This window comes from Diadema setosum, chromosome 1 (genome assembly GCF_964275005.1).
Source record: "Diadema setosum chromosome 1, eeDiaSeto1, whole genome shotgun sequence".
NCBI lineage: Eukaryota > Metazoa > Echinodermata > Echinoidea > Diadematoida > Diadematidae > Diadema > Diadema setosum.
The window spans coordinates 44715423-44822053 of NC_092685.1; the positions used below are offsets into that span (position 1 = coordinate 44715423).

At 38.3% G+C, this 106631-nt stretch overlaps 4 protein-coding genes and 1 pseudogene across 5 annotated transcripts in view; 2 read left to right on the forward strand and 3 right to left on the reverse strand.

Annotated features, from left to right (window-relative positions):
• The window catches only part of LOC140232551 (uncharacterized), a 1815-nt pseudogene extending 215 nt beyond the window's left edge, over window positions 1-1600 (reverse strand).
• LOC140231046 (cholesterol 24-hydroxylase-like) overlaps window positions 1-9637 on the forward strand; it is a 12781-nt gene extending 3144 nt beyond the window's left edge. Inside the window, exons 4-13 of the mRNA XM_072311203.1 lie at window positions 2064-2224; window positions 3359-3497; window positions 3838-3951; window positions 4787-5021; window positions 5451-5523; window positions 6592-6676; window positions 7154-7264; window positions 7924-8018; window positions 8568-8640; window positions 9094-9637. Coding sequence (XP_072167304.1) covers window positions 2064-2224; window positions 3359-3497; window positions 3838-3951; window positions 4787-5021; window positions 5451-5523; window positions 6592-6676; window positions 7154-7264; window positions 7924-8018; window positions 8568-8640; window positions 9094-9234 — 1227 coding nt within the window. The 3' untranslated portion in view covers window positions 9235-9637. The remainder of the gene's footprint in view (window positions 1-2063; window positions 2225-3358; window positions 3498-3837; window positions 3952-4786; window positions 5022-5450; window positions 5524-6591; window positions 6677-7153; window positions 7265-7923; window positions 8019-8567; window positions 8641-9093) is intronic.
• A 6511-nt stretch (window positions 9638-16148) lies between these two features.
• On the forward strand, window positions 16149-39202 carry LOC140231055 (nuclear RNA export factor 1-like). The gene is made up of 19 exons (XM_072311211.1): window positions 16149-16265; window positions 19880-20336; window positions 21138-21312; window positions 21839-21922; window positions 23255-23359; window positions 24779-24923; window positions 26115-26200; window positions 26800-26907; window positions 27331-27440; window positions 31031-31067; window positions 31904-32028; window positions 32581-32641; window positions 33062-33179; window positions 33367-33482; window positions 34238-34280; window positions 34894-35024; window positions 36093-36256; window positions 36943-37003; window positions 37761-39202. Exons 1-19 carry the CDS (start codon window positions 16193-16195, stop codon window positions 37800-37802), a joined length of 2241 nt encoding a protein of 746 aa, XP_072167312.1. The 5' UTR covers window positions 16149-16192; the 3' UTR covers window positions 37803-39202.
• Window positions 39203-51148: 11946 nt separating this feature from the next.
• Window positions 51149-89015, reverse strand: LOC140231066 (adenylosuccinate synthetase isozyme 1 A-like). Its single transcript, XM_072311219.1, has 12 exons — window positions 88830-89015; window positions 69513-69615; window positions 68054-68167; window positions 67306-67369; window positions 57977-58084; window positions 57367-57448; window positions 56540-56666; window positions 55995-56149; window positions 55553-55677; window positions 53304-53401; window positions 52900-53049; window positions 51149-51678 (listed from the first exon to the last, which is right to left on the reverse strand). Exons 1-12 carry the CDS (start codon window positions 89013-89015, stop codon window positions 51626-51628), a joined length of 1365 nt encoding a protein of 454 aa, XP_072167320.1. The 3' UTR covers window positions 51149-51625.
• A 9476-nt stretch (window positions 89016-98491) lies between these two features.
• On the reverse strand, window positions 98492-101186 carry LOC140231071 (uncharacterized). Of its 2 annotated transcripts, none has more exons than XM_072311231.1 (2): window positions 100959-101186; window positions 98492-100018 (listed from the first exon to the last, which is right to left on the reverse strand). In XM_072311231.1, exon 2 carries the CDS (start codon window positions 99986-99988, stop codon window positions 98945-98947), a length of 1044 nt encoding a protein of 347 aa, XP_072167332.1. In that variant the 5' UTR covers window positions 99989-100018; window positions 100959-101186; the 3' UTR covers window positions 98492-98944. The 2 variants fall into 2 exon arrangements, with proteins under 2 accessions (XP_072167332.1, XP_072167326.1); XM_072311225.1 differs by lacking the exon at window positions 100959-101186 and adding an exon at window positions 100685-100890.
• Between the last annotated feature and the right edge of the window lie 5445 nt (window positions 101187-106631).

The window sequence follows — 106631 nt, forward strand, 5'->3', positions numbered from 1 at the left end:
AAACTGTTGGGTTCATAACTTGATTTGTCTTCTTACTAATAAAATTTATAGTCCGATCCCATATAGGTTTAACCACAGGGCATTCCACAAACAAATGAATATAAGTTTCTGGGACAGAGCTACAAAAAACACAATCTGGAGAGTCCTTCCTCTTTATTTTATACAAAAAATCGTTCAAAGCTATAGCTCTATGAAATAGTTTAAAATAAAATGAGCGTACACGTGTAATTACAGTAGATTTAAAATTATTAACATGGATTTTCTCCCAATTATTTCTATCCAAATCACTGAAGTTCCCCCAATATTTAATTTGTTTTTCTGGGACATGAATTTCTCGAATTACTTCATAAGCATATTTTGGAATTTTTTTTGTAGAAAGAAGTTTTGTTTTAATTTTATCAAATATCATATCAGAAGTTAATCCTGATATTTGTACAGGTAAAACTAACCAACTTTCTGGGATATTCTTCATCAAAAAATTATATTTCCTCCTATCTCGAGGGCTAATTTCAAATTCTATTATCAATTCTTCAAACAACTTATTACCAGGAAGAGGAGGATTCAATAAATCAGAAATAAATACTATTCCCTTATCTAGCCAGTCCTGATAAAAATAATATTTCTTAGATTTAGAGCTAATATTCTTGTTATACCAGATAGTCTGGCAATCACCAATTGATGTAAAGGGGACATTCCATTCTGATTTAACAACATTTTCTCTAAATATATACCACGTTTGAAGCGATTCAGCTAATTGTGATGAAGATAATCTGTCAAGAACACATTGAGGAGCATGAGCATGCCATAATATATTTTTCTTAGGACAAAACTTATTCAAGAGAGAGATTTCTATAACCTTCCATAAACTCTGATAATTATCGTCCAATAACAATTTCACCTATAACATCTTTTGTGCGATAGAAAAAATATAGGGATCAATCATGCGTAAACCACCATCAGAGAAATCATTACACATAAGTTGTCTTTTGACCCTATCACTACCATTGTTCCAAATAAATTTAAACAACAGTGAATTCAATTGCTTAAAAAAACTTTTAGGAATTTTAATACACAACACTGAGAACAAATAAAGGAATTGTGGTAGCAATAGGGTCTTTATCACACAGATCTTCCCCACAAGTGATAAATTTCTAACTCGCCAACAGTTTAGTATAGTTTCAATTGATTTAAGCTTTACTTTATAATTGAGATTATACAAATGACTTATATTTAATGAAAAGTGAATACCTAGTGTTTTAAAAGTATGTTTATTCCATTTCAGTCCATATTCGATAAACGGGTGAGAAGACGAGCCCACTTTTGATCCAATCCATATAGCTTCTGATTTACCAATATTCAACTTGCAACCGGAACTCTCAGAAAAAAATTCAATAGTATCAAATAAGGATTGGAATGAAGTTTTCGAGCCATCAATAAAACAAGTGGAGTCATCAGCCAAAAGGGAAAATTTTAAGTCAACATTTTCGACAGGGATTCCTTTAATGTTAGGGTTTTGTCTAATGGCATGTGCCATACATTCAATTACTAACAAAAATAAATAAGGGGATATTGGGCATCCTTGGAAAATACCTCTTTGCATATTAATACACTCAGTTAAGTTTCCATAATTAATTACATAACTTTTCCTTTTTGCATACAATCGTATACCTTAATCCAACTAACAAACTGATCACCAAAATTGAATTTAGTTAGAACTCGGAAAAGAAAGTTGTGAGAGACACTATCAAAAGCTTTTTGAATATCAAGGAGGAGAATGGCACCTGGAATATTATTTAGTTTAGCATATTCAATTATGTCTGTAATTAAACGAACATTATTTCCTATATTTCTTCCCTTTAAAAAGCCAGACTGATCGGAATGAATAAGAGTGTCTAAGCATTTTTTCAAACGATTTGCAATAGTTTTAGCTAAAATTTTATAATCAACAGTTAAAAGGGATTATTATTATTATTATTATTATTATCATCATCATCATCATCATCATTTTCATCTTCATCATCATTCTCATTATTATCATCATTATTTGTGACGATTCCTACCAGGAATTGCTCCTCAACAGCCGCCATCCTAAATCGGACGAGTTCTACAAGGTTTTCCAGGGAGTGTTTGGCGCGCGTTTCCTGGGGCATGGCCTCGTATCGGTGGTGGACCACGAGAAGTGGCACAGCAGACGAGCCATCATCAACCCGGCATTCAAACGCAAGTGAGTATCAATTAGTAAAGCCAAGATTTTTAGCTCACCTGAACCAAAGGCTATGGTGAGCTATCCATGCGCTTATTCATTGTCTGGGGTCCGTCGTGCGTAGTTTCCACTGCATGTTCTATCAGCTTCTTCTTAAAAATCCCACGAGACGGATTCTAACCAAACTTAGCAGGTAGCATCCATGTAGAGTAAAATCGGCAGTTATCAAATGGGCACAAAACACCACCCCATGGGGGGGGGGGGGGGAGAAGTGATAGAGCTGAGTTATGGTGATTTTGGTTTCAAGTATATGTTCATACCGGATCCAGCGACGGGGCCGGGGGGGGGGGGGGGGAGGGGTTCAAACTGGACCCCAGTTATTACATTGTCATCTTTGTCTTCAAAAAGTATGGTCAAATTTTCAGAGCCATCGAATGTGGTAAGTATTATTGCTAGGGTGTTAAAATGGCCACTATGTCCCCCTGGGAGTCTTTTAGGGGATCCAGTGCCCCAAAATATAGATCATAGAAAAATAAACAATGCTTTAAGAAAATGCTTTCGAGAGCATATTGTCAAGTTATTTGTTTTATTCTTTAATGACGGATCCAGGGGTACCCCGTCCCCCCCCCCCTAGAAAATCAGGGACCAATTTTACACTTTCACCTTCTTTTATGCATGGTTAAATTTTCACCAAACTTGGCGGGTGATAGAATATTTACTTGTTCAAATGAGCAACATTTCCACCAGTAGACCCCCCCCCCCCCCCCCCCCAATGGGGCATGATCCTTGTGGACAATAGTAAAACACAGAATAACTTTATCTCTTCACGGGAAGCTTGTAGCTATGGGCATATCCAGAAATCACATAATAGGATACATCAAGGATCATCTTAGTTAGGCCCAGCCAACCATAAAAAGTACGGAAGAAGCCCACGCCCAACTAAACAGGCGCAGCAATCGTTTTTACTGTGCAATTAGACTCTGTTTGTGGCTGGAAAGTTATACTTCTGTGCGGGCTCTTTTTTCAGCTTGGAGATCACTTTCCTTTCTTCCTGTGCTCTCCAGCTCCCCAGTAAAAGATTTCTGCATGACATTGCCATCATTACCATCATCATCTTCGTCTTCATCCTTGCTTTTCTCTTTTCACGTCACTCAGATATCTGATCGGCATGATGGAGCAATTTAATGAGGGCGCCGAGGCGTTGTGTGAAAGTATTGTCGGGAGAGCGGACGGTAAGACCCCGATCGCCATGCTGGACGAATTAAACAACGCAACCCTCGACGTCATCGCAAAGGTATGACGACAACAACATCCTCAGATTCACTGATAAAGGTCAATAGTATGACCTTCCCCCGTTTTCGCGGCCGCTGTCGTCATGGAAGACGTGTCATCGCAGATTTGCCAATTTGTCGTTTTTTTATAATTTCGAAAATCACAGTTTCTGGCAGTGTTCTTTGATACAATGTAGGACTTTGCGTGCACTGTTACATTTTGTTGTTGTTGTTGTTGGACTGTTGTTTTTACAATTGTTAATATTATTGCCGTTATCATTTGTCAATGTTGACGTTGTCATTGTTATATTTACCATCATCATTGCCGTAATTATTCCGTTGAATGTGTCGCCGTATACATAGGTTGCATTTGGCATGAACACCGATGCCGTTGGCAACCCGACCTGTCCGTTCCCTGCAGCCATCTCCACCGCTCTCAGAGGGCTCCAAGAAAACTTACGAAATCCATTGATAATGGTAAGGAATGACGTCATCATTAGTTTCGTATGTTATATGATTATTGAGAGTAAATCGTAGATAATGCATATAAATCTTAATCATTTGAAAACTATGACTTTTTTATTGATGAGTTTTGAAGCAGCCACAGAGAGTAAAGCATCCATGTTTTCTCCAAAACTGTGTGGATTCGTATATACCAATCTGATAGCCTACATTAAAAGACCCCGATGATTTCGATGACATTGTTCGACAAAGGTTATTGGTTGGCATGAATGAATAAGAAAGTAAGTGGAATAATTATTGCACACGATAGATTTGACAAAGAAAGCCTTAAACCCTGAACCCTTGAACCTCTGAAGTTAACCTTGATAAGGAATTCCATGGTTACTCAGTATTAATTTGAAGAAATAGGGAAATTTGACATTTTGATACGATGTTGACTGTGTGTGCAGAAAAGAAAAATAAAACGAATCATAGATCCACCCGTTCACCTGCCTCGTATTATTATCATTGTTATTGTGTTGTTATTATATCATTATTATGTAAAATAATATTTTTTCCTATTTTGAAGGAGGGAAGAGGGAGGGAAGAACACTTTCTTTCCCCCCAAATCTCAGATTGATCCGGAACCTGAGTACACTTTTACAATATCATTATGTACATGTCATTTTATGTGCAAGCTGTCCAAGCTGTTTCATCAGAACTATGTGTTATATTTTGTATAATGTATTTCACACATATTTTCATTCTGAGAATTGAGAAATAAAATATTGATAAAAAGAAATCAATTACTCCCCCCCCCCCCCTCATTCCTTACCAAACTCACTTGCCCTCTTTTCTGTTCTGTTTGAAGTGGGACTTTTCAAGCAAGTCCCGAAAGTTTCGCCAAGATGTGAGAGAGGCCATCAACCTGGTGCGCACAACAGGTCGGAAGTGCGTGGAGGAGCGGATCAGTGCGCGTCAACGCGGAGATCACGTACCGCACGACATCTTGAATATGATTCTGGAATGTTCCAACGACCTGAAGGGGAGTTCTGATTTCCAGATGGAAAATATGATCGACGAGTTTGCTACGCTTTTCATTGCAGGTATAAACGACAGACGAGCCCATGTGCAAGTAGCCGGTAATTCGAACCTAGTGCCCACGACATTGAATCATAATTACTCAGTATTTTCACTGGGTTGCCATCAACACCGATCATTCAATATTCCAAATTGGCAAATCAGTCTCATTACATAACATTCACTAGAAATATTCTACTCTGATGAATAGTATTGAGTAGTGATATTGTATAATTTGTTACGTTATACACGCCTCTATCATTGGATTTTAGTACGACATGTTTTGTAAGTTTGCTTCGATATTGTGTGCATTGTCATTTTCTTATCTTTACACTTTTGCATGACCGATATCTACTCATCAAAGGCGTAAGATTATCAAACATTATTCAGAATAACAGAGAATGCAGCTTATCGACGGGATCATGGATATTATTTGCTTTGTCTTTTACCCCAAGGTCAAGAGACAACCAGCAACCTTCTAGCCTTCACCATACAGCAGCTAGGAAGGCATCCCGACGTTGCCAAGAGGTACATGCTCATGATCCTTTTTTTTTTTTTTTTTTTTTTTTTTTTACTTTTTACTGTTATATTGTATGTTAGTAGTAAAGTACATCACACAGGGCGTTAGTAAAAATTATCTACCCGATAGTAACTTGGGACTGTTTTAAAGTTACGGAGCCAGGGAGGATAATTTCACTTACGTCCAGCCAAGTATTATATGGGTTATTCATTTTATAAAACGGTGTCATAATCACCCATTCTTGCGGGCGATCACCACGGCTCCAAACTAACTGAACAGTACACACAAACAGTAGTAACAAAATAGTACCTGTCACTGTTGTAATAACGCCCGTGAAAAGTAAGTTTTGGTCAGAATAAAACACTGGTTACTTGACAGCTCTTAACCAATTGATTAGGATCCTTACAATATTTACATATACTTCCACTTCATGTTGGTAATATTATTTCCTCTACGTTCTGAAGGAGGTATATAAGCGAAGTGCGTTTAGGCTATAGAAAAATGAAAATATTTGAAACTCTTATAGTTGCGGTACACTGTGCCACTGCTGTAACGTAATGAATTGTCGTAGTCTTATCCAGCGAAAAACATAAAGGAAAATCATAATTTGTGATTGTCCCATTTTTTTCTCAAGTTTCATTGTTGTGTTCTACTAATATTGCTATTCTAAATGCACTGAATCAACATAACATTGTGGTAGTTTCTCTTTAACAAAAGTGAGTCTGGTTTGCAAATGCATTGGCGACAGGTGATGCACGTATGTAATTCGTGCATGGGTATAAATACCTCTAATGCCTGATATAGACAGCAATGTCTTTGTCTAATTATCTCGGAGATTTTAATCTCATTGCCATACAATAATCATTTGAATTATTAATCTTATTAATCGCATATACATCAGTGTATCAAAGACAAAGACAAGCACTGACAAAAAAAAACCCACCACAAAATGGATCTCAATTCATTTTATACGTAACCTCGTGGCAGACGGAAAATATACTGAGCGATCAAAAATATTTTCAATCCATGCTTTCATTTGTCATCATGACGCGTTTGTCCGTCGAATCTTTGAACAGGTTGCAAGCTGAAGTTGACGAAGTTCTGGGTGACAAACCTTTCATCGAGTATGAGGATTTGGCCAAGTTGGAGTACATGATGAGAGTAAGAGTGCACTGTCCATAATGTTCAAATATCTAATAGTGCCTTATCGATGAAACTTTTGGAAGACTACTCTCATTTGACATGAATGTCTGTGCAACTCAATTTCGTAAAAAGTTGCTATGATGGCAACTCTCGCTGGAATGGCAGTTGTCATGGTAACAACAAGATTCCAGCTTTCTAATTGGCTGTTGCTATAGTGGAAGCTGCTATTCTAGTAAGAGTTGCTATTCTTTTATGAAATAGGGCTGATGTTATACATACGTATACTTCGTGTTTGTTACAGATGATGTTTGCTGTCAGCTTTTCAGACCATCCTGGTTCATTTGAGAATAACCCCTTACTCCACCCCCAACACACACACACATACACACACACACACACACACACACACACACACATACACGCACAACACGCACCCATAACAAAATGTCAACAAAAGTAAAATAAAAACACAGTTTTAATTCCAATTGTCTATAGGTCTTCAAAGAAACACTTCGCCTGTACCCACCGGCCCCTGGCAGCACGCGAAAGGTGGCACACCCTATTAAATGCAATGGAATCACCATCCCTGCCGGTACTTCCGTTTCGGTGAGACCGTACTCTCGCTTTATTGAGTGTCTTCTCGTCTTGTCTCCAGGCAGACGAACCATCCACGAGCATTTTCCATTTGATACTGAAAATTTGACAATCCATGACAATTTGACAATCCATTTGACCCATGAGGATCCAAAATTCAGCAACGAGCGAGAAATTGAAATGTCTTTGGGCATAGATACTAGCTTTGCCACGTATTGGACACCATTTGTTATTACATGTCTACATCATAGTGGTAATAAAGTGTCAGGGTATGAGAACTTCAACTTTGTGTATGTGTGTACACATGATGTTTTTTTTTTTTTTTCTCAAAGAGATTGTATTCACTTATTAACATTCAGGTACAAATAAATGTCACATCATATTACATGTATACATAAAACAGATAATAGGGTTTGACAGGCGGCTACAAACAGTCTAAATAATATGAATACAATTCCATTGAATATTGGATACAAATTTTTCATTATTTTCAGACCTATCCAAAATTCATGTGTGTACACATGAATTTAAAACGTTGTAAACACAACATCCGTAAATTTTGTGCGAAAATGCGGTTGATATGAAGGTGAATACAATACAATGTTGCTTGAAGGTTAACGTCAGAATTTATTAGAAGAGATAACTTCTTTTTTTACTCTTATTTATAACAGCTCATGACAGGAGCCATGGCTCGAATGGAGGAATACTTCGAAGACCCATTGCTCTTCAATCCAGATCGCTTCAAGACGACCGACGAGGAACACATGTAAGTTACCCTTCTCTACATAGTAAGTTGCCCTTCTCTACTCTTCATTTTGTGTTTCCATGGATACGATCACGTCATGTTCTTTTTGATCGGGTGATTCTTAACTTACAAATCGTGCGAGTTCAAGTACATACGTATATTGCTATATAACTTTCGTGTGTAGTACATACTACTGTAAAATTAGTTTAATCTTTTGGACGAATTTTTATTATAAAATTAACATGATGTCGTAATTATACAAGTCCCTTGACTTTGAATACCTTGACATTTCTTTTCTTAAATCAAAGGTAATTTCTTCACCTCTAATTTATCTCTAACATTATTTTGATTACTTTTTTTATCAAACTTATGCATGATCTCAATATTGTTTCGAGCGTTTGTTGTAACATGGCACAAAATCATGTTTGTCTGTTTTTTATCATTCTGTGGACGTCAAGGCGACTTGCCTGTACTTAGAGCCGTATATTAACTGTGCTGAGTAAAGAACACAAAATGCATTATAGTTTGCGATTAAAAAATAATAAAGCATCATTTATTGTTCCAATCCAGGAAGCGACATTTCTACGCCTATTTCCCATTTTCGTTGGGTCAGCGGTCTTGCATCGGTCAACAGTTCGCTCTAGTGAGTGTTCTTCATTGATTTAGTATACATATTATTTCATATTTTTGACGTTATTCCCGTCATGGGTGGATATGGGAAAGTTTTGAATGAGAAGATTGTCCTGCCATAGCGAAACCTATATCGTGATTATTGCTGTTTTTTTTATTATTATTATTATTACCGCCCATGTACATCTCCCCAGCTAACGATGGTGTATACTGTTTATATAAACAGATCAGAATCACGAATTTATCACAAATTCTTTAGAATTCTTTAAAAAAAAACCTTTATCTTTGAGATGTCAGATACCAGTTTCACAAAGATCAGTGAAGATGTTAGCAATTTTGTAACTTCCTTCAAAGCAGCCTTGATACCACCCGTCGGCTAGGTTGAGCTGTGAGATGAGTCATGGCTTTATGAATAGTGTATATACTTCATATTTTGATATATATTATCATAATTATGTACTTGCAGATCGAGGCTCGGGTTCTTCTCGGTAGACTCCTTCAGAAGTTCCAATTCCGCCTCGATCAGTCACAGCGGACTGCTATCCTGGACGAAATCACCGCCAAGCCAAAGGATGGGTGCAAGAATTTCGTCACTCTCAGGACCTAACGACTCACATTAAGAGACCTGAGTTAACATTTAAATTGGAAGTCCGAGTTAATACCCAATATTGTCACTGAACTCTTGACCTCTTTTGCTTATGTCTTCGTTTCTCATCTTTTGTTTGTTTGTTGTTTGGTTACTTATTTTTTGTTTCAAATGCATAGTCCTCGAATACTATAAGTATTTGATATGCGAACTTTCTTTTACCGGTTCGGTGTGTCGGTCACTCGGGCTCTAAGAGGGTTTTAGACTTGCTTCCAGTTTTTGTGTTTTCCACCCTTTCTTAACTGGTCGATGTATGTAAAGCGAAGAACAGTCGGATAGTGATGACATCACTAGAACCTCTACATGAACACCCGGATAGTGATGACATTACTAGAACCTCTATATACATGAACAGGCGGAGAGTGATGACATTACTAGAACCTCTAAATGAATAGGTGGATAGTGTATTACTATAGAACCTATACATGAACAGGCGGATAGTGATGACACTATAGAACCTCTACATGAACAGGGGGATAGTGATGATATTACTAGAACGTCTACATGAACAGGCGGATAGTGATGACATTACTAGAACCTCTAAATGAGCAGGGGGATAGTGATGATTTTACTAGAACCTATACATGAACAGGCGGATAGTGATGACATTATACTAGAACCTATACATGAACAGGCGGATAGTGATGACATTACCAGAACCTCTGCATGAACAGGTTGCTAGAAATAGTGTTGTTAAGATCACGTAAAAAAAAAAAAAAGCAATTTTACTATAACCGAGCGTATCGAAATTTACGAACGTAGAATCCTGTAACATGCTGTTCTTTCCACCGGTTATGAGATGTGAACATAATGCATTTTAATACCTGGAATGCACTTTGCACGCTAGGGTTAGGATCAGTTATTACTATATCGAGCAAGTCTCATGGACGCTTTCTGTATGTCTGGAAAGTTGTTTATTATATGCACAATGTATATAAATGTATGCGTAAAATATGAATATGTTTGTAAACTTTTCTATTTTTTTTTGTTGTTGCTGTTATACGCAGCTTTGGTGTAAGCAATAATTGTGTCAACTTTTTATTCACCGTTTTGCTACCAACCCTTCTGTTCGTTCGTTCGTTTGTTTGTTTGTTTGTTTGTTTGTGGTTAACCAATTATGGTTGATAAATCTTTAAAAAAAAAGAATCTGAATGTATATTTGTTGACATTTCATTACATGTGGAGTTGTTGCAAGCAATAATATGGTGCACATGTCTGGTGTAATATCACAGTTTTTCTGCATTCCTATACAGAGTCAATGAGCCAATATTATCATTTCGAGATGACGTAGTAAAAAGCGACTGTGGTTTTATCTGATTCTCAGACAAATACAAAGATGATGAGTCGTGCTTTCGGGTCTTTGAGGAACCAAGAAAGGTTATACATTGTATTTTAGGGATTAATACGTAACAAAAAAGCGTATAATAGTGATATCGTTTGCTTGGTCAGTTTAGAGTGTTAAGATGTACAAATTAAATGCTCTAGAAATGAACTAAGAAAGATACAGGCATTTACCCATATATATATATATATATATATATATATATATATATATATATATATATATAATACATTGTATATATATTTCTGACACGTATTACAAAATTTTGGCTCCCGAACGTTAGTGTATATTGTATATTTTATGATCATGTTAGCATCTTGGCTATGAGAGGGTTAAAGGTCCAGTTTACCTTCGGGAGCAGTGATCTAATATTTTTTCTCAAGATATCACATTTGATGCATATGTGTAGGTCTGTTGTATCACAAAACATCCTACCATTTAAAATTTTCGTAATTAAGCCTAAAATATAAGGAGATAATTTACCTTATCAATACTAGTCAATGTACCCGTGGAGTGCTGAATCAGCCGAAGTGGGGCATGGGGGGGGGGGGGGTGGGGGGGGGGGGGCTATGATGAAGTTATCGCAGTAGTTTGGTATGTACTGAGAACTTCTCTGTATACAACATTGTCTACTATCAGAGAGTACATATATCATGCTTGTTTGGCTTCAGCCAGTGCCCAGAAATGGTCAAGGTCACTGGGTCAATGGGGGTCAAATAACTGTTTTGCGCTACTCCTTGGTCCGATCTTGGTCAAACTTGCTGGAAGCATAAGTAGGCCTACACCTGGGAAATCCCCATTGAGGATATTTCTGGGGGGATCCCCATATTAGTAGGCCTACACCTGGGAGATCCCATTGAAGGAGTAGCGAAAAACAGTTATTTGACCTTTGACCCCAGTGACCTTGACCTTTCCAAAAATGAACCCCTAAAGGGCAATTTCGTGGTCAACCTGCATCCACCCACTAAGTTTGATGGAGATCGGACCAAGGACCTGGGATGAGTAGAGGAACAAACAGACAGACAGACAAACGTTGCTCGAATTATAGTATGATTTTTCTTAATAAACCATAACTGTAGACGGTTTAGACTGGAAACATTTTCATTATAACTATTGTTCACATTTTGCGTATTTAACAATACTTAACATCGATAACACGGCTTCAAATTTTTACAGTGGTTGTTTCTATCCCTAACTCACATTTTAGAACTATTATAAAGCACTAATGCTGGGATTTTATTTCATCTGCATGCAAATGGTAAATTATGCCTTTAAGGTGAAAAGACGAGAAGAGAAATATTCTTCATTCTCTGATAATGACAAAGATAATGATGATGACTTGAATTGAATTGATGGTGATGATGATGATAAAAAATGTACGGGTATTCCTGTCCATTCGAGAGTGGCCCAAGATATGTAATATACCAAAAGGAAAGGAAATACCGTAACATTGTGAGTGAAGGTAGCAAGATAGATGCATGTGTACATTTACAATGTACATGTACGATTCTTTGGAATGATGGTGACGAAGTTCCCCACCGGATAATTATAGAATAATTAGTTTGAGTGAGATGGGTTGTGCAGTTTAAAGCAAGCAAGTTCGTGTCAACCTTCATTGGAGGCGAAGGTGATCCGGAATAAACGTATTAGATACAATATGCTACATGTTTTTTGTTTTTTTTTAATGTGCTTTTTTTTATCATTACTATTTTTTTTTAACTTTATAGTATCTTTGTCACTCATTTTGACCGGATGTTGAATGTTAGGGAAATTGATTAATAAACTCACAATACATGTATTATCACAAGAAATGTCTTTGAGTGCTATAGGGGAAAATGACCAGAAAATGTCTGCCGTAGGAGGATGAATATTAAACAATCCTCGTTCAGCTACGAAAAAAATACTGTATTTATTCTATAAGAGCTTCAGTTTATCTGATTTTTGTCAAATAACTTGATTGCGTTGTTAAATATCTGCAGCGAAGCTATACATGCAGGAGTGTAAAAATGATAATGTATTTCGTGGTTGCGGCTTTTATAAAATAACCTACGCTTCCAAGTATAGTTAAGAAGATTGATGACGAAAAGATGGTAATTTTCACGCCTGTGCGCGCTATTCCAATTACTAACTGTGAGTATAGGCCTATTAAATGTGTCCATCTCGAAAATACATTTGCTGCAAATAAAACAGCAAGTCCTGCCTGTAGTTGCATTTTCCTCTGTCGCCGACTCAAATTATTTATTCTCTTCCAATTATTGTGTCCTGGGTCCAGTTCTGAGCGATGGGACGACTGTGTGGTGATGTATAGAATAACCACTTATGATATACTTGATTCTTATGCCCCAGTCACATATAAACACGGATGCTCAAGGATCTACACGGTGATCCGGGGAGATCCGGGGACGTCCGGGGAGATCCGGGATTTTCGTATTGCCCCAGTCACCCTATAAACACGGATGCTCAAGGATCTACACGGTGATCCGGGGACGTCCGGGGATATCCGGGGAGATCCGAGATTTTGGTATGACTGTACACACGGTATCAACACGGCATCTACACGGATAAGGCTGGAAGAGCGAGGCGTCTACCCGGACAAGCACGGCATCTACGCGGATCAACACGGCAGCTACACGGCAGCCACACGGACCACCCCGGATTGCTCTGCCAACACGGCAATCCCCGGATGACGCCAGATGTTTTTGACCTCCAAAAGTTGCCGTGTTGGCCTCCCGGCGTCAACACGGATCTCTCCCCGGATCAGATCCGGCGTGGTCCGGGGTGATCCGGGATGTCACGTCTGCTTATAATAAGATTATCGTATAATAATCAGCCAGAATACTAATTAATATTGACAGCTTATTTTGACAGAGAGTGCATAACCTTAGTGCAGCGTACATAGCATGCGTCATGGCCATTGTCTCAAGAATGAGAATTAACTACGAGTAGGACAAAATTCGGAAAGAACACTTTAACTTTTATGATGATCAAACGGGTGAGAGAAAAGTTTCATCACAATGATAAAAATCATGATTAAGCATCATGATGAAGATAGCCAAAATAGTTCAAAATCAACAAGAAGAATAGTAACTATAGCAACTATTCAAAAAACAAACAAACAAACAAACACACAAATTCTATATCTTTAAATGACACTCGGAGGTATTTATCTAACACTATGAATGAGCATCGGAAATTTAACACCAGCTCAGTGTTTCATATTGACACCGAACGTTTTGCAGTGATGGTCACTGTTACGGTGACTTTGTTGTCTTTATGCATTTCTAAAAGAAAAAAAAAAAAACACCACACGACAATGTATGATAGGACCCGGGGGGGGGGGGGAGCCAGGTATTCCGTAAAGAGGATGCGCCTTTACAAAATTAAAGGGGGCGTGCCCCCGTTTTTTCGTTTTATTTCTTTTGTTTTGTTTTATGGGGGTGCTGTGGCATAGTGGATAAGACTCCCGACTACCGATCGGAGGACCCGAGTTCGAATCCCGCCCAGTGCTTACGTCCTTGGACCAGATGTTTTTACCCATTGTGTCCCTCTCGACCCAGGTGTATAAATGGGTACCTGGCAACGCTAGGGTAATAATAATAGCAGGGCCCTCTGGTAGAGCAGTGGCAACACTGAAGAGGCTACCCTGGGTAAATAAGACCTTATTATTATTTACCAAAAAATAAAGAGGGGGCTCGCGCCCGGTGCTCCCCTCCCCCTGGATCCGCCACTATAGGTAGGAGGATACCAAACGACACCCCTTAAGCAGACACGAAGTCTTAAAAAAAAAAAAACAGTAAAGAAATATGATCTTGTGTTTTGTCTGATCAATATAAAACTCGTGAAAAACTCTTATAACGAAACGAAAACCAAAGCGAAGGCAGAAAAGTGATGGTGAAATTCAAAGCATACGAAACATGAAAATGACGAAATGCGAATAACCACTTTAGATGTTTTTTAGTTGTTTTTTTAGCTTTTTTGGTTACCCATGCACATTCATGGACTGCTGGTGTTAGGAACATACTTGGTTATTATATGGAAAAAGAGAAATGCAACAATAGCTACCGGTCTGCTTTTCTGCTACATCAGAGCTGCAGGAAAGATGTTTTACCCGTAGATAAACGGTCTAAAATGATGACTGTATAACTTTGGACTGACAGTACAGTGAAGAGGAAATCTTCCAAGGTCGTTGGACTTTGCCGATTACGTAAACGATACACTATAACTATGGGGCCAAATACTACGGCAGCGTCGACCTTAGTAATTTCGGTATGGTTATCTTGAACACGTTGGGTAAAGCTTTGAAAATTTCGACATTGTTATGACAAACTGACAATATGCCTGGCCGCCATTATTTTTTTTTCCAACCCATAATGATGCCAAAATTTCAGACAAGAAATGCATTTCTTTTTTTCGGTCATTTTATTTTCTGCTAGATATATAGATATATATTTTTATTAGTTTTTTTTTTGTTTTTTGTTTTTGCTCATTGGCCTAAATGATCTTGAGTTGAATGCTGTGGGTCTCACTGAGTGGCCTCAAAGTGAATGACAATCATAAACCAGTGTTTGGCCCCAGAGACATAACATATTGTTTACGGATATTAGGCAACTGCAATTTTCAGTACTAGCATCTTCCCATCAAGCAGGTTTCCCCTTTTTGGGTCTAGTGGTGCACGTCATTTCACAGTATTCATAGGGGTGCCGTATTGGATTTGTTACATTTTCTGATTGTAAAATCAATTAGGGCCTACCAGAAATAATGTAATGGAGTGATATCAGACAGTATGTGAAGTACGGGTTTGTCGAATCTAGATAGTGATCTCGTCAATATTCAACTTGCATTGAAATAACAGCAATAACAAAAAACAAAAAAAAAAACAAACACACACACAATTTGGAGTCAGATAATGTGGCTGTTTCCTCCTACTATTCCAAAGCGGAACGTGAAAATCAGCAAACTATATATCAGAACCCTATGCCCATTAAATAGGCGAATATGTATAGCGTGATAATGCATGTACATTAGTAAATAAGTTATAGGAAATTCAGAAAACAAGATGTATGGAGGGGTTGAAAATATTTAGACCATCCGGCGGCATCGAATTCCAGAGAGAAATAGAAATAATGACAAACAAACACGCGCAAACACATACAAGGAGATGAATAAAAGAAATCGTCTAAAATCTGTGAAAAATGAAAAAGGAACAATCCTTTTAATTGCACCACCATGTAGATGAGACACCTCGATCCCTGGCATCACCAAACTTCTGTTGAAGCGAAATGTTGAGTTGCAATGGTCGAATGTCGATTCCCCCCCCCCCCCCTCCCCCCCCCCCCCCCCCCTACTAACTGAGGCCGAAGTGGCTTGGTACGGGATCAAGAACCCATCCATATATCTCCATGCACGGCTGCTTCACTACGTACAAAATACGTACACTAGCATTACACTCCCTGGGCGCGAATAAGCGGCGACCGCGTACAGCTAAAGGAACACGGAACACCAGCAAGTCCTTTCGTTGTGCTTAACGCCGGCTTGTCTTGATTTTTGTCGAGTTAAGATCGAGAAGAAGTCGCCATAATGGCAAATTATGGCAATCGTTATGGCGATTTCAAAGTAACCACAACTAAGGGAGGTGGTAGGAGTTATTATGGTAAGTACGAGGTCATTTTAGGTTGTTTCTTGCTCTGGACAATGGCTTAGACAACAACAGTCAGTTTCATCATGTTCATCGTGTTCATGAGCCCAACAAAACATGCAGCAGACTATCGCTCACGACGACATTGCATTACCATTATTGGCACTGCTGCCTGCGCAATGCACTGAAACTAAAAGATTTCACGTAAGATTTATGTAGAGGTCCAGAGTCTATCTTCAGGTGTTTGATGGTCCATGTCACCTTAGGAATTACGCGGAATTATCAGCATCAGTCCAGCTTGTTAGTATCGAAGACGAAAATACACAGTTCAGTTTAGAAGTCAGTTAATCTGTTAATTTGGAATCTTGGTTGGGCAATGGCAATGCCAGTAGGCATACTCTAGCAGTGGCAGTGCCAGTGGTCATGTCTTCCAATCCATGACATGACAATGTGTATTGTTATGTAACGTTAGCTAGAGTAGACCCTACTAAAGACGACAGTGTTAAATTTAAAAGTTACCATTTTGGCTTTTGCACACTTGAGAAAAATGTCTGCATGTTGACTAGCTAATGTTAGAATTCAACACACAGCCTTGTCACTGCTTGTCACAGTAACGTAACACAAGTTTAACGACGGGCTTTGCGCAGTGTCTGGTCGGGCCACATGTAGCGTTTTATATAAAAATCAGATGTAGGCCTACACCAAGCCATGAAATGAGATCAATTATCCGTAGATTGATACGTAATATAGGGTAAGGGCACCAGTATTCGGTCAGCCCCCAGTATTCGGTCACTTTATCACTAGATTACAGTCACCAGCCAGTGAGTTCAACTGTCACAACACACGCAAATCACATTACTGTAAAACGAGAAATGTTCGCGTGCATTTTAATTTCGCGAATTTCGCGAGCGCCAAGATTTGCAAAATTAAAATGCACGCGAAATTTCTTATCTACATTATATGCATTGAACGCAAGAGGCAATACGCGAAAATTTCTTGCCGCGAAAAAGGCCGTCTGCTCCAATTTGCGAAAATTTCGTGCCGCGAATATATCATGTTTTACAGTAATTCACATACTTGCACACTCATTCACAACAGGAAACTCCCTTAGCCCCCTCCAAAAATCCATCCAAAATCCCAAATTTTACCGTCAAAAGTGCAGAATCGGCGCTACTTTCCAAAAGCACGCGCGGATAAGGCCCAGTTTTAAGAGTACGGGTCGCCGAAAAAGCGCTGAAAATCAAGAAATACGCCGTTCTCTCGCGGGATTTTCCGCCTATTGCAAGCTTGGTGTGTACAGCTGTAATGGTATCCTCAAAAACGCAGAAGAAAAACAAAATTTCCATACGTGCCAATACAGTGTCCCAATGTACAAGGGTTGAATGCAAGTGCCAAGGCCCCAGTATTCGGTCACCAACAGTCGCCGCAACGTCCCCAATGCAATTTTGCGCCAACAAGGTAGCGCGCGCACGCATTTTTCAGCTGCTTTGAACACGCATTGACTTTGAACGCGCACATCGCGTGACCGAATACTGGTGCCGGTGATCGTATACTGGGGAATTTTCAAGGTGAAATATTTCGGGATTTTGTGCAATTCTGTGAGATATGTAACAAAATGAAAGTTGAGATTAAAGAAATTTGATATATTTCACATACATTGCTGTAGATATGATGTATGTATGTATTATTTTAGTTTGAAAAATATTGCAAAAAAGCTTAAGTGACCGAGTACTTGGGATGTTACCCTACACATGAAAAGTGTTGAAATCAGCCGATTTTTTCGTTTTCTTGTAAAAATCTTGCATTTTAATAACTTTTCGCTTTTACGATTTTCTCATTGTAGTACCGAGCGCCCTAGCGGCCGCTAGTGGCCCTAGCGGCTTCGATTCGCCGATCATCGCAAGTAGAGAGCTGAGCCAGCGCGCGGCGTCCGGGTGCGGGCAGTCGTAAATCACACAACACCCGTAGCGACTCCCGTGGCAGCAACCGCGAAGCTCTTCACGGGCTCCGATCGGGCAGCCAATTTCACTGAAACAGGCATTGCAAGGTCCATTTCGTGTACACATGCCACATGCGCTAACATGCGCTCGATAAATTTTCCTTTCAAAAAATTAGAAAACATTTCAGTTTTGAAAAAAGTGAAGTTTCGATACTGCCATATTTTGCGCAATGTGGATTAAGTACAAAATACACCAAAGGTCACGACAAATAAGTGCGAAATTTCGACTTAGCTTGCCAAACAGATCGTCCTCCTCGGGCTACTAGCGGTAGGTAGCAGACGCAAACCCATTTACATGATGGCAAAAGTAGTTAGGTTTGTGATTCGAACATGTTGTTTGCAGTACGGCCGTATTACTTTTGAAAAGAATGATTATCAATGCACCCCTCTCATAACTGCTACCGTGTACAGCTAGCGATCGTCGCGAATGGGCTCAGAAATTGAGCATACTGCGTGTGTAGAAAACGATGTACATGCGCGAGAGCGCCATCTAGTGCTGAATGACGAACGCTACCACATGTTGACTACATTTGACGTGGGATAGAGTCTATTACATAGCTAGTGTAGAATATAGTCTATTAACCTAGAAACAAAAAATAAATGTTAGAATTTACACAATCCATGTCGTCCAACCCATAACAAGACTTTTGGTTGTCTTTGTAGATGTTGGCATTATTCTACGTAAAGCTAATGTTACGTCTGACACTGATGTAATGAAATGTCAGTTTCCTCTGTGTTTGGCTAACCACGTCCAACACTTTTGAAAACACCAAAATTGTCAAACAAAACAAAGTAAAATAAATGTCAGACAGCCGCCTAGACTGGCTATATTTTTGTATCCATGTAGATCTACTACACTGTCTACAGTACAAGTTAATTGTAACGTTAAATACAATGTATCTTGAATTCCACTCCACCAAATTAAATTGCACCAAAATCACAGAAATTCATAGCTTATTTCCAGTCACTCGTGTACATTTGAATCAAATCTGTTGTGTTGATGGAAAGTGTTGATATCAATGTTGACTTTCATGTTGTCGCTCAAAAGAACTCACTATTATGGAGTGAATGTGTTGTACGCTGTCTGCACAATCTGAAACTGAACTTTAAAGTTTGCATTCTAATATCAGAGAAAGAGAGGTAGTTTTTGCCACTTAGGCATTTTTATAGATTTTGGTATAAAATAGATAACAGAAACAAAGTGATGAACACACAAATTATGAGAGCATACAATCCCTCAACATATTGTATACTAAACTGAAGGCAAGGTAATATATAACCATGGCAACAGGGAGAAATGTGACAAGCTTCTTTGTAGGGAGTTTTCGGCCACTGTGGGGGAATTTTCAGCCGCTATATAGTGTAAGATAAATTGGCTTACGTCGTGACAGTAATATGGGTGATTTGTTATAAAATGTTGTATATTAACAATCAATATTTCTCTCTTCCTAATTCATGCAAGAATTTCATATTTTTTCCTGCACATCTTTTCTGTAATATTGTTTTTTTCTCTTGCAAGTATGATACTGTAATATGTGTCATTTTAAAACGAGCAGTTTTTAGTAAACTGAGTGGACTCCACATTCAATCTTGTCATCTCACTTTCTTTCTCCTCCAATTTACTTTTAAGGACATGATGATCGTTCAAGAGGACCTCCAGAAGGGCATTGGCGTGGAGGGGGTAGGGGAGGGGGGTATGACAGGGGGCGTGGCAGGAGTGATCGAAATGACAGGGGCTACAACAATGACAGATACAATAACGACAGGTATAACGAGCGAGGAGGTGGAGGCTACAACAGAGGGAGGGGTAGAGGGAGAGGAGATTATGGAGGAGGAGGAGGAGGAGGAGGAATGAGTGGTGGCAGCATGGACAGATCTGGAGGTAGTGGTGGTGGTGGTGGTGGCAAGTGGAAAGGAGGTGGTGGCCGGAGGAAAATGCGGAAGAGAGGAGGAGGGGGTGGCGGCGGCGGCAGTGGTGGAAGAGATGGAGGGTATGACGACAACAACGGACCGACGCCCCGCTCGAGACTGGATGATGATGATGTCTCCATGGAGGACAGCGAAGACACCAAGTCAAATTCAAGATTGTGAGTAGAAATTTAGGCTCTTCCTTCTTTGTCCATGATAATTTGACAAGAGCTGGTTTGCACACAACACACTCTCTCTCCCCTTTAACTACAGAATGTCTAAACTCAATAAAACTTTCATACTTGCCAACTTCTAGAACAACAGCAAAATGCTTTCAAAATGTTGTCAATTGATGTGCTTATGATCAGTAGAGCAAGTTGACAGAAATTTGAAATAAGATTTAAGACAAGACGTAGTGTAGCTTATAGCAGATATGGATATTTGTGTGGCAAAGTCCAAATAATCGCTGTGGACTGCAAGAAAGTAGATTTACAATAAGTACCTCCTAAAGTAATTACAAATTCTAGAAAGTACTGTGGTGTTTGCTCATTTGCAGCATGTATTGTTTGGGTCTAGTGTGAGTTCATGAAGAGAACTGAATAATTCTCTGTATATTTAATTTTATGCAGACAATATTATGTGCCACATCAATGCTGCACACTGGCACTGGTCTGATAGTCCCTAGCCAGTAAAAATCACTGTAGGACCAGTAACTTTTTCAGGAATGGACCAGTAAAACATGGGAAAACTGGGTACCTATTGGTCCAACAGACAGGTCGGACCAGTAGAAAAAAATGGGTTAGTGTGCAGCCCTGGCTACATGTATGCTGTTTGGCACTTAATACCGTAATCAATCCTTGGTACTGGGGACGTTCAGTGTGACAGAAATTTAGGACTAAATGAATTAATGAATTGAATGAATTAAGTTTGCATTCTGAGCTGTTACAACACATCTATGCCTCATGTCTGCATAAAACCAGTAATCCCTACGGAGGTGGCAGACCAAAGCATGACAGCAGAAGATCCCACAGTGACAAGGGTGGCCGAGGAGGTGGCGGCTCTGGGTCCATGTCCAGACTGGGCGTCCCCCTGAGGGGGGACCGACACCCCGGCAGAGGGCCACGCTCGGATGAGGAAACCTGGTGTAAAATCACTGTGAGTATATGAGAAGAGTTTGATTGCAAAATGAGTCAACTCCATTCTAGTCAATTTGAGATATTTTTGTTTGAACCTGCTAAAATGTAACATTTTTTTGTGAGATAATGAGAAACCTCTCATGAAATATGAAAGAGCATGTAATTCCATGAGGAATTCAACGTTTATTTGATGAAAATTGGTTTTGAAATGGCTGAGATATATCCAAAACAGAGCGATTTTAATAAGTGTGGGACCCACCATTTATTATGATCACTTTGTTTTACTTTGTTTTTGGATGTTTTGGTCATTCCAAACTCGATTTTCATCAAATAAACTTTGAATTCCTCATAAAATGATATCCTCTGTACTATTTCATAAGTGTTTTCTTGGTATCTCACAAAAAGTTAAAAACCCAATTCTCATCTCCACCAATACTGTACCATCCCTTTAAGGTTTGCTTCCATTTTGCCATTGTTCATGTTGGCAGCATTGTTATGATTGCTAATCGTCACAATTTTTCTCACGCATTGCTCTGGTGCAACAGATCCCCTACGGCAAGAAGAGTGATAAAGAGTGGCTTCTTACATCCATCAAAAACATCTGCTCAGTCCCATTCATTCCCCTTGAGGTAAGTTTGAAAGGAGAAGTTTTAGTATAGGGAGTATCTGAAACTGGATAATGGAGCCTACCCTGTAGATACATGTAAGTAGGTAACCCAGTAGGACCGTTTGAATCAAGGGAATTAAAACACGAAAAGATATTCTCATTCCAGTTGATCTTGTCTGTTTGTCTTTCTGATGAAGTCAATTTTATCATGGATCAAAAGAAATGCATTACTGCAGGAGGCAAAGCTTATGTATAAATCTGATCCAAATTTACAAAGCGCCATAACATCAGGCGTTTCCAAACAAGTTTGTCAAGTTTCATTTATCATGTTGTAGCTTTTGTATTAGATTTGTCAGATAATTTTGTCACGCTCTTACCCAGTGAAGTCAAGTTATTGCTCTTACATGATGAAAATAGGAGCCATTTTTTCTATCATGTACCACATAAATGTTGTACAGATTATCTATGAGCTTCTCTTCTCTGGTTAGAATCATCATTATAAACGCTTCTTATCCTACTGCTGCTGCCGCTGCTACTACTACTACTACTACAGTAGTCTCCGCATAATTGGGTGCCACGTGATCGGTGATCATCGGTGATCAAGTACTCGGCTTAATTTATGTACAAACTGAGAAACAGTTCCGATGCCTGTTATATTTACCAGATAGTTGGCAAGGCATCTGGGTTAAGTGGTTAGAAATTTTCCAGACAAACTTCATTTATTCTCATAGTTTCCTGCAGAAAGTCATTAAAATTGATGTAAATATTATAAATTTTGAAGAGACCGTGAGGTGCTGAGAGAACATTGTCTTTGGTTTATGTTTTAACCGAAATGTTAATTTTACGATAGATTCGCCGTTATCGCAACAAGTAGAATTTATGCATGACATGTATACAAACCCTTGCATGAGCACTAGACACTTCCCAAACTACACACACAGTGACACACTTAACATCACATTTTGTTTCACCAGCTCTCAAGAAAGAAAAAAAAAAAAAGAATTAGCTAGCTCCACTGAGACTCCAATCTTTATTCAGAATGGATAAAAAAAAAAAAAAATCAGTTTGTCAGTTGTTCTTTTTTTTCTTCAACTGGACCAACATAACTGCAACACCACACAAGTGCCATTAGTAATGATCACAGTTCTCATGATTCATATTACATTGTACATTGGTGAATGGGGAGTCTTCACTCAACAGTGTATTTAATTACGGTGTCCAGAGATTGCATCATAAGTTGTAGAATAATCTATAATCATGAGAAGTTGTGCTTTTCTAGAGGTTGAGGTTATTGTTCACATACATATATCATGTAATATTTGTTTCCACATAACTCTCCCTTGCCTGCATCTAGTTTTCCTACGATCAACAAAGTGCAGTGTTCTACGTGGATGACCTAGCGACTGGAGCAGCTCTGAAAGATGCCAGCCATAGGATAACAACACCAACAGGTTACAAGGTATCTTTCATGTTTGTTTGCTTACAGAAGTTTCACTGCTCATGCTAACCCCTTTCTGTCATACATTTGGATGGTCTGTATCTAGTTGAGTTTGTTTTCCAATCAGATCTAAAGATAAATACTTCTTGCTCTTGACGAACTGCTGATAATCTTTTTACTGTTTTTGGAACCAGATTTTCATGAGCCTTAGTATATGCATGTATTCCCACATAAAAATTCTGTAGGGAAAGTTTTGGTTCATGGGGTCTAAGTTCAAAGGTGAAGTAACAATGCTAACACTTCACTTTTTTCTCCACATCTTAGAAATAACTCATGTTACCTTGATGAAAATACATATGCATGTAATGCCTTACAGTGATTCTCTAGAATTTTAGGGTCATGGGATCAAAGGTCAAGGGTCAAAGTTCAGGTGAAAATAAAAAAAAAAAAATCTATTTAATGCTGATATCATACTATTCTCTCCATACCTTCCTTGAAACTTACTCGGTGCATACACTTCATCAAACTAGGTTTATGCATGTATTACTGCACAATGATTCTGTGAGGATAGATTTTGGCAATGGGGTCAAAGGTTAAATGATACTGCTAAAATGTCGCCATTTTCCCCATGTTTTGAAAATGTCTAAAATTATTGTCATGAAAATGGTATATTACCAGGTAGTGATTATTTGAAGAAAGATGTTAGTCATGGGGTCAAAGGGCAAGGGTCAAATGACAATACTTAAAATTTGGAATACTTGCTCTCTGAAACAATTTAGCCCTCCAAATGAAATCTGGTTCAAGGAATGTATAAACATTAAACATTTGGTGGTGTGCCCATCAAACTTTCAAACATGTCATTCAAATTTTTTACCAATCATATGAAACTCATCTTAACAGACCTCCACTGTATGGAAGAATAATGTGATACAGCGGAGGCATATCAGTCGCCATAGCAACATTTCTAGTTTACTTTACCTTTAAATGCTAACAATGAATAGAAAAGGTTATGGTAAAGTACACCTATAGATATAGAAATATAAAAGTTAAAGAGTATGACATTTCTGGCATCCTCAGAATATGTGTGAAGAAAATGTAAGTCTAGTGAGATATCATGTGCAGAATGAAGCAGTAATGCTGTTTTTTTTTTTTTCTGTCTTTCTCTTCTTGGCAGGTCGTTATTCATTCAAAGCATATCAGTCGCCATAGCAATATTTCTAGTTTACTTTACCTTTAAATGCTAACAATGAATAGAAAAGGTTATGGTAAAGTACACCTATAGATATACCTATAGATATAGAAATATAAAAGTTAAAGAGTATGACATTTCTGGCATCCTCAGAATATGTGTGAAGAAAATGTAAGTCTAGTGAGATATCATGTGCAGAATGAAGCAGTAATGCTGTTTTTTTTTTGGTTTTGTCTTTCTCTTCTTGGCAGGTCGTTATTCATTCAAAGCCCTGCAAGCCTCACTTTAAGACGATCCTTGATGATAAAGAGCTGACTCTTCTGAAAGAAATCATGAGTCGGCGCTATGACCCATCCGCCAAGTCCTTAGATTTGAGCAACCTCACCAACGACGCAGGTGAGATTGTGGAAATAAAAAAGAAAAGAAAAAGAAAACTAAGATAACATAGGCATTTTATATTCTAATTGGTTTTACATTCCTGCTTGTCATTCTTAGAATCTGTGTCTGCCCTTTGCTGTTTGCGCAAGATTGATAGTTGCCACCAAAACTGATCGTCCCATTCAATAGTCCAATGACTCTCATTCTATGTCGTGTGCAATTCAGTGCAATACATATTTATATGACAGTCATACTTAATGCCCGTTTGCTACAAAATTCCAGACATTCTTTGTGTTTCACAATGGGTTGTGAGTGATATCCAGATTATGACTTTATCTTGGTAGTCACAAAATATGAAATTGAGTGACTGCCTAGTACTCTGTAGATATACATTTGGAAAATTCATTTGTCTTGTCATTAACAAACCATTAAATCCAGTGTGTGAAACTTGCTCCTTTGATGTTTCAATTCTTAAACTTGTAAATGTACCATTTTTATTTTAATGTGTAACTGTAATTGTGGTAGAAGTGTAATTCCATCTCCAGGTCCACTAGAATTTATGATGCAATTCCAACTTTAAAAAAAAAAAAAGGTGCATTAGTACAATTAAACTTTTTTTAGCACGAAGGTAATGAGTGAGTTACTGTCCTCTTAGAGTGGTGAAGCTGAAAATGCATAACTTCTGTGGGATGTTTCACAAAGCTGTTCTTAATGTTATGAGACAACTTAAGAACGACTGGAACACGTTCTGATGTGCTATACTTATCAGAATTTCAATAATTCAGTACAATAACTGACCACCATTCTTTCTTAAGTCCTTCTTAACTTTAAGAACACCTCTATGAAACACCCCCATGTCATATCTATAGAATGCTCAGGCCTTTATCAAAATAAAGAGAATGCTTATGAGTACGTCTGTATTGTATCTCTGTAATCCAGTAATGTGTATAATTTCTTTTTTACTGTTACTCTCTGTAATTAAGATTGTGTGCTCAATCTGTATTATGAAAGTCGAGTGAAAAGGAAAGGACTAGTGTGGGGTTTGAATCCATGTTGCCTACTGCTTACTGGTTAGCAGTGTGTGACACAGGTTCAAATCCCAGGCTAGTTGTTGACACTCACAAACACGCAGTTGACATCTGAGCTGTTATGCAGGTTTGTCTGCATGTAAGCTGTGATTTCTTTTTCATGAATCTTGCTTTGATACAGACTTGAAAGGAAAACTGGTGATTATAGTCGACAGGCCCAGCCACTTTGACATAATCTTGAAGATAATCAGTGAAAACATTCCTGAGGTAAGGTTAAATTCAAGCATAATCAAGTGTCAGTGCCATGCACTTTCATCACAACTCTGAATTTGACAAATGAAAATAGATGGGTGTTGAGTGGAAGTTATATTTGCTCCTTAGAAATTAGGTCAGATGCAAAGCATAAATTTGAAAACAAGAGCAAATCCTGTCCATGGTAGTAACTTATCAAAATTCAATCTTGTTGGAGAGAAATGAAGAAATCAAATTTCGTTTTGCAGGGTAGTTAATGGAAGAACAGGGTTGCTCGACAGGATCTATATTTGCTCCTGCGACAACTGCTTCCATGAAATGTCTGCACGCTAAGCCAAACATCACCCTAATGGTAATCCTAATCCTCGAATCAAACTAAACTCAAAACCCTATCACAACCCTAAGTCCCTGGAGAAATTAACACTGGAGCTGTTGATGCAGGAGCAAATGTTGTGTCACCTGATCAACCAAATGCTTTAGACGTCTTGGCAAGACTGTTTACATTTACAAAAAAAAAAAAAACATATTGATGGCTGACCCCAACTCTTGTTCATATCACACATTAGTAGGGCATGACCTTTGACCTATGTGCTTTCCTCCTCACTGTCCTACAGATGACCACGCTCCATCTAGATGCCAACAGACTCTACAGCCTGAGGAACATGAAGGATCTACCCTTGAAGATGCCCAACATATCCACTCTTGTTCTGGCCAGGAACCAGGTAGGCAATCAACAGTTCACAATGTGGCCAAGTAATTTGCAGATTACCACCATGCCTTGCCAACAAGTAGTTTCCCTTCTTTCTTTATCTGTTCCCTCTTTCAGTCTGTCAAGCAGGGCTTAACACTAACTTCTTCTTTTTTTTATCTCTGGTTTCCCATTTGGACCACAAAAATCTTAAAGGTTGAAATTTTGTTAGTCCCAAAAAAGAAATGTTTTGGCCCCAAATGAAAGAAAACATAACAATCAATTTTTATTCTTAGATACCTGATCAAGTCACCAAAAGATATCCTTTTTTCGAAACTTGGTAGCCCAACATGAAGTTTTTTTTCCAAGGCCACCCCTAATGTGAAGTCCTGCTGTCCATGTGTGTTTAAACTCAGCTGTTTCTTTCTTGCTCCTGTACATTGATTGGCTGGCCCAGCTGAAGTCTGTGACCGAACTGGACCACTTGAAGGGGCTGAAGCTGAAGGAACTGAACCTGGATGGGAACCCGCTGTGCGACCACTTCCAGGATCAAAGTCTCTACATCAGGTATGGTCCGGTGGGGCTGGGTGGTGAGATGGAGCTGTGGTGTAGGTGGACTGGTGGTGGCTGATGAGCAAACTCATGGACGAAACAAAAACACAAACCCGCTACCAGAAACCAGAGCTCTTCCGCCGACATACCGGCCGGTGGTTCGAGTGGGACCCTAGGGTCTGTGGGCAGAGCTCATCGGGAGGATCATCCCATTTGAAGGACACAAGGTGTCGTCCCAGGTCCTAGTCGGTGGTTGGCCACTACTGAAAGATGGAAGCGTAGTTTTTTCCCTGACTGTTGGTCGGTCTTATTTAATGGAGAAAGTGTAGGAAGGTTGCATGGTATCAAAAGGATCATCATATCTCAGTGGAAGGGGAAACTTGATATGTGTGTATGGGTCATTTTGTAGCCCCTACGTAGCTATATCTCACAGTCTTGTCTTCATTCTTCAGCTGTCAAGAATGTTGTTTGTGTTCCGTTTCGTGCACTGTTGTAGACTTTTAAAAAGATATGTTCACCCAAAAATTAGCACCTAATTTTTCTTTGCTGGTATCCTGCATTTTGTACTTGCATGGCATATTTTGAAGTATTTTTATTTGCTAGACACAGTCTCAGCAGAAGAACAAGAATGGACAAGATGATGATGTTCCTTGGTGTAGAACCGTGGTGTCACATTCAGCTTTATGTATCTTAAAGTGAAATCTGTATCATGATACGCTATCAGACGGCGATATCCAATAGCAGCTTTTATATTTGAACTAAGGAGATGCCGATAAAAACCTGAATCGAGTCGTGTAAGTACTTTTCTTTGCAAAGATACATTAAAGACGGCCAAGGTATATTCACCTTGACTGAAAAAAAAAAAAAAACTTCAAAGGAAATATTAAGCATGGAGCAAGTGGGTTTAGCAGCAATTTTCAATGCCATTCCCTTACTGAATGAACAGGCATTTAATATGAGTTGAGAGAATAGTTCCTTGAAGATGAGGCCATGGCTACTTTTTTTATGTGTGTGCAATAGCACAGTATGGAACCTCACAAAAATGCCCTAAACAAAGATAGCAGACTTCCTCCCCCCCCCCCCCCCCCCTTCCCAATAATGCTGGGGAGGCAGTAGTGTATAGTTTTGTGGTGTCAGAGGATACTGTAAGATGGTAGATGGCTAAGGAATCTTTTTGTTGGGATATCTCAGAAAGAGTGGCCTTGTTTTTTTTTTTTATTTGTTAAGGGTAAATTAGATTAGGCTTGCTGTGACGTGTTTAATGAGTCATCTGGTGATGCAATGATGAATGATGTCTGTGCCCTTTGAACGAACCTTTTCCCTGTGAGTTTTTTTTTTTTTTTTCATTCCTCACCTGTATCCCATCCTATCCTTTCTTTTTCACCCCCTCCCCCTTTTCCTAGCTTGTGAAAATGTTAAGAGAACAGCAACTAGAAAATCTGTTTTTAAACAACACTGCAGAGCTCCATAACAAAAACAAAGCAAGATTGGATGTGCCGTTTCTAAGATAATTATCCACATCTAAAACTTGTGAGCTTCCCTTCCTGATATATGTTCTCTGTGCTCACTGTCTAGAACTGCGCAAAGAAAATAGATTTGCAGCATTAGATACCCATTCAAACTCCAAATTTGCATGGCATTGTATCATTCGATGAGCAGATCAAAAATAAAGAAAAAAAAAAAAAAAGATACAGTCACAGTTTTCTGTCAGTTGACATGAGTTCTGTACTGTGGAGGGAATGACGAAATTGGACATGCATTATCACAAAGCCAGAAAAGTAGGAGGTATCCTACTATGAATTGTACAGGCTAGTTGCCTGAGATGCCGGTATCTTTGGAAGTAAAAGATGCACACAAAAGCGAAAAGCTTATACATCCCAAAGATTGAGAAGAGGAGTAGGGTTTACAAGACACTCGTAACTGTCAGGTACATCTCATGTTTCTACCTCACGACAAGGAGGAGTACTCTAAACAAGTCCCCCAACTGGCCACAGCTCTTTGCTGTCTTCATCAGCAGTGCCCTCATCCCATCACCATGGCAACCTCCAGTGACATCCCAGAAGCACCACTGTACACGGCATGGTGCCAACTCCACCACCGTACGGCAGGCTGCAGGACCCGACTGTTCAGGGAGGTCGATGACGGGTAAGATCCCCATTGCAAGGGGGCAACCTATGACAGACGCTCGAACGGGGTCCTGCCACCGGGGAACGATTTCTGGTATGTTATCGACCGGTCGTGATCGCAAGGGGGTGCTCTTCCGTGGTAGAAGTTCACCCTCGTTGCCACAGATCACCGAGTAGTAAGAGGCACCCAGGAGCAGGACTGAAGATATCTATTCATCCCACACCAAGTTTGAGGAACTCATGAATCTGTTCTTCACAGCAGGCAGCAAAGTGTGCCTTCCAATTTGTCACATGTCAAGCTTGAAATGTCGCCCCTTAAAAAAATAATGACTGAGGCGTGCTTGACATGTCATCTCTCCAAGTCAAAGAATTATGATCACTGACAGAAAAACGTGACTAATATTTAGCCTCCAACGAGGCAAAGAGAAAAAGAAGAGAAGTTTTGGAAGAAATAGTTTTAGACAAATGATGTATGGGAATCTAATGCTGCCATCACTTTCATGGCGTCACCTGTATACCCAACACTGCACACCCACCCCACCTTCTAACCTTTTTCTTGTAGTGTTCCCCTCTATCACACAGTCCCTCATTTCTTACTCTTTTGAACATGTCATCTCTGTAGTGTGCATGTGTGTTTTTTGTATGTGTGCATTTGTTAGTGTGTTTGCATGTCTGTCAGTCTGTTGTGTGTTTCAGTCTTCCTTGTTATAGAAAGACTCTACAGAAAAAAAAGAAAAAAAAGATGTATCTATTATCTCAATGGGCCAGGCCTTCCTGTTTTTCTCATTAACCAGCCTTCTACTTCATGGTTGTAGGAGTATAAATTCTGCCATTTAATGTCTTGAGTATGGGTGATAGCAATGTTTGACACAGGTAAGAGAGTAAGGAAACACATCCCTTTGGGCTTTGAGCTGGAATGACGACAGGAAGGTAGCAATGTCAGTTGATGATTTCCTTCCTGGATGCTACTCAGTGGTAGTGGTATTATACTTTTCATCACCTTCAGTTGGCTCTCCAGGGATATGTTGCGACTGCAATCAGTTACATGGTCGTGTTTGTTTCTTCTTTCCTGAAGCATCTAGCATTATTTCCATGGGTCTTGGTGTTTCTATTTCAATAGAATACGGCCCAGAAGGTGACAATGTCACCCTTTGTTCCACCCGTGTGTCTTCATCTTGATGGGTACTTCCTCTCCCGATTGGTCAGTGTTTCATTTCACCAGAAAAGAAAAGAAAACAGGAATAGTAGACGATATCTTAGTGTCTTCATGTTATGTTTCTGTTTCTTTTTTTTCCCCTTGAGACAGTTGATGACTGTTCTTGTCAGGTTGGTACAGATGATATGGTTACTGCTAGATTTTTTTTTTTTTTTTTGTCACAAACATTCAGAGTTGTGATGTGCAGTGTTTTCTCTTTTTTTTTTTTTTTTAAGTTGAGGATTTTCTCACACATACTGACACAAAATGTACTTCTCTTTCAGCGCTGTTCGATCCCGCTTTCCCAAAGTCGAAATCCTGGTAAGTCAAAGTGGATGTGGTTGCCAAAACTTTGTGTGATTCTGTGACACTGTTAGTTGCAATGTTCTCTCCAGGATATGTCATATTATTATGACTGATATGAGACAGAGCTGCAAATTAGTTCACCCGCGCTGTTGGTCTTGGATGACCAGAAATAAAAAAAAAAAAAAAAAAATGGCAGTTAGTTTGGGTCAATTTGCTTTCTGTGGTTGTCAGGGCACTCAGCAATACTAATGTAGTAATGAATGAAGAATTTTTGATCATGACACTTGTTTGTAGTTTGTATGATTATACTTATATGGTGTGTAATGTGTTCTAAAAGCTTGGGTCATGATGTATCAAATATGACATTACTTTTGCTATGTAGGATTGTGTAATCATATATTATGATCCTATGAACTGAAGCTTCAATTCGATTCCACCCCCATCACAAAATTGTCATTTATTGTAAGTAAAAATATTTTGTAGTTAGTCTGTGACCAAGTCTCTGCATTCATCTTAACTGCAAAATCCAAAAATGTCTGTAGCAATAGGATGTTATGTATGTTGTGTACACTTCTTGTCCCCTTATTTTACATGATCCCATCAGTGTATTAACATCTGCAACAAGAAGACATAGCATGTTGTAATTGTGCTTATTTTTCAAAATTTATTTGAACATCTGTGGATCACCACCTCTTGATACTGGTTGTCTGTTGATGTTTCACTCAAAGACAAGTTTGCTTCAACTGATGAGGATATTGAATAAGCAGAATATCTAATGCTTACATAATAGCGTGTGTGTAACATGTAGCTCATGATGCATATGTGTAGTAAGGTTTTCTCTTCTTTCTCAGGACGGTCACCAACTCCCTCCTCCGATAAATTTTGGTCTTGAGGTCGAAACTGTTTTGCCCACCGCGCGACCCAACTTCTTCGCCAACGAGCAGATCAAAGGGATACTAGTTCCCTTTCTTGAGAAGTGAGCTCTTTTCCTTTTGCAGAGTAATCTGGCAGTATAAGAAGTTTTCTTTGGTGTATTTTTTGATACGTTGAATTTTGCAAGTTGTTTATTTATGTTTTTATTGTATTGGTGAAAAGTGATTAGTGGTTTTTCTCCATGGAGCCACTCGCTTATTGGATCGAGCTAATTTCGGGAAGACATATTTTAATGAAATTTTGTCAGTACTAGAGAATTTTAAAGGCAAAACAGTCATTATTTTGTTCACTTGTTATGTTCATTGCAGTGAGATTGAAAGAGCAGTGAGAGAGATCAAGTCTCTTGAGCATTCTTAAAGAGATGCAGAGAAGATGTTCCCAAACAGGATGCAGAATTTGGTTCACAACTATCTCACTTTTGATGAGATTGGTCTTATTCTGCCCTCACTGTTGCCACAGAAAAGGGAACGAAGAAGAATGACTGATTTCTACTGTCACATTCCAAATCCCCCACAAACAGAAATAATGCTGTGTATTGTGTGTTGGGAGAGAGTGTGAATTGACCCATATGTATTGCATTCTCTCTTTCACACAGATACTTCAAGGTGTATGACTCGGACGATAGACAGCCTTTGCTTAATGTCTACCATGATCAGGTTTGTTCGAGTCATTTGAATTTCTTCTTAAATGTGGCACATGACAGCTTGACAGCTATTGCTGCAATACATTTCTTTTAGTATGCTCTCCACAAAGGTATTTTCCCCAGGGGAAAGAATAGTTTGGACTTTGAACAAAAGAAGCTAACTGCATAGCAACAAAAATTCAATTGTAATTTTGACTAGTAGTAACATACCTGGTAGTTGCAACCGATAGAATGTCAGTGAATCATCTGGAATAGCTCCCTCTAGTGGCAGTGAAAATGGCCCAGTGGTCATGTGATGATGGCACAGCTTGCATAAGATAAGATTTGTCACATGCTAGATTTTGAAAATCACGAGATTGGATTTCCATGCAAAAATAAGTTTTTCATTATCTAGTACGAGTGTGTTTCTGCTCTCCATTATTTTATCTTGTAGGCATGCTTCTCAATCTGTGTGCCGCTCTCTACGGATGGAGGAGGCGGGCCGAGGACTCGGCTCAGCCGCTACATCAGCAACAATCAGAGCCGCAATCTCCTGGTGGCCAAGGATCCATGTGAGTAGAGTCAGCAAACCTTTTACCCTGTTTGTTTCTTTCAACATTCAAATTAAAAACAACAACAACAACAACAACATAACATTCTTTAAAATTATGCCATTGGATGTCAGAACCTTTAGGTTTCATGTTCAAGTTTTAGGCTCTGGTGGGTACTGTACTGTCTTGCTCTGTATTTGTCCTACAGCTCAGCGCAACAAGCTTATCAAGCAAAAGAAGGTTCCCATCGTGGCCTACCTCCACGATCTGCCAGCCACCCAGCATGATCTCAACTCTCTGAGGATAGACGTATCCATGGCAGTGGTAAGAACGGCTCCTCACGTTTTGATTCCCTTGTTCATTTTATGTGTTTGTGTTTTGAGAGTGGGTGTGTATATGCTGCGTGATGGTGCTTTGTCAGAAGTGTATGATACGAAAGTGCCACGAAACAGAATGAGTAATGAGTGCATACTGTAAAACACAATATTTTCGCAGCATGAAATTTAAGCGAATTGGAGCCGACGGCCCCTTTCGCGGCATGAAATTTTTGCAAGTTGCCTCTAACATTCAATGCGTATAGTGTAGACAAGAACTTTCATATGCATTTTAATTTCATGAATCTTGGCTCTCATGAAATTTGCAAAATTAAAATGCAAGCGAACATTCCATGTTTTACAGTACTCTGTGTTTGAATGCTTACTGCGTTCTACGTCAGTATCAAATTATTCTGCATAATGGGTGGTCTCTTCTGATTGGATGAAGATTGCATGTCGGTAAATGCCTTGTTTAGCCCAACCTATTAGGATGCATGTTTAATGAGGCTAGGTTTTGAAGGAGATGAGGGAGGTTGCAAGAAATGTTACCACCACTGGTTACCACCTTTCCATCAAAGAATAAAAATGCACAAGCAAACGAAGCTGGAAATTATGAACTTTCCTGTGGCATTTGACTTGGATAACCATCCTTTCATCCTCGTGCCTTTCTCCCCTGTTTTCAATTAATGGTAAGCTGAAAGATAAACATGAATATTCATCATTGCCATCATACATATTTATGACATTCTCTTGTGTCCCCCACAGGGAACTCTTCTCAGCTTCACTGTGAGCGGTGCAGTCAAAGAAGGTAAAAAAAGAAAAAGAAAAAAAGATGAGAATGTTTTGGGATTGTATAGGTGAAAGTGCTAATCTGACTATCTCATGTTTAATAACGTGGTCTACCATGCTTTGTACATTTTTAATGCTTTCATTGAGTCAAAAAATGAGGACCACACGTACAGCTCTGCATATTGATGTGATGCTTAGTTTTAGAAAAATGAATTGATTATACAAAGTCTTCAACTGTCTAAAAAATGTGGCCAGATTAGTGAGAGATAATGTGAATGACGTTTTAAGGAAACAATGCATGCAAATTGTGCTTATGCTCTCCTAATGACATTGTCAGCAGACAAGGGGATGATTTTTCAGGTTTTCAAGGAGACTATTTGTGCTGAAAATACACCTGAAGTCGGATTGCAGTATGAAATGATTTGTGTGTGTTGCTTAACCCGATGAAAAATAATGACACTTTCCTATGTCTCTTTTCACATATACACGCCCACACATTTCCTATACTAGTCTGATGGGTTTTGTACAAAGTATAGAGATTTCATAACCCAGTAAGGGAAGGAGTATACCACATGGGGGTGCTAGGCATTAGTTATTTATGAGAAACACCATTGTCCTACTCTGCTTTTCAGTCACAAGTAAAGGTGGGAACGAGGTCGTGTACGCCTTCAGCCGCGTGTTCCTGGCATCGCACCACCCGACCAATGGCCTCTGCCTGATCAATGATCAGCTCATCCTACGGCCAGCCACGAACCAGCAGAAGGTATGTCAGGGTTAGAGAAGAATGCCAAAATATGATTTTTGTGTAAAATGATTTTAATCACTTACGTGTTATGCCCAGGCAACTAACTTGACCTACAGAACTTTTTTTTTTTTTTTTTTTACTGGCATTCAGTAATGCATCCAAGTGATCTAGTTGTAGATTAGCAAACCCACTCCAGTGTAGCAATGGGCTTCAATCCAATGGGGAGGTTATGGGGACGCAATAAGGGTTAAGGGAATGTTATGATGGACTCGTTCAAAATACTTGAGATTATTTTGGCACAACCATTCGAGATCCCGACAATTTAGCCAAAGTGTATTTGGTCAGGTCAGAGTGAGAGAATATATACATGTTTATTCAGTGGCAAGTACTATTGGAGACAAACTGAGGACAATTGATTGATATGATTGCAGAAAATTATTATTACTTTTTTTTTAAAGAAACTGAAATTGTGTTAGATTACTTCAAGAAGTGTCGAAGAACTGCAAAGAAATTTAACGGCAGTAATGTGAATAAACATGGTCCTGCTAGAATTTCTGATTAAGAGGATGAGGTAATGCCAATGTGTTCTTTATTTACTATCAATACAATGTGTTTATCAAAATTTCTATCCATGCATGGAAAAGTTACAAGATATGCTAATTGGTGAACAGAACTGAGAAGAATCGAATCAGAGACAAATCGGGATACATCTTTCATAGAGCCAAGATTTGCCGTAATTTATTTGTGTAATGGCATGACTACCCAATGATATAACAATGCCATGAAAACGTATGGCATGAGTGTCTCTTTTTTGTTTTTCATCCACACTAACGAAATATGGATGTGACATTAAAACTCATGATTAATTTTTCTCAAATTTGATTCAGGAAAACATGTCACTTACCTTCAGAATGTGTTCTGGACTATACATTGGGGTATTCTCTTGTCTGTAGAGGTTTGCAGCCATGCTTTTTCTGGTCTTTGCACATTATTGAACAAATAATTTAAATGAAGAACCCAGAAGAATTGACAGATTTTGAAGAGATTAAGAGTAATTCTCACACTTTGGTCTACTGATTTGAACAGGCCTCGTTCGCCAGCCCGGGTCCCACCCCATCCACGAGCCCGGTCAATGTGCCCCAGGGGAATGTGACGATAGCCTCCGCCGTGCAGGGTCTCACCCCACCCCAACAGGAGATGCTGTCTGCGTTCATGAGACAGTCTGGCATGAATGCTGAATGGTCCATCAAGTGAGTTTGCGTTTCCCCACCATTCCTGGGGGCTGTTTCACAAAGAATTTAAGTCAATCTTCAAAGCTGAGATGAATATGAAATTATGGTGTGTGCCCTTTGTGACTTCCCTTGTATTCTAACTTCCAAATGAAAATTACAATATTGGAAACTTTTTCAGGCAGCCATTAATTTAGAAGGTGAAATGAGTGACAAAGGAATTTGATAACAATTTGAAATGTATTCTGATAATGTTTAATAAAACTGAACAGGGAAACCAGTGACATACCATAATTTTGAGCTGATTTTAACTTTTAAAATTGGCTTAAATTCTTTGTGAAACACCCCTTGGCCCTCTCTTCATTCGACATGTTGATTTTTGATTGCGATCCAATGCTGAGAGCATTCAGAAACTTTACTGATGATCAAGCATGCATGTTGTCGCGTCTTTCACTGTTATCAAACTAAAAAATACCCCTTCACTTATGTGAGGTAGAAGAGCAGGATTTCCTCATTTGGAAACAAGAACTGAAGTGGAAATAGGTGATATGTTCAGCTTGTTGATGAGGAGTTTCATGTAAAGTAACAGAATGGTTCAAAAGCCCCCCTTTTTTATTGTATTGATGTGAGTGACTTGTCAACTGATGCAATGTTGACTTAAGTAAGGCAGGTATATTTTATGACGGTTTGCTCATTGTTGTTAACAGGTGTCTCTCGGAATGCAATTGGAATTATGAAGAATCAGCGAAGATCTTTACAGATTTACAGGTAATACTATGATAAATGTATTCTTTTTTTAAAATTATTAAAAGAATAGCAATTTACCTTATTATATATTGTATGTTTATGTGTGCATTGTTATGAAGACACTGGTAAATAAAGGATTTTTCAATTTTCAGAAAAAGAAATTGAAAATAATCTTTGGAGTAGTATATTTTGAATGAAAACAAAACAGCAAAATAACAAGGGGAAATAAACATAGCTGGAAACTACTTCTGACATGTTACTTTGTTCACGTTATGTAGTCTGTGAAGAATATGCCGAATATATCTTGTAAAGTAACAGTGCAGTGAGGAACAGTTTCCCACTGTTTATGATGAACTGGGCATTGTAAAACTAAAAGTAGAAATGTTCGCGGTGTGGACATTTTCACACATTTATTGCAGTCAGAAACTAGCGTGAAAATAAAAGTACATGAATATTTTGCTTGCCATATGTTCCCATAATTATTGTCTTGATTCCATGGATTGAAGACACATGAAATTCTCCATACCAGGCCATAGTGCAAAAAAAAATTACTTATGCGAAAAAGGCCACTTTTACACCTGAGGTACTGGGGCAAAATCTGAGAAGAGAATACGAGAATACATTTATTCATTTTGAAGATGGTTCCGAGTTCTAGGTTCTGGACATACCTTTTATTGTGTGTATGAATGCTATGTGAAATGTAGTGTTCATTCTATTTTCTGTGTAACGTGTTGTTTTTTTTTGTTAATTTTTTATTTTTCACTCAATCTTTGTGCAGAGTCGAGGACAGATACCGGCAGAAGCCTTCAAGCAAAATTAAAGAGGAATGGGCGTGACCTGTCCCGAGTTGTTAAGATATGTATATATTTGCCCAGTCTGATTTGAGTTGACTGCTGTTTAAAACACTCGTCATGCTGGCCAATCTATGCTATCATGCTATCTCAATCTTTGTGCACAGTCGAGGACAGCTACCGGCAGAAGCCTTCAAGCAAAACTAAAGAGGAATGGGCGTGACCTGTCCCGAGTTGTTAAGATATGTATATATTTGCCCAGTCTGATTTGAGTTGACTGCTACATTGTATTTCAAACACTCATCATGCTGTCCAATCCGTAGTTTCTCTTGTGATCAAAGAACTGCTACGTATGTATGTCATCAACGTATATCATACGTAAGAATGATTGAAGACTTAGCTATGTATGTTTGTGCTGCATGGAGTCGAATTAGTAAGCATATGTCAGTTTCAGGCAGTGTGTGGTATGTGAGGAATAAACATGCTTGTGTAGAAAAATCGTTCCATATTCAAATTCATGTCATTTAAGCTTTTTGGAATTAAATTAACATTCATGATGTTTCCGACTGAAATTATTTTGTGTTGGGCAAACACGTAGTGTTCCATATAAGCACGAGGTGGTGTGCACTGCTGAGATGCATTTTACGGTGAATCACGCAGAAGAAAAAATGGTGGCATGGTTGTTCAGATAGAGAGTATATTATTGTAATTGTCGATTGAGTCAGCGAATTTTAGACTTGAACAAAGGTGTTCTTTTAAAGGCAAAGCTGTTTTATAATTGTAGCTGAATGAAAGTGAGATGTGTCTTTTGTGTCAGCAAAGATGTGTGAGAATCAATGATAACCACTGTAGATGTATGCACTCTTTTGTCACATATTACTAAGAAAGAAAGAGTCAAATAGGAAAAAAAGAAGCTATCATACACAAAATATTACTTCATTTGGCTCTTTCCATGAACTGTCTTTAAAAATCAAAAGTATAGACATCTAGTGATTCTATTACTTGAGGTGTGTTTGAAAAAGATGCAGAAATGTGTTTGCATGTGTTTGGATGAATGTCCTTCCTTTTTTGCAAGTTTAATGTTTTAAAACAGACGTCATACTCCATTAACCTAAGAGTATATGCATATATATATATCAAGATATACACCGTGTACATGTACGTATCATTACGATTTGAGAAAAATCTCAGGTATTGGTCAACAGTTCATAAAGGAATAACTATTGCATTATCCTCTCTTTGTTTTAGTTGATAGCTATTCACAGTTCTCAGTCTTTCTAAAACACTTTTGAAAAGTAAATTCAGGTGCATGAACAGCATGATGATCCTTTTGAACGTAGATCAACCAAAAAGCATTGGCTTTGTTAGCTGATATATATATTTTATGAAGCCAACAAGCACTTCACTGATGCTGAACTCTCTGATTAACTCAGAGAAATGTTATGGAAATATTGTCATAAAAAAACAAAAACAACAGCAGCAATGTCATGGGTCACTGCTACTACTCCATTCAAAAGTTTGATAAACATATACACATATATATATTTATATGCAATTTTCCATTCAGCAGCAGACACGTGACAATGTTCTGGTTTAGATATTAATTCCTGCTTGCAATGTGGATATTGTGTGTTTGAAAAACCATAGGATCTTAGGGCTGTGCCTTACAATTTGCTCATTACCAGCCAGGGATGAATTTTACGCAAGTAAGCATGAGTAATGTCTTGTCTATACATTATCAGTTTTTGTTTTGTGGTTTTTGTTTATTCAATGTTGGGGGGGGGGGGGGGGGTGTGGACCAGTCATCTGTCAAGCTTATGTGTATTTTTTTTTTTTTTTTTTGATAATACTATTTCGTACCAGCATTTTTTTTTTTTTTTATTTAATCCTTCATGTCCACTCAAACTTTAATACCAGACTGTTTATTGCCATTTGTGTATTCTCTGTGAGAACTGCATGCCATAATTAGAAACTTTCTTTGATATGAATAAGATAACTACTGTAACATGAATGTGTGTAGGGGTACAGCTGACTAGGGAGACACAAAAGAATTATGTGTTCCTTTTTTTTTTTCGGGGGGGGGGTAATTTTTTCCACAGTACTCAAATCGGTTCTCTCCAAATTATTATATTCTTTGTATGAAAAATGTTTTGATCACCTGCAGACCAATCTTTAAAGTCAGCGGACTTGTGCCAAAATGGGATTTGCTGGGCATTATGATTGAGTTTATAAAATTGAAGTAGAACCTGCAGTGTACATGAAATAATACACAGCAGACATATATGCATAATGAAATAGTGTAGCGGGGATTAGAAGCCAATTTATCCGTGAAAGTGTTTAGTTCACTAATGCAAATAATGCCAAGTCCCCCTGAAAACTTTTCTTTATGTCCTGGCAAGAGAAAATGAAAAAGTCTGCTTGGTATTAGAATTATATTTGCCTTCTGAGATGCGTATGACACTCTTAACAGTTTCTCCCCAATATCTTTGGCATCTCCCTTAATTTCTCGTTTTCATGTTAGCATATTCCTAATACATACTAAGGTCACTTTTGTGGAGTTATGGACCTGCCAAATATTTTTGTTTTGTTTTGCTTTGTAATTTTGTTCTTAATGTTCATGGTGTGCTATTGGTGGTTGTTGTTTTTTTGTTGTTGCTTGTTCAATGTGCGAGCATTTCTTCTCTGGGTATTTCTGTTCTATGAAGGTTAAACTGATAGCCGTGGTACTTGCAGTGCATTCGGCACCGCATCACCTGTGCCAGTACTGCAATAAATGCTGTCCTGTTGTCACGGTAGCCCCAAGAAAATTCACACCTCAGCCTTCACCCTTCTGATTGGCATTCTCTTGCATTCAATGGCAACATAATTATGCTGTTTTGCCTACACAGGTTTTAGTAAGAAACAGACTTCATGGCTCACTCGTATCCATACCTGAGTGTACATTTTATGAAGGATGTTCATAGTGAGGCATTGAACCCTCTCCCCCCTTCCCCCTCCCCCTCCCTCCCCCCCCCCCCCCCCCCCCCCAATATGCAGGCTGGTAATTTTAAGTAAAGGTTCCAACTTATTATTATTACTTTCTTTTTGGCAGTATTTTGTACTGCTGTTTGCCAAAAATACTGCAGGTTTCATGGAAAATACTGTTTTTCACAAATTGTATTACTTCACTTGTCTATGGTAGGAAAGATAAGAATGCTGTTTTTCCACCAAAAATATGCCCTTTCAACCCTCAGAAAACATACTGCAAATCTGTTTATGAGCTTGACATCCCTAATTTAGGCATTTCAGCTTGCATTGAGTACAGTTCTCCCTGTTTGCATATACTATAACTGCCAGTTGCTACCAATATTTGGACAAGTGTGTGTTTGTTGGTCTTCTTTTCAAATCTTTGTACATTGTTTTGAATTTTTGCTTCAGTTTCCTTTTCATCTGGGTGTGGATATTGTTATGATGTAATCTTGATGTAATGGCACATGTGAGCTTGTTGAAGTACGCAGAAGAAGTTGTGGCAGCATTGTTTTAGCCTCTCGCAAAGGTAGTGCCACATTCTAGTGCAAACTTAAAAAAAAGAAAAAGAAAAAAAAAAGATAAATGAGGTAATACTGAAATGAATGGGTTTGTAGATACCTGGCACTACTATATCTTTCGATGTTGATTTGTAAAAAATTCCAATGTGTCATATGTGGCCAGATGTAAATTGAAGAGCTTAATTAGCACTATTTTTGTTGAGGGGTGGGGGTGACTGCACCTTTCAAATTCTGTACAGATATCCTTGTGTGTTGTGATGGAGGAATACCGTAATTCTTCATCGTCCTCCTGAATCTTTTCATTCAAAGTTGGATTTTGTCAATGCAGAGCTGTGATGAGCTGAAACTTTGTATATATAATGTGATGGATACTGGAGAAATGATTGTAATTTTGAGCTGACAGAACCTGGTGAGTTATTCTTTCCTGTATGCTGGATGCTGGCTAGTTTGTTGTGATCATTCTGTTGTTGTGTTGTAGTTAGCAAGTATTGGCAGGATGTCGGCTTTGATTCATTCTTTATGCAATGCAGGGCTTATGATCCATCGATGGGGAAAAGTTTCATCTCACTCCTAAATAACCGACTTTGTTCGATTGCTTTTGTTTGAGAAGGTCTCATTAACTCAATTATTACCATTGAAAAACATACTGTTTGAAGCGTCAATACTGTTTTAACCCTTTGTGTGCTTTGAGTGCTAATAGGCACAGAAAACCCATTTGCCGTGTACACACTGTCCAAAGTACCTGGCACAGACTGGTGGAATTTTATCGCAAATATTTGTCATCATTAAGTTGGCAACTCTGAATTTCACTGTATACTAGTACTTTAAAACCAGAAATGTTAGCATGCATGTTAATTTTTCAAATTTCACGAGAGCCAAGATTAGCAAAATTAAAATGCACATGGAAGTTCTTGTCTACACTGTAAAGCATTGGATGTAAGGGCAATTTGCAAAAAAAAAAAATCATGCTGCAAAGTGGCTCCAATTGCACAAGAATTTCATGTCGCAAATATTTCTTGCTTTACAGTATCTAATATTGTATAAAGGTTAGATGGAGTTGATTACATTCATTAAATCTGCTCAAAACTTGAAAGAAATCAACAAGAAAGTGGCAATTTGTGAGAAGGACTGGAACTGTAAAATTCTAATAAATTTTGCTAAGTAGAGAATCGATTATAATTTTTGCGAGGAAGAGTTAAAAAATTTTTTTTGAATGGAAACAAACAATTATATTTGAACAACAAGCAGCTCAATCAAAGGGGAATGTCTTTAGTCTACCTTGTCAAACAGTGACATTGAATAGTAAAACATGTAACGAGAAGAAAACAGTAAGATAACACCAAACCACAGAAATGTGCTTCTGGGATTCAATAACATAAAACTGATAGTACTTAAACTTTGACTGTGTGAACTTTGACTGCGTGAGAATGATCTGTGATAGAGGAGTAACGTTAGCTTTAATATGACAATATTCTTGGATGCGCTCTTAAGCTACTCAAACAACCAACTACAGTTTATTGTGTCTGGCATGTTTGTAGCATTTTAGCGCAAAGTTGGAGAGTTCATGCATGATAGAGCTGATAGTGCTGGTACCAATATTTGCACTAATATTCATTTCATTTTAATGTTCTTAACAGAAAATGGCATTATGTGAAATTCTGTGTTTGTCCAACTGTAATGCTGGCCTGGAATCATTAAAATCTAACTTTGTTTTATGCGAAAGCCGAGGGGTATTGACAATTTACAAATGATTACTTCAATTGTTTTTGTCATCTTCCTTGATATTTTTCCCCTGAACTTTGACTGCGTGAGAATGATTTGTGAGTCGTAGCAGCAAAGAAAGAACACATCTGAAGACATTTACTGATAAGATGATGCATGCTAATGAGTTTAATGAGCGTGATAATTAAAAGGATTTATGTAAACGCACCAACAGCCATCAAAGAGACAAACTGCATGAAATCCAGCGTAAAAACTGCTTTGGTAAATGATGCATTTGCGTGCCAAAGATTGCTTCTGAAAAAGAAAACACAAGTGCTATTACAATTTATTGTACAACTTGAAAAAGAAAGCAGTTGTTACTTATGATTTGTTTTACAAAGTGCAAAATATAGAATTGTGCATCCATATACATGTATTTTTTTTTTCCAAATTGTGGAACATGTCCTATGACAAGTGAATTGATTCCTGTTTGACAGGACCATTGTTGTTGGGTTTTTATTACGTGATACGGGCAAATTTATATAATCTCTGTTAATGCAATGTTTTCCAAAAGAGTTTGATTATTTATCAATGTTTTGAATGTTCATTTACATGTATTTTACTACAGAAATTAAAATGGTGTCAAAACATGGTGTTTATTGTAATTTGAGATCACACAAGTATTACTCATGAGTGAAGGTTGCGCCAAATGGCTGCTAGATAAACACTGTTGAACCAGAGAGGTAGGTTGCTGCGGTTTGCAGTCACCAAGTGTTCATGATAATACTAAAAAAATTATCTATTCTGCTATTCTTTCAAAAGACAATTTCATTGCTTTATTGTTTTAAGTTATGATTACCATTCATATCTTGTTTTGTCAGTGTCAAGAAGTTTCAATAGTTACGTTAACACACGGTTGCCAAACTTGAAGTTTAGGTCGAAAACTTAACTGTTGATGATTAGCTCCACTCGTACATTCACGATGCGGGTTCACAAGCGCACCTAAACTTTGTAAGGTACAAACTAACAAGGAATCCCCCTCAATGATTATACTGGAAGTGCAGAGCCTTTGTTATGACCTTATGCCATACAAAATAGTGCAGCTGGAGGTTGACCCTAATGTGAACAAGAAGTGAGGTTCACGCGAACTCACAAGCTCATTGGTTATTGTGTCCACACGGAGCAAAACTACGAGTGGGGACCCCCCCCCCCCCCCTCCTCCCCCGAGGCTCGTGGATAGGGCGTAAACCCTAAGATGTCTTATGGTTCTAATCATCAACTAAACTTTAAGATTGCTACCTTCCGATTGTGTCCACACGGTGCTAAACTACAAGCTAATCATCGAGAGTAAAGTTTTCGACCTAAACTTAAAGTTTAGGAACAACGTGTGACCCTAACTACCGGTAAAAAAAAAAAAAGTAATTCTGTTTTGTAAACTCACCTTACAAGTATTCAAGGAAACGTGTCAAGATAATACTGCTGTAGTGTGTGAGGAGATATTGCCTTGAGTGAAAATTAAAGTAAATATGTCAGTTGTTTGCACAAGGTGACCTCGATTTCTTGTCTCAATCCTGCAAGTTTAGCATGGGGCATTTAAAAAGGTAGACCTTTATCATCAGTACTTTCTGTTCTTGAAATTGGGTATACAAATGTACAAGTATAAGATTTAAATTTTGCATCCAGTAAAAAACAACAACAAACACACACACAACATAGTCAATGAATAATGTAAATTCTCTATGCATTTTGATGATGTTAAAACATACTTCTGCCAGTGATGAAGATATACATGTATGAGATTGAGTTTTTTGTTTGTTCTTTTAATCTGACAAGGGTGAACATTTGGAGGCAATAAGGTATTCCTTTTTTTAAGATTCATGTTTACTATGATATGCATCAGTTAATATCTTGTTTTGGTTTTGATCAAAGTTGGTGTTCTACTTTTTCTGAGCTCAGAAAGAGAGTGCTGTTGAATAAATAATACCTTGCCAATCAAAACGAGTGTTCCCGAGTCTTGAATAACCTTGTGAAGACTGACCACCATGGTGCAAGAGAATGTGATTTTCAAAGTGGAAGAGGGTGGATGGTCAACCTCAACACTGCCCCTCACCCCACCCCCCACCCCCACACACAAGTACACCTACACTAAACCCATATATACACACACACACACACTCACACACACATTCTTGTTTTCTGTTTGTAACAATCACGCTCCAGATAGTACTTCTGTGGTTGCCACATTGTACTCATTTTACATTTACAATGCAACATTATGCAAGATATTGTTTGTTTTTTTCATCATTTTGAAAGTTATAATGTTAGCTACATTTTGCTTGTTTATTTATCAAATAAAATGAAATCTCTTGTAATGATAAAGCTTATAAAACAAAAGCCAATACTGTCCAGAGATACGTGCAAAAGTGTTAATCAGAGCTGTATCATGTAAAAGTGTTTAAAACTGTACCTCCCTGGAAAGCCAGTTTTATCACTATTCCACATAATTCCGATAAAGAGAACAGATATGGAATAATCTTAAAGTATGTTTCTATTAATATATACATTGTCTATCAGATTAGTGCCTGGACATGCCCAGTTGAATAATTTTCATTTTTATTTAATTATTTTGGTGCAATTGCTATTCGCGCATCCCCCTGTCTTTACCATGTGTCACCTATCTTTGATAAGATGGCAAAAAGTAATTACAATCACCAACATAACACTGTATCTTCCTTTAGAAAGTGGCTAGTAATGATGCAATGAGACACAAGACAATTGTCTTCCTATCTGCCTAGCAGATCCACTTTGGTACATGCTTCAAATATCTTGGAGTGGTGGCATCGAACATGGGTTCGAAGGAAATAGTTGTGACTTCTTCCTTTGAACCTCCTGGGTTTATTCTCTGTTTGTGGCTAGCCAATCTGGTTGTTTCCAACAACCACATACAGTACCAACCACATACAGTACCAATCAAAATTAAATGAGAGGATGTTAACAAGAAATGCTCTCATTTCTAATTGGCAAGATGGTGAAAACTTCGAAACACCTAATTTGACAGAATATGCAGTTCTAAAGTTTGATAGAATTTTATGTGGTTGAATGAGTGTGTGCAGAGAAGGGATGTATATATGCCATATATTTCATGAATATTCACCTTCATAAACATAAGGATTGTGAGAATGCAGCAATACTAGTAGAACACATCAGTGAAAGTTTGAGGAAAATTGGACAATCGATGCAAAAGTTATGAATTTTTATAATTTTTGTGTTGGAACCGCTGGATGAGGAGACTACTAAGGCTCGTGATGTCATATGATTACAACAGTATGAAGAAAATGTAAAGAAAATTCAACATATTTTCACTTTTTTCGCATAATAAAAGAGCACTTGACTTGCCTCTTTCCAAAGGCAATGGGAATAATATTACCCATAACATATGTCAGTAACGAGTCAAGGGAATGTGTACTTTTTTCAAAAGCTGAAATTTTGTGAAATTCTCTTTATATTTTCCTTATATTGTTGTACGCATGTGACATCATACACTGCAGTAGTCTTCTCATCCAGCGGTGACTGCACAAAAACTTCAAAAAAAGAAAAAAAAAAAAGATGGGAAAGTTTTGCACTTGCACAATAACTCTGAACATCAATCACAATACTTTGTCCCCTTATTAAAAAAGAATAAAAATATGAACAGTTTGAATAACAAATCTGTGTGTAAGTGTCTGAAGACTGAGATAAGTTTGAAGAATCAAATAAGTCTCTGAACACCGGACACACACACATACACGCACCACCACTACACTTGGACAAACAACACTTTTTAAACTGGAAATTGTTCAATCTTGGCATAAAATCACCACCAATCAAACAAACCTCCACATCACACATTATTCAGGGTGCACTGGAAACCTGGTATGAAGAGGCCCTTTGGGTAGGCAACTTTGTTCTTGGTATTTTGTATTTGTTATTTATCAGCTACCAAGAACAATACAAAGCAAGAAAATCTGTTCTTTCATGACCATCAGAATGAGAGTGTTATATCAAATATTCTGTTAAATGTACGACCTTCTTATAACCAGGTTTCCACTGTAAAATGCATACAAATATAAGGTGAGACTCGACTTCCATATCACCATATCATTACAAGATGCTTTCTCATTTTATTCCTTTAAATCCAGCGATTTACAATAAAATTTGAACAACTTAATCGACAAAAGCAGAAACCAGCATCCACACCACCGCATGTATGAAGGTCACAAATAATCATACACATCGTTTAAAATCACACACCAATTTGTACAATAAAATCTACTCAGGAAGACAAAAAAGTGGTTTATAGAAATATAGTTTTTTTTCTCCCTTCCTCTGTATTATTATTCCTTTTTGTCTTACTGATTGGAAGTGTGATTTCATACTTTTACAATATTTTGCACTAATTTCTTGTTACTTTTTCCCCATCATCCTTCCCTTCTCAATATACAGAACTTTGAGGTCATAAGGTCAAAGCTTGAAAGCACGATAAACAGTCGGAGTAGTATCATGATGTAGTACGACTAATTCAAGCTACGGTACTTTAGTCTGCACATATAGTCAGCAATCCGGGCAAAGTTCTACGTTTGTGCGTTGCATGCAGTGTCGTTGCTTTCATCCAATCATGCTGGACTGGAGTTTTTCTTGCTATGGCCAAAGCACCCATTACAGGCTGGCTGGACTATCGTATCTTCTGCACCAATCTGCAATATATATTGTACAAATGTGTCGTCCTTATATACAAAGTCAATTGCTATTTTACATACATCGTTAAAATGTCACAAGCATGAAACATCTAAACTGACTGAACACAGGAATCATTTTCCTGAGGCACATTCAGTCTATGGGACACACACACTCTTCCTAATCTCACTTCAAAATCAAATGCAAGTATCTAACTGCACCCTTTAATCTGCTATGATAATGGGATTAAAAGAAAAAAAAAACAGAAACAGGGTATAAGATAATCATGGTAACTCACTTCCTACACCTTACATACATGCCGAAATAATACCACGGACAAACCAGTGACATCACAGATTACATATACCAGAACGAAAAGTAGTCAACATATATGATGTTGAAACCGAAAAATAAATACATGAATACAATCCTACAACACCACAATGATATACAATTTTTATCCTCATTTATGTTTATAATTTCCAAAGAGGTGAAGGTGCATCCAAAAGGAAAATCCATTAGTTTTTCCGTCAATAATGAAGTTAATGCATAATATGTTCAGATAGATAAGTATTTCCAGTGCAATCTTTCCTACCCAACAGAGCCATTTTTCAAGAACGCTCATATACTGTAAACGCAAAAATGTTTGCAGTACATTAACTTTCACGTATTTTGCGCTACTGTAGGCTGGCATGACTTCTAAAACCCATGAAAATCTCTTCACAAGTTTCTCTGCACATTTTGAACAGGTTGGTAATTGTGCAGCACAAATTCAAGAACCTGCAAATACGATTTCAAGTGACTCAGCGCGAAAAATTGATCGCGCAAAAATATTGACGCTTACAGTACTTGATGTTGCCATCTCATTATGAACCCCACAAAAAAAAAGGCAAAAACAACAACAAAACTCAAAAATTCAAACAGAAAATTTTTCAGCAAAAATTTCTTTCCAACGTCATAGTTCATGAGGTTAAAGTGCCTCTGAGGATTGCATAAATCTCTGCTAATATCTATTTGATAAATTCATGGAATTGAACAAATCAGCTTTGGATAATGTGTGCACGAGAAACAGTGGGACTATTATTGTATGTATAGTATTTGTTTCATACATAATCAAAAGACATCTGCCTAGGTAATTTGCAGCCCTTTTGTCACATCTGAACTGTTTCAGATTTTCTGCTTCGCTCCTGAACAAAGATACGGGCACGCATCACTCTCTAACAAATATATCAAGGAAACATACCTGTGTTGTAATGCTTTGCAAAGAACCAGTCACACATTACACAGACACACTATGGAAACCAAGTTGATGTGATGAAAAAACAAGAGCGACGACATGCTCAGAGCGGGTATACACGACTAAGTGCATGAACAATGTAAACTGGTGGATGGCCAGTTTTGCTCTGCAGTTGGTACATTGATGCAAACATGATGCAAATAATCTGCTTAAATCGCTGAAAAGATTCATCTGATTGGAATATCAACGGGGTAAAAGTTCATTTTGTCACAATCAGTTGCAAATTACCCGTTCCAGCTATGCCGGCTAGTGGGAAGACAACTCTCTCTCACAGCATTCCATCTGAAGAAGCCTACAGATCCAGCAGGCCAAAGTTTCATCAAGAAGAGGTAATTTGCAACTGATTGCGACAGAATGAACTTTTACCCAAATAATCTGCTTGATGAACTACACTATTACATGTCTTCCATTTCCCTGATTATGTGATTTGATATCATCATCATATTCTTATATTACTTTAAATAGAAACACTGATTAGAAAGGGGACAGTACAGTTGGAAGATCATGCTACTGTAATACTCTGCTAATCCTTTGTGTGCTTTGAGTGACAATTCCCACAAAAAATGCAAAAAATTCCCCCCCCCAAAAAAAAAAAAAAATAGCTGTCTAAAGTCCCAGGCACACAAAGGGTTAAACAGAACAATGTGATACAGGATATTGCTCAGGACAGGATGGTCCTGGGTTTGAGTCCACCGTGAAGTATGCAAGCACCCTTAGACAAATCGTATCACCTAATTTTGCCCTCTTGAACGAGGTGTAAAATGGGTTCCGGGCAATGGGGGGTAATGAATGAAAACGGCATGGAAATCCGGGTGCTCACCTTAAAGAAGCTATCCTGGGGAAAATAAAATGATGAAATCACTTGCAACTGATTTTTATGTAACAACGATAGAGAGGGCTTCACACAAATTTGCCTTGAACCAGACAAACCTGTGAGTGATACGCAATTACATTATTATAAAAATCCTGGTGGTGTTCATAAATAAGACCTATTACCTCCATTTCGTGTGTAATGCCCACCATGTGGAAACGGATGACTGTATGGTGATATAGCTAAGTTTGTGCCTTCAACTTTTCAACCCCTACAATGCAATGTCTACATAAGTCTCTTGCTGCTTGTTGATGCCACTGCACCAAGTTCTGATTTCGCTGTAGAGGAAATGGATTTCTCTTTGCTGTGGAAATGATCTATGTAGCAAGTAATGTCAGAGAGAAGGTAAAAATGATCACATCCTTGATTAACCTAACAGAAAATAAAGAATATGAATAAACTTTGGTACTATTGAGACTTGCTGCAAACTCTAATACACCTGCAAGTCAATATTTCTTCACATGTCAAACACTAAACAAAACAAAATGTATGAACAGACTGCTTTCATTTTTTTTTTTTTTTGCATGACAAATTTGTTTCTGTTTTCATGAAATGCAATTGCATCAGTTTCCTACAAAATGCATGTCCATGACATCTAAATAAGTTGGTGACACACTGGTGTTCATTTTCACAGCAAATAGTGGTATCTCAAGCACACAAAACTGCACGCAAACATGACACTACAGCTCATGAACTATTTGCATCTTACAAACTTTGACCACTAAAAAAAAAAAATATATAAAATAAAAGAGAATAAGACGAACACTGGGTATAAAAAAGTACCCACGGATTCCTGAGCAACACAGTTTGAATTAAGTACAAAAATAATTCGATCGAAATCCACAACGCGGTGAATATGCATTCCTCATTAAAGCCAAAGCATTCTGTCCCATTCTCCAAAAAGGGGAATGAATTATGGTAGAATCACCACACAGATTATACCACATCATAACGAGATAGCAGACATAGCAGCTGACTGTGTAGAGGGAAGAATGATGTAAAAGAATGTCAGAAAACTGGTTCATCATGGAGGTGAAAAAAAATACGACCTAGTGAGACACTATCTTTCCTTTACTATCGTTGTATTAACTCCTACCATTTACAATGGTAGATTTAAATAAATCTATACAAAACCTTACAAAAGAAAAGAGATGAGTATTACAAGTCTTCAAGCCTCTCTAACTATTTCAAAAAAACGTAAGGTAACAAAATTTTACGCACACAATGTTGGCAAACTACAAGACGGGGAGACACGATAGTAATGATGCTATGCAGCATGAGTGGGGAAACATTTAAATTTGTGCTAGTGGGGTACAAACATCGCCTCTTCAAAACCACAGTTAGGATGTGAATAAAGTTAGGGTTAAAACACCTGGAGTATCAAAAACAATGGCCGATCATCAATTTACAAGCTGCGGATATAAAAGGTAGATAACCGGACTTTATAGTGGGTACATCTCTAATTCTACTACACGAGGAGCGAGTGGTTGTAAACTACATTCGTGAAGACGGCCTTCGGGTGTGGCACCTCCCTGCGTCATCCAAGCGTTTTCTCTGAATGCTACATCAATGCAGCCTTCCTGATCTCACAAAGTGTTTGCAGTGTAGCACACAGCTTACAAACAGACAATGATGATGCACTTCTTTTTTTTTTCTGTCATCTGCTGCATCATCTTAACCTTGTTGCTCCAACGTGTCGATGTGACGGGTCTTCCCCGTGATCCTTGTCTGTCAAGCCTCTGCCTAGAAGAGCTTGATTATTGAGTCTCTGCTCTTCCCAACTCCGACCCACTTGACTGTGGAGGTGAACGGCGGTGAGAAAAGACAAGAAGTTACAACGTGGAGACAATGAAATGAAATCAATCGATGTTAAGGATGTGCATACATAGCTGGTAGCAGTGATTCATACGGCAATAAACGGGAGATGGTGAGGCTTCCCACAGCTGCCCAACTTAAATTCACACCACCTTTCGGTTAGGCTATGACAACTAGATTGTTTTTCAGATCTTCTTACATCTTTGTGGAGTATTTGCACTGCCTTGCTTTGCTGTGATATAGAATGACCATAACAAAACAAAAACTAGCCAAGAAAGAAAAAATGAAGTGGGCACTGTTCACTCTCGACCACATTCTGAGGCAAAAGTTTCAAAACATACTTCATCAATGAGTTTTCCACTTCCCTTATTCAGTTTCTATAATGGAGGAAAAAGAAAAACCCAGAACAAACGAGTTCATGTGACATCAATAGTTAATCAAGCTAGTGCACTTCAACTATCTAAAGTAGTGACCGCTAATTTGCTCTGTATAAAGATGCTAATGTTATACTGGACATACCACATCACATATGGGTATGTCCTTCCCTTCTCTTGAGATGAAAGCAAGATAACTATTATAAGAAAATGGCATGAGTATGTGACAGACTGCAAGTTTCACAACAATTTACAAGCTCTTCCAGTTTGCATGTGACATGGAATCACAATACATTTTATGAATACTCTGAAACCAGAAATTTTCATGTGCATAAAACTTCAGCAAATTTTTGAGAGGAGCCAAGATTTGTGGAAGCAAAATGAATTTAATGTCATATCCACTGTTGAAAAGACATTGGATGGAAATGGCAGAATTCATCAAAATCTGCACAAAATCAGGATAAAATGAACAAAAATGTTGAATTTGAAAGAGAAACAGGAACTTTAATCTTTTAAACAGAGTTGCGAATTTTTAGAATCAATTACGAAGTTAGCAATTTAGAGGCTTTTGAAAATTTTGTAACCGAAACCAAAACCTATATGAACATCAAGGGTTCGAATGAAAGAGCATTTTCACTGTACCCTATGACACACCAACACTGAATAATAAAAATCATGATAAAAACGACACAACAAACAACAGATAAACAGTTTATGCGACTTCATAGGTGAGTTTATAATGGAGCTGTTTTGATTCATTTGATCGATCCCTTCCTACAATTTTGTACTTGGCCAAGGGACAGGGACAGGCATTCTCATCAAGCTTACTTGGCACTCCAATCAGCTCCTCTGCTTTCCGCACGTAGTTCTGAGCAGCCTCGGGAAGATCCTCGAATCGCCGAGCGTTGGCCGTACACGACTTCCATCCTGGCATCGTCACGTATTCGACGTCAACCTCCTTCAGGACATCTTGGCGAGCTGTTGTTTGTGTTCAAGCAAACACACACACACACACACACAAAAGAAAAATGGCATCATTACTTAGCATGCATGTTTCAAAAATTAACAATTTAAAGGACTTCAAAGAGTTTTTGTGAGTAAAAAGGTTTCAATGACATTTGACTAAAATCACTTGCCAAAGACAAAAGGAAGTTGCAATTTTCTTTGAGCAGTTGAAAGTTTTTCTGCCAGTCTTAACTACCTGATGCAAGTAACACATCTCGCTTTCTCACCTGGGAAGGATTCTAGTGGTTCTCCATTGAGGACATACTTGACCCCAATCTTGATCTCATCAAAGATGTCCAAGATGTCCAACTTGGTCATGGCCAACCTGAGCAGGGACATTAAATGAAGAAAAAAAATGAATATGGTCAAATTGTTTCTAAACACTGTAAAAGTGGATATTTTTGTGCGACTAATTTTTCGCGCTCGGCCGGGTAAGAAGAGTTTTGCGTGTTTTTAATTCTGCGGAATGAAGACATCAACTACTAGGACATATGGCACACAAAAATATTTGCGTGTGCGAAATGCGCAAAAATGTCAACACAGTAAATGAAATATAAAAATGATACGTTTGCATATCTCATCTGTAACAATGCCAGACAACGTTCTGTGCTTTCATTGCAAGATACAATTTATGCTTGTTTTGCAAAGGACAAGTACAACATGGGGTTGGACAGTGTGTCACTAAGTGAAATTTTTTATTGTTTTGATTAATCAATGACATATATATATATATATATATATATATATATATACAGTTAAACTCGCCTAAGTCGACATCGCATATGTCGAATAATCGCGCAAGTCGATGATTTTAAAAAGTCCCGATTTTTCCCCATTGACTTACGTGTGTTTATTCACTCACAAGTCGAATTTTATAAGTCGAATACTCGCCTAAGTCGATGAAATTCCAAGAACACTTTCACGAAAAAACCATTACATTCACTGTGCCTAAGTCGAATAAGATTTCATTGTGCAATAAATCACTGTCAAAATCACGAGACGCCAGTTTTTGTTTACATAAGAACTAGCCCGACCAGACAGGTGACAAAAAAAAATTATCTAAAGTATCAAAATTCAAAGCGATCGCATGTGATTGTTGATCTCTCTTCGTGTTTGGAGGTCCGCTGGTACTGCCCTGTCGCGCCAGCGCTACGTACGTACAGCGACTAGGCTGTGTATAGTTGTGCGTACAGCGACTGGGCTGTGTATAGACTGTGTATGTTTGCAGTCTGCGCTGTGCAGTGGATGGATGAAGCTGCTGAGTTTTCAAAGCAGAAAGTAGGGGAAAAGTTTCTACGGGCACGGGTAAATCAGAATTACACCTCTACATGCATTTCAAGCCACGGTATGGTAAACTGCAATCAATCACTGCTCAAGTTCGTTCATATTCACTTCCCCAAGGTTTAACAAGGGTGTAAAGTAATCGGACCTGTGCCAATACTAATGCACTGTCCATGCAAAGTTAGCCGCGGCCCTGCCGGGCGACCCGTGCTGCGGCACACCTCTCCAGCTCTCGACTCCAGAGTAGACAACATGTACATTTATTCATAATGTACGTGTGGTGTAACTGTTGTTAAGTCGATTTTTTTTTCGACTTACGCACAAGTCGAAAATAGCCTAAGTCGATGTGTTTTGCTCAGTCCCGAGAAGATCGACTTATGCGAGTTTAACTGTATATATATACAAACAATTTTCTCGGTAAATACGTTCATTATAAAGACATGTGCACACCGGTAGGTTTCAAAAGATATCACAAACAGGCTCTGCCTGCACTCACATCTGCTTGTGGTGTCTTTCTATGCCTAAAAAATAATCAGTAACATTCTGCTTTTATCACATGCTCTAAATGGAAGGCAACAATGCCTTTGTATTAATTTTGAAAGAAGTCATTCTTAAAAATTTTTTTAAGGGGGCTGTGGTGTAAAATGTTTAAGTAGACAAATATTTCATTATCTTCAGTTGCTTCAAAAAATCTGGACATCTATTGGTTTTATGCAGTTAGTAGACTTCCTGAAAGCAATTTCCTTCTTGTAATCAATCTTCTTCAGTGCACACTACCAGGCTCTAACAGCTGCAACAGGAAGTGAGCTGTGATTGTGGGAATGACAAGGCGTGAAAAAAAGGCAAATTGAAGCTGAGATTTCATTTGGGTTTAAAAGGTTTATATAAACAAGTAATCAACGCAATCATCGTTAAGTGTTCAAATGATGTGTGAGATCGTATCAGGGCAATTACACCCCCCCCCCCCCCCCCCCGAGGGCAATTAGCCCCCGGATAATTACTGGTTAGTGATAAGTTGAGAGTAGGGATTAGGGTAAGGGTTAGGTTTAGGGTTAGAGTTTGGGTTAGAGTTAGGATTAGGTTGAGGATTACGATTAGGGCTAGGGTCAAGGGAAGGGTTCAGGGTAATTGCCCATGGTGACCTGGGTGAGACAGCAGCACTGCTCATTATTACACTCGTCCATCCTCCACTTACGCCGAGAATCCATTGATCATGTTGACGTATTTCAGTAGGACCACGTCCAGCCATCCGCACCGCCTCCTGCGCTTCGTCGTCACGCCAAACTCCTGGCCCGTCGTCTGGAGGAGGTCTCCGATCTCCTGCAGGCAACACAAAGAGATGAAAACTGTGTTAGTAGACAGGTGGTGATACCAAACATCTGGGAGTACAGCATGTAGCAGTCAAACTATTTCAAGAGCGCTTTCCCAAGGTCTTATCTTTGAGGTCACTTCATACATATTCATAAGGGCTAACTCCTTACTATTGACAAGATTACATAACGCACTCACTGACACTTAATCTCTTCTTTTCTCAAAGGGAAGCCAATTACAACTAAACTGTTTTTGCAGACAAATACACTCATTCTTTTTAGACTGATTAGACAATTAATTATGCTCCAGGTGGTTTGGAACCTTACATTTAGTAGCTCAGTTGGGAAAGCACCGTCGCCCACTCGTGTGGTGTAGGCCTTGAAGACACCATACACCTCTCCGATGCTGCGCGGTGGCACCCCAAGTCCTGTACAGACGCCCCCTATTGAGCAGTTTGATGATGTCACATATGGATACGTTCCTGTTGGGGAAAGGTTAATAACATATTGGAATTCATACCGATGCTGCAATTGAACATGAAACCTTTGTCACAATCTAATCTTCCGACATTGATTTAAACACAAAGATATAAAAAATATTTGACATCAAATGAATAGTACCCTTTACAAAATTGTCTGGATATAATGTATGGAAATACCACAGTAATACAGTATATCAAAGAAGTTCACAAACAAATTCTGTACTCATGCAATGAACATCAACAAGCCTGGAGAATAGTTAACACACAGATTTGTATCATTTCAATTTCCAAATTCTTATAACATCATCAATTTAGCAAATCTTGGCATTGTTTACCCTTACCCCCACCTCCCCCTCCCCCCAAAAAAGAGAAACAAATGGTAAAACTCACCAAAGTCTATATCAAGCATTGTTGCATTGGCGCCCTCTACCAGGATGCGTTTGCCAGGTTCCCTGAGCATGGAGTCCATGAAATACACTGTGTCACATACCATGGACTTGATCTTTTCTTTGTACACCTATGGTGGTCAAAAAAGGGAACAAAAACAAAAACAAAAACAAAATTAAAAGTAATTAACATATTGAGAACAAATGTATATGTAAACAACTCTCCATATTATCTATGCAAACTGAATAACAAAGTACAGAATTACTCTATCATATCCACCCACATCCTACCCTGCAAGTTTGAGTGGCATCCTTGAATAGATGATTCGCTTCAGATAACATTAGATCTACTTATTGATGAAATAGGTATGAAATAGGTATGAAAATAAAATGACTCATATAAAGAGAAAAATCAACACATATTCAATCTGTCTTCTACCTGCATTAACATGTGATAATACAGGAGGCAACATATCCACAATTACCTACTATCATAAAAAGACAATTGATAATATTGATAATCATACAATAGATTACAAGAGGAGGAACAAGAATGGGAAGAGAAACAGATATGGGAAGAAAAGGTAGAAGAGGAAGAGGAGGAGGAGTAAGATGGAGATGATGAGGGAGAGGAGGATTAAGGAGAGGAAGAAAATTGTTTACAATAAAACACAGAAGACTGGTATATCATAACTACTTTTCTAAGAGTGTGAAACATTCACACTGGATGATTCATATCTTTTTATCATCAGGCATTAAAGCTTGAGACCGTATCAGCTGATTTGGCAGACATTCTAACATGACGGACCTGTGTCAGGGAACCACACCCACCTTGTACTTCTGAAGCTCAGCCTCCTCATCTACCTCAAGCTGTGGAAAGAGCTTTTTGTGTATCCTGACCAATGTGCGGAACCTATTTGAAAAAAGAAGAAGAAGAAGAAGAAGAAACAAACAAAAGGCATATTTGTCAATCTGTCTATCTATCAATCATACATAGCTGACAGTAGCGGCTGGTATTCAAGGACATTTTAATTTGCTACAATGATATGAGCTTATGGAACAATTCCCATTTTTTTTTTCATCAATGTTTTCAGCCTGTCTGGCTCTGTCTTGTAATGCAGAGCATACCCCCCTCCCCCCCCCCCCCCCTCCCACTCATGCTGTCTGCTACAGAACTCTGTATGATATTACACGGGACAATGTCCTCACTGCTGGTGATGGCAGTAACATACAAACATCAAAGACTAGCATTAACACCGCCAGAAATGTATCTGAGATAGGGAGAAGGAGTTCCACATCAGATAGAGCAGCATCTGCAAAGCGGCTAGTCTACTCTCCAGGTGCTTTTCTCATTAAAGCCTACTCTGGGGTGTGACATGTCCCCTCCCATATTATGTACACATGTTATTTGAACCTGGATGCTTGATGAAATAGGTCTTACTTGTCCGAGAAGATCTCGAAGTCTCCCATGAGGTCACAGACCCGTAGGCCAGTCCTGCTGGCCTTGCAGGAGTAGGTTGGACCAATGCCCTTCTTGGTGGTGCCAAGACTGAAAACAAAACAAAACAAAAAAAAAAAAATGCATAAAAATTAGTAAAAATAATGAAAAAAAGACCAAGAGGCTTGAAAAAAAAAGAAAACTGGATATTTCTTGACTGCACGAGTGAAGGGTAAAGGATATCAAAAGAATGAGCAAAGGGCAAAATGTCAAGCACATACCAACATACATACAATGCACACACACACACACACACACACACACACACACACACACAACATGGACATTTATACGCAAAGGCAAAGATTTGCATGCTAACCGTTAACATAATTTGTTCCAATCTGATAAACATTGACTGAGATGTGGTCATAAGAGAAGTAAAACTAGTGGACATTAATAGCATCATTGATCATGTGATAATTACTGCAAAACTTTCACTCCTTATTCAGTGTGACCACGACATCAAAATCTTTACTCCAGTACATTCTACCCATTGACGACAACAGGAAATTCAACGACTAGTTTCCATTTTCTGCACATAAAAACCCTAGAGTAATTGAGCTGTTAAGCTGTGTCACATGCTGAAAGGGATGATATAGCTTGGTTGAAATGGGGCTTCAGGTTTTCAACTTTGGGGGAGATAATGAGAAACCTGTTATGAAACATAAAGAGCATACAATTCTATGAGAGATCAGCTGTAAAGTTTATGTGATGAAAATTGGTTTTGAAATTGCTGAGATATCCAGAAACAAAGAGGTCCTAATAAAGATGGGTCTCACCTTTTACTAGGACCACACTGTTTTACTTAGTTTTTGGATAGTTTAGCCATTTCAAAACAGATTTCCATCAAATAAACTATAATTCCTCTTAGAATGGTATGCTCTTTAATATTTCAGAAATGGTTTGTAATTATCTCGCAAAAAGTTGAAATCTAAATCCTGATCTCAAGATAACATTGGTGGGGATGGAATGGGGTGGGGGTGGGGGTGGGGGTCATAGATTAAAGAGCAAGAGGGGCTGATACACATGATATATTCATTCCCCTGACAGGTGATATATATTATTTTATATTCTCATCTCTTGCCATACATCACAGTTACTACACACACCATGTATTCGTTCATAAGCTAAAGATATGGTGATCAATCAATTGGGGCACCAGCACTACATGTACCAGGGAGGTAAAAAGAGAATCAAAGAGCTAGTATTACTCTTGTAAGTTAAAATATTATCTCCAACTTGCATATTTGTGTGAGTCTCACAAATGATAGTGAAAGTACTGCTCTAAATATCAAAAACTTTTCTTTTCTATGGTTAAAGTGCACTGATCAATGATAATATCTACAATGAAAAGAAGAAAATAACTCACTTTCAATGTGGACTTGGAGACTTCAGTCTACAGGTTAAGCATAATGACCTCATTCTAGACAGAAATTTTCTATGACACGATTTAGGATAAGTGTGCACAATATGGTGGAAACCATGGCACACTTATGTAACTCACACTTTCATTGGGTATTTCTTTTTAATCTTTTATTTATTTATTTATTATCATTCATATTTGACATGTTTCAACATTTGAATAAAACCTGAACAATTTTATACTGTATCAATGCAGCACATTTTAGTGGTTTACAAAACATATTTAGTGTTTAAGAAATATCTTATTAAAAGACTTAAACATGCTTGAAAAGTGTACCCAACTAAACATTGGTACTCAGAAAGTGTTCAGCACCAATCATTATGCATTTTCCTTTTCTACATTTTTCAATGACTGGCCCTACTTTTGAGCTAACGTGATATAAAATCGCAGTAAAAGCATGAAACAGATACCTGTCATTGTCATATGTGTATTATATCATATTGCACAGGGCATACTCTGATACCATTCCAGATGAACACAGAACTGCTGTTGATATCGGCTGGTTACATAATCATTTGTGCATATAATCATTAGAGCACAGCAGCACGTTGTTGTCAACCTTTCACACTCTACCCAATGGTATCCACACCACAGTAACCTGCTCTGGGCAAGTGATTCATCTGAATACCATCTTGTCCCAGGACAGGACCACTCCTTTTCACACTCTGCACCTCATTTATGTGTTGACAATACCCCTCTCACCCCCCCCCCCCCCCTCCCCCACCCCTCCATGACATGGCAATCACTGCTACGTGACATTCTGCAGAATTTGCAAAATGCTATGGGCAGAAACACATTTAGGAGGTGTTCCCATGAATTAACATCTCAGATATAAACTAGACACAATTACATTGATGCAGTTATTTATGGCTATGTTGTACCAAACCAAGATAAGGATATCTCAATTTTCCTCTGTTCTGAAGCAGTGGCAAAGCCTAGAAGTGCTAGTCTTCATTAGACTTCTCAATTTCCAAACAGACCAATATTTTTGATCACTGATTTTAGGAAACAATAGCTCGAAAGCATTGTTTAACAATGTTTTTAGCATAAAAATCTGAACTACATGTTACGGTCATACATGCTATATCAGAAATGTCTGATATTGTGTATTAAAGTATGAAGCTATGGAAAAACTTAGGCCTCAAAATATATGCTCAATGCTTTCAAGAACAACAACAACAACAACAAAAATAAGGCTAAGTGACTGCACTTCCCTTACTCAATAATTCCCATATTAACAGTAGAGTCAACTGCTATAAAAACAGTCAAAACAAATACAGAAATTATTGGTGCTCATTCTATCATGTCTTGGATACACACCAGAGACCCTAAATGAGGTGTTCAGTGCACAGTTGTATTTAAGCTGCAAGAACCATAATTTATGATCTCTAACAATTCACATGACTCATACATGGCTCGCAAAACACACACGTACCCAAAGGAAAAAAATAACAAAACCCAGCTATGACTATAATTGATTTTCACTTCCTGTTTCTATGGTAGAATGGCTGGCTGTGGCGATTCAAACACCTTCCAAATCTTCAACGCTAAGGGTAATGTACTGGCTGTAAAGGTGAACATTTTTGCGATGTTGAAATTTGCCCATTTCGCGCAACCACAAACTACCGCGAAAACAAAAGCACACAAAAATTATTGTTTGCCAAACGTCCCAGTTGTTGACGTCTCCATTCCGGGGAAATTAAAAGGATGCAAAACTCACCTCACCCGGTCGAGCACAAAAACTTCCTCACATGAAAATATCCACTTTTACAGTACTACATAATTATGTGTCCCCTTTAGTGGGAACCCCATATGAACTCACATGCCATACTTGTCAGAACCTCTAATGGTTGCATTATCTTTCTTTCTCGTCCATACTGAAAAGGCTACTTTTGAATCACGACAAATAAGCAAAATTCAAACCAAGTTGACAAACCCTCTGTAATAAAAGAAAATAACAACAATCACACGAATGCACAACAATGACAATGTTGGCGGGGGGGGGGGGATCAATAATTAACGACTCATTATTTTTTAATAACAGGATAACAGATAAGAGGTAAATACAGAGATATAAATTGGAATAAAAATATAACAGGACGTGGTCCTGGCGGGGTGACTTCATGTCAGAAGCATTGTTACTCATAAGGCAACATACTTGACTGACATTGTATGATGACAAATGCTTTTAACTTAGAAACAGCGTCATCAATTAAGCGTGTCCATGGATTATAACGGCATGCCAGACAGATTTTTTTTCATGGCACTGTGATTTTGGACATATACTATGTCAATATATTGGCCTGCCAACTCTTTTTTTTTTTTTTTTTAGAAGAAAAAATCGTGTTCATGTTCACATCTTAATCTATTTCTGTCACTCTATACATAAAGACTACTTAGACAGTATTAAACTTTGTGTGTATGTGTGTTTGGATGAATGTGTGAGTGTGAGCGTGCGCATGTGAGTATATGTGTGCGAATTACCAGCCCTTGGTTTGCAAAATAAAAACACAAAAGGATATTTTGGTTTTGTCTTGGCACAAGCTGAATTGTCATGATGTCACATGACCGTCACAAAAGAGCAACGTCCTCTTACAGGGCTCTATGTGACAAACTTGATGTACCCTCCGCCCAGGTAAACATGCACACATGTTGATCAGTCAGCACTGGGTTAGAAATAAGTATAGTTTAGTGTCATCCTTCGCCACAAGTGAACATTTTGTTATGACTAAGGTGAACGGGGGTGAGCTCCACTTTTGTTGTGTTTCTTCAGTCAGGCGCCAAACCACGCTGAAACGTGGAAAGATGTTTACCCAGAGCAAAGCGGATAAACATTTCAAGATAACACAAAATGAAAGAAACACATGAACATCAGAACTTTGAGGGCTTTTTACACTTGTAAATTTTTGCTTAGCCCCGGACCAACGGTGGGGCTAAGGGGGACTATCCTTAGCCCACTTTCTGTTTACACTCGTTTTTGCCAAAGTGGGCTAGCCCCACCGATAGTACGGTACTATCTGGCCCTGCAAAATAGCAGGGGTTAGCACCGCAATTGCGGTGCCAAGCAAGTGAGTGTAAACAGAACAAAAAAAAATAATCCTGGGCTAAGCGACGGAGACGAAGTCCGACCCTCACTGACCAATCAGAAACGAGGTAATCAAGTGCTGCCGGTGCGTGCGTGTACGTGTACAATACACAGCGTAATTATGAATATTCATGTGGTTTGAAAAGTCCGGGGCTAAGAAATACGAGTGTAAAAAGGTCAGTTTTCTCCTTAGCCCCGGACAAGAGATAGTACGGGACTAATTGGCGAGTGTAAAAAGCTGAAAAAATTGGTACGGGACTAACGATAGTCCTGGGTCAGAGAAAGTCCGGGGTTAAGAAACACAAGTGTAAAAAGCCCTTTAGAGAAAGAATGAGAAAGAAATGAATTTGGACTTTGGGCTGAACAAAATTACGACATCGGGGGAAAAAAGTGTGGTAATGCCATATGAATACAATAGATTTTGCATTTGTGAGTAGGGAACAAGCAAACACACAAATGGCTAAAAAAAAAAAAAAAAAAAAATGGCTAACAATAAAAGGTAGCGCAAAAGGACATGCGACACACATGTACAAATCATACCAGACGTCTAACAGCCGCTAGAATATGGAACACACATACGCATTACATCCACCAAAAAGATTTCACTATGAAAGCAGTTGGAAATGGCATTAGAAATCAGATCTGTGCACCTGCCTGGGATAATGGAAACCTTCAACAGTGATGAATTCAATCATTAGCTGTCTAGAGATCTCCCTCGCCTCTTTTTGATACCAAAAGCATCCAGCTGCTCCCACTCCTGTTGTTATTGGTTTTCTTTTAATATTGCTAATCCATGCCTTTTGACTTTCTAAGTGCATGATTTGTCAAATTAATTACGCCAGCTGCACCAGTTGTATCTGACCTCGGTTAAAACTGTGTTAATAAATTGGTACAGGTATGGGTTTATAATCTGCAATCATGCCTCTGACCAGGAAAGTGTTATAGAAAGAGAAGAAATCAGAATCTCTCCTTCGCACCAATACTCCATGCTGTAGAGAAGTTGATACGCAAATGCACTCTTTCACAGGTGTTAATAAATCACTTTTGACTGAAGAGAGCACTTTTGTTTAGGTATGCAGTATTCCTAAAAAATCAAGTCAAGTGAGCAGCAGTTTACTTTCCCCTTCAATATTTTTGCAGCAGCAATTTAGTGTGCAAAGAATCGTAGTTTTCGAAAACCTGTAAAATGTTACTGAAATATGTAGAATTATGCACTTGCCAATTACATAATCATATAAAGGATTTAACATTCGACTGCTAAACCTGGCAAACAACATCATGAACAAATGTGTGCAAGATGGTTAAATGTTAACTTTTTTTTTTTTTTTTAGAAACTTGGTAATTTAATACCCTTTATCTAATTCTCACTGTCCTTCCTTACAACTGTCCTTTATCTTATTCTCCTATTCCGTTAGTGCAGCCTTAATTACCAGCTCATTGCTGTCCTTCCCCTGTCTCTAGCTGTCTATACCTTAAAAAAAAAAAAAAAAACCTCTCCCTATGTCACTTCCCTCCTTCACATCATACACATTATGTTCCCACAAACCTCTCTTTCTCACTTACATCATCACAAAATAAACATAGATACACTGTACTAATATATATATATATATATATATATATATTACAGTCCTTGGAAATTAATAACAAGGAGATTTGATGAAAACTGGAAGGATTTGTTCCACACAATTACTCATGCATGACTCAGGGCTATGCGCAGATTATTTCACATGATTATTTTATAGTCTTATTAATTTTGCATTATACATTGTAGACTTGTGTAGAAGAGAAACTGTGTTGTAAGATGTCTTGCATGGAGAATGAAACCTAAATATTTTGGATTAAAGGAAATGCAGCAATACTAGTACAACACATCAGCGAATTTTGTCAAAAATCTGACAATCAGCTGAAAATTTGTGAATTTCAAGGTTTCAGTACCACCATCACTGGATGAGAAGACCTCAACAGTCTGTGATGTCACACATGGATAACGACATCAAGAAAATTTTGGGGAAATTCAACATATTTTTGCTTTTCTAGAATTTGTGAATGAGAACTTTCAGAAAGCAGTGGGAATAACATTACCCATAACATATACTAGGGAAATTGTACTTCTGATAGAAAAACAAAATTTTTCTTGAATTCTCTTCATATTTTCTTCACCTTGTCGTACATGAATATGTAACGTCACAAACTGTAGTAGTCTTCTCATTCAGTGAAGGCTGCACCAAAACTTTAAAAATCCCGAACTCTTCAACAAATTGTCTGAATTTTCCTCAAACTTCACTGTGTTCTACTAATATTGCTGAATTTACTCAATTCACATGTATATCTGGATTTCATTCCCCTTTAACTCTTGAGTGCAACATAATTCTGCATGACCACAAATGATGATATTGCCCCCCCCCCCCCCCAAAGAAAAAAAAAACAAGAAAAAAAACCAATAGTAATCACATTTCATAAGTCGCTGGAAGGCTTGAAATCACACATCAAAGTCATATGTGATGCCAATAGTAATATGTTCAACTTTACAACTCGTGCTACATTGTAGCAAATCAGGATTTAATGCCATATATGGACCCTCTGAACACAAATACTGGCAAAAATTCAAAATTGGAAGAATGTTCAATAGAACTGGCCCCCTGATGACCTACCATAGTAGACCAGTGACAACCGACCAGTATGAGAGAGAGAGTATTGAATGGTAAACAGCTTTACTACAAGAGGCAGGATAGGAAACATGTTATTTGTTTTTACTAGAGATACCTCACCATCTATATCTGAATCAGACCATGGCAAGCTGTACAACGACCTTTATGTATTGGCCATGTGGTCTCACTCCCAGGCTGCTCAATATCTAAACCGATTTCAGCTGCAATGTTTAAGGTGTGGAATGATCGCAGTTCAAGAATATATATATATATATATATATATATATGCAGAACACAACGTGTAGAATAAAGCTTTTAAAAATGACACCATAGCCCCAGGTTTTCTTGTCTGCCTTTATCATTCCTTGAGCTCATTCAGGTGTGAATCATGGAGATTTTGCCTGGAAGGAAGGCTAGGCTGGATACAGTAACTGCTCCGATCTATATAACGTTTCACTACATTGGCACAGCTGTGTTTGTGTGCGTGTGGGGCACGATGGTTCTCTGGCAGCTAGGCAATAGGAAAGCAAGACCAGTCATATCCGCACATTGCAATCAAGCTAACCCAGCTTATTCACACGATTCCTCCTTTTAATCACTTCACATAACACGTCAAAGGCAGTTATCACCCAAATAATCAAGACCTTTTCGTCCAATTGCCCATTCAGCCTTCAAAGTGGTCGACAGATGACTCCTGCGTGACCTATATTGTCGGGACACAGTGAGAACAATTTCCAGGCACTACTCACACTGGCAAAATGCATTCTTGCCTACTTCCAATTGAAAAAAAAAAAGGAGGGACAATCTTACTGTGCTGTTCACTGTATACTACATATGTACAAATGGCTGAAAATGTCATGGGTTCAACAGATACTGGACAGAATGGTAAATGGACTGAGGGATTTAACTTTGTTCAGTCAGTGCTGAAGCTGCAAAGAACTTATAACATTGTATCATGTACAAATTGTGAAAAAGTGGCCATAGGGTGTCCTAAATACTGTGTAAAAGTTTAAAATGTTTATTTTTTTATTTTTTTTTTTTTTTAAATCCGCTATTCCCGGGCAAGGAAAGAGTAACATAGCCACTTGCTGCTATGAATACTGGTATCTTGATCTCATTTTCTTGCTCTCTCTCTCTATCTCTCTCTCTCTCACACTTGAACTCCACCAACATCAGGTCAACTTACTACATGCTCTACGTTCGCCATTGGCTAATCATCGATGGCAGCTAATCATTGATGGAAAGAGTAAGTGTCCGCACGACACCTAATCTTTAAGATTACACTTTCTCAAGTGGGAGTCCCACTTGGTGACAAACACACAGAACTGGGAGAAATACACACTTTCAGCACTTGTGAGGAATCTGATAATGTGAGACAATACAGCAATGCACTCCACTCACTCACTGGGGGTTAGCCTGGAAGCTCATATGAACTGGAGAGGTTACGCTAACTTACTAGTCTTATTTACGTCGATGTAGGGCAATTTGTCAATCAGTTGCAATGAAAACATCTCGACGGAAGAATTTCATGAATTTGAATAACCTTATAGTTTGTTATCATCGCTTCCACATGATTCTAAAAAAAAAAGGTGGGGACGCCCCACAGCTTGTGGGTAGAGTGCAAACAGTAAACAGTTTTAATCATTGACCAAACCTTAGACACTGCTCACTTCCAAAAGCATCTACATGGGCATATACTACAAGCTAATCATTGAAGTTTAAAACTTAAAAAGTTTCAAATCTAATCTTTAAGATTTGCACCATTGTGTGAACTTAACGTATCACATGACGAGATCAAAGTTAGGGGTGCACGCTTGAAGGCGATACATGATTTTGTGCATTAAATTCAAAATACAGCCAAGCCACCATACCATTCCACTCTACTGTGAGGGAAGAAATAACTAACATCTTCAAAGGAGGCTCTTGGACTAACTTCCCCCTCCCCACCCCCCCCCCCCCCTCAAAAAAAAAAAAAGAAGAAAAGAAAGACTTCAAAGAAAGGCATTGATTCTCACAAACAAAACTTAGCCTTACCTTGTCCCACAAATCTATATTCATGTAAGTGTTATGAATAGAAGTTGAAGCATATGCATAGCACAAAAGAATGACTCACCTTGACTTGTTCTTAGATTTCTCTTGCTCTTGCAAGCCATCTACTTGTTGATGTAAATCCAGCACTAAAATATACCAAAAAAAAAGACATATTAGGAATAATTCTTATTGCTGCTACACAGGGGAGAAAATGAACCGTCAATTGGTCTGCAAAACTGTATCAACACGTCAAGAAATAGCAATACGGACAATGGGGAATGCTTTAGATTAAATAGGGGATTGGTACTTTTAGAAGATAAAAAAACCCCACATTCATACACATACACACACACACCCACACACACACACAAAAAAAAAAAAAACTCTACAACTGGTATACACGGTAAGAAGCATGGACTCCCGACATAATGATACGTGTATGTGCTGATGACATAAAGTCTAGCTGTTTTCAATGTTGACTGTCATCATCATAAAGCAATGTCCTTCACTGCATATTCTGATTTTTGTGTGATGATGTCAAGTTTTGATTTTTCACTTTCATTTTGACAGCAAAACAGCAAACATCACATACCAACAATCAGCTGCCAGAAAGGGGTAAATACAGCAGACCAAAAATATGAAGCCTACTTTTCTTACATTGAAAAAACAAAACAAAACAAAACAAAAAAACAAGGAAGAAGAATATATGCTGTCACATCTCATTCAGAAATGGATTTTGGATGATGAGGAGCAGAAGACTTAATTTCAAGAATGAAATCATGAATATGAATGTCAATGGAAATAAAAAGCGCTGAGGATCAACTTCTCACCAAGATGGGCCCTGTCCGAGATACGGAGCCTTTCGTGCCAGCCATTCAGTCCCTTTGTAAGAGCCTTCTCAGCCTCCTCAAACAGCCCCGGTAAGTGGACGACCAGACCATTGCCTGCATGATTGCAGGATCACAATGTAGACAACATTCAATCATCCATTGCAAACAAAACAAAACAAAACAAAAAATCACATCTAGTCACAGTTAATGGCAGTGAAGTGCATGTATTCCTTTGTATGTTTGTGCCCAGCATACCAGTGTGCAAGAAAAAAAAAATAATACTACATGTAATTTAGTTTATAGGTCTGTCTACATAGGCAAATATACATTGCAGTTGACTGCATGTAACATGAACATGGCACAAAGAAATTACCATTTCTGTGAAATTTGACACTGCCACAAAGATCACCCCACCTTACTTCATACAAAATGAAATATACATGTATATATGCATGTGGATTTCTTATAAATCCATTGTGCCTTCTTGTTTGTGCGGTTCATACTCATCTCTGCATCCTTATGAAACAGATCTTATAGAATTGATAGAGAAACACAGTATTAAAGGATAACTAACTGAAGTTAAAGAGATATTCATTAAATCCTTGTGTTTGACTTCCTAATACAAAATTCACATTGATTACTTCCACAACAATGAAGAAAATCTGTATCATCATCCTAATGATTCAGAACTCTGAACGAAATTCATCCTTTGGATCTAGCACAGCAGAGCTGTATTTGCGAGAGTAAAAGTGCCAATGATGTATCACTTGGATATTAAACATCAGGTGATAGCATCAAGTATCTACAGTTCATTCATTCAAGAGCCTGTCCTCTATATTTAGATATTCTTGATACAGTACCATTACTGTTACAGGGACATTGTGCTATTTTTATTAAGTTGTTTCCATTTTATCTAGTGCATTGTACCATAATGCATTGATCAGTTATGTAAATTCCCATGTTTATTATTGATCAAGAAAGAGAATCTAAAACTGAATCAGAGTCACAGGACAAGCTACAGGTTTCACATGTTATGACATATGCATCAGGTGAGAATAACAGACACAAGTATGTTGAATTCTAAGTACTGTAAAAAGAGGAATGTTCATGTGCATTTTGATTTCGCAAATTTTGCGAGCGCCAACATTCGCGAAATTAAAATGCACGTGAAAGTTCTTCCCTACACAATATGCATTGGATGCCAGTGGCAATTCGCGAAAATTTCATGCTGCAAGAAAGGCCGTCGGCTCTAAATCGTGAAATTTTCATGCTGCAAATATATCATGTTTTACAGTATGTTAAAATGTAGCAACAGGTTAACCCTTTCTGTGTTAGGCACTTTGGACAGTGTGTACAATGCTATGGGGTTTAATCAGTACTCAGAGCACCTAAAGGTTTATTAGTTGATAAGACCAAGGAGGTATTTTTAAAGAGATGTTCCCTTCTTGATAAGACATACCTATGACTGATGTACAGTTGGGATGTATGATACCGCTGGGCAGCAGATGGAAGTCGTATTCCTTGTCGCCGACGACAACAGTGTGGCCGGCATTGTTTCCTCCCTGCGATTTCATCACGTGTGAAGTCATCAGGTCCGCAGTGCAAGTTAGAAGGAAGGAATGAAAACAATACAGAGGGGGAAAGAGAGAGAAATAGAAGGTGAGCAGAAAAACATGATAACATGAACACCAGAGTTAAAAGACAAATTATTGATAATATTGACTTCAATCATATACTGTACGAGCTGAAATTTTCGCGTACAGATATTTTTGCGAATTGCTACTAGGAGAACATTTTCACGTGTTGTTAATTTCGTGGTTGCGAGGTCTAACTGTGCTTATCTGTTCGCACGTTTTTTTTCGCGTGTTGTTATTTTCGCGGTTCAAAGGCGATTCGCGAAAATTTCAGCTTGTACAGTATTAATTGATGCAGTAATTTATCAGATGTAGCACTAGTAACAGTAGAATACAAGATATAATCATGCAATATTTCTTTTCTTACACAGTAAAAGCCAGAAAAAAAAACGAGTACACAAAAGAAATATCTTTTAGTAAATGTAAAGCTCTTAATTCCTGGAGCACGACTGAAAAAAAAAAAAAAAAATCTAAAAGGTAGAGAAGTACAATACAAAATGGCAACGTTACAATAACACAGCTGTCATGTGTGCACAAGCCAAAACAAATCCTCAGGATGAACCCAAACTGTGAAATGTTGCTTCTCAAAGCATCAGATTTAATATTAAATATTCATTAATAAAAAGCCAGATGAGCAACTGCTACGGGCAGATAAAGCACAGTCTCAGTTAGTTGACACATCTCCATCATCGCCAATCTAGCATAAACACCAATCTAGCATAACACCGAAGTGCCTCATCAAAGGAGAACAGCAAATAACAGGTTTGTAGGGAGGTCTCATGTTTGAGAAGGCTGAACTATGATTATGAAAACAAGTCCTCTTTTAAAATTTTGGAGGCATCTGTAAACATTATTTCTCATTATGTTCGAGATGGAATATGTAGAGTAAACATGCATAAGCCGGAATCTCCCAGCCCGCTCTCATCATTAAAGAATATTACTGCAAGGGCTTTCAAAGATTTCCACCTATCCGCGAGCAGATCTATTTCATCAATCACACGATCGCGTGCTGCAGGCAGCCAATTTCCCAGCGCTTTTTACGCAAATACGCCCGTTTCCGGTTTGCCGGCACCACCGAGTTCTGAGAACCTTGCACACATCTCGCTCGTGGGTAGGGGGGAATCGAGAAATCCCTTTTAATCTGTCGTCCAATACACATGGGACTGCAGTGCGTGGGAGTGCCTGAATTAACAAAAGAACCAATTTTGGTGCCGTGGGGGTGGGGAGGACTGCACTTGAAGGGGAGGGGATGGTTGCAGTGCATAAATGCCAGGTACAATTACTGCCATTCAGCTGCTAATTTATATGGGTTGATTGCTCATCACAGCATTTCATGAGGAAACACTAATATATCAATGGTTGGGCATTGCTTTAGAAATTTTACCTTTATTGATAAATGAGTTTTTCTTTGTTTTTGAAGGGGGAGGGGTTGTCTTATATCTTTTACCACAACTGCTTTACTCATTACATGTGTCATATGTGTTGAAAATATGCAACAATGAATTAAATCAAATTGATTCCATGTTTCCATTATAATATTCTTGGTAAATCTCATGTGTCAGCATCAATGTATTACCACAAGTCTTACCAATCAAAGTCAATTGGAAAATTGCATACATTCTACAGTCAAAACAAATTTAAAGGTAAGACATATTATGTTCAAGTCCTTAATGATATATTTCACTTTAAATTAGAAGACCTATTATTTCAATTACTTTACTTAGACAAACAATTAAAGTCAATGTTCACACTGGGGTAGTTTTGATTGAAAATTCAAGTTTTTGTTTCCAAATGAGCTAGAAGAACCCATCAAAGAACTACATTGTATTTCATGTATATACTGATATAATTTCTTCTTCTTTTTTTTTTTTATGAACACATACACTGCTCACAAACTTTTTTGGTTTAATATGACAATGTGCTCATTATATCAGTATCTGTTGCATACATGAATCTTCATGGAAAATTTGTTTATGAATCAATATTGTGTGTGTGTGTGTGTGTGTGTGTCTGTCTGTGTCTGTCTGTCTGTCTCTCTGTCTGTAACTTCTAGGAATCAAGTCTTGGAGATAAAATTTTCTCTGGTACTCTCCATATCTCTTTTGCTAAATTTCATTAAGATCTGTAGTTGCTGACACAGCTGCATTTTTGAATTTTCAGCTCCAACTATTCAATATATTACAATGTAAAGCGGGTGGCAAAACTCTCAACCTGGGCTTTAAGGCAGTTTAGAGTAACAGTGATAGATTAAAAGGCACCATTAGCAAAGGCTGGCAAGAGAGTTACCCACGATATATAGCAAACAAATGCCACTTTAGACCCCACTGCTAACGTGTCACACTTGGTCCTTATCATAACATCTCCCGCTGGTAAAGGGCAGACGATTACCCATCCACTAGTATGAATGACAGATGACATTTAGATGCTGTCTCTGGGATGAGAGACGACTGTATACCTGCTCAATAGTGCTGCCGAGCTGCCTTGTATTGATGGCAGGACAGGTAAAGACCGCTTCTTGTGGAGCCGGATAAACACAGATTTAATGCGATCGAGTGTCTTCAAAGACGTTACATCCCAACCCCCAAGTTACCTGCTATTTGTTCACCTGTAGCAATCCACCCAAGATGTCTCCGCTGTATTGGTTTTCAGGCTAAAGTCCTCACAGTTTAATACAGGATCACTACCCTGACTGGACACTATCTGGACAACATATGCAAGGCATCTTATATCACACTTAACAGGGTAATACAGGCAAACAGACACATGAAATTTTCATTAAATACCCCTGCAAAATGAATATCATGTTTTTCTATCAAATATTCCAACAAAATGAAAACACTATACGTGTAACTTTACAAAAATGGGGAAAAAATGGATGAATGTTCACAAACATGCAGCCATGGGTATTGAAAAAATAATATTCATACATAAATAAATGAGGACAACACATGTTTGTGGAAATATTAAAGTAGCTGATAAGAATCTGTTGCCAAGACAACACAGTACACAGTCTACAGTCTCAAGTCATCCCAATTAAGTGGTGGAGGCGTTACTCTGCACTATTACTGCTCATTTACATTACTTTTTTTCCCCTAAACTTTGCAGGCATCCCAATAGCTTTTGGGAAAATCCTCAAGAAGAAAAATCCTCAATATGAAAACAAACAACTCAAACAAACACAAAGCAGACATCATAAGGCATACCCAAACACTGTGGTGTTCCTGCGCAACCAACATTTACAAAGTCCAAACCAATCCTTCAATGACCCGTAAACCTTTTCCAGTGTGCCGCTATCTCTTAACATCATTCCAGTGGTACACGGCCAGCGTGTCACATCCTCAGAGAGTTCGAGACTGATGACCAATTACTCAACATCTCCCCCAATTAGCGGACACCATAGAAGGACATGAAAGACATCAAGCCGTACAGGAAAAGGTTAAAGGTCACTTGTGGTACCACGGAAGACACTGTCCAACAAACTTGACTTCCAAGTTTCACAGCTTATACATAGCTGCATACAACCCCATCCCTTTTCCATGATAAAAAGTCACTGTACTTCGCTCATTCTGAACTTTCACGGTTACCAAGGGCTCAGTATGATCTGGGCCCAGTTTCTTAAAACTTGTTATCAGTGACAAGTTACTAAATTCTTGCACCTGACTTGCTGAGAGCAAATATGTCATAGAAATGTGGCAGTTGTTACTGATGACAAGTTTTATGAAATGGGACCCTGGTCCTACATACATCATGTAAGTCTGACCCAGTGACACAGGGAATAATTTTCCAACTAAAATTTGATTAGCAATTTCAGCTGATGAACAATATTTCTATTATGGTATCCTGTACACTTCTATGGAAGAACACTGCTACACAAAAATTAGTTTGTGTAGCAGTGGTGTAAAAATGCATAGCAAATTGCGATGCGATACCAGGAAAATTATTCCCTGTGACATGTTCCTGCACTGACCATCACAGTGCAATGTTGGGGGGGGGGGGGGATATAATATTTACAAACAAAACAGCGATAAAAAAAAATATGGTTGAAAACTTGGCATGATACTCAATTTGGCACAGTTATATAAGTTTCATTTTTTTCACAGAAAGGTGGAATCTCACATCATATATGGATATTAACATGATATTAAAAATTGAATGATAAAATTCAAAAAACTTCTCCAAATTCAGAACAGTTTGGGATGTCTGAGAACTTGATAAATGTTTCAAGCTAAAAGAAAAAAGTTCATTCTTTAGTGCATGTTCTTTTTTGTGTTTTTTTTATTTCACCTTCATGAAAGTACAGAAACAGGAACAAAAGGAGATATTTTGACTGATTTACAAAAATTTTGACTGATTTTACCAAAAAAAAAAAAAAACACCTTCAATAGAAGTGATCAATAAAGCTGCAATTACATGCTGTCTTTCACATTCCTTGTATATTCCATGCAAAACTAGAGCAAGCACCAACATGTTTACCACAGGTGGAAGTAATGGAAGACACCAATGTATCAACATGTGATGGTTAACAGACACTTCAAATTGCCTTACAACTGTACATCACACGTGTAGTTTTTAGTGGACCTGGCATACTAGGGGATAACAGGAAAGCAACACAATCAAACAGACATAAATTATACACTACACACAAGTACAGTACACACAGGCACACAAACACATACATACAGAATAAATTCACGGTATGTTTATGTACCTATCTGCCAAAGTTGCCACGTTATACAATGTACACTGCAAATACAACTCTTTTCCATATTGTCTGACTTTAATGACCATCATAAAAATATTACACAGAATGTTCAACGATCAACATTTTGCATACAATGTTACGTCAATCCATACCAGCAGTTTTACCAATATGCCAAGAACACTGCCAGACCAGTGTGCCATTTTCCTACATGTTGTAACTCAGCAGGAAGTTTACTGTCAACATTTTACAACACAGAAAAATCATGAAATTTATACATAGGACTTCTACCAGGTGTTTCGAATCCTCCCCGTGGCACGCAAAATTTCTTATCTACACTATATGCATTGAACGCCAGTCACAATTCGCAAAAATGTCATGCCACGAAAAAGGCTGTCGGCTCCAATTCGCGAAAATTTTGTGCTGCAAATATATCATGTTTTACAGTAAACCATTTCAAATTGTTAGCCCTCCCCCCCCCCCCTTTTCACAGAAAGATCATCAGTTTCATTTTCTTCTGTTGCCACAACATCCCATGTCAACATGGTTTATTGTACTCATTTGAAGCTAATACATGTACTTGTATACAAAATTAAACTACATGTACAATGTACATATGTATCTTTTGACCAACTCTGGGTCCCTTACAGGGCCGGCGGAACCGGCGAAAAATTTTTTGCACACCATACAAAGGAATACATAAGGTGTCACCACTTTGGCCCCTCCCCCCACTTTTTAAACCCACGAAGTGCGTAAGTGGCACTAGAAATAAATAGATATAAACTTGAAGTGTGAGCGTGGTAAGGCTTTGTTTTTGTGCTGGATGAAGACCTTTTTTGTTGTTGTTTGTTTGACAGCTGAAGAAACCCGGAAGTGGCATCCTACAGAACTACAGAAGTTGCACCAAAGACTTCTTTTTTTGCTTGTTAGCTGATGAAACCTGGAAGTAGCACTAGAAGTCTTAAGTGCCCCCCCCCCCTTCTGAAAACATGGCACCAGCCATCATGCCCCACCCCTACACCCCCACCAACATAAAGTTGCCATTTAAATAGCTATAGATCTTCATACCCTAGCTGCTCAATACCCATGACACTAATAATTGCAACTTTTATTCTCTCCTGAATTGTGTCCCTACTGGCTGTGGGAACGAGTGAGCTGGCTACCAGACATTTGATAAACAAAGTAAACAAAACAGAAAATTACCTTCACCTTCTTTTTATTGATCTCGGTACTGAGGTAAGCCCCTGGAAGGTTCTTTTATATGATGATCGTTATAAAATGACAATACACAATAAAAGAACTCACCAAGGGGGTAAGGGAAACCAACAATACACCCCCACGGCCAGTAATTCCAAAAGAAAAACCACTGTAAACTATAAACAGTAACTTGGGTACTTATGTACTGTTGCGTGTGTACATACAATAGGACCTACATGAGGTGTATGAAGTACAAACTTGAAACATGTTCCAACCATTTTATGTTGAAATCGGTCACACTTGTTGATTTGTTACTAGGGTAAACATGGGATGGGGGGTGAGCCACAACTAGATCGTAAAAGGATGAAATGTGACATTGTACTTTAATATCCAGTAGAATAGCCTGAAAGTTAAAACCCCGACGGCTATATAGAACATGTAAGATGCACCATTTGATACTTCAGTGTACCGACTAAAATTTCACAATTTTGTTGAATTTCTTTTTTTTTTTTTGTTGAAAGTGTAGAACCCTGGATTACCAGAAGACGAGTGCTAGCAATAATTACTCTTTTACATTTGAAGATTTTGTTGTGCTAGTACTCTTAACCACTGGAAATGCTAATAGAAAATCCTGTAATTCAATCAATGTCACTATTAAGGTCCTGTCGCTATAGTGGTGGTATAGGCAGAGCATGCATGTGCAGCTCAGATGCACAGCTGAGTAGTAACAGCACCAGTACCATTGCATTAGATGCATTGTTAGTCAACATATATAAATATAAAGTCATGTGCCAAGTTTGTGAGTTAGAATGGTCTCTGATCTGAACTGTGATCCAAATCACATTAACTTGGAAAAATTATGAAAAACCTTATTATCCCATCTCATTGCAATTGCATTAAACATGTCTTGAATAACAGGGATGAATTGGCATTGGAATCATTATCGCCGATCTGGCCACCATACTGTCCAAGCAGAAATTTTCATGTGACCAGAAACCAGAATGAAAATAAAATTGCTTGAATAGTTTTGCATGTCACGGAATGTTCAACTAAGGAATGTGTTGATTCTATGGAATTAAAAACACACAAAATTCATCTATACCTGGCTGGGTGTGAAAAATTACTCACGCTAAAATCCCCACTTTACAGTAATGGGTAAATAAACATTGATTAGGAAAATGAGGTGGTGCTACACAATGGCATAACCTGGGATATGATGGCACCCCCGGTTACTTTTTTCCCGGTCATTTTCTTACTTTGACCAGACTTGAAAGATTGGACTCCTCCATTCAACTGAGAGGGGGTTGTGCTTCAAATTTTATGCCATGTTTCTCCCCTCCATTAATCCCCATTATTGTGATTTTGTTTATGTCCTTGATGGTAGAAATAGCAAGGGAGTGGAAAGGTGTTCATTCCATCAATAAATGATGTTGTCATCTTTATCCTCTTTCTTGTTTGCAAATACAGCAATAGGCTGGACTGCCCCCCCCCCCCCACACACACACAATTCAAGAGACACAACTATGGTCTCTCTTAATAAATAACACTGACATGTAAAGTCAATATCCTTAACAAAAGGAATTTGAAATCAAAATAATGTGTGGTTCATTTCTGATCTCTCAAAGCCAGCAGACCAAAGGGGAGCACTGTGATTGAAAATTTGACACAAGTGTCTTTTTCAATCCATCATACCGGTATGTTGTCCTCTTCATCCTCTGTTGAGTTCGCAAATACAGCAACAGGCTAGACACCCCCCACAACTAAAGGTGCAAAAGCCATTATTTGTATGTACTCTCTCTCTCCCCTTCTGTAAACAGCACTAACATGTTTTGCAATATCTCAACACCAGGAATTCATATAATCGATAAATATGTGGTTCACTGAACTGATACATCAAGGCCAGCACATTCGAGGGGGGCATTTTGATAGAAATTGACACAATTGTCATTTCTAAAACCATTTCAAGTCTCCACATTCTTTCAAGAGGAGTGGTAGACCATATACACCTACCTCTAATAGGAGGAAAACCACTCCTTCTGTGTTGTTCAAAACAAGGAAAAGTAGAAATTACGCGGTGCGTAATATATGTCCCCGCCGGAAGTAGCATTTAGTAGCAAAATGTACAATATAGGTAAAAAGATCAAGGTCAAAGGTCAAAGAAGTCAAAGGTCAAAATTCTATGTGGAAGTTTTGAAGCCCTCATCTAGTGCCATCACATAAAGCAAACAGAATCGAAATCGGGTTAGAAATGGCGAAGGAGTAGCATTTTGTAGCCAATGTACAATATAGGTAAAAAATCAAGGTCAAAGGTCAAAGAAGTCAAAGGTCAAAATTCTGTGTAGAAGTTTTGAAGCCCTCACCTAGTGCCATCACATAAAGCAAACGGAATCGAAATTGGGTTAGAAATGGCAAAGGAGTAGCATTTGGTAGCAAAATGTACAATACAGGTCAAAAATCAAGGTCAAAGGTCAAAGAAGTCAAAGGTCAAAATTCTGTGTAGAAGTTTTGAAGCCCTCACCTAGTGCCATCACTTAAAGCAAACGGAATAGAAATCGGGTCACAAATGGTGAAGGAGTAGCATTTTGTAGCAAAATGTACAATATAGGTCAAAAATCAAGGTCAAAGGTCAAAGAAGTCAAAGGTCAAAATTCCGTGTAGAAGTTTTGAAGCCCTCACCTAGTGCCATCACATAAAGCAAACGGAATCGAAATCGGGTTAGAAATGGCGAAGGAGTAGCATTTTGTAGGCAATGTACAATATAGGTCAAAAATCAAGGTCAAAGGTCAAAGAAGTCAAAGGTCAAAATTCCGTGTAGAAGTTTTGAAGCCCTCACCTAGTGCCATCACATAAAGCAAACGGAATCGAAATCGGGTTAGAAATGGCGAAGGAGTAGCATTTTGTAGGCAATGTACAATATAGGTCAAAAATCAAGGTCAAAGGTCAAAGAAGTCAAAGGTCAAAATTCTGTGTAGAAGTTTTGAAGCCCTCACGTAGTGCCATCATATAAAGCAAACGGAATCAAAATCGGGTTAGAAATGGCGAAGGAGTAGCATTTTGAAGCAAAATGTACAATATAGGTCAAAGGTCAAGGTCAAAGGTCACAACTGAAATTCTGTATAGAAGTTTCAAAGCTCCCATGTAGTGCTATCATATAAAGCAAACAGAATCAAAATAGGGTTAGAAATGGCGAAGGAGTAGCATTTTGAACATTTTGATCACACACGGACGCACGGACGGACACACGGACACACGGACACACAGACACACACACGTACGGAGCCCGTTTCATAGTCCCCTGCTCGAACTCGTTCGGCGGGGACAATAAGTATTCCAAAAGCACTAAAGGAGCATTGCAGCAGCCAAAGCTTTTTAACATCATTTAACTACATTGTATAAAACATGTTTAACTGTACCCTTTTCAGCAGCTGTGATAGTACACTTGGGAAAATAGATTCTTCTGTCAGGAGGTTACAGGTAAAAACAGAGAGAGAGGGGAAAAAAATACTTAAGCACAAAATTTCCCGAAAGTAATGTACTGACGTTTCAAAATTTCATATTCTGTCTGGCACAACCGTTAACCCTGTTATCTAATATGAATAAGTTGATAGTTGATTGATCTTCATCAATTGTTTCTTAAAGTCCCCAAATTTGGCAGTCTCTGACAGAATTTAGGTTGAATTAAAATCTTAATAGTTCACAAATATACAGACCTCCCCCCCCCCCCCCACCCCTAAAAAAAAAGAAAAAAAAAAACATCAAATGCTCTATACTCTTGCCATGCTTCTTTGGTAGAGATGCACAAATGAACTCTTCTGTGAAATTCCTTGCATCTTTTATTTTCCTGAATTTCACAAAATTAAGAACTCAATTAACAAATTGACAACTGCAGCAACACACAGATGGTGGAAAATACTTAACTGTTGTCTTTAAAAAAAAAAATAAAACTTCCTGCTCATTCTGTAAAGGAGGTCCTCACTCGCAAATCCAACAATTCACTAAATTGTCTTACAAGTCCTGATTTGCAATTTTACTCACTAGGCGTTTTCACATCAGCCCGATGTTTCGAAATAGTGCCTATTTTCTGACTTGGGAAATTAACCCGATCACGAAATAGCGTGCTATTTGATAATGTGAACACAAATTAGCGCGCTAATTGATCCAGAAAATTTCTCAAGTCCAACTCGGGAAATTTCCGAAATAGCAGGATAATTAATGCCAACTAGCACGCTATTTGATAATGTTCGGGCTGATGTGAATGGGAAATGAAATAGCGCGCTAATTTGTGATCGCGAAAAATATCTCGAGCTTGGATTTTTATCGGGCTGATGTAAAAACGCCTTATAACTACTGTATATCATGGTATACATAATTTGATTTGCATCCGATACAAATGCAGTCATTTCTTAACTGCATCTGTGACTCCTACATATCTAAGAACAATAACATAAGGTACACACTTTGTTCCTGAGAACAAATAAAAAAAAAAAATACATCCTGGAATGCCAATTGTTGAACAGAGTGTGATCCTTCACTGAATACAAAACCACAAGCACAGAATTGTTTTTTACACTTTGGAGCATTTGAGCAATTTGTGTGCCCCTATAAATATGACTGATTGTCACACAAAAATGTGGTTGGGATAAAGAGGGGGAGGGTTCCAAATGAACAATTAAGCTTAGAATGCCGACAGTTGCTAGAGTCAGAAATAAATACTGCAATGTTGTCATGCAGCAGTTGTCATTCATATCACAAATGGTAGAACACAAACAATGCTTGAAGTGCCTGGCTGAAAATGTTTCATTTTGAGTGCTGTTGTTGTTGTTATTTTGCTAATCAAAATGCAGTCAAATAATCCTGAATTTCAGGAGGAATACAAACAGCCTATATAACAATGGAACAACAAAACTCCACATATTTGACATTGCTTGCTTGTACCAGATAACTCATCCTGTATAATATCAGTGTGTATGTTTCAAGTTAAGACAGCAGTGTGTGTCTAAGACCCCATTTACAGTGCGGGGCTGGGCCGAGCCGCGGCCGAGCCAGGCCTCAATTGCATGGCGAGCCCCGCAATTCTGTCCGTTTAAAGTGCCGGGCTTGGCCCAGGCTTTTAATTCAAACCTTTCAATATTTTGTCGTAGTGGTGCTCTGCTTGTAAACAAACGCAATTTGGTATAGTCTGGTTTCCAGACCCTTTGCCAACTGGATTCCGTGGCGACAAAGTTGCTGTTCGACAAAGGCCTTTGCCGAAAGAAGAATCCTTTGCAGGACAAAACCATGTTAAACTATGCTAGTTTTCGCCGTTGAGGGGGTTAATATCCTGAATAGCGAAATAGTACGGGCAGAGGGTCTGGAAGCCAGACTAAATTTGGTACCGCATTTGGCCCAGTTTGCATTTACACTGAGAAAAGGCCGGCTCGGCCACGGCCGAGACCACCTCCAGAGCATGGCCAAATGCGCGGCCAATTTTGGCCCTGCATTTGGCCTTTTGCGCGTTTACGCTGAAATGAAGGCCGGGCTCGGCCACGGCCGTGCCCGGCCTTTTCGCTCACTGTAAATGAGGTTTCAGAAGCTGATGCAATTATATGTAAAGTGGTCACAAAACTGAGACTTGCCTACACTGATAAAGAAATTAATGCTACAGGACATTTGTACATGTATGTGTAGTGTGGCAATGTACCTAGATGCTGCATATCTACAAAATTAAGATTGATTTGAGCCTTGGACATGTTGTATGAGTTGTATTTGGTCATTCCCAGTAAATCTCAAGATTTACAGGATGTCACTGTTTTTCAACTAAAATCTTTTACTGTTCACTTCCGTGGTCAATTTTGTCTCACTTCGATCTTGGATATTTATGCCAAAGATCAAAACGAAGTCTCTGCAGTATGGGCCCCACGTCTTGCCCACAGTATGAAAAAAAAAAGAGGTTTTCTTGTATTATATATGAAAAACAACTTGTCTCTTTCGAAATGTGTTGCTTGAAGGTTGTCTCTTTGTTAATTAGGTCTGGCTTAGAATGATACCCTTAGATTGCTTTCTCCAACTCCCCCCCCCCCCCCCATATATTCCTTTATTTTTTTTCCCCATGTACATGTATAGTAAGTATACATCTACAGGTAAATGAGATTAAAAAAATACAAAAATAGCAGAATGCCTGTACATGTAACTGATGAAAATTTGCACTGCATGCTGTAAATCAATGGTGTGGCTTTCACTTACTGCATCAGGATCTTAGTTCATAATGGACATTCATGCTGCCTGCTGGCCAAGATGATGAGAGCTTCTATCATGTAAACAGAACTTTATAACAACAGTCTCCTGGCTCACCAAAACTGAGAGCCATTTTCTCATGGCAACACTTCATTATGATCAGCCCCCACTCCTAATACTTCCCCTACCCCTAAAACTTTACTGCAAACAGAATGTTGACATGAACTGTGACAGAAATAAGAAGTCAACATATGATGACATAAATGGTATCCCGGTGTACCAAACAAAAATCAGCCATTTTGTTGAATTATTTATTTTTTTAAAAAGGTTGTACCCTGGGTGCCAAAAAGAGGAAATTATTTTGGGGCTGGAGTTAGCGCGCTCTCGCCATTAGAGGTGGCCCTGGGCCACTAAAATTTGAAGTCTTCTAGCTCACCAAATTAAAAAAACAAAACAAAACAGAGGAAAGTCCTCTTATTATAATCTTAACAAGCAAAATAGAAGTAAAGTAGATGTAATCGGTAGACGCAGTCAGAGTCACACTTGCAAAACTATGTGAAGTTATAATTTGAGAACACTTCGCAAAGTTTGCTGTCTGTTCACACTGGCGGCCAAAGTTCTCGAAGATTCAGTTCCTGATAAGTTTTGTCCACTGGTGCACATGCACAACAACAACAAAAAAAGTATGTGCTCTCCAACAGCATCAGAGATACCGCAAACAGAAATTGGACAGGTCAGGTGACAAACATTGCTTTTAAATTTCAGCTGCGTGCATTCCAACTGCTAAAATTTTGCGGGGCTTCAGGAAATTTCCCTAGCTCTAGTGGGAAGTTTCACAAGAAGTTTGTGGTCACAATCGTCAGATTGGCAAAATTTTGAGAATTGATTGAGTTCTTTGAGAAGTTTGAGCAGCGTGACCGCAGCTAGTCTACCTGAACATGATGGAGAGGGTCAAGGGTCAGATTACTCAAAGCTAAACACTACCTTTCTCCCTCTTCTTCTGTAATATTCAAAGGGCTGTGCAGCCTATCACAAGGATGAAATTGACTTATGTGCCTGTTTTGAAGAGAAACATGGTGCTATTACAAGCTGATATGACATCCCCTATAAAACTCAGAATATCCTGGTAGTAATTCATCCAGGGTAGATCTATTCTTGAATGCATCAACAAGCTGGCAGAAACCACCAGAAAGACTTCCTTACATGTATGCCCCCCCCCCTTAATTTGTCCATATCATTCTACACTACTCTAGATTCTACCCTTTAGCCTCTACCCTTTACCCGTTAGCTCACTCCCAGATGCATGCACTCAAAAGTCCCACACAGATTGGCGAGTTGTGCAGTATGACGAGGGGTTGGGGGGGGGGGGTGCAACATAAGGAAGTCTTGCCAAATCATCTCTACGACAGACTGTTCCACGTGTCATCAACTCTGTGAATAGCAAAGAATTTTTCACCACGCCTGAAGGGAAAGAAGTCAGCCAAGAAATGCAGTCCCCTAATGGCCTAACTACTAACGACATGTTAGGCGTTAGAGTGCAAACAAACCATGATTAGCGTAGTGTAGTAAAAAGTACAAACACACACCTCATGAAAAAATTCATTTGGCGCTATTCATGTACTTTCATATCCATGTAAAATAGATTGTTTGGATGGTTGTTTAGATGTAGTACAGACTATTAATAGAAAATGTCCACCGGAGGGACACAAAATTAGTACCGTGGTACGTGAAATAAAATCTCTATCTTAATTATGAACAGAGATTGAGGCACGTCACCTTGGACTTTCAACTCTAGCATAGGCCTACTGCAGGGCAAGAGGTGATATGAGTTAAGTTTTTTAATTATTTCATTAATATGATCAGGAAGTAGCGCCTGATTTGGGTTTACTAAAAAAAAATGCACAAGAGGACATAGTAAAAAGTTATATATTTTTTGATCACATGACATACCACTTCTACAAGAAGAAACTCATTTTACATGCGTATCAGGAAACCATGGAATAGTTTACCAAGAAATTTAATAGATGCACCCAGTGTCTTCAGTTTTGAAGTTGGTTTGGATAAATTCTGGGACAATGAACCCATAAAATTTAAGTTCGACACCACGCCACCTGTGACCTGGTCATGACCCAGCTCATCTCAAGGACTAAACGGTTAAACCTGGATCTGAATACAGAGGCTCAGCCTGCGTTCAGAATCTTCCATATAGTCTGGGTGCCAGAGGATGAACCTTGCTTTACCGTCCACCCAATGTTTTTTGATGGTTTTACCCTATTTCGGGGATGCTGAATCCGAATCCGGATGATGCAACTCTTGCATCCTTGAGGGTTTTCAGATATTCAAGATGGCCGCCAAGATGGCCGTCCAAACCGGAAATTCCCAAGTATTTCCTTCTAAATGGTGAGATATTGATAACAAGTGATGGTTTTACCCTATGTCGAGGGTGCTGAATCCGAATCCGGATGATGCAACTCTTGCATCCTTGAGGGTTTTGAGATATTCAAGATGGCTGCCAAAATGGTCGCCAAAACCGAAAATTTCCACGTATTTCTTTCTAAATGGTGTGAAATCAAATAGAATTGATGATCATCCCTATTTGAAAGGTGCTGAATCCGAATCTGGATGATGCAATTCTTGCATCCATGAAGTTTTTGAGATATTTAAGATGGCCGCCAAAATGGCCACCAATTAAAACCGGAAATTCCCATGTATTTCCTTCTAAATGTTGAGAAATTAAAAACAATTGATAGTTTTACCCTATTTCGAGGGTGCTGAATCCGAATCTGGATGATGCAACTCTTGCATCCATGAAGTTTTAGAGATATTCAAGATGGCCGCCAAAATGGCTGCCAATTAAAACCGGAAATTCCCACGTATTTCCTTCTAAATGTTGAGAAATTGAAAATGATTAATGGTTTTACCCTATTTCGAGGGTGCTGAATCCGAATCTGGATGTTGCAACTCTTGCACCCATGAAGTTTTAGAGATATTCAAGATGGCCGCCAAAATGGCCGCCAATTAAAACCGGAAATTCCTACGTATTTCCTTCTAAATGGTGAGATGTTGAAAACAATAAAATTGATGGTTTTACCCTATTTCGAGGCTGCTGAATCCGAATCTAGATGATGCAACTCTTGCATCCTTGAAGATTTTGAGATATTTAATATGGCCGCCAAAATGGCCACCAAAACCAAAAATTCCCACGTATTTCCTTCTAAATGATGAGAAATTGAAAACAATTGATGGTTTTAACCTATTTCGAGGGTGCTGAATCAGAATTTAGATGGTGCAACTCCTGCATTGTTGAAGATTTTGAAATATTCAATATGGCCGTTAAAATGGCCGCCCAAAACGGAAGTTCCCATGTGTTTCCTTCTAAATGGTGACAATTTGTAAGCAAGTGGTTTTCATCTTATTTTGAGTGTGCTGAATCCGAAGCTCAGGATACAACTCTTGCATCCTTAAGGGTTTTGAGATGATAAAGATGGCCGCCAAAAATGACCGCGAAAAACGGAAATTCATATGTAGACCCCCTATTTCCTTCTAAATGGTGTGAAATATAAAACAGTTGGTGGTTTTACACTATTTTGAGTTTGCTGAATTTGAAGCTCCAGTATACAGCTCGTACTTCCTTGAGGGTTTTGAGATAATAAAGATGGCCGCCAGAATGGCCCCTAAATTGCCGTCAAAAACGAAAATTTCCATGTAAGTCCTATATTACCTTCTAAATGGTGTAAAATTGAAAACAATTGGCGGTTTTACTCTATTTCGAGGGTGCTGAATCCGAACCTGGTTGAAGCAACTTTCGTGTTCTTTTTTTAAAGGGGATGGCTAGTAACTGATCAGTGGGAATCAGTGGGAATGCTGAGGGATGATTGTTCCAATCCTTGTGGGATTCATTTAAGAGTACATTATATATCTATTCTTGTGTGAAAATTATTTGCTTCAGAATGGTCTCATATTCAAGTAATGTGCAGTTTAATGCTTCCAGGTAAGCGTCCCTGGTCAGTGACGGGGCATTAATCTGCACATTACTTGAATACGAGACCGTTCTGAAGCAAATAATTTTCACACAACAGTAGATATATAATGTACTCTTAAATGAATCCCACAAGGATTGAAACAATCATCCCTCAGCATTCCCACTGATTCCCACTGATCGGTTACTAGCCATCCCCTTTAAGGGTTTTGAGATGTCCAAGATGACCGCCAAAATAACTGTCAAAAATTGGTAAATTTTAGGCCCTATTCAGCACCCTCGAAACTTGGTTGTTGAAATTCGTCCATTCTTTAGGGTTTTTAGACGTCCAAGATGACAGCCAAAATAAGTGGCAGAAATTCCAATGTTAATATATTTTTTCTTAATGGTAAAAATTTTAAAATAAATTGATGGTCTTACCCTATTTCGAGGGTGCTGAAGGTCTTTGAAGGTTTTCGGACATCTATAAATGTCCTGTATGAACGGAAACTCCTTAACATGTTCTTATACTGAAATGGTGAAGTATTGTGCTCCAACGCGAAGCGGGAGATTAAACCCATGCAGGGTGAAAAGCAATAATTTGTATTCTTGAATTCAACTCAGTTGAGCGAATTTGTCAAATCAGCCAAAATTTATTGACAGCCAAAATGACTGTTAGAATGGTATTCTAATATACTGAGATATTCCGATATGTCTCAAACGGAACTTTAACACGTACTGTTAAAAAAAAAAAAAGTCAATTGACATCATACTGAAACGTACAAACGCAAAGAAAGATACGACTGAAAATGTCTTTATGCATAATTGTTATGAAATAATGCTTGTGGTCGCCAATAATATGGCTCCATAGATGTAAAGTTAATCCTTTTCGGCTATCAATAGAGTAAAATTAAATTATGGCATGTTGGTATTTGGTGTTGAAACTTGTCTTGTATTCTGACGACTCTCGCGTCGTATTCTTGTGAAACTTGTGGCATATTCTGATTAGGTCACTGGAAATGGTTGCATCCATGACCACTATAGTAGATATCAATAAGGGTAATTTCAAAAGCACTCTGCGCGATTATGATATTCGTAAGTACAATTGTACTGGATTATCAACTATTACCTTCCATGTTGTCGTTTGATTTTTATTTAGTTTTTTTTTTCACGGCGCGTTACCTGTGATTTGTCCGTCCCCTCGTGTGTGTTTGTAATAGATTATATATACATATATACATATACACATAGGTAATATTACATCATATTGAAGAAAAAATTGAAGCATAACAATAAAAATGTCCCACTCGTGTCTTCAACAATGTCATCAAGACCACCAATATAAACCAAATAACCAATTTGAGTGTTCATGGATAAAGATATTAAAACTGCTCATGGATTAAGGCAGGTAATGTTGGGTAATTTCAGTACACTTCTCTACATCACTATCACAATATGATTTAGATGAACATGTCTTGTCCATTAATTGTTAGTGTTCAAAACTTATCCATTATATGTAGAGGAAACAGTGTAATCTTGCAATTATTCAACCGCATCTGTAGTCTTGAAGGGTTAATAATACTGGCACACTTGTATCGTACCAACTCAAAGATATCCAGTAGAGCTGGTTTCACTGTATATACAGCAAGTTCAAACTGTGCCATTGACGAAAACCATCAATTGTTATCAATTTCTCACCATTCAAGGAAGTACATTGGAGTTTCCGTTTCGGCGGCCATTTTGGCGGCCATCTTGACTATCTCGAGGTGCATCATCCAGATTCAGATTCAGCACCTTCGAAATAGGGTAAAACCATCAACTGTTTTCTATTTCTCACCATTCAGAAGGAAATACATAGAAATTTCCGGTTTTGATTGGCGGCCATTTTGGCGGCCATTTTGGCGGCCATCTTGAATATCTCAATACCCTCAAGGATGCAAGGTTTGCATCATCCAGACTCGGATTCAACACCATAGAAATAGGGTAGATCCATCAATTGTTTACAATTTCTCACCATTCAGAAGGAAATACATGGGAATTTCCGCTTTTAATTGGCGGCCATTTTGACAGCTATTTTGGCGGCTATCTTGAATATCTCAAAAACTTCATGGATGCATGGGTTGCATCATCCAGATTCAGATTCAGCACCTTCCAAATAGGGAGAATAATCAATTATTTCCAATTTCACACCATTTAGAAGGTAATACGTGGGAATTTTCGGTTTTGGTGGCCATTCTGGCGGCCATCTTGATTATCTCAAAATCCTCAAGGACGCAAGAGTTGCATCATCCAGATTCGGATTTAGCACCTTCGAAATAGGGTAAAACCATCAATTTTATTGTTTTCAACATCTCACCATTTAGAAGGAAATACGTAGGAATTTCCGGTTTTAATTGGCGGCCATTTTGGCGGCCATCTTGAATATCTCAAAATCCTCAAGGATGCAAGAGTTGCATCATCCAGATTCGGATTCAGCACCCTCGAAATAGGGTAAATCCATCAATTGTTTTCAATATCTCACCACTTAGAAGGAAATACGTGGGAATTTCCGGTTTTGGCGGCCATTTTGGCGGCCATCTTGAATATCTCAAAATCCTCAAGGATGCAAGAGTTGCATCATCCAGATTCGGATTCAGCACCCCCGAAATAGGGCATAACCATCAAAAAACATTGGGTGGACGGTAAAACAAGGTTAGGCCCAAAAAGTGGCTTTGGCACCCAGACTAATAGCTAGGTAGGCCTATCCATTGGTAGGTAGGTAAATAATTAGATCTAGACAATCTATTCCAAATGTAGGCCTAGCGTTATTAATTAATTTAATCAAATACTGAATTTAGGATAATGCGGTTCGAATGACAACTCACTTTTCTTACATCATTAACGACATAATTAGAAAGACTACAGGACATCTGATGATTGCTTTTTACTATTCTTCCGCAAATTAGATCTACTAAGATATTCAGAGCTTGATCCTGATCTGGGATTGATCTAATGAAACATTAACTCGTTACATAGGCTACTGAATGGCATTTCATTTACCATTAATTTTTTTCTGTCTGTGGAATTGGTACTTACCGCACATCGACAAACAACATCAGCTTCTGTAGCGAGTAAGTCGACAAGCTTTCCTTTCCCCTCGTCACCCCACTGGGCGCCAAGAACGACAGTGACTTTGTTGACGGGCTGTGATCGTAACTTCTTCGTATTGCTATTGCTTGAGGCAGAGTTCGAATTATTCTCTACAGCTACGTGGTTAGACATCTTTACTATATCTATGGTGAATATCAAGCTTTTAGCGAAGAAGAGATTATGCCGGTGGCTTCCGTTTGTCTTGCAGAGATTGGAATTAGTGAAACACGCGTTGATTTCTCACTGAGCTGCGGAGGATCACTGGGACTGTCTTACCAAGCTAGCAAGGGCTGGACTGCTAACATGCATGCGCTAAGCACACTTGTACGGATCGGATCGCGAAGTCGAGCGAGCAAGCAAGCCGGTCTCAGCGAGAGCGCGCGGGATCGCGGTGTTGTCATCCACACATTACACACACGATACTGGTGCTCGTTTGTCAGCTGGCGCTGGCGCTGTGTGTGCATCACAAGTGAGGCTCGATGAATCACAGCGCATGCGTTGTGTATCCCTCGTATAATTCTCGCGCGGTTTCTTCAAATTGGACTTCCGGGTTATGTTTGATGACGTTGATTGGCTTAATGCGGGGGTGTGGCAGGCAAGGACTTTTGTACCATCAGTACCCAGCGCGTAATTAGTTCTCCTTGCTACAACGGTACCTCCCTGGGTAAATCTCTACACACACAAACGATGTTTCTCGCTTTACCTTTCGAAAACAATATTATTGACATGATGATTTCATGCCGTCGCTCTTTTAGTCCATTAACATAAGTAGCAAGTAATTGTTTTGAAAGGGAGGGGCCCTGATGGAGGGATTCTTTTGCGATATAAGAGCTTTCATTTTTTTTTTTTATTGTTTACAGTATGGATGAAGCATCGGTTATGAAACACTTCTAATCAGTCCTGCACGAACCATTCCTAGATCATGAATATTAGCAATCAAACTAATCCAGAAATTAGTGATTTATCACAGAAATCTAAATACTCCTTTGTGTGGTGGTCGTTTCCGATCTTCCGTGTCCTTTCGTGACAAGAAGTTAGTAAAAATCATGAAAGTACAGTACCTAGATTTTCCTTCTGCTTAAAGTTCACACCGTGCAATGCAAAATATCTCGTAATTTCAGCTCTCTGCTGATAATTTCGTCATTCTTTTCCATAAGTACTGTAGACCAACTACATCCACTGCTCATACCCTTTGACTTCCCCGTACTCATCATTCATGGGGCACCAGAGCTTTCATCCAGTCTGGCTCTTCTCTCTGGAACTCATTGCCTTTGAAACTGAGAATGGAGACCTCTTTCCCTCTGTTCAAGAGGGAACTCAAGACCTTTTTATTTCGGTAACTGTACTTTCTTTCAATTGGGATCTTTTCCTGAATGAAGCAATGTGAGCGGAGGTCTTGCCTATCTGCTGCGCCAGGAATGCCACTGTGTGACAGACATGGAACATTACAAGACTCCATTATTATTATTATTCTTATTCTCAGTCTTCTTCTTCTTCTTCTTCTTCTTCTTCTTCTTCTTCTTCTTCTTCTTATTATTATTATTATTATTATTATTATTATTATTATTATTATTATTATTACTATTATTACTATACTACTACTACTACTACTACTACTACTACTACTACTACTACTACTACTACTATTATTATTGTATCTACAATAATATGACGGGAAATCCGATCCCTTACACAAAGTTTTGTTTTGGTATAAAACCAGATGAATAAATCCTTATTTGAAAAAGATGTTAAATTTACGACAGAGTGTAAAGAGATAGATTGTTGAACGTCGATGTGTAGGCCCTATGTGATAGTCTGATAGTGTGATGAGTCTGCTTAATCATGATAAAGCATGTCTCGTGACGTATCTATTTTTTATTGCTTTGTGAAAAAAAGAGCATAATATTTTGTCGTTATCATTGTTGATATCATCATTGTAGTTTGGAATTGAATAGAGTGACTCCCTCAATCCTGAGCCAAGTGAAACACTAAATTTTCTGACACAGTAACCTAAATAGATGAGAACAAATATTTTCACGCTCTTTTGCTGAAAGCTATTGAACCATGTAATATTTCTCTTGTAAATTAATTTGTTAAAACATATCATAATGGCAGGTGAGGTCGGGGTCAACAAGGGTCGATTTAGCGTTCATTTTGGATCACTTTCTAACTTATAATAATTATTTGAATATCATAACGCTCTCACTAACTACCTGGTGGTCTAAAGATTTGTCTATATTCATCATTTATTTTGAGCATAATATATTCTCTTCAACGTGAATTCAAAATGTGAATATAGATTCTAAGGGTAAGGACATGCATCCTAGATGAAATAACGGAATGAAATAAGTTGTTGTAGTTCTAGGTAATCCTCTGCAGGTATCGATTCCTTCCCTATCAAACAAAGACATTTTCTCTTTGGTGGATTTTGATAGACCGTCAGAGACTAAAAATTACATACTCGCTACTTGTTTTCTTGACAGTCACCATGAAGGTAAAATAATTTCCATCGATTCGATTTAGTTGTAATGTTCTGTTTTCTTTTCTCTTAATAACAAACATTTACACCGACCCAATATCCGATAGGGAGTATAACAACAACATCTCCGCGCGGAACTATCAGGAGTCATGGATGTTCTTGCCTTTTTTCAACATTTTGTTAAAGATTTTTTAATTTCCGTTAGAGCCCTACCCCTCCCCCTAAAAAGAAAAAAGAAGAAAAATGGGGCTGCAGCTCTTTATAATCTATTTTTGACAGATCTGCACAAAACAGGTGATTCAAACAGATTGCCTTGAAAACAAACGAGATAAGATTTTGTTCGAGAGGGATCAAACGTGTTACGTGGTGATGACAAGCACAACCACACAGCGAGAGAAATTCCTCGTTGTTTCCATTAAGAGAGAAATAAGGCGAAAGGGGGATCAAAAGCGGCATCTAAGCAAAATGCACACGATGCGTATACTGCTTGCACCGCTTATGCACGAGTCATGACTCCAGATGGCGCTAATCCCTTATCTCGTATACGAGGTCGGTATTCTGATCGCCTATTGCGTTGACGAATACCCAGAAATGCACTCAGCAAAAAAGTAGACATTTTTTTCGAGTTCATATTTTTCATAGAAGATCTAGATGAAATCAATGTATTTTATACCAGTTCAAAGGTAATTTAATTGGCTATCAAGCTAGTAGATCAATACAAAGGGAAACTTTTACGCATGAGTGAACACATTTATTTTTGCCCTCCAAGGCACAAAAGTAAAAATTGCAAAATTTGGCATGTCTTTCATTAATCGGCAATGCCCTTCAAGATAACAATGACCAAAAAAAAAAAGCCAATTTAACATAACGAAAGACATGAATGAAATATCAAAAACCAGCTTTTGTTCTCTTTCTCTCTTTATAACCTTAAACAAAAACAAAGTGGGAAACTAAAGGGGGTAAATATGATATTTCTGTCAGCTTAAACTACAAACGACATAGGGAGTAATGGCATAAAGATGATTGAATAAACATATATTTTTTTTATTTCACTCTATTTTTAGTAATAATAATAAGGATTCATGAAATAGATAAAGAACCAAATATTATTTACAATTTTCCTAGTTTGAAAACAAATTGAAATTTCTACCATTTTTCTTAATATTAATTCTTCTCTTATTTCATTTGAATTTGGGTTTAACCAAAGATTCTTCATTTTCTCCCTTGTTTTTGGCCTTTATTGATCTTTTGGGCTTAAAAGATAATTAATAGAGATCAAAGATTTATTTTTGTAACTTAATTCATGTATCTAATTGTGTCAAATTTGTCTTTTGCTCTGATTGTTATATCCATGTGATTGTATGTTTTTTTTATTGTTATTGTCATTCTCATTTGGCTGAATAAATGATAATAATAATGATAGTGATAATGATAATAATAATAATAATAATAATAATAATAATAATAATAGTAATAATAATAATGATAATAATAATAATAATAATAATAATAATAATAATAATAATAATAATAATAATAATAATAGTAATAATAATAATGATAATAATAATAATAATAATAATAATAATAATAATAATAATAATAATAATAATAATAATAATAATAATAATAATAATATGGAACAGCAGTTACGCATGAATGACAACTTGTTCATTTTTGCAATTTTTACTTTTGCGCCTTGGAAGAGGAAAACAAAAGTTTTCACTCATGCGTAAAGTTTCTTTTTTTATTGACGTACCAGGTTGATAGCCAAAAAATTTATCTTGAATATGGCATATAATTCATTAACTTTTCGCCGAATATTCTATGAGAAATATAAACTTGAAAAAGTGTTTACTTTCTTATTTTTTTTTTTTATTTTTTTTTTTTTTTTGCTGAGTGTATCACTACCCAAGGACAGCGCATATCGAAAATTGTGTTTAAATATAGCAACAAGACCAATTACAACTGGTCATCGAGGCCACTGTGGATGAATAATTCAGTTTACATTTCAAAGTCACAGTAAGTTTTAATAGGCAAAAGGTTAAAGTGCACGTCTCCACCATGATTGAAATGAATGCTAAAAATGACACATTTCTATTTTCCAGCATAACGAAAGAGCACTTGACCTGAAGGTGGGAAATATCTATCTGGTATATATCTATGAGATATCTATCTGATATCTTTCTATCTATTTATCTATCTCTATCTATCTATCTATCTATCTATCTATCTATTTCCTCTAATATCTATCTATCATCCAGTTTTGATCCGGGTTTGTTCCCCGATTTACAGCAACTGTTCTCGCTATCTCTCCAGATTCAGGTGGTCTCCTCTCTCAAGCAAGCCTCCCCAAGTTCCTTTTCTTTAAATCGATGTCGTACAGTAACATCAGGAAATGTGAAAAAAGATTGTTTTCTTTGCAACAATGAAGGAACACGAATTCAACCAAAATTTTAAACTTCATAACTCTGATTGAATAGATTGAACAATCTAAATATTTCTCTATTAACCGAATCCACGTGTACATTTGAATTCCTCTTTATTATAAATTATACTCCTTTTTTCACGGATTGTTTCTCATTATCTAACCCCCAAAAGGCCAAAAGTGTTGAAGCCCAATCTTTACCAAAACTATATCTTCTCTTTAAGCCTGTGAAAAGAGATAATGGTGGAGACCAACTTCGCAAATTATTCAGGTGGATTATGTCATCGCTTAACAGCTTATGCAAAAAATAATCTTAGAAATCATGTTTTGGTCAATAATTTAGCAATTAAGATCCCCCCCCCCCCACTGCAATTCATCATTAGCATGGTAGGTCATTGCAACACAAAAAATCTCACTCAAAGAATAAGTTTTTTTTTTTGTTCTAGTTCATAATTTCAAAAAGTAATGATACAGGAAAATTTAGTGAAAATGTGTATTTATTTCAATTTGAGACTTGTGAGGCCAAGATTATTACTGAATAGAATCCGCATATAGATATATATATATATATATATATATATATATATATATATATATATATATATATATATATAGATAGATATATAATATGTTATACATGTACATATATATAACACTCCGCAAAAAAAAAGAAAGTAAACACTTTTTCGAATTCATATTTTTCATAGAAGATTTTGATGAAAATCAATGTATTATATACCATATTAAAGTTAATTTAATTGGCTATTAAGCTAATAGGTTAATTCAAAAGAAAACTTTACGCATGAGTGAGCACATTTGTTTTTGTCCTCCAAGGTAGAAAATTAAAAATTGCAAAAATTGACATGTTCTCTTTCATTTGCAAATGCCCTTCACGATAACATTGACAACAAAAGACCAGTTTAAGACAATGAGAGACATGAATGAAATAGCAAAAATAAGTTTTCGTTCTCTTTATCTCTTTATAACCTATAAGAAAAGCAAAGTGGGAAACTAAAGGGGGAAAATAAGAATTTTCTGTCAAGTCAAACTTCAAATGACATAGGGAATTATGACTCGAGCATAAAGATGATTAAATGAACAGAATTTCTTTATTCATTTCTTTTAATCTAGTAATTTAAGAATTCATGAGACGAATTCAAGAACCAAACATTACTTACAATTTCCTAATTTGAAAAAAAAAAACCCTCAAATTTCTACCATTTTTGTTGATTATTACTTCTCTTATTTCATTTGAATTTAGATTTGACACAAATTCTTTATTTTTTTCCATTATTTTTAGCCTTCATTGATCTTTTGGGCTTTAAAGATATCATAGATTTATTTTCACAACTTACTTGATGTTTCGTTTTGTATGAAATTTGTTGTTTGTTCTTAATGTTCTACGGAAGAGCACATGCGCATGAATGACAACTTGTTCAGTTTTGCCATTTTTACTTTTGTGCCCTGGAAGAGAAAAACAAAGCTGTTCACTCATGCGTAAAGTTTCCCTTTTTGTTGACCTACCAGGTTGATAGCCAATTAAATTACCTTTAATATGGTATATGATATATTAATTTTCAGCCAAATATTCTATGAGAAATATAAATTTGAAAAAGTGTTTACTTTCTTCTTTTGCCGAGTGTATATATGTACATTTATACATATATACATATATAAGATATTAAATGCATTTTTTTTAATGCCCTTTCTGTGTTTCTGTGTTAGGATGTGTGTGTGTGTGTGTGTGTGTGTGTTGGGGTATCTAGAGTGTACTATTTTGCTGAATATGAGATGTTTTTTACTACATGTAGTAATATCAAACAGTATTTTGATAACATGATTCACGATGATACGGTATACTTGTATTGATTAATTCTTTTATTTGGATCAAGCTTTGATAAAAGGCTTTGCTTTCCTGTCTGTCTCCTTATGCTTTCCAATTACCTTGTTTTCTCTATTTTGTATTAACATTATCGTTGTCATGCTTTTATATATGTCTTATTATTAGCAATGTTGTCTGTTTTTTGTTATCTGATTTATGGAAGTGTTATGAAAGTGTTCAAATTAATACAAAAAAAAACAAAAAAAAAAACTTGCTTCATACTTCACAGTACTCTTCCAAAGGCTATACAAATGTATTCTCTGATGGGAATGGTAAATCTCCCACAATCATTGGAGATGTTGAGAAGAATGGGTAGGTAGGGAATTTTGTTATGTCAAGCTGCTTGGGACTAACTGTATTTGCCTTGGTATATTATGTATCTCCTTATTTCAGAAATAAAGGCTTAAGAATCTAAAAAGAATGGACCTTGTTACATAGGGTATTTCCCTATGTCAGAACTCATTATAATAAGTTTCCATCCCAAATCAGGCATAGGAATACAACGTATACCCATGTTTGGACACCCACATCCCCCCACACATACTTACACACACAAACACAAACACAAACACAAACACACACACACACACACACACACAAAAGGATAGCTACAGGACAGTTCAGGTGCAACAGGATTATATGACGTTATTTTAGATGAAACACATGCATACACATACAAAACATGTTCATCAGTGAACATTAATTTGTTCAATTTTAATAAGCTATGCAGTTATAATACAAACTGAACATGCAAAATATACACACAACTATAACAATAGACCATGTGTCTTCCAAACATTTTGGGCATGATGCCTGCATGTTAAAAAGGTCATTTTTTTAACGACTTTTGAATACCTGCAATGTCAGGAAATTCTAACATCAGCTTTTGCAATACAGCATTTTTATGGGCTGACAGAATTTGATGACACTGACTTACACATTGTCTGAGGGGGAAAAATGATTCCAGGCAGACCTCATTGGAAAGATAAAAACATTTTTACATGTCTTACAACTGTGAGGAAAATGGATCTTCGCAAAGGGGTATCATAACTCAACTGAACTCCAGGAAACTGTGCATCAAAACGACAGGTCTCATTTAAAGCACATACAGTGGACACCTGGTCTAAGAACGCTGTTATAACAAACTCTCTTCATAACAAACTACCGGTAAGCTCCCTTGCTCGAAAGAGTTCAAAGTTTCTTTGTATTTTATTATTTCTTAAACAAGAATATAACAAATGTCAGTTTTGCAAAGTGACTTTATTGAAGCATATTGAGTTTGTAACCATGAAAGTACATATATTGGTAAATTCATGCACATTGTACTGTAATGCTGTACATATACTACTTGACTCAACTGGATATTTTTTCACCTAAATGTACCATGATGTCAGGCCACTGTTCATAATGATATTGCTCAATTGGAGCAAATATCACTTTTAAAACTACCTGAGAAACTTGATATCGATGACTGATCCCGTGCTACCACCACTTGCTTTTGTTGCTGAAGGAACACATCCAAACAAGCTGTCTGGAGATTTGATCACAGGCACATAAAACTGCATCCCAAATCAGGGAAATTGCAGGTGTGCACTGTCAATTAACAATTATCTAAACATTTTTCAATTATGGAAAAAAAAAAAGGCTCCAAAGGAAGGACAAGGGCATGCTTAATATACATGTCATATACAAATACTGTACATGTAGAGATCATTTTCCTGCAGTGTTATCAAAGTTTGGCATACAATGTATGTTCAAATACACTGGAAACAATGTGACACAACAGCTTGTACATTGTATGGTATGATAATACAGGATTGACATACAGTGTACCAATGAACATACCCTTCCCCCAATCAAACAATAAACAAACTAGAAAAGCACTAAGAGAACGCAGACCTCTGCCAAGCAGCCCATTTTTATCCATACGTACATGCCGAAAATTGCCCAGATATACGCCAAATATTTCGCAAGATTTTATTTTTGCGAATTTCGCGAGTTGGTGCTATTCGCGAAATTAAAGACACGCGAAAATATTGACTCTGATCCTGATGTCAATGTTACGTACGCGTGTACATTAATTCTCCGTTCAGTACAGGACTCCAAGATCCCTAATACATGTATAACCACTTGTGAAATCGTCAGGAATTGCCGATTCACGAAAATTTAGACTTGCAAAATATATGGCTTATACAGTACCCCAATGATGTAAGGAAGCCTTTCTGTTGTGTTGCAGAGTCTATCTCATCAGTAGTTTACTGCATGCTGCACCTCGAGCGCAAGCTCAGTGTGTGTATGCACACCTCAAATAGGCCCAGCTTGAAGTCCCTCGTTTGTTTGACCCTAATTGCCAATGATAATCCTTGAAAAAAAAAAATCCATGAAATTATCTTGGATCCAGGTGGTGGTCTAGATCAATAAATAAAACGTAACTGCGTATTCCTTATGTCACTATCATATTTTCCTGTGAGTTTCATGTAAATCCATTCAGAACTTTTTTGAGATTTTGCAAACAGTTATTTATATAATTTTAAGACCAACCAACACTGGCAAATACGTAACCTCTTTGGAGGAGGTAATGAATAAATAAATAAATAATAAAGACAAATACTAACATCCCTGTCAGATAAGAGTCAGAATTTAACATCAGATAGTGAAGAAATTTAAACCAATTTAGCAAATAAATTCATCAGGCAGCTAAAATTGACATCAATGATAACAATAATGCTTCTAAATGTTTATCTTATCGTCGGTTGAGAATGATAAGGGCGTTAAGTTGCCACTAAACCCATAGTGTTCGAGACCACTTAACGCCCTTCTCATTCTCAACAGACATTATGTGTTAACTTGTCAAATACTAAAAGCTAAAAATGAAACAAAAACAAAATAACCTTAGACAGAAAGCTTCAATGAGTAACATGGTGAGTTTTGAAACACCATAAGCAGCCTACGTGTATTATCTTGACCGACTCATACAGTGTCATTACACATACAGACTGTATGATACAGTGGATATGATTCCTTTGACATTTTCATATTTGAACACATCGTACGTATGTCTTCATATTTCTTAACAGCAGCTCCTGAAATCCACCCTATTAGTCAATCAACATATCACTTAGCTTCTTCCATTGAGTCTTAATCATTTTTTCTCCTTTGCAACAGCGTAGGAGTGATTACAAAATGGAATTCTGCTCTACCACTGAAGGGCACACTTATACCAGTGAGTACACTAATATGGCTGCTGTACAGTGTACACATCTCGTGGTGTCTTAGGTCTGTGCTACTTTACACATAACGATGAGCTCTTCTATGCTCCCTTCGACACAAGACATCATGCGATGTTTAACCCCCTCATTCTCAAGAAGAGTCAACAGCTGCTTCACCATCACTTGCACATCAGTTTTGGGCTTGCCATCTCCCTGGTCCACCCGCTGAGCAGCAGAGATGTGCTTTGTAACCTCATCAGGGGATATGATCTCCACAGGGGTCATGGCCGATGTGGCGGCCACTTTCTGGGTAGAATTCAGCATCAGATCTTTGGAAATGCTCTGATCTGTAGTGACCTCTAAGTGCATTGCTGTGTCAGGTATGACCTGATGCTCTGCTCCACAAACCATCTGAGAAGCATCCTCTTCATTCGCTTTATCTGAGGTCTTGTCCGATATCACTCCACTTCTCACCATGGAGCGCTGGATAGACCTAATTTGAGTTTTGTCCACTTTGCGTAACCTGTTGTACATGGCTATTGCCACGGCAAGTTGCGATTGGTGGTCCCTTTTGAGCTGCAAGTGGACTTGGTTGACCGTCTGGCCTGCCTTCAGTTTCTTCTTAATGTCGTGGCGGAGGCACTCTGGAATTGGAAGATGCTGGGTACCCGAATATGTGAGTGGATGCGAATGTGTCTTGAAGTAAGTGGCACTGACAGTACCAGTTTCCCTTGACTGCTTAACGACAATGCGTGCCGGACAGAACAAGTCCATCTTTGCAAGTTTTTCTTTAGCGGATTTTCTGCGAGACAAGTAACAGATGTAGTGCTGGTGAGTTGAGGCCAGCATTTCGGTGTCTCCTCGCCGTTTTGTGAAACACACAAAGTTCTGCACCTCCTCTTTCAGCTTCCAGGCATAGAACTCCTCCAGGTTTGGAAACTGCAGGTCAACCTTTTCCACGTGGGGCGTGTGTTTGAGTTCGAGGTGAAGCAGCATCTTCCGTTTGTTGGAACACTGATACGTACATCCATCCACCAGGCAGATTTCCTTTTTCTTATGAATGTTCTTCAAATGACGGTGCAGATTTGATGCATAGGAAAACTCCATGGAGCATATGGAGCAGATGAAGTGTTTCCTCTGGAATGAAAGGCAATAACAAGTTTTGAATAAAGACAATTTTCCATTGGAACAAATTGAGAGCTCTTCAATATCATTACATTTGCTAGGAATGAAATACAACATAGTGGTGTTGCAGTTCATCAATTTCACATAACTTCCAAATGTATTATGGTACACGTACTGAGGGATTGCAGGATCTGAAACTGCTTAAAAATATTCTATAATAAATACCCCTTTCAAGTTTCATTCACCACTAGCACATACCCATAGATGCCATATTACAGTACTTACACTGTACAAAATATTAATTAGTAGAAACTACTGTCAGTGTCATATACTCGAAATGGATGCTCAATTTTGTAGGCATTTAATACTTTGAATTACTGCATGCTGATGCAATCTTTACCAAGTCAAAACTCAAAAGGATGCATCTACTGTATCATGAGCTTGTTTTCGCGAGGGTTTAATTTTCAATTACCATCTCAATCAATTCGCGAAAACAACATCATGCGAAAATGTCCATGACCTCCTCATTCGCAAAAAATATCAGCGTATACAGTAACGTTAGATCCTCTTTGTTACTAACGTTACATGTATTATTAATTTAGGCTGCCTTGGCTTTTGCTTTTGCCTTTGGTTTTGATTTAAAGATGGATTTCTTAAGTTTCTTAATTCTAAACTTACCCGTTTCCCACTTTTCTTGCCAGTTGCAGACTTCTTCATCTTTTTGCAGGCATTTCCTGAAATGTTCGAAGACTCAACAGGACATACAGGAGCCTCCATTTCTAGAATCTAGATCTAGAAAATCACGTTGGTACTTGGGTAGGGGGCTACAGACAGACAAGACACGGCCCGGTAAACTTGAATACCGTACTGTGTCTGTAGGCCTAGTTGTTGTACACAGGCTAAATTTTACAGCTCGACTGTATCTCTAGCTGAATGAAGGCCCCTCACTGACCTCAGTAGCTCAGCCTCTCACTCAGGCGAAGAAGGCTCAGTCCTCAGCCTCAGGGCCCCGAGTTCAGTCGTAGCATCGTCGGAATCAGGGCCAGAATGAGCAAAAATTCGTGATAACAAATGATAATAACGTTGTCCGAATATTTCAAGATCATACACTTGTCTTCGACGTGTGGATAATGCTTTATTTGCTAGCTTGCTAGCATAGCTCGGCCCAGCGCTCCAGAGATCCTGTCCTGATGATGACGGCGCTTGTGCTGGCGCGCGGCGGCTTGTTCGTATTGCGTGCTTAGCTTGATTTTGAGCAGGCATGCAGTTATGTGTGGTGTACCCGCGCCACAACAACTCTATCTACCACTGTACTGTAAGTACTTCTCAGACGTTGTGCTGCCCTCACCCGGCAGACAATGCAGCTGCCATAGATTTCGCAGCTGCTTGACTTTCCGAAAGGGAGAGGAAATAGTTGGGGATCGGATGATCGTAGGTGGATCAGCGAAGGTCGGGAGAAAGCTAGCTAGGCAGTAGTGCCGTACGAATACGGCGTACATATGTACGGCTAGCTAGCATTTGGCTAGGCATATTAGCATCCCATGCATGTATTGTACTACGGTTCCCCGTACTTATTGTACATGATCATAAACACGCGCGCGCGTGTATGATGAGCGTGAAAGTATGTCAATTGATGCCTTCCATAAAGTCGAAACTGAGTTTAAATACAACCTCAAGAGCTTCTCGTTTTATTTACACCCGAGACAATTCAAGTACGATATGGTGATAACTTAAGATCGTCAGTAATGTTGCTCTTAGAAGAGCTGCAACTGCAAGTTTTATAGTCGAAGTGGCGAGGATGTGGACATGCACGGCGCGGCGTCACGACGGCCTCATCGACATCGCGACATGAACACATCGCCGAAAGCAAATGCCAAATCTGTATTGCCATTGCCACCCACGTAAGTACAGTAGATTCTACCAAGTAGTGTCGCGCAACGACTCACGAAACGTTAAGTTTATCGCAACATCAGAAATCTTTAAGATTTATTTTCTACTTCGAGAACTTAATGATACGCTACATTAATCCGACATCATTTTTCACTCATCGGTCAACACATATCAGTATCACATGCTACTCGATAACTAGTCTACACAGCCCAGTCGCTGTACTACTACAGGGTACGTCGCGACATAACTACACGCAGCCGCTGTCGCGAATCGCGACAGCGCTGCACCTCTATTCCTTCGCGGACGTTGTTATCGTTCACTGTTTCCTTCATGAATATCTTTATTAATCGTGGAAAACTAAAATATAAGGAATTATCGTAATCTATGACCATCACTCAATAACCGGTATGCGATTTTTTGTTTAATTACGTCTAAAACTTACCGAAATCTATGGCTGAAATCAGGTCTGTAAACGTCCTTACTGCTTCACTCCTCATCTGCGTGTTATATGAATGGCATTCACTCTCGTGGTACTACTACAACGTAGGTAGTCGGAGATAGTCGGGTGACCCCGACTAAAATAGGTCAAATCATTGCCGGTGCAGCACGCGCGGATCTAGGCCTACTACAAGTTTTACGTAACACATGAAACGCACGGGCGCACGGGCGTAGGTAGTTTGTTGATTTTTTGAAGCTCTCGAAGGAAAAGATGCAACCGCACGATCTATACTCCGAAAAATTCAACAATAAGGTCTGGATACCAACAAAACGCCGAATTCAACTCAACAATCTGGAAAATATGCTGTAGATAAGTGTTGCAATTATATTACTCTTAAAATCATACAAAATAAAAGGTATTTTATGTGATTTTGCCGTCAATAGTGACGGTCGTTTACAACGTTGAAACACTAACTCATGTCAGACCCTGTGCTCAGCACAGTGTCTGGTCAGGCTAGTCGCGACGGGGCTGTACGAGTGCGACCACCAGCCACTAGGAGAGCGACGTAATCGTATCACGATAGCTTGATACTTACGATCATTTTTGTCACCTCAAACTCATCGAGTATACTCTCCAATATTTACTCTACATCTGATGCTATCACTAGTATCAGTATTCAAATGTACGTAATGTCTAATGAAACTTACCGAAATTGATCATCATATCCAGCATGTCCACACCGTACACAATCTTTCACGCCAGGCCAAGTTTAGATATCAGTTCGGGAAACCCACTCACAAGAGGGGCCCCTCCTTATAACTTATATAAGTACATGTAACCCGTCCCCCTTATAAGTAACCCCCGGGGCACCCCTTATAAGGAGTCTCCACGCTTTTTTGCAATGCAACGCGAAAATGAAAGGACTGCGGCAATTCGCTTGATTATGTTCATAAAGCTTCACAAGTTTCCTAGTTACTCACGAAATTTGAGCAAAATCGGTTCGAGGCATCATATCTAAAATCATGGATTTAAATGCGATGTCAAACGACCCATGCGAATGCTGAAATGCGAGCGATTACTGGCGTGAGTGTCGCCAGGCGCGGCGGCGCGGCAATGCTTGAGTGCAGACGTGGCGAAAGTCTCCGTACTCAGTCGCCACGTCTGCACTCAAGCATTGCCGCGCCGCCGCGCCTGGCGACACTCACGCCAGTAATCGCTCGCATTTCAGCATTCGCATGGGTCGTTTGACATCGCATTTAAATCCATGATTTTAGATATGATGCCTCGAACCGATTTTGCTCAAATTTCGTGAGTAACTAGGAAACTTGTGAAGCTTTATGGACATAATCAAGCGAATTACCGCAGTCCTTTCATTTTCGCGTTGCATTGCAAAAAAGCGTGGAGACTCCTTATAAGGGGTGCCCCGGGGGTTACTTATAAGGGGGACGGGGTTACTTATAAGGGGGACGGGTTACTTATAAGGAGGGGCCCCCCTTGTGAGTGGGTTTCCTGAACTGATATCGGGTGGTCAGGTGATGTGAATGCCCTTTCAAAAGGTCGCGCTGTCGACCGTGCTGCTACACTCAGCAGCGTACGCACGGTTACTAGTATACAGCTATAAGTATAAACTGTACTGGGCTTGGCGGCGGCTGGCGTCTGGTCGGGCCAGCGAGGAACATTGAGCTTCTGCAACGACGAAGCCCGACGGTCAGGAATTGCGCCAGAAAGTGTCATTTATTTGTTCCACGGACTTATCGCAAGTGGTCTCCATGGACCCAGTGTGGCGAACTATTCTTCTATAATAGAAACATGCATTTAGCGTGAGTAAAGTATTCTGTTTAAAGGAGAAAAGTATACATGTTCCTAAGTTTTGTAGTTGTGTTGAGATTCCTCACTTCGAGGCTGCATGCCGTGCTCGTCGGACGCTGTTTTCGCATAGCGTAACAGTGTCTGGTCGGGCTAGCTACTCGATTGCTACAATGCTAGGATATGGTCAATAACTCGTGACATTTGACCGAGGCGCTAGTGTAAATTTTAACTTTACCAACTTCATCCAGTTCATTTGCTGAACAGGCTTTGATGAGAAGCACCATAGAATATTATTAGAAGTAACACAAGTAGAGTAAGACAACATCTATTTTTGCATTTCGCACCTGTAATTGATCTCCAGACACAATGAAACATGCACAAACTCACCCTTATAAGACTAATACTAGAGTTATCATGGATTAGATGTAGGTCTACATTATTCAGTAAATACTTGCATCTGAGTCTCCAAAGTCCAATAGGCCTACTTGATAATAATAGAGGTTAAGTTTTCACATTTTTGTTTTTACTTTTATTGTTAACAAGTGTCGGAAAATCATTGAAAAATTGCGATCGCTGGAACTGACACTGGAGTAGACAGAAAGATCCGTCTGTCCGGAGGAGTCCTTTATATTTTGGCCTTATATTTTTGACGTTATCGCTCTCCGTAGACAGACGGAAGTTGTTAGTACCCATCGCTGTGTGGATGTTCTTAACCACTGTCTCTATGGAAAATTGGGTGAGGTACCTCACCCTTCTCGATTGCATCTAATTCACGGCCGTAGGTCGGCAAATTTAAGCTTGTATAGCAAAATCAACATTTCAAGAATGCAGTACACTCACCAGATTGATGAATAATCCAACATTTTGGTATAATTTTCAATGTAAAACACACATCAACCAGCCCATCGCGTCGTCACGTTCAAACTGCAGAAACATGAATCCATTGGCCAATCACATGCGAGGTAGTTTACAGTTTTTTTATTAAAACACGTACCTAAAATGGCGACTTACAGCTAGCGAACGGCTATGTTGCGATATGGATACAATTTCTGCGTTATAATCTTGTTACTGTGAGTATTTCGATTGCACAATGTGAGAAATTTACCCCAAATATTGCTGCATAATGTGTCATGTCATGTCAAACTTGTTTGAATGTAAAAAAGCTGTCTGAAATTTGGTTTTATCGTAACGTTTGATCTGTGCGCGACCGATCCACACAGGAGCCGGCATCATTGACTTCGGTCTGTATAAGGAGGGGATCCGTGAAGCCAGACGCAGTCTCTGCGGAACATCCCCGACGACCAGATACAGACCGATCTTTCGGTCAGGCAATGAAATTGCTTTTCTGTAGATTCTAAACTACTGTACACAAGCACAGTATGAATACGTTCAGTGCATGTACTTAAATACTAGTAGTAGGCCCTAGTAAGGGTTGATTTTGGTCTGAATGTAGCCACACAGCATTCCACTTTTTCTATGGTGTCATTGAAAAGCTAAAATTTGTCTTTCCCTTTTCCTTGATCAAGTCTTGCGTTAGCATTTGTAGCTGCATATAGCGGTTGAGCACCTGCATGAATGTGTATATTGCCACTTATATCTTTCTCTTTCTTTTCTAAATTCTATATTTTTTTCCATTTTCAGGTAGAACACAGAATCTAGTCCTAAATTTCTATTATTATTCTACATAGTGTTGGGGTGTCTGGAGCATTTTTGTAACTTTTGAAATTCTCTGAAAAACAAATTGTGAACTATTTTGTATATGGAAGAGAATTACATCATTAAAGGGATGGTACAGTATTGGTGGAGATGAGAATTGGGCTTTTAAGTTTTTGCAAGATACCAAGAAAACACTTATGAAATACTACAGAGCATACCATTTTAAGAGGAATTCAAAGTTTATTTGATGAAAATCGGGTTTGGAATGACTGAAACATCCAAAAACAAAGTAAAACAAAGCGATCGTAATAAACTGTGGGACCCACACTTTATTGGAATCGCTCTTTTTTTTTATATCTCAGCCATTTTAAGACCAATTTTCATTGATTAAACGTTGAATTCCTCATGGAATTACATGCTCTTTCATATTCATGAGAGGTTTCTCATTATCTCACTAAAAATGTTAGAAACCTGAAATTAGTTCTCAACTATACGATCCCTTTAAGAAGGGATGGTACAGTATTGGTGGAGATGAGAATTGGGTTTTTAAGTTTTTGCAAGATACCAAGAAAACAAAGACATAAGTATTTCAAATTTCATGGCGAAATGATGTTTCTATCGAGAGAAATTTAACTTTCAAATCACAGCAATATTACCCCCCCTTTTTTTTTTTTACGTGCGCTGAAACTTGTCAGCTCTGTTTGCCAGCATGCGAGCAAAGATGATATGTGCCAGCTGACCATGCCCATGCCTTTACCAAAGCGCAAGCAGTGCTGCCTAACCTGCCGCAGCTAGCCTCGCCATCGCGCGCCAGTATCAATACATTTATGT

Bases quoted from the DNA above. Each gene is read 5' to 3' on its own strand.
- LOC140231071 (XM_072311225.1), bottom strand. From the start codon at position 100,783: ATGGAGGCTCCTGTATGTCCTGTTGAGTCTTCGAACATTTCAGGAAAT. The intron at 100,019-100,684 runs GTAAGTTTAGAA...CTTTCATTCCAG, and splicing joins GCAAGAAAAGTGGGAAACGG to AGGAAACACTTCATCTGCTC.
- LOC140231066 (XM_072311219.1), bottom strand. From the start codon at position 89,015: ATGTCTAACCACGTAGCTGTAGAGAATAATTCGAACTCTGCCTCAAGC. The intron at 57,449-57,976 runs GTAAGACCTATT...TTTTTCAAATAG, and splicing joins TTCGAGATCTTCTCGGACAA to GTTCCGCACATTGGTCAGGA. The intron at 56,667-57,366 runs GTGGGTGTGGTT...TGACCACCATAG, and splicing joins CTGAGCTTCAGAAGTACAAG to GTGTACAAAGAAAAGATCAA.
- LOC140231055 (XM_072311211.1), top strand. From the start codon at position 16,193: ATGGCAAATTATGGCAATCGTTATGGCGATTTCAAAGTAACCACAACT. The intron at 24,924-26,114 runs GTGAGATTGTGG...GCTTTGATACAG, and splicing joins CAACCTCACCAACGACGCAG to ACTTGAAAGGAAAACTGGTG. The intron at 26,201-26,799 runs GTAAGGTTAAAT...ACTGTCCTACAG, and splicing joins TCAGTGAAAACATTCCTGAG to ATGACCACGCTCCATCTAGA.